Raw genomic sequence first — 129,653 nt, 5'->3', positions numbered from 1 at the left:
GACTCTGACACAGAATAAGGAATACAGGCATCCCATCACACCACCTCTCAGACATAGCACTTAATACTCAAGGATCCTTTCTTCCTCCCTTTTCTCTGGGCAAGAGAAAGGAAAAAGGAAAAACAACTTGTGTACACACACACATTTTTTTTAATCAAATGGAAATCTCAAACTTTAAATACAAGTTTGTCTTCTGCTTTCTCTTTACTTATAGGAAAACAGTTTTCATTAGCCATTACTTTAAAGATTTGTTTACTTATTTATTTATTAGACAGAAAGAGCAAACGATCGAGAACACCAGTTGGGGGGGAGGGGCAGCAGGAGAGGGAGAAACAGACTCCCCCCATTGAGCAGGGAACCACCACAGGGCACCATCCCAGGACCCTGGGATCACAGCCAGAGCTGAAGGCAGACGCTTAACCATCAGAGCCACCCAAGCGCCCCTAGACCTCACTTTATTTTTATTAATATATTTTTAAAGATTTTATTTATTTATTTATTTGACAGAGAGATCACAAGTAGGCAGAGAGGCAGGCAGAGAGAGGAGGAAGCAGGCTCCCTGCTGAGCAGAAAGCCTGATTCGAGGCTTGATCCCAGGACCCTGGGATCATGACCTGAGCCAAAGGCAGAGGCTTTAACCCACTGAGCCACTAGGTCTAGGCGCCCCTAGACCTCACTTTAATGGCTACATAATTTCCAGTGTATGTCTGCACTCAAACTTATGTAAAAGTCAATCCTCTTCCAACAGGCACTTTGTTTAAAATCTTTGAATATGAGGAAGAGTGCTGCTATGGAGAACTGGTCAAGATACCTTTGTGTACTTATTGAACACTGTTGTAGGATCAATTTCTTGAAATGGAAACACTGAGGGGCAAGCACCTGGGTGGCTCAGTCAGTTAAGCATCTGACTTTTGGTTTCTGCTCAGGTCAGGATCTCAGGGTCTTGAGATCAAGTCCTGCTTTAGGCTCTGTGCTGGGCATGAAACCTACCTGGCACTCTCTCTTTCCTTCTGCCACCCCCCACCACACTCTCTCTCAAATAAATTAATAAATAAACAAGTCTTTTAAAAAAAAATAAAACAATGGGGTAAAATGCTAGGAACATAAAATCAGTAAATTTTGCCTAAGTGTCATTCTAACAAAGAATGAGTGCACAAACTACTTCTTTCTTTCTTCTTCTTTTTTTTTAAGGAGCTAGAAGTTTATTGAATACACCGCAAGGGAGCAGCAGGCAGACAGCAGAAGAGAGGCTGTCTGACTCCCCAGACTACTTCTTCACCAATAACAGTCTTTTTTAAAGTCTTTGCCATATATATGTGTGTGTGTGTGTATATATATATATATATATATATATATATATATATATATATGCATTTAATTAGCATTTTGAGGTTGAGGTTGAACTGTCTACATTTAAATGTAATTTGTATCCTTCTTGCATAAATCATCTGCTTATATCTTTGCCTACTTTTCTATTGAGCTTTTATCTATTTTTCTTATTGATATATGAGAACTTTTTATATATGGAGGCTATAAACATATGTCATATGACAACTATTTTTCCCATTTGATGCCTCCTTTGAATTTTGCCTATGTATTGCAGACCATTACTTTTTATGAAGCTAAGTTGCGTCTTGAGTTTTCTAGCTTCTTCCATTGCTTTCAGGTTTAACAAGTCCTTCCTTGTGGGGCACCTGGGTGGCTTAGTGAGTTAAGCCTCTGCCTCTGGCTCGGGCCCTGATCTCAGGATCCTGGGATCAAGCCCCACGTTGGGAGACTGCTTCCACTTCTCTGCCTACTTGCTCTCTGTCAAATAAGTAAATGGAATCTTAAACACACACACAAACACACACATAAAGAAGAAACAAAAACAAGTCCTTCCTTATGGTGAGATTCAATAAACATTTAGCCATATTTTATCTTCAAAGTGCTTTCTGTAACTGGGTTTGTTCTTACTGTTCCCTCACCCCCACCCAAATTCCCCTTCCTTTCCCACCCGGCCTGCTGCCACTCCCAAACGACCTCCAGCCTCCACCCAGTCCCAGCTTCAGACTCACCCACCAGAAGAGGGAGATCCTCTTGAAACTCCAACTTGCAACTTGAAACTCCAAACTGCATTGGGAGGTTCCAATGAAACTCCACTGTGTTGAGTGGTGAGAGCAACATCTGGGGTTCGATCACCCCCATGGACAGGGGCACATCTGCAGGCACAGGGCAGCAAGCAGGGAGCGAGACTCAGCCCTCCCCATCCACATGGCCGTCCAAGCCAGAAAGTGGACCCAAAGGGTCCCCGGTCCCTCCCCATTCACCAACGTCCAGGGTGCTGTCTCCTGGCCACCTCCACCTGCACCCATCCAGCTGCTGCTGCTCTGTGTATCACAGGAAAACCACACACAACACACTCTGGGGGCACAGGAAGGCACGGCTCACAGGTCAGTGTGCCTGGGCATTTGGGAACCAGTTCCCACAACTGGGTTCGGCCAACCATCCCACCTTCCTGGCCCCCACCTTGCTTCCCACCCTCAGGGGTCATAAGCACTTAGATCATAAGGTCTGTGTCCAGATGCCCACCTGCCACTCACTAGCTGTGACATTGGGGTAGTGACCTAGACACCCTGAGCCTCAGTTTCCTTATCTATTAAATGGGGGAGTTAATCCTTTCCCACTCTTAGCCACTCTACTTGTTTCTTTTCTTGCTGCCCTTTTCAATTTACAATCAGTAAATTGATTTGTTATTGCATATAACTTGTTTGATCACGCGTTTGTCCCAGTAGAATGCAAGCTCCCTGAGGAAGGGAACCACATCTGTCTCTACTGTTGAATCCCTAGCTCATGGAATAGTTTCTGGCAATGCATGGGAGCTAAATATATAATTTTTTTGGAGAGAAGGAATCATGCATGTGAATAATGCTATGTAAATGTACTTCTAAATCCCAGATCTGTTCCTTTGTGTCCTTGAGAAAATATTTAACCTCTCTGGGCCTCTTTCCTCAATAATGCCTGCCTACCACTGTGCGGCTGTGAAGGTCGAGGTAAAAGGGGGTCTCCAAAAAATAAAATAAAAAATAAAAGGGGGTCTCAAGAGTGTTCTACTTGACAGTGACGTCGCAGGGATGACATTCGCCTCCTGTCCAGAGGGTCAGTCATGCCTAGCCCTTGCCAAGTGGGGAGAGGGCTGCACCTACCTTCAATAGCCAGGCCCAGGCAGTAGCATCACTCAGTGTGGTGTTACCAAGCATCCGCACCTCACAGGGCTGGCCTGGGAGAGGTCAAGGAGATGTGGGAGCCCCACTGGGGCAGAGATGGAGCCTGCCACCCCCATCTTGCACTGGGCCCCGGCCCCAGGGCCTGCTGCCCCACTACACCCTTCCCATCCCCAGCCCCAGCGTACCTTGGTTCAGGTAGGTGAGGGTCTCTTCCTGCTGCTTGATAGGCATGGGAGGTGGCTGCACAGAGAATGTACTGGAATGCGGGGCGGGGATGCTCCTAGCTGGGGATGTTGTGCAGCCCTTCCTGCTTCAGGCAGGGCAAGGGCAGGGACTCCCTGTTGGGGGGCGGGGGAAGGGGAGCACTGGCAGCTTCCACTCCAGCCCCTGTGGGGTTTTGACTCTGCTAGACCCTCCAGGGAGCCAAAGGCTTCTGTAGCAGGCACTCCAGCAGGAGCTGGGACCCAAAAGAGTCCCCCTTCCAACCTCTACCACCTCTGGGAGACCACCCTCCAGGGGCAAATTCCAGATACTACCAAACATCTACAAAAACCTGCCATCAGGGGCACCTGGGTGGCTCAGTGTGTTAAAGCCTCTGCCTTCGGCTCGGTCACAATCCCAGGGTCCTGGGATGGAGCCCCACATCCGGCTCTCTGCTCAGCAGGGAGCCTGCTGAGAGTAAGTAATGTAAAAGTAAAGAAAGTAAATGCCCTGAGAGAGTAGGTGGTCAGGGTGTTTTGAGATGGTCCAGGATCCACTGAAGGTGGACCATTCCTCCACCTGCAAAGGCACCAGAGCCAGGAAGCCCATCCCCCTCCACTTGAACCTGATGGCCCTATCGGTCCGCGCCACACAGACCAGGACCATGCTTGGAGGCCGGGGAAAGGGGTTCTGGCCCTTACCTGAGCAAGTCACTCGGAGACTCTGGGTACAGTTTCCGGGGACTGGGCCATAGGTGCTCTGGCTGGTTATGCCAAAACAGCATCTTGGAAAGAAAGCCAGGGCCAGCTGTGTAACAGAGAGCTCAGCATTGGGTTGGTTCAGATTCACTGGACTGTCCTGCTGGGGCCCAGCCTTTATGCACAGAAGCAGACCCACAAAGGGGTTGGGCAAGGCCGGGAAACTTCTATTGGCTGAGCATCCAGGGCTCTAGAAAACGTGGGACCTATCAGGAAGCCCAAGCGCTGACAGGGGTGGGGGGGGGGTGCCTTCCCTTTCTCCTCTCCCTCCCCCAACAGGTGCAGGACACCTGTCCTTTTCCAGGGGACTGCCTGGCTAGGGGACCACACTTTACAGAACACAGCCCAGATTGCTGTGGAAACACTCTGGGTGGCCTAGGAGGGAGAGTTCCCCAGGTGGGGCTGGAGGGGGTATGCCTGGGAGTGCCCCCTCCCAGGGCTTAGGAGAGTAGTCCCAGTCCTTGGTGGCTTTGTTTTTTCTCTGCCTGGGGGCACAGGCTGACTGTGTTTATGGACAAATAAGGTCTGCCTGGAGGCTTCTTTCCCACACTCAGCCCCTGTTGTCATTGTACACAGATAGCACCCCCCCCACCCCCTACCACTGTGGTTGGTATAAACAGATGAGTGCCTTCCAAAGAGCAGACACAGCCTTTAAAGATGTGGCTTGACCTTGTGTGACCCTGGTTTTCCAGGCTTTGTGATTCTGGGGGGCCTAGCTGAGGGAGACAGAAAACCAAAGAGGACCCCCCACACACATCAGGCAGGACACCTCCATCTCCAGGCCCGTGGCCCTTTGTCCTCTACGTGCTTTCTCCTCCCATGAAGCCAGACAAAATAGGTCGGGAGAAAAACGGGGATGTCGATATGCCTGCCAGTAGGGACTAAAGCAGCCTGAGTCCCCCAGATCCCCATGATAAGCTCCCCAAGACTTTGAGAACCCACCCATTGCCCAAAGTTGGATTCAAGGCCAGAGGCCTCCACAAAACCCTCCAAGGCTGGACAGAACGGGATTCCAGGAAGGCCAGGAGAAGGGGAGTCAGAGGGGACCCAACAGGGCTCGGCCCTGGCCCGAGAGGAACGAGAGGAGCGCGGTGTAGGGGTGGTGTGTGGACGGAGGAGATGAGCAGGTGAGTGGAGGCTTGTTTTAGGGGCAGAGGTAGAAAAGCTAGAGGCTGGTATAGGCCCCCACCTCCTTCCAGGAGGACACCATGAGGAACCAGTTAGGGGAGTAGGTGAGACCCCTTTTCCAGAACCCAATCCCCCACCACTCAGCCTCCACCACCTCTGAAGACCTCTGTATCCTCACGCTTCCCCCCTGAGGCTGCCTCTCCCCAGCTCCCTTGGCTACTCCCTCCTTCCACCCATCTCAGAGTCTCCGAGCTCTGTCCCCCTCCAGATGGTGTTGGGCCTGTTCCTGGTTTTCTTTGGCTCTCTCTCTCTGAGGAAAAAAAGCCAGGCCTGAGGCAGATGGAGCCTGGCCAGTCCCAACCCCCACCTCACTCTCACTGTGCCCCCTGAGCCAACAGAGCACAGGGTCTGAAAGGCCCATTCTTGAGCCAAAGAGGCCTTAAAGAAACTTCTGGTCTCAGCAGAGCCTCAGGCCCTGAGAGGTGGGAGGTGGGAGACCCTTCAAGGCAGGGCCCCTTTAGCGTGTCACCTTCCTGAACCCCCTTTCCTCCTCTGTAAAATCGGGAGGTCTCCCTCCTGGGTCTCCCTCCCATTCGGTGTGGTAGTGAGGACTGGAGGAAATTCTATGCAATTGCATCTGATCGCGGGGAGGGGGGGGGTGTTAATCCTCAGAGGCCCCTGTTGGGGGACATCCTCAGTGTCCCCACCAGAGCGTGGTCCTGGGAAGTACAGACATGACTGCCCCAGAAACTTCCACACACACAAAAAGTTTCAGGGAGGGGCGCCTGGGTGGCTCAGTGGTTAAAGCCTCTGCCTTCGGCTCAGGTCATGATCCCAGAGTCCTGGGATCGAGCCCCGCATCGGGCTCTCTGCTCAGTGCAGAGCCTGCTTCTCTCTCTCTCTCTGCCTGCTTCTCTGCCTACTTGTGTTCTCTGTCTGTCAAATAAATAAATAAAATCTTTAAAAAAAAAAAAAGTTTCAGGGAGAGTTTTTGGGGGAGAATTTTTTTTTTAAGATTTATTTATTTGAGAGAGAGAGCATGAGTGGGTGAGTGGGGGAGCAGAGGGAGAGGGAGAAGCTGACTCCTCCCTGAGCAGGGAGACCAGACATGGGGTTTGATCCCAGGACCCTGAGATCAAGACCTGAGCTGAAGGCGGACACTTAACCAACTGAGCCACCCAAGGTGCCCCATGGAAAAAAAAAATTTTTAATGAATTTTTTTTCCTCACCCCAATTGCTCTTACATTTTCTATGCCGTGGATAACCCAATCCTAATAATATCCTGTGGGTTCCCTAAAGCCGGGAAGCAACTTTTCAGCTGTAAAAATTGCTGAGCAATAACAATTCAGAGTCCTTCTCCTCCCACCAAAATGTTTTGTGCTCTTTTGTTTTCTATCCCCAGGCAACAGTCCAACCTGGAGAGTCGAGGAGCGAGGTCTACCCCTCCCTCGAAGAAAGAGGGGCTGAGAGAAGGGTTCCTCCTCTCTACATCCACCCATCCATCCATCCAGTCATTCAACAAAATGTTATGGAGTGGCTACAAGGTAGGAGCCTCCCTCCCTCTCTCTCTCTCTCTCTCACATTCTCTCTCTCTCCCTCTCTCCCTCCCTGCCTCCCTCACACGAGTGTGGGACGCGGGGCAGGATATCCGGGCGGGTGAAATCCAGCCCCACCCTGGGCTCAGGCACCCCCTGCTGCCTCCACATTGGTGGTCAAAAGTCCTGAGCCCTGAGCAGCCCGCAAAATAATGTTTAAAAGGAACATGGCAGTCCCCGCGGGGTCTTCTTGCCTGCGAACACACACGACCCCACCCCAGAAGGCGGCCCTGCCTCCCAGCAAGGCGTCCGCCACGTCTGGGTGCCCAGCTCCGCGCCAAACAGCGCCCCCTAGAGTTTGCGCGCGGGCACGGCTCTAAGCCCCCAATCCTTTGCTACAGAGTCAGTTCCTCTCCCGACCACCAAAAGGTCTCACCTCGGAAAAAAGGACGCTCTGTTCACACTTCAAACGTACTGTCTGCTTCTTAGCTTCCCTGCAGCCCAGCCAGCCGGTGCTTACTTCTCCATGTCCTGTCTCTGCCCTTCACCAAATCCTCCATAGTGGTCGTCTGACATGCTGTTTCTTCTTTGTGCCCTTTGTCCAGGGTCTGTTTCCCCATCAGAGAGTGGAAGACCCTTGAGGGTAGGGACTAAGAGGCGCGCCAGGGGCTCCTGGGTGGCTCAGTGGCTAAAGCGTCTGCCTTTGGCTCAGATCATGATCTCAGGGTCCTGGGATCCTGCCGCGTAGAGCTCTCTGCTCTCTTCTCCCTCTCCCTGACGCTCCCCCTGCCTGTGCTCTCTCTGTCAAGTAAATAAATAAATAAAATGTTAAGAGGCCAACCAGCTTTGGGGTTAAGAATATCTGTCTTGAGATAAACTCCGAGTTCAAGTTCAGCTGTGTGACTTTGGGCAAGTAACAACCTTTCTGAGCTTCATGTGGCAACTATAAAAGTGGGTTGATAAATGCTTCTACCCCGTGGAGTAGAGGGAAAACGGAATTGAGGTAATAATTAAGCCCTTACTAAATGTAGCGGTTTCTTTCTCTATGTATCCCCAGTGCCTAGTACATCATATGGGTTTATCTATTGAAATTTAGAAGTGAAGGGGCGCCTGGGTGGCTCAGTTGTTAAGCGTCTGCCTTCGGCTAGGGTCATGATCCCGGGGTCCTGGGATGGAGCCCCACATCGAGCCCCACTTCAAGCTCCCTGCTCTGCGGGAAGCCTGCTTCTCCCTCTCTCATTCCCCCTGCGTGTGTTCCCTCTCTCACTCTGTCTCTCTCTATCAAATAAATAAATAAAATCTTTAAAAAAATAAAAAATAAAATTTAGAAGAGGATCTGTTTGTTTTCTTTTTATTTTAAAGATTTTTTTTTTATTGATTGTTTTGACGAGAGAGAGCACAAGCAGGGGGAGCGACAGGCAGAGGGAGAAGCAGGCTCCCCGCTGAGCAGGGAGCCCAATGTGGGGCTTGATCCCAGGACTCTGGGATCATGAGCTGAGCCAAAGGCAGAAGCTTAACCAACCGCCTAGGAGCCCCGAGGGTCTGTTTTTTAAATAAATAGTTTTTTAAATTTAATATTAATATTATATTATTAATATATTAAATATATTAATATTTAATAAATCGTAGCGCTTACTACAACTACAGAGTGCTTTTCAACCAATCTACCTTCTAAGGTAGAGGCTGTTTTTTTCTTTTATTCTATTATCACCTTCCCCTCATTATACCGACAGAAGTACTGAGACTCAGAGAGGTTAAATAGCCATCTCAAGGTCACACAGCTAGGGGCACCTGGGTGGCTCAGTCATTAACAGTCGTTAAGTCTCTGTTTCGGCTGACGGTCCTGGGATCGAGCCCCGCATTGGAGCCTGCTTCTCCTTCTCCCATTCCCCCTTTGTGTTGTCTCTTGCTGTGTCTCTCTCTGTCAGTTAAATAAATATAAATTTAAAAAATTTAAAAACTTTAAAAGGTCACACAGCTAAGAGGAGATAGAGTTAGGATTTGAACCCAGGCCCTTTGGGTTACAGTCCATCCTCTCAATCACTGTACTATGCTCCACTCCGCCTGATAAATATGTATGGAATTTTAAAATTAATCTCCAGACAACATTCCAACCTGGAGAGCTAGAGAATGATGCCTACCCCTTCCCCAAAGAAAGAAGGCTGATGGGGGAAGTGTTTCTCGTCTATGCATACAAGCAGGCATTCATTCATTCACTCAACAAGTCCCAAAGAAGTACCCCACCCAGGAACCTGGATTCCAGGGATGACAGTGACCTGGGGCTTTTCCAAGCTCTGGCTCTCCAGCTGCAAAGTGGGGACAAAATAGTTTCCATTCCACTCCCGGCTGCGAGCCCCGAGGATGAGTAATGCAAGTGACAGCAGCTGGGCTGCTGTGGTTTTAACAGGTGGAGAATGGGGTCGGGATGGTTGTGCTAATGATGGAGTGGGAGGGGCAGAAAGCCGGGTTTGTGGTCTCAGCAGGTGTGGCTACGCGGGGTCCCACCTGACTTGGGATCTCCCTTGGGAGGCGGCAGGGAGGCCGCAGCAGGGAGGGAAAGGCATTGAGGACAGGGGAAGCAGCTTTCTCTGATTTAGGGTTGTGTGATCTAGGGGGAGGGGGCCCAGTCCTGCTACCCACCACTACCACCCCCCTGAGGTAAGATGATCCCCATTTAGGGACTAGGAAACCAGAGGGATGCAGGTTGCTGAAGTTTCTAAGCTAGCAAGGAATGGGCTGGAACGTGAGCCACCCCCACTGTCCTGCACACTGTCCAGCACACATGCCTTCCACCCAGGCCAAGACACAGGACACGTAGTGAAACCTTTGGCCAGAGGGCCCTGAAAGCTCACTACTCCAACTCTCTTGTTTCCATTTTGCTGCCTTTGGGATCCAGGGCAATCTCCCTAAGACACAGGGATGATGGCACCACTCCCAGGGGAGAGGGGGAGAACCCCCCACAGCCTCCATTGCTCTCAGTGCCCTTCTCAGACTGGGCTGAGGAAAACCCTGGCTAACCATGGTCCATCTTCCCGGGCACCATTGGCACAGGATAGTTAGTTCTTAAAATCCGTTTTTCTGGCAGGAAAAGCAGCATGGATATTCTTGGAGTCAAATGCAAGGCTTGCAGAACATTTAATATAGAGCCATGTGTCTAAATTCTTTTCGAGTTCTGACTGAACCACTTTGCCTGCTCTCCCCTCCCCCCCCCCACCCCATGCCTCCAAGGCACGGCTGGATTGCTCAGCTGGGCTCCAGGGAGCCTGCTGGAGAAGCCACTTTTCACAGGAAAACGCAGCTTCCAGGCTCAGCATTCAGGGCCGTCTGTCCACTTTCGTCTACTTATTTTTAAGATTTTTATTTTTAAGTAATCTCTACACCCAACATGGGGCTTGAACTCGATCTTGAAGATCAAGAGTCCCGCGTTCGGCTCCACTGACTGAGCCAGTCAGCCCCGCCCCCACCTGCTCTTCCTTCTCACCCCTCCTCCTCCCCTTTGCGCGGACAGCATCCACGACCGGCCCTTCTGTTCCACATCTCTCTGCCTTTGCCCAGCGGTTCCCTCTGCTTGGAATACTCTGGCCTCTCTGCCCTCCGGCCTACCCATGGCCTCTATCAGCTTGCCACATGGGCTCCACCGCTCGGTACCCCAAGTCGGCTCAGAGAAACCCTTTGCATTATTATGCTGTCTGGGTCAGGATTTACAAGAAGGCCTTGAGTGCAAAGCTCAGACGTCCCTGATACCCAGAGCCACTCGGGGCTCCTAGTAGGACCTCATGGTTTAGATGTATCAAATTGAGACCTTTCAAAGACGCCCCTCCCGGAAGGCCACCCAGTGCAGATTTCTGTGCAGTCAGCAGGGGGCGGTGTGGACCCAGGATGGCCCCAGGTTCCCCCACACCGCTTCGGCTGGGTCTAGACTCTCCCAGCCCCAAGGCCTCTCCCTAGGACAAGTAAACCAGCTGGACCCTGAGGGAGGGGTTAAAGGCAGGCTCCGTGGTCCCTGCCTCAGCTTCTCCTGGGCATCGCCACCCTGACGCTCCTCCAGCGTGGGAAGGCGGAGTCACCCTCACCTATAAGGACAGGATCCAGCTGCTTCCAGACTTCATCCTCCCTCTTTTCCATGGGCTGTCGGCAACCTTCTGCCCCCGTCTGTGCCCAGGCCGCTCTTCACCCAAAGATCCTCCTTCAGAGTTGGGGGCCTTCAGTGCTCATCTCTCCAAAATTCTAACCACAAGCAGCACTCCCTCCACCAGTCCACTGGGCTCCACCTCCTTGCTCACCCCAAAGTGATGACATTGCTGTTACCTTGGTAACAGATGCTTTGTGGGTGGGTAGGACACCATCAGAGGCTTGGGGGGTGGGGGGCACATACTGGCACAGGACCTGGGGAGGGTACAGACAGGCTGTGACTCCGGGCCCCATGACTGCTGTCAGCCCTACGGTCCCAGCCCCCAGGAGAAAAGAAACAGAGTAGAAGGAGATGTCTTTCAGGAAGGAGAGGTTTTCTTCATGGAGGAGAGGGACACATAATCCCAAGGTCACTATCCCCCTCCCATGTAAACTGGTGTCTGGGACAGCCTCAGCTTGCCTGGTGGGGAGCAGGCAGGGATTGTATATACTGGAGCCCATGTCGTTCCCCTCCAGGGAGCCTGGGGCACAGGGAGAGGGAACAGCTCCCCCAGATTGTGTTAGAGACAGTGCCACAGGCAGTGGGAGGGCGGCTCTATGCCAGTGTCCTGAGCTCCAGGGGTTGGTGACAGCAAGGGGTGGTGGAAGGGCTCTCCTCCAGCCCCTGGGGACCTGGCTGTCCCAGATGCCACAGCCAGGAAGTGTGTCAGGCACTTGCGTAAGAGCCTTCTATATTTCCATAAAATCATAATTACTGATGCCTGCCATGGGCCTTAGCTCATTAGAGCAGTATCTGTCTCTGGGGCCCTGGTGGGCTGGCGGGGGAGATAGGGGAGACTGGGCAAGGCCAGCCCTCTCACTGTGTTCCCTGTGTCCCCTGACCCACGGAGCTTGGGCCCTCTTCCTTTCCTCAGCTGAGAGATGAGAACCAGACTCGACCTCAACCATGACAGACTCCCTACCCTAGAAGCTCCAATTCTAAAGTTGGAGAAAAAGACCAACCAATCGTGTTTTCAGCTTGGGGTGGGGGCACTTGGCAACTCATGGGGGGAGAGGCCACAGCAGGGAGGGACTTGAGCTGAAGGTGTTGTTAAGGGAGAAAATAGGTCAGTCCTTATGGAAGGAGAAGCAATCCCTCCCATCAGAGACTCTCATCCGCTCAGAGTGGAGGGGTCCTGGGGATCCTTCAGGCCATTGGTTCTTAATCTTTTGGGAATCTTAGATTCTCTGAGGAGAAGGTGAAAGCTCTAGGCTGTCCCACAGAAAATGCTTATCCAACATTTTATACAGCTTCAAGGAATTCATGAACCCCTTGAAGCTTGCCTGCAAGTTCAAGGTGAAGTATCCCTAAATAAATGGACAGGTAGATAGACAGGTAAATACTATTTACTATGCCCTTACTCTGTCCAGCTCTTCACGTATGTTAATTCATTTAATCCTCAAAAGAACACTAAGAGATATACAATTATTGCCCCCATTCTGACCTGACTCCCTATGTCAACCTAATCTATTCCAATTCTGCCAATCTAAAAGAAGGAAACTGAAGTCCTTCCAGAGATGGATAGGTCTCTGCCCAATGTCACAGAACAGGAAGAAAAGGGCTGGACATGGTGCTGTGTGCAGATATGGAGTCATCTGGTCCATCCTTCTGCCCCCAGGCTCCCAAGAGCCTAGCACCCACTTTCACTCATTCGGCTGTCCCACTAAGAGGCACCCAGTAGTTCTGTCACACACCCAGAAGGGTGTGACTGCTACTTACCTTCACCTTGCCCCTGGCTCTGCCCACCCCTCATATCTGCCCTCTGACTCTGAGATGGAAGAATATTCCTTCTTCAGAAGCTAGCCTGGCTACTCGTGCCCTGTCCCCAGTCACTGCAGTGGGAGTTGTCAGCACTCAGGCAATGACTCAGGCTTAGTTCATGAAAGACTGCTCTGAAACACGAAGGCTGCGGGCCAGGAAGGACATCCAGAGGTCATGGGATCCAGCCCCCTGCCTTCTCTGCATAGGCCCCACCTTGGGCTTCTGATGCGGAGACCAGATGGGCTCCGGGCCCACCAACTTCCCTGGCTTTCCTGGGTCACCAGGAACACTGCTTCCCTTGGGAATTCTTCCCTCTCAGAATCTCCTTTGGAGTTGGTTCCCCCATGAATTAACAGGAAAGTGAGAGGAGGAAGCTGTTTCTTCTCTCTGCCCCAAGGAAAGCACTGGGAAGGAACCTATCTCTCAAGAAAGGAGGGAAAGAAGAAAACAACTTTCCCTGCTGTCTTCCCTGGGCTAAGGGGAGCCTTCCTCAGTCATTCTCCTCGCAGTGAGGTAGGCACTGCCTCTGTATTGCTGATGAAGAAATCAAGGCTCTGAAAGGTTTAGCTACCTACCTAAGGCCACACAGTTAATTTGTGTTTATATAGGTATAAGAGTCGAAGAAACTCAGAATCTCTGCTCTTTGGGGGGATACGGGTGCCTCCCCTTAGGAGGTCTCCAACACAGAGGAGGCCCCTGTTTCCTCCAGCCTATGCTAGATGGAGGGTCTGTTGACCCTATCTCGGGGTGCTTCAAGCACCCCTAAGTCTGAGTGCCCAGGGAGGGATGTTGGACTAACCTGGGCTGGGCCAGAGGGAAGACAGCAGCCGTCAACTCAGAGGGCACTGGCAGAAGGCTGGCTAATGGATGGGCCTTAGGGGAGACTGGTCTGAGGGCTGAGGCCAGGATCCTTCCAAGCATCTTTTAAGAAAGCTAGCACTCAGAGTCAGTCTGTGGCTGATGTGGGTGGATCTGGAGGGGGAGGGGACTAGGCCCCCACAACCACAAACCCTCACTTCCGACCTTGTCCTACTTCTGCCACTGACAAATAAATCTCTATTCCTGCACAGAGTAACCTGAGAAGGGCTCCCATGGTGAGCTCACTCTTGAGAGGACAGAGATTGCATGAATGGCTATATGCAGGGGCTGTAGGAGGGGGGACCCAGGGTTCAGCCTCTGTTCCCCAGGGCTGGCATAAAGGCAGAACCCTCTTGAGCCCCCCCCCCACCACCAATCTCATCACCCACAGCAGAGGAGGACTTTGATCCAGAAGTTTCTTCACCCACCCTCAAGGAAGGATTCCTTCAACCTCCAATCTACCTCCCTTTCTTTGGACAGGCCAAGAGATAAAGCTCAAAGAGATACCTTCAGGCCAAATGGACAGGGACAACTTGGAGAGTAAGAACCTCCCTCCGGCAACATCTCCCTAGCCCCTGATCTATCTCCATTTGTGATAGGGTCTCTAGGAGGGGAACGTGTCTTGGAGACGTTTGGGGACCTTAGGTGTGGGGACTGAGGCCCCTTCTTTGCTGAATTCCAAAGACCAAGCCCCGAGAGGAATCTTGCTTTGCATTCACAAAGGAGGGATTGTCAGGTCTGGCTTTTGACGCATGATGTTAAATTGTCCCTTCTCTGCTTGAGGAGCAGAGTCCTCTGCTTGAGGGCTATGAGGACATCCCCTCACAGTCAAGGGATGCGTATATTTGGAGTATCCAGGGCAGACACATCCAGTTAATGGGGCAGAAGGGTCCACATTCTTCCACTACTTCGCTATCAGAAAGTCCTAACTTTGATGTCACTCTCATCTATCCTTCTGCAGATCCAACCTTTTCTTGTTCCATCAATCCCATCCAGTCTCTAATATGGTCTCCCAAGACTTCCACGACTTTGTCACGCTCCCCATTCCGGGTCTTTCGGTGTAAAACTACCCCCTGCCCCACGTCTTTACCCTTCACGCTCCTCCCCATCTTATCGAGCCCCCGCTAGGCTCCGCCCACCTCGCGCTCCTGGCCACCAAGGCAGCCAATAGCTGAGAAGCTGATTTGCATAGCGGCGCGGGGGAGCTGCGGAGGGAAGGGGGAGGGACCTGGCGACCTCCTAAATCAAAGTTGGAAGGCGAGGACTGGGCGGAGGGGCCTCCGGGTGCCGGGCCGGGGCCGGCGCGGGGAGGGGGAAAGGGATGGGGGGCGGGCACAGAGGACGGAGGAGCCGGCCGGACACGGACTGCTCCGTCGCTCCCTCCCTCAGCTCATCCCCGCGTCCCCACTTCCCTCCTCCCCTCGCTCGGAGCAGCATCCTCTGCAGACCCTCGGTCCTCATTCCCGGGGTCGTCCGGCTCCCGCGGCTCCGTGTAATTACCCCCCTTCACTGGCCAACCCGGGAACTTTCTCCGCCCGCTCTCAGCAGCGGGGGGTCGCTTTGCCTGGGCGGATTTTTCCTGGGGTTCACTGGGGGACAGTCTCTGGAGAAGGGCCTCAGGGTCCCAGAGAGACGTCTGCCACCTGCCACCTGCACCCAGCAGACCTGCCGTCGGGTCTTGGCACCCTCTCTCCCCCTCTCCCCCAATCATGACCGAAATGAGCGAGAAGGAGAACGAACCGGATGACGCGGCCACCCACACCCCCCCGGGGACCATCTCTGCCCTCCCGGAAACCAAGGTAACTCAGGAGGGTAGAGGCCTGGACCCCTGCCCGGGTGCGTCCCCAGCCCGGGTGCCCTCTCCCCGACGCGGTCACCGTTGTGGGCTTGGGTCACGGCAGCGGGACCTGTGTGATCCCGAAGGCTCTGTGTGGTGACCTGGGAGAGTGGGTTCGCGACGAGGGGCCACCGGGAGCGCCCATCACACAAGCACGACACGCCCTTGCGCGCGTGATGAGCGGACACACTGCCGCGACCCTCCGGGGAGGTTGTAACTCGGCTTTGTTGGAGGGAATCGGCGCGGCTAAAGCGGAGGGAGTGTGTAGCGGTGTGTAGCGGTGTGTAGCGGTGTGTAGCGGGTGTGGGCCGGTGTACGCGCCGGTGTGTGCGTGCGAGGCGCACCCCTCCCGCGTCCGCCAGGTCTCTGTAGCTCAGTCTGTCCCTTTCTGCCTGTGACTCTCTGAAAATGTCTCTACAACCTGTTTGTCTTGGTGTCTCTCCCGCTTTCTTTCGGCGTCTATATATGTTTATCTCTGAGTCTCTTTGGATGTCTCGCTGGATGTCTCTCTCGGACCCGCCGCAGTCCCGCATTCCCCGCTTCCAGCCAGGTTAGGCTCGGGGACGTGAGGCCGCGGCCCGGGGGTGCGTAGCTTCCGAGTGCTCGCTGGGGGCTGCGGCAGTGCTGGCCATCGCGGGCGGGGACCGGGGACTGTTGCTGCGGCTCCAGAGCAGAAGGACAGGCAGCCCCACCCCCCACCCCGGGAGCGGGACAGGGGGCGGGGGTGGGGGGCGGATGGAAGCAAAAAGAGAAGTCATCGTAATTAATGAATGTCATAATTAACTCTAATTATGTATGATTGTTACTCCTGCGGGAGTCGCAATGAATAAATTATTCCCCAGTGAAGGCAGGCGGAACCCAGACTCCTGGTGCTATAGGGGTTGGGGGAGGCCACCCCTTAAATTTAATGATCTCCCCCCCAACCTCTAATCTGTCCACGTCCTCCCCAAGTTCTAGGTGCTCAGGAGTGACCCGCAAGAAGTTTTTCGGGGAGCAACATGAACTGAGTGGGCTGGAGATGGGAGATAAAAGGAAAGGAGGCTTTTGTGTCAAGGGTGCTCTTTGCCTCCTCCCCAGACTTCAGGCCAAGGCCTCCTTCCTTCTCCCTTCCACCCTGGTGTTTTGTTCCCACCTGCTCTTGTTTATCCAGTCGAGGAGGGGGACTGAAGACCAAAAACAATGGGTGGGGTCTTTGGCTCCTTCCAGGTGTGGAGCTCATCTATAGCTCTTTCCAATGCCCATCTTGCTCTTAATTCAGTCCAGGCCACCTCTCAGGATATGAGGTTAATTCAAGGTCAAGGTCATCTAGAGAGTGACCATGGGTAGATGAGTAGGGGCAGGGTGGCACTTGGCTGAGGCTCCCCAGGGAGCTCCTCCTCTCTAAACCAGTGAGACCCACTCCATCTCCATGTCAGTCTATAGATCAGAACTTGACCTTCTTCTGCCCCCTTCTGAGAATGAGACTCTGGTCTCTCAGACCACAGAGTTAACTCCACCTCAGAGATCCAAGTCTCTACTAGGAAAGGAGTCAGGTCTTGGGGTGGGAGGATCTTGCTTGGAGTATCTGTGATGGCTATTTTTTTTAAAGCAGAGGTTCCCAGGAGCTGAGCCCCATCCTGAGTGCCAATATCCCTGGCCTTCCCAGTTGCCTTGTAGTGGCCCCCGACGGATACATTCCCTTTGCTTCCCAAGGGCATGGGGGTCTTCCAGGCCCTGCCTTGCTTCCCACAGGAGGCCGGGCTGCCTGCTCCCCTTCTTAAGACCTCTCCGAAAGCAGGCAGGAGTTGAGGTAGTGCTGTCTCAGCAAACCCAGAGGCTGCCAGCTCAGCTGTGTGGGCAGGGAGAGGGCAGGAGGTGGGCAGGTCTGCATCTCCCTCGCCCAGTGCAAGGACTCCAATGCTCTCACCTCTGAGCCTGATCCAGGGACATCCCAAGAGCAAGAGGAGGGGGATTGCATACATCGCCCTGCCCCTTTGCCCACCCTTCCCTAAATCTCACCCTTGCAAAGGACTGTGATCACCCCCAGGCTAGGCTGGGGAGCTGGGTGGGGGTGTTCAGGAAGGCAGACATGGGCAGGGGGAGAATTCAGGGCCCTACCAGCCCCTTTAGCTCCCAGCATCTCAACCTGTCCCAAAGAAGCTTGGTCTTCAGACTATAGAACTTGGGGAAGGGGGAAGGGAGAGTTTGAGGCAGGTACAAAGAGGCAGCTGGTGTCCATTAGGCAGTGAAGCCAACATTCCAGAATCATTCATCAGTGCTGGGGTCCCCTGGGCATTCCTTGCCAGCCCAAGTTCAGCCTCCTGCTCATACTAAGGTTGGATCACATCCCATCACCCGAGCTACTCCGTGACCCTCCTGCTACCATCCTTGCCATCTCTGGGTTGCCATGCCATCCTACCACAGGGTGGTACCATCACCCCTTTTGGTGCCATCCTTGGGAAGACCCTGCCATGCCAGCTCTGCCATCTGAGTCAGCTTGTGCCACACCCGCCACCACCCACCGCCAGCTGCCTAGTGCCCTTTCAGGAGCTGGAGGGAAGTGAGGAGATGCTGCGGGGAGCTGAGGAAATGAAGGGACCATCCAGTCTGTGGGGAGGTGGGGAGGAGGCAGGCAGGCCAGGCCCCGCCTCCGGGAAGGGATTCAGGAGAATGGGCCTGGAGGTCCAGTCTCCAAGCCAGACAAGCTCCTGGGACATCCACAGAGAATAGGATCCAGGTGGGTCAGCTTGCCAGGGTACATGGCAACTTCTCCCAGGGAATGGGTCCTGGGATACTGGGGAGCACCAAACAGATAGCTGATGGGAGATAGGGAACTAGGGAGTTAGTCCTCTCTGGGAAATAGGAGTTGCAAGAGTGGGAATACCTGACCAGGCTGAGCCAAAATGAGGTTTGAGTAGCCAAGCCAGATGTCTCTTGAGGGGACAGGCATCAAGCCATTTGGCAGATGTGCCCCCATCCTGCTGTCCAGCCATAACACTTGACATCTGCCAGCTATCCCAGGTGATACATTATTCCTTCCGGCTTCTCTCCCCTCCTGGGATCTGGGACCTACAGCAGAACCAGAAAGTCGGGGGCAGAATTGGGGCTGCCCCAGTGCTGGGGAACATTCTGTTCCAAAGACCTCTGTACCCTGCAGAGGTGGCTCTTGGCACTGAGGCCAGGGGAAGACCAGGAAAGGGCAGAGGCTGGAGAGTAAGGAGACTACACATCTCATCCTGTGGGGATTACTATGGAAACAACAGCCTTGGGCGGGAGGGACAGGACTGATGTCTTCAAATATTTGAAGGACTGATGTACATATAAGAGGGAGTGGCCCTTTCTGGAGCCAAGGGAGGAACAGAGCCGATAGGCAAAAAGATCTCAGGGAGGCAGGTTTCAGCTCTATATAGGGAAGCACTTTGCTGCGACTGCAGCTGCCCAAAGATGGAATGATTGTCCCAGAAGACGGTGTGCTTCCTGCCACAGGAGGTGACCTGCAGTCAGACAACTGTTCACAGGGGATATGGTGAAGGCACTGGGGGCCGGTTTTGTGGGCTGGGGACTACTCTAGGTGGCTGCTCTTGCACGTTCCTTTCAACCTTACATTTCCTGGTTGACCTGGCGGGCAAGACCATGGCATCGCTGAGGGTCAGGAGTGAGTGAGGGCCAAGGCAGAGCCCAGAGCAGCAGGACTCTTCTGGTCCTTTTGGCTCAACAGCCAAAGCCACTGTTCAAGTCCTGGCTCTGCCACTTAGCAGCTGAAGACTCACTGCATGTGGGTGATTTCACTCCTAGGCGCCTGTGAGTTCATCTGCAAAGTGGGACCGTCATCGTCGCTGTGTCGGCGGGAAGGGCCAGTCTTCATGAGGTCTTGCAGGAGGAGTGCTAGCTCGACCCCAGTATTTTGACAAGGACAGCCCCTCATTATAGCTTTCTGTTTTTACTTTTTGGACCCAGAGCCCTGCATTGCTTAGAGAGCATCTAGTCCTGCCTCTTTCCTCTTGGACGTGGGGAAACTGAGGCTGAGAAAGTGCAAGTGAAGTGACTTGCTTGAGACCACAGGAGTAGTTTTGTGCCCATGCCAGCACAGCCTCCCAAAGCCCTCTCGTGCTCTGTGCTCTGGCCCCTGGGCAGAATGGTAGGTGGCCCTCCCCCCCTCACTCTGGGCCTCTGAGAGCCCCCAAAGTCATGTGGGCTCATAGAATACCTTTGTGTTCTAATTAATTGTCCCTCCAGGCCTCCACCTCTGCCCTAACACCCAGGGATCTGGGACCTGGGGCCCTGCTTCTCATAGACGCACAAAGAAGCCTACAGTGCTACACAGGAAGCTGAGTTTGGAAGGCAAGAAGCTGGGCAACTCAGCGTGCCAGACACCCCAAGTCTCCCAGCTGGCACAGCGGGGCCTGCCTCGTGCCCAAACATTGCCTTCTCCCTCCTGCTTCTTCCTATGTTTTGCCACCTGCCAGCCTCCCTGGGGTCACGCAGGCTGCTTGGAAGTGCCAGCTGGGAACCCTGACCAATTCTCCCAGCCTGAAGCCAGGCCTCCCGCCCCCTTTACCAATCGCCGCTGGGAAGGAGTGGGCAGAAGTGAGGGGGCTCTCCCCAGAGGGGAAGAGGTTCAAGGATCTGGGTAGAGATGTTTCCAGACCTCACTCTGGGCAGACTGTGAGAAGGATATGTTGGGGTGAGCAATGGAAGGAACTCTGGGCTGGCTGCAGAATGGACCCAGCATTCCAGAACATGCCTTCCATTTAGGATTCCAGGCACTCGCCCATCATTTGATCAACAAACATTGACCAAGTAGCTACTATGTCTTGGGGCTCTGTGTGGGGGTTTCATTCAACTGTCCCTGGCCTCGAGGGGCTCCAGTGTCCTGAGGTAGTAAGAAGTAATTGACAACGTAAACCAGATTGGGTCTGTAATGGAAGTCGGTACTAGGTGCAGTGGGGCCCAGAGGAGGGAGAGGTTATACTCAATGGAATTCCTGCAGAAGAGGAGACCGCTTCCCAGAGGAGGAACAGTCACTGGAAACCCTGAGGTATAAAGAGGATATTCACTGGATAAGGCAGAGAAGAGGACAAACACATCAAAAAAGTGCAGAGGAATAAACACGGACGGGTTTGAGAATCCCCGTGTCTGGGCTGCAGGTGGCAGGCATGGGTGGGAAGGGAAGGCTTGGCCAAGCTGCAGAGTCTCCTGATGGGGCCAAGGGCCTTGACTGTGTCCTAAGGAGCCATGGAAAGTGGTTAGCGAAGTCAAGGATCACCTCTTTGGCAGCTGTAGGGAGAACAGGGGGAGATGGGCAGGGTGGAGGCAGGGAATGTGACCCTGAACTGGGGCAGGGCTGTGGAGACGATGAGGTGATTATAGGGGATGGGCTGGAGAGCTATTTTGGAGGAATAATCAGCCCCTGAGGATGAGGGTCCAGGATGACCCCTCCCCAACTCCCAGCCTGGTGGACAACACAAGTGGAAAACTGGAGACCTGGTGTGTCTGTTTGGTCCCCAAAGTATTATTTTGTTTAACTTGAGTAAATAGTACACCCATACGATGAAATCCTGTGTAGCCATAAACAAGAATGATGAAACTCTTTATGCGTTGGTATGGAATGATTTCCAAGATTTACTGTTAAGTGAAAAAAGCAAGGCGTAGGAAACATAGTACACTACCATTTCTGCAATGAAAAAAAAAATGCAGTACAACCTCTTGAATTTGTTTCTATCCAAATTCACAGAAAAGTCTAGATTTCTTTTGAAAAATTGGAAAGCCTGACCCCACTGGGCTGGCCGTCTGGACTAGCCCCCGTTGTCCAGGGAACCCCAGCTGCTGCTCTCTGGCTGACCAGCCTGTCACAGTGCTCAACACTCCCATCCGTGCCTTCCCAGCCAGACCTTCTTTGCTCATGGACGTTCCCTACCTGGCTCCTGTCGGCATCCGGGATTGGGACCACCTTCTAGAACAGGGCAGCCTCTGTCTTAGTACTTAGAGGCTGTGAGGTTGCGGCTGACCAAGGAGCTATCCTGGCTGGGAGCCAGTCCCCTCTGGCTTTTGCTTACAGCCTCACTTCCTCTCTCAGCTGCAGCGGTTCAAGCGCTCGCTTTCCCTCAAGACCATCCTCCGAAGTAAGAGTGTGGAGAACTTCTTCCTTCGCTCGGGCTCTGAGCTCAAGTGCCCCACTGAGGTGCTGCTGACGCCCCCAACCCCACTGCCCCCTCCCTCCCCACCACCAGCATCTACAGACGGGGGCTTCCCTACGCCGGCCCCCTCCCCCTGCCCCATCCCACGGCCCCTGGCACCACTCAAACCAGTAAGACTGCACAGCTTCCAGGAACATGTCTTCAAGAGAGCTAGCCCCTGTGAGCTGTGCCACCAGCTCATTGTGGGTACGTGCCTGCAGTGTCAAGGAGAGGGGTCCGGGGGGGGGGCGGTGGGGAGTATACCCAGGCCAATGTTGGGCTCTTGCTACTCAGGGCCTCCGTCCTCACCGCACCCCTCACCCTGGGTGGACCAACGGGCAACCTTGGGGTGGGCAGGTGACCAGGGTCGCAGTGTTTACTAAAAACTTGGGCTTCGGTTGATGCTGCAAGTATATGAGGGGTAGGCATGCGGTCCCCAGGCTGACACGAGGATGCCCGGCCCCTTCCTCTGTCCAGTGCCCCACCTGCCCCCTCTGCTTCTTGCCCCTGGATGTACCCTCCTTGGCCTAATTGTTCTTGTTGAACCCAAATTCTTCCCAGGAAACTCCAAGCAGGGTTTGCGATGTAAGACGTGCAAAGTCAGTGTCCACCTCTGGTGCTCCGAGGAGATCTCCCGCCAGCAATGCCCAGGCAAGGCGGTGAGTGGGAAACATGGCTGGCTGTGGGTGCCCCCCCCAAAGACTGGCCTGTGAGGGGAATGAGTGCCCCCCTCCAGGCCGGTTCCTCCCATGGGGTGGTCCTGGAGCTCGGGGAAGGACAAGCTACACGCTCATGCCCTCTCTCCACTCCCTCTTGCCACAGTCGTCCTCCTTCCGTCGCAACTTCAGCTCCCCGCTCCTGGTGCATGAGCCACCCCCCGCCTGTGTCACAAGCAGAGAGTCCCCACCCACTGGTGAGTGTTTCCCCCATGGCCTCTGATTCCACATCCCAGACATGTGATGAGAAACCCACACATTCCTTAGATGGGCACCTGAGTCATGTGGCACTGCTGGTCCTTGGCGCTTCCCTGCTCTGAATGCCCTTGTCCTCAATGGAGGGGTACTCATTCATTCCTTTATTCATTCATCCTTCAACAGACATCTTACGGGACACTTCCTAAGTGCCACATGCTAGGGGGACACAGACACAGCACTGAAGAAGGTGGAGTTCGTGGTCTAGTGAGGCAGCGAGACATGAAAGAGCTAATCACACAAATAGGCAATCAATCACCATTCTCATGAATGCCTGAACTGAGAAGGGTAGAGACTAGAGAGTCAAGCAGGCACTGTCCTCCTCCGCAGGGAGAGGGAAGGCGTCTGAAGATATGAAGGATGGGAAGGCATTCCAAGAGGATCTGGAGAAGACTGGTGTGGGCAGAGAGGGTCCTGGAGTGGGATGGGGCAGGGAGTTAAAGAGAAATGACGTCTCGGCTGTGAGGGAGTGAAAGTGACACAGGGCTTCAGGGCAGAGCAAGGTTGGCCGCCGGGTGCCCGGCCTTAAGGGTGGCTCATTGGCAGGGGCCAGCGGCAAGGTAGACCCCGTCTATGAGACCCTGCGCTATGGCACCTCCTTGGCTCTGATGAACCGCTCCAGCTTCAGCAGTACCTCTGAGTCTCCCACGCGGAGCCTGGTATGTCGGGCACCCAAGGGGAGCCTGGGAGGCAGGGGTCTCTGAGGGTGAGGGTCCAGGGGCTGACCCTTCCCCCGTGTGTCCCCAGAGTGAGCGGGATGAGCTGACTGAAGATGGGGAAGGCAGCATTCGCAGTTCAGAGGAGGCCCCTGGAGACAGTGGTGAGTGGAGGTGGGGACCAGAGGACCAGGAGGTGGGGACCAGGGGCAGGGAATGGAGCCCAGGGCGGGCCACTCCCTGCGGCCTCATGCCCCCGCCCTGCCCTGGCATCTCTAGTATTCACAGCCCCGGCTGAGAGTGAAGGGTCAGGACCGGAGGAGAAGAGCCCCGGACAACAGGTGAGGTTATGCGGGCACTGAGCCCTGGGAGGCCAGATGGCAAGGGACTGTTACTTCTTTTTGTCATTGATCCATAGGTGGGTGCGAGCATGGTGAGTGGGGGTGTCACTGCTCCGTCATTTATCCTCAGTCTACGGGGATGGGCAATGCCAGGGTGAGTACGCAGGAAAGGGGGGTAGCTCCCCCACCATGGAGCCAATGCTGCTGTCCCCACTCCTGTGCCAGCTCCCCAAGACTGGGCCATTCCAGGGCGCAGCAAGGTGCAGCAAGGCACAGAGAGTATTCCCTTTCTCCATCCTTGGCCTGGTCCCCCAGGGATGAACCCGGAAGATAGGAGAACTTGACCTTTCCCCGTCATGGACCCAGGGGCACTGTGTCCCAACCCCTAGCAAACCGCCCCCCCCAACCAAGGATAGGCAGGTCAGGGCCAGTGAACAGTGGGTGGAATGAGGAGAGTGTCCTCTTCCCATCACTGACCCAGAGCTTTTCCACAGCCCCCGAAGCCCCTTCTGCGGAAGGACGTGGGACCCATGTATTCCTACGTCGCGCTCTACAAGTTTCTGCCCCAAGAGAACAACGACCTGGCTCTGCAGTAAGTCCTCTTTGTGGTCCAGCCCCACCAGGCAGCCACCCAGCTCCAACTCAGGGCCCTGCTCCTGGACCTTGGAATACGAGTGTGAGGGGGACCTTCAGGAACCTTCTCCCGGCATGCATGAGACAGCTGAGCCCAGAGAGGAGCTGGACTTACCAGAGTCCAAAAGGGATTGGCGCTGATGTCCTCTCTCCTGCCCCCGGCCCGGGCTCTGCCCTACAGTGTCTGCTGTCCCTGTGGTCACAGTGTCCTCTGAGGGCGTCAAGAATGCTCCCCCAGCTGCAGGGTGGGGGCATGCTGGGGTTCTGGGGGCCCCAGATCGTTAAGATGTGGTAAGGGCAGGTCCCTCCTGCCCATTTGCAACCCCAGCTCTGTCCTCCCAGGCCTGGGGACCGGATCATGCTGGTGGATGACTCTAACGAGGACTGGTGGAAGGTGACTTGGCAGGGTGGGGAGCAGAGGGACCCTGGTAGGCACCCCACCATTCCCCACCTTCAATGGGCATTGCCTCACCTTCTTCTCTCCAGGCCCAAAGTCCTCCCTTCCTCCAGCCACTGGCCCTCACCAAGCCTAGGACCAGCACTTGGGACTTGCTCTCACTTTGACCCTCCCTGCCTCAGCCTTGTCCCTCTGCTCACCTCATGCCCTTCCCAGTGCAGAAGCCACCCTCTGGGGGTTCGGATACAGGAAGCCCAGGATCTGGAGTTTGATGGCAGTGGCTCTAAACGGGCAGCGAGTCTAGAGGAAGCGATGTTGGGGCGGGGGGCATGGGTGCTCATTGCCAGCCTCATCCCCAGGGCAAGATTGGCGACCGGGTTGGCTTCTTCCCAGCCAATTTTGTGCAGCGAGTCAGGCCAGGCGAGAATGTTTGGCGCTGCTGCCAACCCTTCTCTGGGAACAAGGAACAGGGGTACATGAGCCTCAAGGAGAACCAGGTGAGTTCCTGGGCCCCGCAGCAGCCGGAGAGGTGGGCAGGAGAGGGGCTCCAGGGGCGGCATGAACGCCCTGGAGGAGGACACCTCAAGCCTGGCAGTGGGAAGGAAGGAGGGTTAGGAAGGCGGGACTGCAGGGCCCTCCTGTCATCTCCTGCTGGGAACTGGGGCTGGTGGCCAACACAGGCAGGGGGCTGAACTGGGTTAGAGACAGCTTGGGGGAGGGGAAGAGCACTGCATGAGGAGTCTGAAGGCTTGGGTTTGAATGCTGGCTATGCCTCTGGATTGTTTTTTAAGCTCCGGCAAGCCCTTTTCCCTCCCCTTACCTCCCATGCGAAATGGGAGTTCAGCTGGGGCGTTAGGCCAGCTGATCTCACAGGTCAGCCCCAAAGTGCTGCTCGGCATCTGCTGATGTCCTGATCTTGCTGTCGAGCCCAGTACCCTCATGGGATCTGCTCCCGTCACCCCAGCTGATGTCTCCAACCACATCTGATCCTGGTCCCATCAGTCCCTGGGGTGGCCCCCTGGGAGCCATCAGCAGGACTCAGGGCCAGGGCTGCAGGCAGAGCCAGGACTCGGCTCCTTGTCTCTCCCACTCAGATCTGTGTGGGCGTGGGCAGGAGCAAGGATGCTGACGGCTTCATCCGCGTCAGCAGCGGCAAGAAGCGGGGCTTGGTGCCAGCCGACGCCCTGACCGAGATCTGAGAGGAGCCAAGAGAACCCAGATGCCACCCTGCCCATGCCTGGCCCTTGCTTCTGGTCCCGGAGGGGAAAAGGCATCTGCCCTCTGCCTCTTTCCTAGGGGCCACTCCCCGGGACTTGGGAGCCTTCTGCACTGAGGAAGGTTTTATCTCTTGGGTCCCAAGTTGCCCTGAGGGAGTTGCTCCTCTGGGACTTGGGAATGTGGAAGGAGGAGAAAGTGGGAGGGAATGGGGAAGCTCCAGGTAGGTCCAGCCCATGCCCGGACATCAGGTTGCCACGCTGAATGCAGCCCTGGGGAGGGGGGTGTTCCTGGGGAACTTTCCTGCTGCTTTGTCCAGAGAGCCTTCCCACATCCACACCACCTCTGCATGCCCGACACTGTCCCCCTCGCCCCACAGAGCCCCTGCTTGGGTTTACGTTCGTGACCTTGCAGCTGCCCCTTTGGAAGGAAGTGGGGCCTTGGGAAGGTGCCTTCCCAAGTCCCTCAGGTCTCCGCCCTCCGCCCCGGCTCAGGAGGTGGTTCAGGGCTGCGGGAGGATCCTGAGTCCAACTCCTGGTTTCACCACCTCTGTCCCTCCATCAGTTCTCAGGAAAGTTCTGTGGGAATCTCTCCCCTTACTTGAAACCCCCGGCAGATAGAGGAGGAGAGGGCTGAGTTCTGGGGAAAGCGTGGTAAATCAGAGACTGTCTCCTCAAAGAGAACAGTCAGTCAGCACAGAGCGGCCTCGTTGTGCCCTTGCCTACTGGGGAAGGACACTCAGTAGCAGCCTGCACACAGAAACCTGACTGAGAACAAAAAAAACCAGCCCGTGCTTGGTCAGAACCCTCATTTGACTGTCAGGAATCTGGAAGTCCCAGCTAGCAGGACTGACCAGCCAAGGGAGCTGTGCTTAGTTTCTGCCCCAGGTCTCACAGGGCCCAGCCCGGGGAGCCCCACCCTCAGTGCCAGCCTCCATATGGCCCTTCCTCACCCCATTCTTCTGGGCCTTGCTGGAAACACTGGGACCCCTCCTTCTGTGCAAGAGTCCCTCTTCTGGTTGTGTCTGTGCCCTTCTCCTGGACACCAAGTCCTGGGAGGAAGAGGGAGTGGGAGATGGTCAAGACCCATCATTCTGTTTGGCCACCAGGAAAGGAAGGGGGTAGGCACCCTGAGTATGGGGTGGGCACACACATGAAGAGGACCCCTCCCTGGCGGGTTGCTTTTCTCTGGTGCCAACCTCCCTCTCCCCCTAAGCTCAGAGCCTCCTCTCGTGCCCTTGATCGTGCCAGCCAATGCCAGCCCCCATCCTGGGCACAGTCACACCCTCCCACACAGTAGGAGGGACACATCCTCCTACCACTGGCCCCTGCCCCATTTCTCCCCCTCCATGGGGGGCTCAAGCCACACTGCCCTGTTTGCTGCCACGGGGTCCCCCCAGCAATATCCCAGGGGCGGGCCCCATGCCCACGGTACATGAGGCTGCATGATGGGTCTACGGGGGCGTTGCTGAGCCCCTAGACCCTTTAAATAAATGTTTCTTGTCCCAATCTGTCTGCTCCGCGTGTCTGCTTGGGAGAAGGAAGGAAAGGTGGAAGGAGTGGGGCGGGGGCTGGAGGTGCCAAAAGGAGACAAGCCTGGAGGGAGAAGAATTTGTGGATCTCTGAGAGGACGGGAGCTGGGATAGACCCAGACGTGGCAGGGGTCCCCATGCTTCCACAGTCCCTTCTCTGGGCAGCAGCCCGAGATGGGGGATCTGGGGAGGAGTTCGAGAGAAAAGCAGGGCAGGGGTGGGGTGGGGAGGGGCGGGATGTTCCGGGATGCTGGAAGGGGAGAGGGTGCAGCTGCGGTCACTTTCTGGCTCGATGCACACCTGCGTCCGCAGGGGACGGGCGCCCAGCCATGAGCCTCAGCACCATTTCCGCGCAGCCGTTGGTGGCCCCTGAGATCCCCCTCCCCGAGATCAGCCTCGCTCCCGCAGCCCCCGCAAACACGAGGCAGAAAGGCCGGCGGCGCGGACAGTCTCCGACAGTGGGCCCCCCCCCCCCCGAGATGACTCAGTCCCGCCCGTCATGGAGAGCCTGGCACGCGGGGGGCCGGCGGCAGCACCCCTCCCGCACCAGTGCCCGCCGCCCACCTGCTCCGCCGCAGAGCTGCCTCCCTCCCCTCCTCCTGCCTGGCCGCGTCATAGCCAAGGCAGGCACGTCCTGTGCTATTTATAGGCAGAGGGGAGCGCAGAGGGAGAAAGAGGCGGGCTGCGGGGGGGGGGGGGGGGGGCGCAGGGCCACGCCAGTGCCACCAGAATGCGGGAGCGTGTGCTGCCCCTCCTGGTCGGCACCCAGCGCTTCTGCCTTCTAGCCCTCCACCCCCCAAAGCGAGGGCGGCCAGACGCAGAGCTTTCCTAGGGCCCCTTCAGCCAGGGAAGGCCCTAGAGTTTGGTGGGTGAGCGGGAGGGGGAGGATGACCTCTCCTTTCTAGGACCCCTGGTAATGGTTATGAAAAAAGGGGTCACAAACTCAGTCCAGGGGCTTCAAGAGAGGAGAACTCGGCTAAAGAGGCACCTTCTGTGCCTGGAGAACCATGCCAGGAACTTTATATAATCCTCTCAATGACCCAGCAAGGCAAGGGGCACTCTCCCCTTTTCACAGATGAAGAAACTGAGGCACAGAGTTATTAGGGGGCATATTCAAGGTCATAGAACTTATCCAGCCCTGCCTTGCCTCTTTTATACAGAGGGACACTGAGGCCCAGAGTGGATCAGTAACTTGCCCAAGGTCAACCAGCAAATTGGTGAGCAGGCCAGTATCAGAAACCATGTCTCTTGCCTCCCAGTTCAGCTCTCTCCTGACCAGGGTCCCTGGATGCCTAAAAACAACAAGATGGAAACAGAGACACCCTGAGACGCTGAGCCAGGGGCTCTGGGGAACGAAAGCCCACCCCGCTGGAGAGAGGGAAAGCCTTTCAGCCAAGCTTTCTGCACACTCCGCTTGTGCCTGCCCCCCGCCGGCAGCTGGCCTGGACCCCCGCCTCCTCCCCAGCCCATTTGCCGCACTGCTGAGTACAGCAGCTTTTTCGGGTGGCTGAACCACTACCAGCACGCTGACAGCCTGGGGGCGGGCAACAGCTGGTGCCCCCACGATAGCCTCTGCCCTCCTCTGTGCCATTCTGGGGGGTGGCTGGGCCAGCGATACCCCCGGCCTCAGGCAGAGGATGTCCAGGAACTGCTGGTGCCTGCTCCCCGTTTGGCTCTATTGTCTGACCCACGCATGCCCTCCCTCCCTCCCTCCACCTCAGCCTGCGCTTAACCTGGCATAGATGGTCTGTGGATAGACTTCGGGGAGATGCGAAAAGAGGGGGAGTCTGGAAGCCAGAGACAAGAGGCCTAAAAGAGCAGAGAGATGGATACCAGAGGTGGGGGGGAGACACAGACAGAGGGAAACCCTCTGCGCAACATCACCCATCTTGCTAGTCCCACTCCCTTTGGCCTTGTTGGCCTTCCTTACCCCCCCCCATCCTTAACACATGCCACCCCAATGCTTGGGACAGGCTGGGGACCTCTGCCGAGGAGTGCGAGGGAGGCAGCGGTGGACGTCCAGCCTCTGGCCTCCCTGTGCTGGCAGGGAGCTGGCCTGGGGGTCTCTGTCTCTCAGCCTCAGAGAGCACCGGGAAGGGGTCCAAGGACCCCAGCCCCCTTCTCCTGCCCACATGGCCCTGCAGCAGCTGCGGGCCTGGTCCCTGTGTGGCTGCCTACTCTGAATCACACCCTCCCAGGTCAGAAGGATCAACGGTAGGTGCTAGTGTCCACGCCATGCTAAGATCCTGGGGAGTCCTTGGTTTCTCCAGGCCTCAGTTTCCTCCCCCAGAAATGGAATTAGACTTCTCAGGGAGGCTTTCTTTACCTGAGGGCCATGAGCCCCTTTAAACGATATGCGGAACTATGTGGTGGGACCAGTCCTATGACTTTGAGAGGATGGACCTATCTTTCCATCGGAACGTCCCTAGGCTCCAGGACCTGGACGAGATCCAGTGGTTACTTTCGGGGGCTCTGCCTGCTGAGGCCGCCCCCCACCCTGCCCTGGGAAGGGTTTAGAGGCCCATGGTAAAAAGAAGCAACCTCCAGGTCTGCGGTGAGCTCCAGAAAGAAGTGACTAAACCCGAGGTTTCCCAAGAGATAGGCTCCTAAAACCCAGACCCCTTCTCTCCCACCCCAACTGGTTCCAAAACAACCCTCAAAATGAGCCGGTAGCCTACCCCTCCAGCAACCTGCAGGAGAACAGCGCCATCTCCTGGTCAAGGGGGGAAACTGGCTTCGAGTTGCAAGCCCAGGAAGCCTGGTGGAGGGTCCCGGTGGTAACCTTCATCTCCTTCCTGTCATCCCTCCACTGCCTGGAAGGGAGGAGAGGAGAGATGGGGGAGTGGAAGGAGGGTGGCCTACCATGCCCTTCCTCTTGTGGTCCAGCCATGCTTGGGAAGGAGGTATCCCATGATCGAAGCTGGAAGCTTGGTGAAGGTCCTTCCCCTTCTAGGCCACAGCCTCCCCCCAGCCTGGACCGGCAAAGGATTACAGCACAAACTAAAGGTTATAGTTCACACAGGCTGCTACAGTGGCGACAGGGAACCCAAAAATCCCGTTCTGATGCACGTGAGCAGTGGTGAAGATTCTCTGGATTTTTCTGAGTCTGAGCTGCCTTGCCTTGGGCCACCCACCTGCCCCACTCTGTCTGGACTGGATGAGGACACTAAGGAAGGGGTAGGAGAGTCTGGTGTCTCCAAGAACATATCAGTCCTGTCTTCCCCATGCATGTGCAGTTGGGAACATCTGCCCAGCACATCCCCTCAAGTCCCCGATGGGTCAGGAGAGGGGTGGGGGCCAGGGAGGAAACTAGGACAGGCATGCACCTAGCTATGCTGAGGACTAAAGAAGGGGGCCCCTTCTCTGCTAATTTTCTCCCCAGCCTAGACCTCTGACACCCCTGTATTTAACTGGCTGACACTTCCCACCTGAACATCTGTCCTTCCAACTGCGACCCCGCTCCATATATGCAAAGCTCTTCTAGCCATTCTCCCTAAATCACTTGATTCCTCCCTGACCACCAAAGGCATCACCTGCCCAGTCCCCCAAAGCTTGAGGCCTGGGGATCAAGCCACTTCTTCCTTGGCCCCCACAGTGCCTACCAAGTCCTATCTTACTTTCTAAACATCTTGAATCCATTTTCCCGTCCCCAGCATGCAGGCTGTGTGAACAGCACATCAGCTCACTGCTTTCCACATCTACAAAATGGAAAATAACTCTACAATGTTCTGGGGATTAGAGAACCCGTGTCAATCCCAAGTGCCTCACAGACCAGGACTCCCAGAGCAGATCCTTCACTGAAACATGCATTGGTGGTTATCACTACCAGCTAAGTGGCAAAAAAAACTTTCTCCTGTTTATAAAAGGAGATACAAATTCATTAAGCAACTCACAATGGCTTCACCAAGTGTTTATTCCAATTTCTGCTGAAAAAAGCCTTTTCCTTTGTGCCCTATGTGATGGGTAGAAACCAAAGAAACGTTAAAAGTTTTCAGTAATCTCTACACCCAACCTGGAGCTCAAACTCAGAACCCCAAGATCAGGTGCGGGTTTTATTTTTGTTTTTGTTTTCTAAGATTTTATTTGAGAGAGAGTAAGAGAGAACATGAGAGGGGAGAAGGTCAGAGAAGCAGACTCCCTGTGGAGCTGGGAGAGGGATGCGGAACTTCATCCTGGGACTCTAGGATCATGACCTGAGCTGAAGGCAGTTGCTTAACCAACCGAGCCACCCAGGTACCCCAGGTGTTTTTTTTTTTAATTAAGGGTTTTATTTGAGATTGCAAAGCAAGTGAGAGAGACACAAGACAGGACGAGCCAGGGAGAGGAGCAGAGAGAGTGAGAAGCAGGCTCCTCACTGAGCAGAGAGCCTGAGCCAGGCCAATCCCAGGACACTAGGATCATGACCTGAGCCAAAGGCAGACACTTCACTGACTGAGCCCCCCCAGGTGACCCAAGTGCATGTTCTTCTAAAGTAACCAGGCACCCCTAAAAATCCCTCTTGGCTGGAAATTAAAGGTCTAGAAATTGGGATGCTCAAGGCCATCTGGGCAGCTTCCGGAGGGGTCGGCCGTCAAGTCCAGGTGGCATTACCTTCTGGGCTGGTGGTAGTTGAAATTCCCTTGCCCCTCAGCCTCAGGTGACAGCTGAGAAATACATGCAGCGTCTCAATGCTTTTTTAAAAATGTGACAACTGATACCAAGCCTTCTGTTGGTTCCCAACCAACACTTGGGACCACTTTTGACCTGTTATCCACTTTCTGCTGCAAAGAACAGGGTTTCTGTGTTTTAAAGATTTTATTTGGGGGAGAGAGCCCGAGCAAACCAGAGGGAAAAGGGGCAGAGGTAGAGGCAGATTCCCCACTGAGCAGGGAGCCTGAGGCAGGACCTGATCCCAAGACCCGGGGATCATAACCTGAGCCAAAGCCAGATGCCTAACCGAATGAGCCACCCAGGCGCCCAAAAGGGCAGTTCTGAAGCACAGGATTCTGGAGACTTGAGAAGTCATTCTCTCCCTCCCTATAGATCAGCCCTATACCCAACTAAAACAAGGTAAGAAACCCCATCTCTCCCATAAATGCACATAAGCACAACCAGAGGCCACGAGCCAAGGAGGACGTGAACAGGCATCCCACAAAGGGCCTGTGCCCCAAACCTCAGTGCGCAGCCAGTTCGGATCCTCTCAGCAGTGAAGACCCACCAAGCAGCCAGAACCTTCGGAAGCAGAGGGAGGCAGATAAACGTTTGTTTTATTGAATAACTGATCTGTCTTATTGCCGAGGCCACTATGTACAGACAAAAGAGAGGGAGTTTTATTTCTTGGTCTCTTCCTCCTTGGACAGAGTCTTGATGATTTCCTCCTTCTTGGCCTGGAGCCGCTCTTCACGGCGCTTGCGAGCCTCCTTGGTCTTTGATCTGCGGGCCTCAGCCTGGTCACTGGATGACGGAGAAGGAAAGATGGGTCAGTCTGAGAATAAACAAGCGGCTGGGAAGACCGAAACACATGCCCAGACCTCTCCCTCTGAGCCTAGTCCGCTTGAGGAATGAGTCACTGGGTCCACCATGCACTCCTGTTTCAACTAAGCCACAGTCCCCACCCTGCAATGAGGGTAGGTGGTGTACGGCACAGAGGAGCATGGATTTCTAACTCAACAGCTATTTTCTGGACAGACTGTGTGCAAGTCAGAATCAGGCCACAGTGTATTTTAAAGGTCTCAGAACAACCCTTATAATAAAGATCAAAGATCCTGCCCCCATGACAGAGGCCAATTTTTGACTAAACTTACGCCAGAAGCTTCTTGCGAGCCTTGTCTGCCTTCAGTTTGTGGATGTGTTCCATGAGAATCCGCTTGTTTTTGAACACGTTACCCTTCACTTTCAGGTACAGGCTGTGATACCTGTAGGATAGAAGGTTCAGAGGCTCTGCTCAGCGATGGGAGCAGAGGCTGGCCTGGCATCTGCCCCTCTACATAAGGTCCCTAAGGATGCAGGGTTCCTCTCCTCTATTCTGCGGGGACGGTTTCCCCCAAACCAAGGCTTTTTCTGCAATTTCCAAAAAGAGCTTGCCTGGCAAGTTAAGTTCAATTCTTGGGCTATCCTGATATTGTACATGGATTTGGGGGGGAGGGAGAGACAGAGAGAAGACACAGGACAGAATGGAACAACTTTCTTTGAAAGGCCTAAGACACATGGCTCCCTCCCCAAGGCCAATGAGACAGTTGGTGAGTCTGTGCAGAGAACAAGCTGTCAAAGCACCAAATGGGTCTCCATGGCCATAAGAAGACGATATGCTTACATGTGGCGATCAATCTTCTTAGATTCACGGTATCTTCTGAGCAGCCGGCGCAGAATTCTCATCCTCCTCATCCAGGTTACCTTCTCTGGCATTCGAGCATTGGCAGTACCTTTCCTCTTACCTGCAGGGAAGGGGAGTTAAGCCCACTGCAGCGCCACTGGGTCTTGAGTCAGTTACAAGAGCCAGCTGCTTGGTCACAAGGTCGGCTGCCAATTTCTTCAACACTTGACAATTTGCTATCATGTGCCAAGTGCTTAATCTCATTTTCAGTAGCATATTTTCATTTTACAGATGATGACCCTAAGCATTTCTTTCATTTGTTCATTTTAAAGCAGCACCAACAAGGCAATTACTCTACTTCATGCAGAATGTGCCCAGGACAGGGTCTGCAGCATGGCAGTAGCGGAAGCTAGAAGGGGCTTTAAACCTGTGACCTTCATCTCCCTAAATCGTCCTAACCCTAGAAAGTGGTCTTAGGACTTACTGGACCACATTTTCAAGTACCCAGTAGAATCCTTAGCATAGTGTAGATATTCAATAAATGTGACCTCTTTCTACCAATACCTTCAACTCCAACACTAGTGTCAACTTTCTGAGTTGCACACAGAGAAAATACATGTAATATTATGGAGTAAGAAGAGGCCTTCTGGGGTGCCTGGGTGGCTCAGTGGGTTAAAGCCTCTACCTTCGGCTCGGGTCATGATCCCAGGGTCCTGGGATCGAGCCCCGCATTGGGATCTCTGCTCGGCAGGTAGCCTGCTTCCTCCTCCTCTCTCTGCCTACTTGTGATTTCTATCTGTCAAATAAATAAATAAAATCTTAAAAAAAAAAAAAAAAAAAAAAAAGAAGAAGAAGAAGAAGAGGCCTTCTGAGAAGACAAAATGGGAAGAAAAAGATCCTGGATATACCCCAGTCTAGACTTAGGCAACTCTAATTTAAGTCTCAGAGAAAAGGGAAGAACACACTTACCAATGCCCATATGCCTGCCCTTCCGGCGGGCCAAAGTGTTCTTCCGGCACCGAGCCCGGGAATGGACAGTCACAGGCTTCCGGATGATCAGCCCATCTTTTATCAGTTTTCGGATCTGCTGACCTGGGAAAACAATGTATCTATAGTTAGTGAGGTAGGGCCTAGCTCCCAAAATGCCAGTTATAACCCAGAGTCCGAACAAGACAAGCCAGAGACATCACTCACATCCCTGGCCCAGTGGTCTCAAAAATGGTACAAATACTGGAACTTCTACTTATTTCTCTTTTGCTAAAAAACAAAAAAACTTCTATTTTTCTAGATGTTTTACAGCACATTCAAATTTATGTATTTGAGGATGTGTGATCAAGAATTTACAGGTACGGCCTAGGCCTTCAGATCCTGTCTCACCTATTAGCTACTGGTCTAAAACAAGATTAAGATATTCTGAGCACATGTTACAACGTCACAAATTAAAACTAGAGCTAAGAAGGGGCGCCTGGGTGGCCCAGGGGGTTAAAGTCTCTGCCTTCGGCTCGGGTCATGATCTCAGGGTCCTGGGATCGAGCCCCACATCGGGCTCTCTGCTCAGCAGGGAGCCTGCTTCTCCTCTGTCTCTGCCTGCTGCTCTGCCTACTTGTCATCTCTCTGTGTGTCAAATAAATAAATAAAATCTTTTAAAAACAAACAAACAAAAAACTAGTTAAGAAATTCCTTGATACTGACCAACGTTCTTTGCTTGACCAAACTTTTCATCAGGCTCGTGAACAACCTCCTAGACCCATCTGTGCATGTCCTAAATTCTAATCTTTGGGGGCGCCTGACTGGCTCATTGCATTGAGCCTCTGCCTTCGGCTCAGGTCATGACCTCAGAGTCCTGGGATCAAGCCCCGCATCTGGCGCTCTGCTCATCAGGGAGCCTGCTTCCCCCACCCTCTGCCTGCTGCTCTGCCTACTTGTGATCTGTCAAATGAATAAGTAAAATCTTAAAAAAAAAATTTTAGTCGTTTTAAGAACCCTGCTTAAGTCAAGTTAAGCACAAGCCCCTACCTTTGATACAAGATTAGGTTCCCCAACCACCAACATCCCCCAAGCGATGTCTGACCATCCCAGCCTATCTTTAGCAACAATCCTGTTAGGTCTAGCCAGAATCCCACCGCCCCTGCCCCACCCCCAGCCCTTTACCATTAGGGTTTCCTCTTAGTCATCTTCTATCCCTCATACCATCCACCTTGGCCATAAATTCCCACTTGCCCATGCCCATGCTATGCTTAGACTGGAGTGCAACATCTGCCACCCCCCCACCCCTGCCGTAAAATTCCAGTGCAGTGGTCCCTACACATGTGGGAATGGTCCCTAATAAAGCCTGCCTTACTATCTTTAACAAAGATGATTGAACCTTTTTCTGTAACAACATTACACGGAAGTAATGGAGATAAGTCACTATCTGCATTACTAACATCTGTTTAACTGCCCTGAAAAATTGTGTGCCAAGAGGACTTTACTAAAGCTCTAGGACCCAGGTCTTCCCAGTCCACCCTTCATCATTTCCTTGGCCATCTCTACTCCCAGTCCCTGTACCATCTCCTCATAAATCCTCCACGTAGTTATAAAACAATATCCACATTAGCAATAATCATTAATACAACACTGGGTTGTCTCATTAACTTCCATCCCATCATTTTGGCAAATGGCAGGTAGAGAACCTCTACCGTATTTCTGGGACCCTCCATTTTAGAAGACCCCAGACTATGAGCTTTTGTACAGTTGTTAAGTCAAAAAAATCGTGACATCTTTCATCTCATGAAGGATGAGAAAGGAGCAGGGTGACGAAGACCCCAACAACTCACGGGAATTGGCATTGGCGATTTCGTTGGTCTCGTTGGGGTCCAACCAGACCTTCTTTTTGCCACAGCGGAGGACACTGGAGGCAAGCCTCTTCTGAAGCCTGAGCATACTGTGACAAACAGAAAACATTATCAAGCCCTGGAAGCCCTTTCCCAGCAAGACCTGCCTTCCAATCTTTTAATGCTGTCAAAAATAGAACACAGGAACTGGATGCGTGTAAGCACTCAGTATTTAGGACAACAACCCGCCCCCCACCCCCATATTAAGACTCTTTCCTATAGCAAGATTTTTGTGCTGTGCATTCCTTGCAGGGGCAACTGGCCGCCCTGGAATGAGAACAAAGTCCAAGCTATGCCTAACTTCTCTGCCTCAGTTTTCTCCTCTGCAAAATGAGGCTAACGGATAAAACTGGACGAAGAGGGGCCTTACGCCCTTTCTGGTACTGAGACTTGAGATCTAAGAATCCGAGGCCAGAGGGTCTGATTTGTTCTCTAATCCTTTGCTTCTTGGGCTCGTTTTCCTCGTCTTATTTCAGTAACAAACTTACATTCAGCTAGCCTTAGAATTTTCTTAACAAACTTATATTCCGCTAGCCTGGTTTTCTTAGGAACCGTCCACGGGGCGGAAAGCGTTAAAGTGCTAGGGATCGCCTCACTCTAAGCAGTCTGAGGCCCGAGGCCTACGCGAAACTGGCCCTACGTCACATGGAAGCAGAGCTCGGCTCAGTTCCGGGACGCCCAGCGAGTAAGGGGGCCACAGCCTAGACCCCGCCGCGGCCCTTCCACTGTCCACGCAAAAGTCGCTCGCGAACCAGATGGGGCGCGGGGCCCATCCTGCCCGCGGCCTAGCGTTCTCGGGACGCTCCCCCCGCGCCGCCCCGGCCCCACTCCCCTGGAGACCGGGGCCTAGGGCGCTCCGGACAACCCTAAGCTTCGGGACCGGCTGCTTCAGGGCTGCCTCCACCTCATCTCTCCCACGCGGAGCCACGGAAGCAAGTCCTGCCGTCCGCTGGCACCGCGGATCAACCAAAATCAGAGGCCCCCGCGCCCTCACCTCATGGCTGCGGCTGCAGCGCCGAAAGGAAAGACCTCCCTGCGTCCGGGATCCTCCCATTATCTGTGAAGGGGAGAGCCCATCCCCTGCTCCGCTCTCGCCCGTATTCCCCGCCCATCCTGGCATCCCCTACCACGCTAAATTTACTCTTATTCTCTGTGAAGAGCGAGATAATATAATCCTAATCTCGGGAATCTGTTTTAAACTCAAAAGATGTAGAAATAGATCATTTCGGTGGGACAAAGTGGTATAGTCCGACTTCCTACTGGGCTTGCGCAGCAAGGGCATCTGATCACGTGGGTAGTGGAAGCCGGAAGTCACGGCTGGATGGCGCAGGCTCGACGTAGTTTTGCTGGAGTGGCCTCGTCTTTGGGGGAGGTGTGGATTGTCTGGGGTGATGTTTTCTTAGCGAAAAAATATTAGTGAATAGAGTAAGAGAAGACAACGAGGGGAGATATCAGTCAAGACCAACCTTTTAGTCACTCTCCCCGTACACCGGGAATCCCTGCAGCACGGGATAGCTCGCCATAGTTTTGTTTTTGCGCCATTGTGTTCCTTAATCTCTTGGCGGTGCAGTCCACTCCTTTGAAAAGTGTACCTAATCCTAATATTCCTATCATCTGTTGTGAAGACCACATGAATTAACTTGCAAAGGAGGATGTTAAGCTCCTTGGTGACAGGAACCAGTCTTGTTTGGTTCTCGCTGTATGTGCGCCACAGGAGGCATGGAGCTTTACCTATACTAAGCATTTGAGAAATAGTGCATTGGCTGACTGAATGGATAGTTGTGAAGGTTAAAATAAATGGGATGATAGAGCCATCCACAGTTCTTTTCTCCTGCTCTGAAACACCCAGTGCAAAAACCCAAAGAATATTCTGGGGTTCAAGAAACCTAGATCTGAATTCAGCTTTATCTCCTTGTTTGGCTCCGGCTGCGCACCCTTCTCCCATCACCTGAACTTTAATGGCTGCTAAATGGAGCTGAGGGAAGAGAGGAGGGGGAGCAAAGCAAAATTCATGCCATGTCTTCAAAACAACACGGATAGTGTCTTCATTTTACAGCTGAGTCCTGAGGTAGCAGAAACTGAACATCCTGTTCTTTCCAACTTCAATATCCATGACTTTTCTGTCATACCATACCACATACTCTCTTGTGTCCAAGGGACAGATGGAAACCCTGCTCAGGGTTGGATCTGTTAGCACAGTGCTGATGTACTTCATTCTTACTCTCCCTCAAAGTAATGGGATCAGAGAAACAATTTAAACTGGCCATCCTCTTGTAGAACCCAGGATGAGGAGGAATCAGTGTATCCCACAGCCTCTCCCCTACTAGGAGGCAGCAGTCTGGGCTTTATATTAGCGTCACTGAACCTGGGCAAAGCTTGTCCATTCTGCTTCTCATCTTCCCTCTTTGAGGACCAGGGCAAGGGGTAGAGAGGTAATGATTCCTCCTGCCATGAGAGACTTCTGTTCAGCACCTTACAGCATCTCCAAACACCCGAGCAGTCCATCATTTGATTTCATTCTCCCTCATCCTCCTATAATCCCAGGAGACAAAGACACTACGGTACCAGCAACCCCATTTTATAGAAGTGTAGTTACTTGTCCAGGGCCACGTGACCGAGTGAGCCTGAACCAAATGGACACCAGAGCTGTTGTTGTTAACTCATCTCTTTGTCCAAGGTGGGGCTCTAACTCACCACCCTGAGATCAGGAATCACATGCTCAAGGGACTGAGCCAGGCAGGTGCCCTAATACCAGAGTTTTTGCCAGAGTCCCTTAACTCCTTTTCTCTCCATAAGTGGTGGTGGGTGGGATCCAGGCCTTGGATATTTAACCCCAAATCAAGGAGGAATGGGGAGCAATTCTAGGTCAAAAGTCTCTAGATCTGATTTTAGCCACTCTCTCAGCTCCACATTTCTCCCTCCTTTTTCCTCTCTCTTCCAAGAAACGGGCACCTTGCCTTCTGGAAGGGTCTGGGGGGATATGAGGGACAAAGCCAGAAGGACTCCTGGGTCCCTGGGATTTCTTATTGCTCTCTGTGTTGGGACTCTCTTTGGACACTTTCATCACCCCAGCCTCAGCTTCAGTCTCAGACTGCCTCCACCTCCGGAGGGCATCGTCCTTTTGGAGGCAGAGGGGCCTTTCTGTTTGGTTCAAGGTAACCTGTGACCACACTGGGGAGAAAGGAGTTAAAGCCGGGTCCCAGGATCAAAGAGGGAAGTTCCGGCGGCCCACACTGGAGTGGAATGGGAAGGGAGAGCGGTTCGGGACGGAAGCGTGGGGCGAGGGGGGGGGTGCGTGCCAATCCAATCTTCACCTCCAGCGGCTCTCGGCATCCACCGGTAAACCGCGGTCCCGGGTCCCTGCCCCAAGGCCAGGCCTCACTTTCCACCCGACCCCCGACCCAGAGCGTGCCACTCTCACCCGAGGCCAGTTGGAGGCTGGCGCTGACCCACCTCCAGAGCCGGGAGGGGCGTGCCTCCCTCCGGCCGCCCTCCCATTGTCTGTGCGGAGCCGACGGAGGGGCTGCGAGGGGCGGGGCCGGGGCGGGCGGAGGGAGGGCGGGCGGAGGGAGGGAGGGGCAGGTGGGAGCGGAGGGGGCGGGGGGAGATGCTGAGGCTTCAGGGGCCGAGGAGGCGGCGGCGGCAGAGGAGAGATCGGGAGGAGGGACGCGAGGCAGGAAGAGGGCAGCCGAAGGCCGGGCTAGGTGGCTGGAGCGGGCACCGGCTGCGCTGCGCGGCTCTCGGTTCCGACGGCCTCTCTCATGCGCTGAGGGCGCCCGGCTGGGCCGGACCGGCGGCCGGAGGGGAGGCTCCTCTCCATGGTCCAGAAGACCAGCATGTCCCGGAGCCCTTACCCACCCTCCCAGGAGATCCCCATGGAGGTGTTCGACCCCAGCCCGCAGGTGAGGTGTGGTGGCCGGGCCCGAGGGCAGGGGGCCGCTCCCGCGGACCTTGTGGGGTCGGCTCAAGGGACGCGGGGAAGAAGGAGTTATGTGCCCGGCGCCGAGGGGCGAGGGGCGCCTGCGCGCCCCCAGTCCCTGCCGGTTAATGATTGATGGGCGCTTGGCCTGGAGTTGGGCTGCGGTTTGGCGGAGCAGGGAGGGGGCGGTCGGGCCGCCTGTCACCCTCGTCTCCGCTCCCTCGCATCAGTGTCCCTGCTGCTCTGGTACTGGCTCCAGGGCTGGAGAGGGGGGGTACTGGCGGGGCATCCAGGGGTTGAGGGAGGCGAGAGAGAGAGCTCAAGCAAGGGGGCGACGCAGAGCACGTTCGGGGGGCGCCAGGCGGGGGTGGGTGGGGCGGGGGTGGCACTGGGAGATGGCCGAGGCGGTGGTCAGGGCGGTGCCAGCAGGCCTTCGGAGCCGCAGACACGGGCCTTTCGAGGGTGGGGAAGGGGCCGGCCCCGGGCCCCCATCCTGGCACCTCAGCTACATCCTCCTGTTGGACCGCTTCCTTCTCCCAACACCCACGTTATCTTTCCTTCTCCACCCGCGCCCCCCCCCCCCCAGCCTTAGAAAACGCCTCCAAAGTTTGGAAAGTTGGATGGATGCCAACTCACTGTCCTGGAGGGGAGAAAGCCCTGTTACCTTGGGGTTTTGGGGGGTGTCTGCGGCCCACCCCCAATCACACTTTGTGGGTGCCTTGGGTTATCCCCAGGAAGGGGTGTTCTTGGGTGTGGTGCGGGCCCACGCAGTGACCAGCAGGGTCTGGGGTGACTGGTCAGAGTCTAGGGTGGTCGCGCCAAGGGATTTCTCTAGGACAAGGCCATTCTCCAATCTGGCAACATCCCAAGGGTAGGATACCATTAACTCTTTTCTTGTTGTGACCAGCCTGGAGCAACTGAAACCACCATGAAAATGTGGGTTGATGGTCATGTGGTGGGGGGGTCAGGTTAGACCTAAAAATACCTCTCTTCTCCACCCTAGGCCCCTTGGAGCCTGGGAGGCAGCTGACTGGGGCCTTCCTTTCAGCTGTCCCTTGTCTCTCTGGGTGCCACTCCCTTTTTCCATCCTGGGGTGGTGGTGATGGTGTGAAAGAGAGTCTGGGGCTCACTGGAGGATTCTCTTAAGTTTGTAAGGATCCTCAGTCCTAGAGGTTGGGTGTGTGTTTGGTTTGAGAGAAGGGGCTGGGAGGGAGGAATTTTGAAGGGTTCCCAGGTACCTTTCTCTCCCATCTTCCCATGCTCCTTCTTGTACTCAGGCCCAAGGAACCAGAGACCCCAGTGTGATCATGTTTTATCTAGCTTCTTGGGCAAAGAAACTCTAGGATAGGGGCTGGGAGCAAGGGTCTGGAGGGCCTGAACCCCCCATTATCTCTCCCCAACACACTCTGGACTGGCCTGGGGCCAAGTGTGTATGTGAGTTAGGGAAGGCAAGGATGAGCCCCCTTGACAGGAGGCCTGGAAATACCTGAATGTGTGGCTGCTAGAGAGGTCAGGCAGTGTCTGCTCCACCCAAGCCAGAAGCCCAGCCAGTGAGGCTGAGCTAGCCTACCCCCGGGCCTTGTGGGGGCTGTGTCCTAGTCTTGTCTTGGGGCAGGGCCAAGGAGCATTCAGATTGATGCAGCCTGGTGGGAACTGGCTATGGGCAGTGGCTTCCAGGGGTTAGAGAGTGGAAGCTTGAGTCCTCTCTCCCTTGGGGAGAGGTGTGACCACCATGATGATGAAGAGGGGCCTGAGAAACAGTCCTGCTAGTGTTGGTGGGGAGGGGGTCTGTGTTGTCAAACCTGCCCCCATGACTCTGGGCTGGGTTGGGGTTAGATGTTTCCTTTCCAAATACAGTTCCATGCCCCATCTCTTGGGCCCCCCTTCCCCAGAAATCTGGTTTTGGGTCTCCAAGAACTGAGAGCTGCCACTCCCCTCCCCACTCTGCGGAAAAATGAAGGCGAGATTCGGGTTCAGGATAAGCCAAGCTGGGCCCAGGTTGGCGATTCCTTGTCACTCTGGGGGCCAGCCACAATCAGCCCCCCTCTGCTCCAGCGGAGGGGGGAAAGGGCGGGGTACTTTTCCCAGCTCTCTCTGCCCCCCTCACACTGCAGGCAGCCTCTCCCTTCCCTGGAGGACTCTGCAGCCTGCCCAGCATCTTAATTAGCTTTGCTGCCTAATGAGTCTCCAGCTTCTCAGCGCCTCCCTGTTCCCAGTATCTCTGGCTTGGTTTGGGGGTTTCTGGGTGTGCTTCCTAAGGTTCTCTCCCACTGTTCCCCCACCCCAAGGCTGTGGTCTGGGCCCTCCCTCCCCCCTGGGCTGTACCATCTCTGGAAGAAGATGGGGGTGTGGGGCTGCTCAGATCAGGGAATGATATTCCCAAAGCTTGGCTGTAGCTCTGGGCCTGATGGGATGAGGGTTGGGAACAGCCCTTTCTGATTCCACTCTTGTCCATTCCTGGCTTCCCCAGGGCAAATACAGCAAGAGGAAAGGGCGGTTCAAAAGGTCGGATGGGAGCACGTCCTCGGATACCACGTCCAACAGTTTTGTCCGCCAGGTAATGGGGAGGCTGGGCTCAGAGGAAGGAGGTGGGCTGCTTGGTGGAGACCAGCACTGGTGAGCTGGGGCTGAGGCTTTTCTCCAGGCACCCTCCCCCTGTCATTTGTCACCTGGCAGGAACCACCCCATCACCCTTCCCCTGGTGACCTCTCCTACACACACTGTCAGCCTGCGCCCACTCCCTCAGCCCCCGCCCTGCCCCTCCCCCAGCTCCAGGCACCAGCCCCTGCTGCCTGCCTGCGTCATCTCATTCAGGGACAGCCTGGCCTGCCTCCTTCTAGCTTGCTTCGGGCTGTCACCCACTCCCCCTGCCGGCTGTCTGCTTCCACGTCCTCCCCCAGAACCTGTGACAGCGTGGGGTAGAGGCAGAGCCTAAGAGATGAGGAGCCAGGCCCTTTGGGTCCCTGGAGCCCTGGTGAGGTATGGCAAGGAGGAAATGCCCTCCTGCCCATCCAGCTGACTGTTTTTGACTATGCAAAGAGAAAGTGTGTTGGAGGGGGTGAGGGCGGGAGGGGGTTGGTCTGAGAGAGGACTGTAGCCCAGCACCCCTGGCTGCAGGAAGCTGGATAGCTTTCTGGGGTCTTTTCTCAGTCAGGAAGATGCCATTCTCCTCTCTGTTCTCACTCTCGACCCCAGGCCATCTCAGGCTCAGGGAGAGGCAGCCGGAGAACCATGTGGTTGCTATGACTACAGAGCATCTCAACAAAACCTGGTATCCAAAAAAGGCGAGAGAGCCTTGGGATCAGACGAGGAAAGGGAGTACGTCAAAAGGGGAAATGGGCAGGGCATATGAGGGCAGAGGACAGTAGGGAGGTCAGCCCCCCACCTCCTCAGGCTGGATAGAGAGGGTGATGCCCGGCACACCCACTGACTGATTCCAGGTTGTGGAATGAGGCCCTTTATGACTCTTCTGTCTCCACAACACTTGGCACATGTGAGCCCTGGCCTGACTTGAGAGGGTCAGACAAGGAGCGCTTCATCCCAGCATCTTCTAAGTACACAGACAGGAAGTTCTTTCTTCAGTCTTTTCCTCATCCCTCCTGTTGCAGGACTGGGCCAGAGCCAGAGCCAGGAGGAATGACGCTATGCTCGGTGTAACTCCTCTTGACAGAAAGAAGCCCTTGGTTCCTTCATTCAGTGTTTTCCCCCTCCCCCCCCCCAGGGCCTCAGACCCCCAGCCTTCAGTCCTTCCTCCTCTCAGCTCCCTAGCTCTGACCCCTAGTAGGTGGCAGGGAGTTGGGGGGGGGCAGGCCTTGCCACATCTCTGAGCTAAATATACCCTAGCAGTTTGCACATGTAGCAACTCTGCTTGTAACCTGAGCCCCCTGGGGGAACGGGCAGTTTGGGCCACCCCCTAGGCCGGCAGGGCCCTGCACTGAGGGCGCCGGGATGGAGGCGCCCAGCCGGACCCTCGTAGTGGTGAGCTAGGGATGGGGTGGGAATCGGGGTGGGTGGGAGCAGGCCCAAAGGGATAGCTGATGGGGGGAACCCTCACTCTAGCCTGTCTCCTTGCCTCCTCGCTGTTACCCTGCTCCTGCCAGTTCTGATATGTCTACTGCGTGCGCGTGCGTGCGAGTGTCTGCACGTGTATGTGCAGTGCGTGTGTGCGTGCGTGTGCACGTGTGCATCTCTGTAAGGATCAGTAAATGCCTGTCTGCCACGCTGTCTCTGGGTCTGTTTCTCTGGCTCTCTGGGCATCTGTCTCCCTGATTCTTAGTGCTCTCATCAGGACGGGTGGAGAGTGGAGATGAGCTGGTTTTCACCCTCCTTCACTTTTGTCTTTTCCGGCTCTTGTCTGTCTTGTCTTGTCTTCCGGCTCTTCCCACCCCAATCTTGCACCTTCACAAGTCTCCCATTTTTGTGATTTCGCCGGGAAAGGAGTGGGCAGCCTCCCTAGCTAATGACAGGACCCTCTGGGGAAGTTGGGACTTTATTTTCTCCCTTTCCCAGGTCCCCCAGACATTCCTGGCCAAGTGACCCTTTCATGGCCTCAGGAAAGACCCCTGACATGGGTGTAGGCCAGCTCTTCCTCCGCATCCCCTCCTGCCCCTGTCCCCACACCGCCCCATTTGTGTAGTCACATAGATGCACACCTCCTGGCTCCTGCCCTCATGTGCCCCACACAGTCAGGGACATTCACACCTAGGGTGCCCCCGCCCCCCGCCTCCCGGCTGTGCTTAGGTGCACCTGTCTGCGTTCAGTTGTGCATATCCAGCACATACTGGAGAACACCCTCCTAAATGCACTTGAAGTTGCACACCCAAGCACGCCCGTGAATAAGCATGTTCATCAACACTTTGGGCCTTACCCATGCGCCTGCATCCCTGAGGGAATTCCTTGTGCTCTGGGATGGTCCACATGGTCAAGGCCAGCTTCCTGGCATAGCCAGACTTGTGGACCTGCTGAGACCCTAGCAGCCAGCAAGGCCTGCCCCATGTTCTGTTCTTCACTTGCCTCTTTTGCCTGCACTACCCTAGGAATCTTGGGTTCTCTTTTTAGATCTTGTAAGAGCCTGAGGATTGGGGTTTCTCTGATTCTGGCTAGGGAAGTAGGATTTTATCTCCTCTCACCTTTGAGCAGAAGATAGCAAAATTTTTGGTGGCCCCATCCTGCAGAGCACGCTGCCCGCTGCCAATGGTGCAGAGAGCTCAAGCCTATGCTAGTGGCTACTGTCCCTGGAAGGACTCAGTGGGCTTCTCCTGAGTCTGTCTCAGCCTGTGTGGTCTTGGGGACAGGGGAGGGAAGGAGGAACAGGGAGTGGAGACTCGTCCCCTGGCACTCCTCCCCTGCACTATGCCCCTATCAGGTTCCCACCCCTCCCTGGGCCCCAAGCAGCTGTCCTGGGACCTGCTTTAACCCCCTGCTTGCTGCTGTCGCCCTTCCTAGGGCCACAGTTTTCCCAGGGGCCTGCCAGTCTCAGTCCCTGGTTCCTCTCATCTAAATACCACCTTTTCCTAGCCCTTGTGGCATCACGCTGGGGTGGCTGAGACTTGAGGGATCCATGATGGGTGGCCCCTCTGTGCTTTCCAAGGCCCAGGAGCCGGAAGGCAGTGTGGGCCCTGAATCAGCCTGGTCTGTTTTTAGGGCTCGGCGGAGTCCTACACCAGCCGACCCTCGGACTCTGACGTGTCTCTGGAGGAGGACCGGGAAGCCCTAAGGAAGGAGGCAGAGCGCCAGGCATTAGCCCAGCTTGAGAAAGCCAAGGTGAGAAATACAGAGTCAGGGGGCTGTGCTGGCGCTATTTCCCCCACCCCAGGCCTTAGAGATGGGCTGAACAGACCCAGGGTCAAGTTTTGGCCCTGACACTTCTCAGCTGGTATACCCCAAGGCCTTGATGTGCCCCTGTCTTACAGCTGTAAAATGTGGGCTATACTACTTGCCTTCTTGTGTAGTATAATAGGTGCTTAATAGTGTTGCCAGACATAATAGGAACTAGAGACTCTCCACTTCTTTCTGGAGTCCAGTGTGTCCTGGGCTGATCCTCATTAGCTGCGTGATCTCAAGCGAGCTGCTTAACCTTTCTGAACTTTGGTGTCCTCATTCATTAAAATGAAGATAATAATAGTAGTTAACATTTATTTATTTATAAAGATTTTATTTATTTGACAGAGAGAGACACACAGTGAGAGAGGGAACACGAGCAGGGCAAGTGAGGGAGGGAGAAGCAGGCTTCCTGCCGAACAGGAAGCCCAATGCAGGGCTCAATCCCAGGATCCTGGGATCATGACCCAAGCTGAAGGCAGATGCTTAATGACTGAGCCACCCAGGTGACCCCCGCTTTTTTAAAAAATTTTTTAAGATTTAATTTAATTTTTGTTTTTTTTTAAATAATCTCTACACCCAATATGGGGCTCAAACTCACAACCCCAGGATCAAGAGTCATGTGTTCCACTGACTGAACTCGCCAGGCGCACCTAGCAGTTAACTTCTAAGGTTTTTGTGGTGAATAAATGAGGTAATGCTTGTAAAACATGTAACATGGGCCCTGGCACAGTAAATGTAGCTGCAGTTATTATTATTATTATTACTAATATTCTTTCCAGATGTCATTCCAGACTACTATGTCCAATCCCCAGTGGCCCCCTCCATTCTGAGAAGGCCAAATTCTATTTTTTTTTAAACTGTGAAATTTAACATATATACAGGAAAACTACTTAAACCATTCAGTATACTTTCTAATGATCAACACAGAAAATCTCCACATCATCCCCATCCCATACAGTACATTGTGGCTTAACCCTCCTGTTGTCATTCTCCCTGTGCACCTCTAGACCAAGCCGGTGGCGTTTGCTGTGCGGACAAATGTCGGCTACAACCCATCTCCTGGGGATGAGGTGCCAGTGCAGGGAGTGGCCATCACCTTCGAACCCAAGGACTTCCTGCACATCAAAGAGGTGGAGAGAGCACTTGGTGTCTGGAAGGGTGGGGGCGGGGGGGTGCCGGGTAGTGGGTACCAGGAGAGGGGCAGCCGGAGCTCTAGCGGAAGAAGACTTCTGAGCCTAGCAGAACTTGGCTGAATCTGCTGTGTGACCTTAGAGAAATCTCTTCCCCTCTCTGAGCCTCTAATTTTCATTGGTAAAATGGGGTGGTGATGCCGAGGTCACACGGCTGGCTTTCGAGAGGGTTTGGAATGAGATCTGTAAGGGGAGTGGTAGAGTGCAGGCACATGTGGGTGTCAGCATTTGCTCCTCTTCCTGCCTTTCCAGGGCGCGGTGAGCCCATGGTGGGATGAGGACCTGCTGGGGGTGGGGTGATCTGTGGCCTGAGATGGATACAGGTCCCGGGGTTGTTCTGAGACCTGGGGGCTGGCTCTTTGCAGGGTGTGTGTGGGGGTGCCACCCCCTGGGGAGGCTTGGCAGGTCCCAGGGTGGTTTCCCTCTAGGGTGGCTGCTGGCTTGCCCCTCCAAGCTCCCTTTTGGTCTCTCCCACCCCACCTGCTGTGGCTGTCCGCAGAAATATAATAACGACTGGTGGATCGGACGACTGGTGAAGGAGGGCTGTGAGGTTGGCTTCATCCCCAGCCCCGTCAAGCTGGACAGCCTGCGCCTCCTGCAGGAACAGAAGCTGCGCCAGAACCGCCTCAGCTCCAGGTGTCTAGCTGGGGACCACAAGGGGGCCCTCCAGCTGGGACAAGGGTTGACCACTTGCCCCGAGGGCCCAGCCGCCTGCAGGTGTCACCCGTGGGGCTGGAGAATCTCCAAGGGGAGTGGGGGGCAGGCAGCCTGTGAGAGAACAAGCTTCCCCCGCCCTCACGCCCACCCCTCCGCTCACAGCTCCGTTTGCCTCTCTGCCCACACAGCAAATCAGGTGACAACTCCAGTTCCAGCCTAGGAGACGTGGTGACTGGCACCCGCCGCCCCACGCCCCCTGCCAGTGGTAAGAGCTGCTGCCACCTTGGGGAACTGCAGGGGTGGGGCCGGGGAGCTCCTGGGTGGGGTGGTCTCCGCACTGCCTGTCCCCTCCTTTCCATGCAGTAGGGGGCGCCCCAGTCCTGAATCCTCCAAACACACCCAGCAGTACCCCCCCACCCCTTGTGAAGAGTAGGACACCCCCCACGCTGGGCCTGTCGGAGCCCATTCTCTCTTGTCTCTCCTTCCCCTTTCTTTGGGAGCTCCATCTCTCTGCCTGACTCCCCTGCCCCATCCCCATTCATTTCTTCTAGCTCTTTTCCATTCACCTCTTCTTCTTTCTTTTTTCCCCATCCCATCCCTGCCTTCTGTACTTGTGTCTCCATGTCCATCCACTCCTCCCCATCTCGCCTCCCTCCTCTCTCCTGACTGCGGTCCAGGTAATGAGATGACTAACTTAGCCTTTGAACTAGACCCCCTAGAGCTAGAGGACGAGGAGGCAGAGCTTGGGGAGCAGAGCGGCTCTGCCAAGACTAGTGTTAGCAGTGTCACCACCCCGCCACCCCATGGCAAACGCATCCCCTTCTTCAAGAAGGTAATTCTTGCTGGGTTCTGGCAAGAGGGCAGGGGGTCAAGGCCCAGCTCTTTGGCAGTGGGAGGGGCCAGAACAGATTCAGATGCAGCTCTGGCCCTGTTCTTTGGGGAGCAGGGCCTCCTCCAAGGAGCAGGGAGGGCTGGCATGGCACCAGGAATAGGCACGTCCAGCTTAACGCACCAGCCCACCCTGGCCCACCCCCAGGAAGGGATGTTTCCTGCAGTTGAAGCATCCCTTCCCTTTGAAGGCTGTACCCTCTTGCCCCAGCACCACAGGAAGCAGGGGCCGGTGGTAACAAAACTGGGATGTTCCGTGTCTGCCCTCCACCCCCGTGTGTGATGGGGAGAGTGGAACGGTGACCCCTCTTTATCTTTTTTGGACTCCGTGGTGCTAGGGTGTGCACATGGGGGTCTACTGGGTGCACAGTGGGACAGTTTAAGGAACGCTTACAATGGGCAGGTTGGACTGCGTTAGAGGCAGGAGATGGGGACCAAATTATGGGCAGTCACCCTTTCCAGAACTTTTCCCAAGACCCAGAAAAGGGAAGGGCATGTCAGAATATTCCCAAGTCCACTGGACTGACTGTCAGTCCTTCTCCCAGCCCTGATCTTGGGCCATCTTTGGCTCCCCCTTGGCACGGGGTCCCGTCCCCTCTCTCTGGCTCTGTCTGTCACTAACACGCATGCCTTGTTATCTCTCCTCGTCTGCCCGCTCTCCCTCCCTCTCTTGTCCTGGCTCCTTCCTTGCCTTCTGCCCCTGCCCGGGTGCCCTCCCCCTCTCCCCTGCTCCCCACTCTTGGCAATCTCTGGACCCAGCCAAACAGAAGCAGAAGTCGGTGAGTATCACAGCTTTCTGTGTCCCCCTCCCCACCCCCTGGGATGAGCTAGTGGGACCTTCTAACACCCATTCTCGTGCCCTCTCCACCCACCCCCCCATTTCCCTCACCCTGGTTCTCCTTGGCCATCCCTCCTGATCCCCCACATCTGGGCTCTGGGAGTAGGGGGAGGAGAGGATGCATGGGGGGAGCCTGGAGGCTGGGGAAGAGGGGCTAATGCCATCTCCACTGTGGGGTTCCCCCTCCCTGCTTTCACCTCAGACAGAGCATGTGCCCCCCTATGACGTGGTACCTTCCATGAGACCCATCGTCCTGGTGGGACCGTCGCTCAAGGGCTACGAGGTAGGAGCCCATAGAGGGGAGTGGACTCAGAGGGGCCCAGACCTCTAGAAAGATGCTACAGAAAGGTTCAGACTCCAGGGAGATCCCCTAGAAGGGCCCAGATTCCCAGGGTATCTCTCCAGAGGGCTACAGACCTTCAGAGAAGCCCCCAAAGGGGCCTGACCCACAGGGAGACCCAGAAGGGTCCAGTCTGCCTCCCCCAAGACACCCCTGGAGGGTCTTCCCAGAGAACCCACCTAGAAGAACCCTTGGAATCAGAGACCCCATTGGAAGTTCCTCAGACCCAGAAGGAACCCCCCACTTCCTCGGGGCCCATTTATCTCAGGAATTAAATAAGAAAATGGAATGTGAGGGTGTACGTACTTAGACACCTGACTTCCTCCCCCACCCCAACCCCCAACCTCAGGTTACAGACATGATGCAGAAAGCTTTATTTGACTTCTTGAAGCATCGATTTGATGGCAGGTAAGACCCTGGGAACTGGCTCCCCACTCCCACTATGGTCCTTTGCTGCTGGGGATGGGCAGGGTGGGTTTGAATGATGATCTTGGGCTTCCTTGGACTGAAGGCTAGGAGGAAGGCCTGGAACCTGGGGGCATGGGCAGGGCACTCGAGCCCACCCTGACCCCTTACTCCCCTTGCTCCATCCCTCAGGATCTCCATCACTCGTGTGACAGCGGACATTTCGCTGGCTAAGCGCTCGGTCCTCAACAACCCCAGCAAACACATCATCATTGAGCGCTCCAACACACGCTCCAGCCTGGGTGAGCCCACCCTGCGATGTGGGAGGGGAGGGTGGAGGGGGTGCATCTCCAGAAGGGCTGGATTGTCCGTTGCCTCTTGGGGAGGCCCCCCTACATTCCGCCTTCCCTGTGACTCCGTGCCCTGCAGCTGAGGTTCAGAGCGAGATCGAGCGAATCTTCGAGCTGGCCCGGACCCTTCAGTTGGTCGCTTTGGATGCTGACACCATCAACCACCCAGCCCAGCTCTCCAAGACCTCACTGGCCCCCATCATTGTTTACATCAAGATCACCTCTCCAAAGGTGGGTGTGAGAGCCTGACCCTAGTGGGGACAGGAGTGCTCTGGAGTTGGGTGGCCTGTATTTCAGTCCCAGCAACTGCTTATTAACTGTGTGACCCAATCTCCCTGAGCCTTATTTTCCTCCTCTGTAAAACTCCATCAAATGGACATTGTGAAAATTGAGCCTAATGTGAATGCTTAACACTTAGCAAAGGGTCTGGTATAATGTGCCCCATTATGTATTAGCTGGTATAAGTATCATTGTAGGGTGATGCAGGCCAGCCCCCTGTCTCCACTCTGGTTGACCTCCCGGCCTTGGTCCAGAAAACTGTGCTTTTTTTTGGTCACAGTGTCACCCAACTACTTGGCAGTTGGGAGGTCTTTTCTGTCATTTGATTTTGTCCCTTTTTGCTGCATTGTCCTCGCTTGGACCTTGATAGAGATGAATCGGGAGGAAGGCTGATTTACTTCTTTTTGGTGTTGCAGATCTGTGAGTTTCCCCTCCTAGGCATTAGTGGGGGTTTGAGAAACATAGAGGGCGAGTTCAGGTGAAGGATTTGAAGGGAGAAAACAGCATTAGGTTCAAGCCTTTGCCCTGGTTGACTTATTCATTCATTCATTCATTCATTCATTCTTTCACTTTTGTTGTTTGTTTGGCTGTTGTTTTGTTACTGAGCTTGGGATCTCTGAAGGATTTATTTAGCCTCTGAGCCTCAATCTCAATTTCTTCACCTGTAAAATGGGAATTAAAGTCCCTCCCTTGTTATTGTTGAGGGGATTTGAGGTAATGATGGAAAGAGCCCCGGGTTCTGTCTGATTCATGACTGACAACCAAGGGTGATATCTGTCCCCATTTTAGGGGTGCCTGGGTCGCTCAGTCATTAACTCAGGTCATGATCCCAGGGTCCTGGGATCGAGCCCCTTTGGGCTCCCTGCTCTGTGGGAAGCCTGCTTCTCCCTCTCTCACTCCCCCTGCTTGTGTTCCCTCTCTTGGTGTGTCATTCTCTGTCAAATAAATAAATACAATATTAAAAAAAAAAAAAAAGACTTCCCATTTTGGAACACACCCAAGAGTGGAACACCCAGGTACCCTGACCTTTCTGAGTCCTAAGTTTCTAAGGAGTAGAAAGGGGAAGATAGGATTGAAGTCCTCCCTGGGGCGGTTGAAAAGATCTAATGAGTTAATGGATACAAAAACACTTTGTGAGCTGGGAAGTGACTGATCCTTCCATTTCTCCCAGGGGCACTGACCGAGGTGAAGGGTGGGAACTCTGGAACCAGGGCACCCGGAGTTAATGAACCAGCACTGCTACTCCTCGCTCTGTGCTCTTTTGGCAAAGTCACCTAACCTCTCTGTGCCTTTTTCCTCGCCTGCAAAATAGGAATCCTCATGTGGTGGTTGTGAGGATGACATAGGTGGATTAAGCATGCAAAACACCCGGACCTACTAAACACTATATCTATTCTTTTTCTTTTCTTTTCTTTTTTACTTTTTAAAAAAGATTTTATTTATTTTTTATTTGACAGACAGAGATCACAATTAGGCAGAGAGGCAGGCAGAGAGAGAGGAAGAGAAGCAGGCTTCCTGCTGAGCAGAGAGCCCGATGCAGGACTCCATCTCCGGACCCTGGGATCATGACCTGAGCCGAAGGCAGAGGCTTTAACCCACTGAGCCACCCAGGCGCCCCTTTTCTTTTCTCTTTTTAAAGATTTTGTTTATTTATTTGACAGAGAGATAAGTGAGAGAGGGAACACAAGCAGGGGGAGTGGGAGAGGGAGAAGCAGGCTTCCTGCCGATCAGGGAGCCCAATGCGGGGCTCGATCCCAGGACCCCGGGATCATGACCTGAGCCAAAGGCAGATGCTGGACTGAGCCACCCAGGCACCCCCCCCCTTTTTAAAGATTTTTGTTTTGAAATAATTCCAGATCTAGAGAAGGGTTGCCAGAATAGTTCCAGGAACTGCCATTCTTTGAATGCCCTTCACTCAGATTCAGTAATTTTTTTAACAGCTTTATTGAGATCATTCACACACCATTCAATTCAGCCATTTAAAGTATATTACTTAGTTTTCTTCAGATTCACTAATTGTGAACATTTTGCCCCATTTACTTTATGTATGTGTTATGTATATGTGTATTTATATATATTTTTTCCTTCTGAATCATTTGAGAGTAGGTTGAAGATACCATACCATGTCATTATTCCTAAGTATTTCAACGTGTGTTTCTTAAGAACCAAGGACGTTAATCTACATTACCATAGTACAGTTGCCAAATTCCAGAAATATTTTAGTCCTTCATTTTTCAGTTGCCCCAATAATGCTCTTTATGGCAGTTTCTCCCTCAATCCAGGATCACGTGTTACATTTAGTTGCCTTATCTCTTTAACATTTTTTTTTTTTAGATTTTATTTATGTATTTGAACGAGAAAGAGCTCAAGTGAGAGAGAGAGAGAGCACAAGCAGTGGGAGGCAGAGAGGCAGAAGGAGAGGGAGAAGCAGACTCCCCGCTGAGCAGAGAGCTCTACTTGGGGCTCAATCCCAGGCCCCCGAGATCATGCCTTAAGCCAAAGGCAGGTGCTTAACCCACTGAGCCACCCAGGCGCCCCTCTCTTTCACATTCTTAAACCAGAACGGTTCCCCAGCCTTTCTTGGATTTTTATGACACTGCCGTTTTTGAAGAGTACAGACCACAGACTTTGTAGACTGTTACTCAGTGTGGGTTTGCTTGATGTATGCTTGTGATGAGGCTTAAGTTTTGCATTTTGGCGTGACGTGTCTTTCAAGAGGCTCGAAGTGTCTGTTGTGCCGTTGGTGACATTAAGTTTGATCATTAGTGAAGGTCATGGCTTTCTCTTTAGTTATTATTACCATTATCATTACTGCTGTGGAGATGAGAATAATAATAGTGGTTCCCTCGTGAGATAGTATCAGGACTAAACCAGCTGATCATGTGGAAAGCACAGAACAGCGCCTTTTCGCAGCAAGTGTCCCATCAAAGATGGCTGCCGCTGTTCCCATGCGGATGCCTGCCTGGATAGTAAAGGCTGTAAAGGTGACAGGGATCAGGAAGGTGAATCACTGCCTTTCAGAGAGCCACTTCCCAGGAGAGGCTAGCATGAGACCCAGGAGAGAGCCTGAGCATTGTGTTAGGATGGACACAGGCCTGGCGAGGTCATTTCGGAAGAGGTGGTCAGGGCTGAGAGTCATCTAGCGTCCCTCCCTCCCTCCCCAGCCCTGACCTGCTACTCTGACTTGGTGCACTGCGAGATCCCTCTAGCTCCTCTTCTCTCCCCCCAAACCAGGTACTTCAGAGGCTCATCAAGTCCCGAGGGAAGTCTCAATCCAAACACCTCAATGTCCAAATAGCGGCCTCAGAGAAGCTGGCACAGTGCCCCCCCGTGAGTGCCCAGACCCCGGGAAAGGGGGGATATTTGGGTTCTCCTGTTTCCTCTGGCCTGCATGAGAGACAGAGTCACCAGGAGTACCAGGGTGGGAGTGAACTGGTCTTCGGGGAAAGGAGCGCCGGACAGGCAGTCAGAGATGGCTTTTGAGCCCCAGAAGCCCAGTTCTGTGTGGGGCATCAAGCCGGCCTCCAGACTTGGTTGCCTTATATCTAGGACGAGAGGGTTGGACTGTCTGGGTGCCAAGACCTTTTGTAGTTCTGCCAGTGTCTATATCTGAGAGTCATCCTCTTCCTGGACATCCAGAGGTTTCTTTTTAATTTTGTCCTTCAACCCTTTGACTCCACCCACTACACCCAGGCCACACCCTCACCCCCTCGGTCACGCCCGGCTCATCCCAGCCCCGCCCCTAACCCCCGACTCCGCAGGAAATGTTTGACATCATCCTGGACGAGAACCAATTGGAGGATGCCTGCGAGCACTTGGCCGAATATTTGGAAGCCTATTGGAAGGCCACACACCCGCCCAGCAGCACTCCGCCCAATCCGCTGCTGAACCGTACCATGGCTACTGCAGCTCTGGCCGCCAGCCCTGCCCCTGTCTCCAACCTCCAGGTACAGGTGCTCACCTCACTCAGGAGAAATCTCAGCTTCTGGGGAGGGCTGGAGGCCTCGCAGCGGGCCAGGTCCGTGCCCCAGCAGCAGGAGCATGCCATGTAGGTGTCCCACCCATCTCCCCTTCTGTCCAAGGCTCGGAATTGGAGCTCAGGGAACATGGGGAAGAAGGGAAGAGGTTTATTTTGTAAAAAATGTGGTGAGTGGCAGCTTCTGGTGTCTGTGGTTTTTGATGGGATTGGGGGGGGGGTGCCTTCCTGGGCCTGGCCTGTCCCATAGGACTACAGCTGCTGCCCTAAGGGCTTTTGGATATGAGGCCTGATTGGGGCATTATTATAAGACAGGTGATTAGGAGAAAAACATATGGAAGACTGATATTTTCCTTCACTGGACTTCACAGCCGTTTTGTTTTTATTTTTTAAATTTATTTATTTATTTATTTTTAAGTAAACTCTACACCCAAAGTGTGCCTTAAACTCACAACCCTGAGATCAAGAGTTGCATGCTCTACCAAGTGAGCCAGCCAGGCGCCCCCCCACCCCCATTTTAGACCCAACAGAGCAAGGCCTGTCAACCCCAGGCAGTTCCACAGAGCAGAGGCATTTAACCCAGAGAAACTGTCCATTCTCTCAGAGCCCTAATCCCAGGAGTTTTCCTGAGAGGGGACCCAGAATGAAGCATCTTAATGTGAGTTGATGCCCTACCTTCCATCCTTCTCCTAGTGAAAGAGATTCTGGGAAAGGCCCTCCTATGGGGGCCCTGCCCTAGGCTGGACCTCCTCCCCTGGGAGCTGCTTCCCATCTCTGAGCTCACACCATTAAGTATTTGATTCTAGATTAGAGCCAGGAGAAAGTCATGAAATCATTCTAAAACCATTGCTTTTCAGATCTGTTTTCAGTAACAGAGCTCATTTGTTCATTGAAACTTCTTCTTTTTTTTATTTTTTTATTTTTTTGTGGCGGCGCCTGGGTGGCTCAGTGGGTTAAAGCCTCTGCCTTCAGCTCAGGTCATGATCCCAGGATCCTGGGATCGAGCCCTGCATCGGGCTCTCTGCTCCGCAGGGAGCCTGCTTCCTCCTCTCTCTCTTCTCTCTGCCTGCCTCTCGGCCTACTTGTGATCTCTGTCTGTCAAATAAATAAATTAAAAAAAAATTTTTTTTTTTATTTGTTTGACAGAGAGGGAGATCACAAGTGGGCCTAGAGGCAGGCAGGTGGGGGGGTGGAGCAGATTCCCTGCTGAGCAGAGAGCCCGATGCGGGGCTCAATCCCAGGACCCTGAGATCATGACCTGAGCTGAAGGCAGAGGCTTAACCCACTGAGCCACCCAGGCACCCCTGTGTACAAGCTTTTATGTGAACATACATTTCCATTTCTCCTGGATTGATACCTAAGAGGGAAGTTGCTGGCTCATAGGGTAGCTCCCTGTTTAACTTCATTGAAACTTCTAAGGAAGCTCAGTATATAAAGTGTCCTTGCTCTGCTCGGAGGGAGCTGGTGGCTTGGCTTCCATTTCACCTCCACAGGGACCCCTGAAGCACTTCTGTGCCCTTCCCGCCACCTCTGGTCTCCAGAGAACAGCTTGGAAACTGCTGGTCTAATCCCCATCATACCACCACAGAGAAACTGGGCCATAGAGAGGAGAGTCATTTGCTCAGGGTCACACAGCTTGAAATGACAGGGGATGACACTAGAACCCAGGCCTTCCTGCACTCCACCCAGCTGCCTCCGTGGTGGCCGTGACCATCAGATCGCCTTTATGTGGCGTTTGGAGCTGAGGGTGTTGGGCCACCTCACTGTCTCTGGGGACAGGGGAGGGAGAGGGGATTGTGTGTGGAGGGGGTTGGCGGTGGAGACCTGCCAGCTTTCCCCAGGCTGCTGCTTTGGTTTTTTTGCTGGGGTCAGGGCAGGAATCCTATCAACCTTGGAGACTTTGTCCTCTGGCTAGGGAATGGAGAGGGGAGCCGTGGGGCTGTAGAAGCCTGTGATTAGGGTCTGGTTTGAGCTGAAGGAGCTGGGGTTAGTGCGCTCAAACTGCAGTCCCCTTAGTATATTTGGAAAATTGGGGCAGTGACTAACTCAATCAACCACTAACGAGTGGCAATGCTAATGAGCTGTTAATGATGATTTAGCCCAAGACAGCATTAATGACGTGCATTGAGGAAGCAATGACTAATTATTCATGGGCTTTCTACCATGGTTACCGGAAGAGTTCATGGCTCCTCATGTCTTACAAAGGTTGGGTGCCTCCTGTCCCAATACAGGAGCAAAGGCCCTGAGGTCTGTCCTCTGGCTGGGCTGCAGAGCCCTTTGCCCAGCTGCCCACCCCCTTTAGCCAGGCTGGATGTCTTGGTGCCATCACTAACCTGCCTTGCTTTGTTGTGTCTCTCTCACCCCTGCCTGATCTGCATGGTGTGTGCTGTCCGTCTGCTAACCAGGGACCCTACCTTCCTTCCGGGGACCAGTCGCTGGAGCGGGCCACCGGGGAGCACGCCAGCGTGCACGAGTACCCCGGGGAGCTGGGCCAGCCCCCAGGCCTTTACCCCAGCAGCCACCCACCTGGCCGGGCAGGCACTCTGCGGGCACTGTCTCGCCAAGACACATTTGATGCCGACACTCCTGGCAACCGAAACTCTGCCTACACGGAGCTGGGAGACTCATGTGTGGACATGGAAACGGACCCTTCAGAGGGGCCAGGGCTCGGAGACCCTGCAGGGGGCAGCACCCCACCGGCCCGGCAGGGATCCTGGGAAGATGAGGAAGAAGACTATGAAGACGAGCTGACCGACAACCGGAACCGCGGCCGGAATAAGGCCCGCTACTGCGCCGAGGGTGGGGGTCCCGTTTTGGGGCGCAACAAGAATGAGCTGGAAGGCTGGGGGCGAGGTGTCTACATCCGCTGAGAAACAGAGGCCACGCAGTGGGGGGTGGGGAAGGGCTCTGAGCCCTGGGAGGTAAGGGACGGAGGGGCTCACCACCGGGGGTGTATCTTTCCTCCAGGGGGTGCTGTCTCCCTCTCAGATGCCTTCACCGGATGTCTGGGGTTTCTTTCGTGGTAGCATCCTAGCTCCCGGGAGTCCCTTAAAGCCTGGCTGTAGGTTTTCACCTACCTGGTGTGGATGGATGGGGGGATGCCCACGTTTCTGCAGTGTCCCCTTTCCCCCGCTTCAGGGGGCTCTCTCCCCTCACTCCCAGAGAAAAGGTGCACTTCCTTAACTCTTTCTACTTGGGGCTCTATATAGGGGTCCTAAATGGGGTAGCCCTTTCTTTCCCCAACCTGGAGTATTTGGGAAGATTGAGGGGGCTTTTCCTGGAGAGGGAGAGCGTAGACTCCTTCCCATGAGGGCTGTCTTCCCCAAACCCCAGATCCAGGGTCCCTCCCCGTGCCCACTTCTCTCCCAGCTTCCTGGCACCATTGTCTGGTGGGTGAAAGGTAGAGAATGGAAGCCCCATCGGGAGCTTGTCTTGGGGAGTGGTCTGGGTAGAGTGGCAGGCATCAAATGTCCTGGCCTCTGCCGGAGCCCGACCCGGATCCCTGAAGAGCGGGCAGCCAGAGACCCTGTTACCCACCCCTCCACATCCATGCCTCGGCCTTTGCCCACCCCAGGAATGAGCTTTGCCTACAACCTCCCTTGCCTACTGCCATCAGAAGAGGGGGCCCCTCTGTGTCTGAGCCCCCCACCCCGTTTCATCTGGGTATGACACCCGTGGAACACTAGTCCGCCTCATTTTGAAACCAAAAAACTGCTCCTTCACTATCACCCGGAGGCCCCAGGGGAGAGGCCCTGCAGGTTGGTGCCCAAGAGGTGATCACCACCCCAGGGGTCATCTCGGGACCTCGGATCTCCCCTGGGGGGCTTGGCTGCTGCTGCTGTTCTATTTGCCTCTTGTGATCTTGTCCTATACCCATGTCCACTCCCCCCAGGAGAGGCCTTGGTACCCCCCCAGCCCCCCGAGTGTTCCTCAGCCTAGCATCCCTCCAGCCCAGCAGCCCTGCCCCTCGCCAGCACCCAGCTGGGCCAGAGAGAGCCGATTGTGCCAACGAGGACTGGGCCCTGCCCGGCTGCCCGCCTCAGGGATGGGCCCCTTATGCCTGTCTCACCACCTCCTGTGCCAATGTTGTCCCACCCCCCCACTGGGGGTGGGGTGCAGCTTCCACTCACTGGTTAGAAGACACCACTGCCCAACCTTCCTCCCTCTCTGTCTGGTGTCCTGTGCCCCCATCTGTCTGTCTGTCTATCTGTACTCCCCTAGAAGTATTTGGCCACATATAAAACCGCCATCATGTCCTTTGCAGCTGCCTCCTGAGACTGGTTCTTCATTCCTGCCATGCAGCAAGCCTGGCCCCCGTGGGAGCTGCATGCAGGGGAGTGTGAAGGGGCGGGTGAGAGAGGAAGCCAGGCCCCGAGCTGGTTATTCAACAGGATAGAGTGCTTTGTTTTGCAGCTCTCTCAAGCATCACAGTCAAGGCTGATGGGAGCTATGTGGCCAGTTTCAGCCACAGCTTCCCATCAGCCTCAAGTCTTACCCGTTTCCCCATAAGTAAAGCCTGGGAAAATGGGAGACTGAGGTGAAGTGGGGTGTCACAGGCGTTACTCAGTGGATGAGATCCAGTTTTTCTGCTCCTGTGGGCTCAGCTGCCAACCAGCACCTCCTGAGAGTGACTGAGTTCCGTCTGGTGCCCTTCTCCACTGATGCCCCGGCTGACCAGCTTTGGGGGATGAAAGAGGTCTACTTTGGGGGGCAGAGAATGGGGGCCACCCCAGCCCCAGCCCGATAACATCGAGTGAGAAAGTCAGCAGGTGTTTATGTCAGTTCTGTCATCACCAGCTGGCAGGATGTGGACCCCAGACTATTGTCACCGCTGGCCCGTGTATCCTGCCTGACGTGGCACTCAAACCATTTCTCCACTCTCTTTGTTTCTGGGGTGGGGAACCTGGAGGACTAGAGTTCCTGGGTCCCTCACCTGTATGTTATTGCCCTAAGTGCATGTGGCGGGGGGTGGGGGAGTGTAGAGGGCAGCAGCCATCTAGACCTTCCAGTTGAAAGGTTAGCAGACCCAAGGAAAGGAACTGGGCAGGTCCGCAGGTCAGGTGGCTGGCCCAAGATCCCAGGGAGTTGATGGCAAAGACTGCTGGGATTGGAGTCCAGTCTCTGCCTCCCAGCCTAGTGTTCTTACCCCACTGCCTTTCAAAGGAGTCAATCCTTTATTCCCGTGTTTACTCACTGAACTTTAATTGAGTACCTACTGTGTACCAGGCACAAGTCTAAAAGGGAGCCACAGACCATTCAGGACAGCACTGTGAGCTCTCTGCTGGGAGAAGCACTGGGTTCTGCAGGAACCTGGTAGAAGGGAAATTCCTTTAGTCTGGGGAGGTCAGGAGAGGCTTCTCAGAGGAGGTGAGGCTTCAGAGAAGTCTAGAAGCCTGGTTAAGAGTTAACCTGGTGGTGGCGGGGGGAGTAAGTGTTCAAGGCAGAGGAAGCAGGTGACATGCATGTTCCTGGTACTTCACCAGCAAAGTGTGTTCTCAAGGTGGTGGAAAGAGAAGGGTCAGCAGGAGCAGATCATAGGGGACCTTGAGTCATGTGATGGGAGTCTGGGCTTTGTCCTGAAGCCACTGGGCAGACATTGAAGGCTTGTAAGCACAGTGGCAAAGTTGTCTTGGTTGCGGTTTGGAGCATAGATTGGAGGGGCTAGCCTGGACACAGCTGTGGTCCTCCGGGTAAGAAACAAGGTGGGGCTGCACTAGGCCAAGGCAATGGGATGGGAAAGGAGGCAGTGGCAGCCAGAGACAGCAAGCAGTTAGAATCCAGCGGTCTTGGAGAGCAATTGGTGGTGGCCAGTGAGAGAGAGGGAGGTGTCTGGGGGCAACTGTGGGTGATGGTCTTCCCGGACATGGAGGAAGCAGGTGGAAAAACCAGGTGTTTTGTGTTTTTTGTTTTTTTTTTAAGATTCTATTTATTTATTTGACAGATGGAGATCACAAGTAGGCAGAAAAGCAGACAGAGAGAGAGGAGGAAGCAGGCTCCCCGCTGAGCAGAGAACTCGCTGCCAGGACCCTGGGATCATGATCTGAGCCAAAGGCAGAGGCTTTAACCCCCTGAGCCTCCCAGGCGCCAGGAAAAACCAGGTTAGGGGCAGAAACAATGTCAAGCTTTGGACAAGGTAGGCTTATGGTGCCTGTGGAAGGACACCCAAGAGGAGAACAAAAGGCAGCTGGGTGCTTAGCCTGAAGAATCAGGGAATGGCAGAAAGCTCCATCTGGGGGTGGACCCCGATCTTTTGAATCAATGGCAGGAATTATTAACTTCAGTTTACAGATAAAGTTCAGTGAGGCTAAGCAACACCCACAGTTACATGGCTACGGAGCAAGGACTTGAACTCAGATCTTTGGAGTTCAAGTTCTGCGGTGCCTGTAAGCCCCGAGTCTCATGCCGATTCCCCTGCTCTGGCTTTTGCAAGGGGAGGAGGGTTGGGGAGGAAGAAGCAGGTGTCTGAGTATGTTTGTCTCCACTTCATGTGCCTTCTGCCTGAAATTGTGTTTTCCTGGAACTGGCAGGCGGGGGCATTTCTAGGTGACTTAGAAATGTTGAGAGATGAAGAAAGAGAGATTCTTGTCTTTTGGTAACCGCAAGCCCTCAACTGATGTTCATTCAGCACGGTGGTGGTTGTCAGCATGTGAGGATTTCAACAACCATAAAGTCACTGGGATTAGATCTAGAGAGACTGGGGGACTGAGGTTACTACTACCTCAGGGAGTTGGGAACTGAGGCGCTGGGGAACCCTCCTGTCGGGGACCACTGAACCAGTAGCAGCTTCTTCTTCTTCTTCTTCTTTTTTTTTTTTTTTAAGATTTTATTTGTTTATTTGAGAGAGAGGAGGCACAAGCATAGATAGGGCAGAGGGAGAAGCAGACTCCTCACTGAGCAGGGAGCCCAATGCAGGGCTCGATCCCACAACCCTGAGATCATGAGCTGAGCTGAAGGCAGCTGCTTAACCAACTGAGCCACCCAGGTGCCTCTGACCTGTAGCTTCTGTCCAGCTTCTGAACTGAGGTCAGAGAGGCCTCAGTCCAGTGTGTGGCTAAAGGTTTTCCCACCTTCCAACAAATCACAGAAGCTGATCTGGGACCTCCATGGCCCGGGAGCAATGGGTATTCCAGGTGGTACCTTAGAGAAAAATCTTGTCTTAGCGCCAATAATCACATCCTCAAGAAAATGTGTCTTCCTACATACTGTCTCTCAGAGTTTTGTTCTGGTTTTATTTTTTGATGTTTATTTTTGGTGTTTATTTCTCTCTCGCACTAAACGGTAAAGGCTCCAAAAGACCCAGACCGGGTCTGTTTTGTCTGCTTGGCCCATTTCCTAACTCCTGACTAATATTTGTCAAATAAATGAATGAATGCTCCCTAAGACCCAGGCCCTAGGCCTGGCAGCAGAGGCAGCTCTCGTCTGTTGATGGACTGTGCTCCAGCTAGCAGAATGTCACTTTCAATTCTGCAATTGGTGGTGGTAGTTGGGAGGGAGGGGCAGGATGCACTAAGGGGTTCCTTTCCCCCCCAGGAAACAGATGGTTAAAGTGCTTAAAGTGTTGCTGCTTCCCCCAGCACCCTCTGCACCCCCATTCTACTGCACCTAGCGTTCCTTCTTTCCTGGGGCTGAAATGGGCTCTGGTAGTCAATTCTCCTTCCCTCTAACTCCAGGCACCAAGGCGGTTGAGGTGAGAATTCCTTATTTAGCTGACTGTTTTTCCTCTGCTCTCTCCATAGACTTCCCAGCCTCCTTCATGCCTCTTCAACTTGTGCTCATACTTCTTTAATGCTTGAAACACCATCTCTCAGGCTCTAGCATAACTCATTGTACTACACTCCAGTAGCAACACGGTCCCAGGCACTGGACCAGGCCGGGAGGGGAGTGGGCGGAGAACAAAGTTGAGCAAGACGCGAACCCCACCCTCCTGGCCTCAGGGCTGATTGGCGGAAACAGGCCAGTCTCCAGTGTCAGGGTAGAGAGAAGCCCCATTTGTCTGGAGAACCAGGCCAGGGCTTGGGAAGTTGGTGGTTTCTATGGCAGGCGGCTAAAGGCTTTTAAGACTCCACATTTCTGAGAAGGTGAAAGACATTCAGGTGGAGGAAACACAGAAGCAAAAGCATGACGGAAGGAGCTGGGCGTGTGTGGGCAAGGACCAGTGGACGTAGAAGGTGGGAGATCACCTGCAAGTGAGGGCTGTTCATGGAGACTTGTGAATGTCAGGTGATGTGGCTGATCTAAATCCAGTGGGCACTAGGGACTCACTGAAGGTTTATGAGCTGTGGAGTGCCAGGCTCTGGGCTGGGCTTTATGTCAGTGAATAGGGCTGTGCTGAGTCAGGGGGAGGCAGAGGAAGGGAGACAATCAGAGGTTTTCCCCTTAGTGGAGGGGAGCACTAATGCGCTGCGGGAGGACCATGGCAGTGTGGGGGCGGAGGGAGTTGATTCTCCTGTGTGATAACTGACCTCTCCTAACTGTCCCCTCAGCCTGAGGTGGGTTTGCCTTCCCACTTCTCTTTTTGTTTTCTGGTTTTTCCCAGTTTAAGCAAAGAAGGAAATTCACAACTAAAAGAGTCCCCTCGTCCTTTTTCCACCTCCAGCACTGCTCTTCTTGGCTCGGGCTCTCTCCTGCTGGCTCTCGGCATCTGGTACCCCTCTGTAGGGTCTCTAGCTGCAAGATCTCTCTTGTTGCTCTGTCCCTATCCTCAGATATCCATCCCCCAGATCTGGCAGCTGTGCCTGAGCAGTGGTTTGCCAATGAATTGTAGAAGCCGTAGGGATTTATTCCTAGAAGTTGCCTATCACCAAGGGACCTCCAAAAGGGAGGGAGACCCCGCCCTTCCCTAAGGGAACTCACTTTGTGTGGGTCTGCAAGAGCCGTAGTGAAATCTCTAGTGAAACTGCTGGAGATCCAACTAGGGCTGGAATATTCTCCCAGCAGAGAGGATCAGTGACCCCTCTGCTCCACACAGCCGGCAGGTGCAGAACGGAGGGTTTTGCTTCAGTCTAGTGCTCAGACATGACACTTGGAGAAGGGACAGCTGGGACCTGGTAGTGGGTCACTGTGCTGGGCCTCCTTGATGCAGTCAGGGAGCAGGTCACCCAGAGAACCTCTAGAGTTTTCTCAGGGCAAAGGGGGCTGGGATGTGGAGTCTGGACCCCATTTTCCTTGCACCTCCAGGGCTCTAGACAAGTAGCCTGTTCGCTGTCGTTGTGACGTTCATAGCACCCGCGAGGGGCCAGTGTCCCAGGGGATTCCCGGGTCCCGCAGGTGGCTCGTCGGGCTTCCGTGACCTCATAGGCAAAACTCGCTCGGCCCTCCCCGGGGGCGGGGTTCTAAGCACCCTGGCTCGACCCGGGCCCCCGAAGGTCGCTGAGTCTTGCCCCTCCCTAGCCCGGGAAGCGCCATGGGACAACTGATCGCCAAGTTGATGGGCGTCTTCGGGAACCAGGGTAAAGGGCGCACAGCGCATTCAAGCGACTGCTTTGATTCGGCTCCCACCCGGGGCTCCCCGAATCCGGGGTCGGGGCGGATGCGCTGGGGGACCTCGGGCTCCGAAGATCCTGCGTGGGTGCTCCTTGCAAGCTCCGGGGTCTCCCCTAACCCCCTTCCATAGCCCCTTTCCGCCCCCTCCCCTCCTGCTCCTCGCGGGTGGCGCGCTTCGGTGCACACCGGGGCGCAGGGCTCCGCGAGCCTCCGTCCTCCTGGCTAAAAGGGGCCGCGGGTTTCCTGAGATCGTGGCTCTTTCTCCAGACCCCTTCTCTTGGCCAGCCCAAGGCGCCCCGGACCTTTCGGACAACCGCTTTTCTGGAAATGTGGAGCGAGGAAGGCTCAGCAATCATTTCCACTGTCCGGGAGTGCCGCTGGTGTCCGGGGTCGGGGAGGAAACCTGTCCTGCTGGGTTTTGGTCGGGGAGGGGTGCAGGGAAGCAGAAATGGTACAGTGAGCAGAGGTCTCCCAGCTCGCTGGAAACACTCGTCTCCTTCTTGGGAACCCCGGTGGGGCACTCAGTACCCTTGGTTACTGAGTTTGGCCCTGACCTTGCCCTCCCACCCCCACCCCCGGATGCCTCCAGAGCACAAGGTTATCATCGTGGGACTGGACAACGCGGGAAAGACCACCATTCTCTACCAGTTGTAAGTGACTCTCGGGTGGAAAGAGGTGGGGCTTGGCTCTTTCCACCAGACTGACAGACATTTGGACCAATCACTCTTCCCTGGGTTCCCAGGTTTTCCAGTAGCCAGGAGGAGTGATCGTGGGGGGGAAGTTATGAGATCTTCCCGGCATGGTGACCCTTCAGTTCTGTGGCCGCTCGCCTGGCATTCGAATCTTGCCCGGTATGGGCGACCCCAGTGGTCCCCACCATCCCCACCCCTTGCCCCTACCAAACTTGGTTGCAGGCCAGAGGCTGTCAGAAACTGACTTCCTGCCTCCCTGCTCTTCGCTCCCCCTAGCGGTGGGTCCCACCTTTTAACTCCTGCACCCTACCTTTGCCTCTTAACTTTCTCCCCTTCTTCAAACCCAAAGGGGAGGGCCAGTTTTGAGTCAGGGTGAGCTCCGTAGCTCCCCATCTAGAAGGGTCTGGCACGTGTGCTGAGTAATTATCCATCGGAGCTCTTCCCAATATCCACTCTGTGGATGGCATCTCTCCCCCTTTGGAACCTCCAGAGTATTTACTTAGGAAAATTTTCCCCTGAAAAAGAAATACATGCAAATGTTTATCTTAAACCAGAAGAAAAGAGAGCATCGAACATTACAAGCACGCAGAGTGAAAAGTAAGTTTCCCAATCAGCCCAGACTCCCAGATCTTCCAGAGATGCCCTCTACATATAAAAATGTGTGTGTTCTCTCTGCATTTTAACAAGACTCCCAGGTGATCCAGCTGCATATTGCTGTTTGGGGACATGGCTCTAATATGACTCCCATCTCTGGGGTCCGCGCCAGGACAAGGCTCAGTCCCACTCCCGCCTGCACTCCCCTGTGACCAGAGGCTTGGCCACCCTGGGCCGAGTTGTTCTGAGTTAGATCTAGCCTGACTCGAGAGCCGAGGGCTGGGGGACCCAGAGCTGGGAGCAGAAGGGGCTGAGCTCTTGGTGGTCTCTCCTCCCTCCCCAGCCTGATGAATGAGGTGGTCCACACATCTCCCACCATCGGTAGCAACGTGGAGGAGATCGTTCTGCGGAAGACTCACTTCCTCGTATGGGACATAGGGGGGCAAGAGGCTCTCCGCTCCACCTGGAGTGCTTACTACTCCAACACCGAGGTGAGCGGCATGCTGGGGCTGCAGGGGCCTGGAAGGCTGCTTGCTGTGTGACTTGAGCCTGTCACTTCCCCTCTCTGAGCCTTCGTTACCCGAATCTGTGAGGTGGAGATTGTAATAATGATTGCCCCAATGGCTGTTAAAATTAAAACAAAACAAAACTGCTAACACATGTGTTTCAAATCCTTAATGTAGCAGTGTTTTGTTAAAATTTGTGAATACCTCTTGTCAGCTTTGCTTGCTGGCAGCTTTCTGTGTGATGCCCTGCGTGGCGTAGGCCCTTGGTCTCAGGGGGGCCTTCCTTTCTCACTCTGGCAGCCGTGGATTCGGTGGTTTGCTTCTCAGAGTGAGACTGAGTGCGAATTCCAGCACCGCCACTCACCAGCTGTGTGTCCTAGGGCAAGATCTGCCATCTCGCTGAGCTCATCTCATTTGTAAATGGTGCTAAGCCTGGTCCAGGGGCACAGGGCTGTGCTGGGACCCGAATGCTGACCCCAATGCCCACGGCATAGCATCGCCTCTGGCACGCAATCCGAGTCGTGCTGTGTTCCCCCACCGTCTGGATGGAAAAGGGAATGAAAACGGGACTTGAGGGCAGTGAGAGCTTGAGAACAGACCAGTTCTCTGTGGGGCTAACATCAGGGCGGTGCAGAGGCTGGGTGGGGAGCACAGTGGGCGGGAGACACGTTCCTGCGGGAAAAGCCCACGACTCACCGCTGCCCTCTGCTGGCCAGTTCGTCATCCTCGTGATTGACAGCACGGACCGGGACCGGCTGCTGACCACTCGGGAGGAGCTGTATAAGATGCTGGCCCACGAGGTAAGGCTCTCGAGGTTGGGAGAGGGCCCCGGGGGGACTAGCCGTGGGACCTCAGCCTACTCACTTAGCCTCTCTGAGCTTCGTTCCTGAGTCCCCCGTGTCTGAGAGCCGCTACCCCAGCTGTCTGGACAGGGCTAATTTCTCCCAGATGAAGGATCGCAGAAGCCAGAGCTACTGGTCCAGGTCGTGATCCCCCTTCTCACTCACCGTGGGACTTCCTCCCCTCAGACAAGTCACTTCACTTCTCTCAGTTTTTCCAAATACAAAATGGGGAGGATCACCAGATTCCTGCCCCATGGGACTGTCGTAAGGATCACAGAGCTGGGGGGCAGGCAATCTGCGAGCTGTCGGTGTCCGCGGGTGTGGTTGCCCCACATCGGGTACCACGGGGCATGGGCTTCTCCTGCAGGGACAGCAGGGGACTAGGGAGGACTTAGGGGGCAGGGGGATGGGAAGCTAGGCCCTGGCAGGCTGACTGGGGCTGGGCTCCTCTGTCCACAGGCTCTGCGAGATGCTTCCGTCCTAATCTTTGCCAACAAGCAGGATATGAAGAACTCCATGACCACCGTGGAGATCTCTCAGTTCCTCACTCTGACCGCCATCAAAGACCACCCGTGGCATATCCAGGGCTGCTGTGCCCTCACCGGGGAAGGGTTAGTGGCTCCCCACCTGGACGTCCAGGGTCTGGCCCAGTCAATGAATGCTGACCATCAGAACCTTCTCCTGTTTCTCCCCTGTCAGAATCTGGCTCACAGGCGCGCATCCACCCACAGCTGAGATGTGGGCAAGCAGTGAGCCGGGGCACAGTGCCTGCTCTTGGGAAGCTTATTCTAGTGGGGAAAGGGGTGACCCTCCACCTAAGCACAAACATTTCAGATACTGAGAAGTGCCATGCAGAGAATGAAATTGGATTAACAGTGATGGAGGGGACAACAACTGGTCTGAGTTAGCTGTGGTGGGCAGGGACAACCACTACTAGGAGGTGACTTTTGGGCTGAGACCTGAAGGGAGAGGAGAAAGCCATAGGAAAACCTGGGGGCCAAGCCCTCCAGACATGAGTCATTGACTCTTTCTGACCTTGAGTTTTCTTATCTGTAAAGAGGAGGGCGATTGTACTGTCTCTCTCTTAGGGTTTCTGTAGAGAGCAAATGGTGTCATTCATTCAACATTTATCGAGCACTGACTCTGGGCCAGGCACTTTTCTAGGCACCAGAGAAAGAGCAGCAAACAAAACACAAAACCCCACCCCTCATGGGGCGTACATTCTGGTGGGAGAGAGCCGACAATAAACAATAAAATTAAGAAAAAGCTATAGTAATTATAAGTGGCAAGTGTTTGGAAAAGATCAAGTGGGAAAGGGAGATTGAAAGTATGTGGGCAAATGTTGCAAAGGATGTGAAGGTCACATAGGAAGGGCTTCTCATCAGTCTTGGAAAGTTCTCTTTCCTCTTTCTCGAGTGGGATCACAGCAGGCTGGGGACCCAGGTGTCTGGAGGCTGGAGGGAGGTCGGTCCAAGGAACCACACATTTCTGGTAGTGTCCTTGCCATTCCCTCCTCCAATCCACATTCACCTCCTCTGCTAGACTGTAGGCCCCAGAGGGCATGTCTGTGTTTTCACCAGTAACCCCGGCCCCTAGCCCAGGACCTGATGTGCAGTGGGTACTCAATCCGTTTATACTTGTTGATGGAGAGAAGGGATTTAACTTTGGTTATTACATCTAATCCACTGGCTCTGGGTTGGGGCTGGCGACTTGGAGGCCATCATCCTCATGGGATATACCGATCCATGGGATATACTCTTCCATCTTCCCTGCAGGCTGCCCGCAGGGCTCCAGTGGATGCAGTCTCGGGCCACTGCCAACTGATGTCCTGACCTGAGGCCGACCAGAAACTCTGGGGGGTTTTGCTTGGACTGTTTGGGTGGAAAACACAAGTGACGATTATTTTCTGGGGTTCTCTGATGGGAGCTGGGTCAGCTATGGACAGTGAGATTGCTGAAGTCCACCCGACCTAATCCCGCCACCGAAGGGCTAGACTGCCTGCCGACCTGCTGCAGACAAGACAGCAGAAGAGCTGCCCTTCACCCTGGGGAAGCATGTGTCTTTGGAGGCACAGGCAAGTCGTTAGGTGTGTTGAGGGACTGGGAAGTGGAGCCCCGTCCCCTCAGCCTGCAACGTCTTTGAGGGGAAAAAAATGGGGGATAAAGTAGGAGACCCCTGGAAATGCTCTTTATTTCCTAGAACCCCACCTCCTATCCCTCGATTGCCACCCCAGTTTTCTGGCCCCTTTGCCATCTTTGAGCAAAGGAGATTCCAGAAAGGCAAAGGGGGCAGGTGCAGGGGAAGGAGGACAGAGCCAAAAACTGGTGGGAAGGGAGAGGAAGAAGGACGGGACATCCCAGACGGGGACAGTCCCTTGCACTGCGGGGAGTTCCACTCCTCCCATGCCTTTCCCTTCCCTCTGAGATGCTGGCCCGGACCACAGCTTTTGAGAGTTAAGCCATCCCATCCTTTGCCCTCCAGTCCTTCCAGTATGAATCCCACGCCTCCCAGATGTCTCCAATTCCTACAGCGTGCCTATCTTGGCTGTCTTTTGTAACGATTTTTTAGTTGTTTTAGAATTTTTATAAAAGAGTAATAAATGCTGTTGAAGACTGCTCACTTCTTATTTCTGCTACCTGTGCTTCAAACTGGCTTTTGTTTTTTGTACAAGTCATCAGGTCTGTGGAAATTCTCCTGGGAAATGGAGGGGGTACTGCCTCAAGGGTCCACTGGGCTAGGGGACTGGCTGGTTCTTTGGTCCTGGTCTCTCCCACCCTCTGCCAGGTAACTGACTCCTGGCTTGCTGGGACTGGGAGCTTTCGGCTCTACCTGGATCTAGGGGTGGGCGTGGCTTGATGCTGACTCGTGGAGGAGGGGAGGAGGGGCCCTTGGGGTTTGGAGAAGCCCAGGAGTCCTCTCGAGGTAGAGCTGGAGACAGGATGGAAACCCACGCCGTCCATCTGAACACAGGGAGCCCTGCTTTTACGCCATAAGACCTGAGATGGTTCTGGAGTCCATGGGTTTCTCTCCTTCCCAAGTCAGCACTGGACATCTTGGGGACAGTCTGGACACAATTATAGAAGGTCCAGGAGTCCTTAATCCTATGGTTTCCTGAGGTGTAATGGTGGAAAAAGAACTCAGCAATTCTAGCTATCTCCATTTAGTCCACAATCTGTTCTTTTCATGAGGTCACTTTGACACAGCTGTCGGACTGAAACAATATTCTCCTTATACTACAGAAACCTATTCCAGTAAAGAGCGACCAGTACGGTGGGGGTATAGCTCAGTGGTAGAGCATTTGACTGCAGATCAAGAGGTCCCCGGTTCAAATCCGGGTGCCCCCTCTCTGCGCCAGATTTTTCGTGTTTTCTTATCCACTAGTCCACTCTCAAAGTGCCCTGGCAGGGGAGAGGGGATGCGATATGCGATGTCGGGCCCTGCCACCCCCTTTTGCAGGCAGGCGACGAGCAGATCCGTGCGCTCAGCCCGCGCGTGCGTCTGTGGGTGGGATGCAGTGAGAGGGCGAGAAGCTGCTGGTTAACCCTAGGTGGACAGCCCAGACTGCGCACTTCCGAAGTGCTAGGGCGGAGGCCAGCGCACTATCAGGGAGGCCTGGCCAGCGACCCCAACGGCTCTGCCCGGGGAGAGAGGCCCAGGACCTAAGGTCCTGGCTTGGGCTGGGGAAAGGAGACCCAGAGAACCCTGCCCGAGCGTGCAGGACGGAGAGAGGGGAGCCAAGAGGCAATAAAGGGGCTCCGACAGGGCAGGACAGGGGGACCTTGGCGCAGGGAATGTCCCCGAAACGAAGGATCTCGAGGGATCTCCCCTCGCATTTCCAAACTCCATTTTGCTTACATCATTCAGTAGAAATCTTGAGCTCAGAACTTCGGGAAACAAGTTCTGCGTTCAGGCGAGTAATCTTTTTGAGATTATATTATTTCCAACTTTTGTAAACATTGGACACAACTTCTTTTCACGAGCTCATCACAGCGCCTGCGCAGTCATAGGACTAAGAGGTTACTGCGCCCTAACGTCAGCAGAGGGGGTATAGCTCAGTGGTAGAGCATTTGACTGCAGATCAAGAGGTCCCCGGTTCAAATCCGGGTGCCCCCTGCACATTCGTTTTCACTGGGCCACAAAGGTCCGTGTCTCCATGTGTCATTTTCTCCCTTCTCCACTTTATGTTGACATTGCCTTCGCCATCTCTCTTTTGAGCAGACCACAATTGGTGCAGGAAAGACGCGAGACAGTGCAAGAAGCGAGAATTCTCAAGCGATGGATCTTAAAATGTGGTCCCCGGACTAGCACCACCACCTGGGAATGTGTCAGAAATGCAGATTTTCGGCTTCCCGGAACTATTGAATTAGAAACCTGAGGGTGGCGCTCAGAAATTTGTATTTTTAATAATCCCTCCAGTGATTCTGATGGGTGCGCAAATTCCAGAGGCTTACGTTTAAAAAAATTTACGCGTCTCTTGCTTGGGATTATTTCCAAGCTGCTGTTTTCAATCCGAGCCTTTAAAGAGACCGTGTAAAACAGACCGCGGCTCCCCACTTGACCGCTAGAGGGCAGCAAGAAGCCGCAACTGGAAGCGGCGGCCTATTCCGGTTTGAGAGTCGGGATTTGAATTAGACAACAAGAAGAACTTACAGTCAGGCCTTGCCTTGTCCTATCGTAAAGGATTAGCGTTTAGGGCTGGAGGAGGTCGTTTCTGGGACTCTGCATCCAGAGGAAGAAGGAACTGGGATTCTGAGAGATTAGGGGGCTTTGGTTCTTGTTTCCCTTCTCAGTTCCTGTCTTTGGCCTCAGTGTCAGGGAACCCCCCCCTCTTCCAGCCCACACTTCTTCTGTTCCCGCGCGTATCCCTCTTCCTGGGGAATTCCCTCAAGAGCTCTCCGTGTCCATCCCCTACCTGTCCGCGACTGTCCAGTCCCTAGGCCCCAGCCCCGTGAGAAACCAGGTGCCCCTCATCCTCCCACCCTCGAGTGCTCCAGCTCCTCGCCACCGCACGAAGTAGGTCAGGGGAGGGAATCAGCACCTTCGTGTCCTGACCTGATTCCCTGCCGTCTATTAAATCTCCTAAATTGCGGGTATTTTTATTCTGTCCTGAAAGAAAAGGGGAAAAAAAAGGTGATCTATTCCCCAGAGTCTGTCATAAGGTGGTGGCAGGTGGGGTGAGATGTCTTCGTGCTGGGGGGAGGGGGATAGACTGGCTTTGAGCATTGACTGGGACCCTGAACAGGCCTGGGGTCCCCAGAGAGAAAGGTGGCCTCGGTTACCTTCTGGGGTTAAGGGGAGGTCCGGGCTGCCCTCTACCACGGTGTCCACCAGGCTGATGGGAAAGACGGTGCTGGTAACTTGGGCGGGGGCCGGTGATGGGGAAAAGGGAGAGAAGCTCCGGGGAGGGGAGTGGCATTCAGGCCTCTGTTGGCGAGAGAAGCTGGGGCGGGGGTGGTCTGTGCTGCAAGGGGAGATTCCTGGGGTGGGGATGGGCATCAGAAACCCACAGAACTCTGAGGAACAGCCCAGAAAGTCGGAAAGCCTGGTAGAGCTGGAGGAGGGGGTGCGTATGGCAAGAGTGCACCGCCGGAGGAAAGGGGCGCCTGTCCCTTCCTGGGGTGTGCACACCCCACCCCTCCACGGTCTTGTCTCAGCGGCTTTCCGCGGGGAGGGGGGCTGAGGAGGGGAAGGGAGGCAGGAGCTAAGGTGCGGGGTGGGGGGCCGCTTCTCCCAGCCCAGGGTCCCCCGCCCTGTCCCCTACTCCGCCCCCAGTCACCCCCCTCCAATTCCGCGGTGGGAGCGCTCCGGGAGGGCTGGGAGGACCTGGGAAGACTCTGGGAGCGCTCGGGAGGCGCCGCGCCCCCCCGCCCCGCCCCCTCCCCGTCCGCGCTCCGGGAGGCCGCCGCTCTGCTCGCTCGCCGCCTGCCCGCGCCCGCACCTCTCCCGCCGCCCCGCCGGGCCCCGCGCTCCGCCGCCTCCTCGCCGCCCACCCCTCGGCGCGCCAGCCCCGGGGACTGCGCCGCCTGAGCCCGGCCCCTCCCTCGTCCGGGGCCGCGGCCTGCAGCGGGCCGGGGGCGGGTCCTGGCACCCACCATGCGGGCAGAGCTCTGGCTCCTGGTGCTGGTGTTCAGGGAGGCTGCCCGGGCGCTGAGCCCCCCGCCCGGAGCAGGTAGGACTGGCCGGAGTCGGTCGGGGTGGGCGGGGGGCGGGGAGGGAGCAGGCAGGCGGGCGTGGGCAAGGCCAAGTACCCACCCGCCCGCGTTGTCGGGTGGGTGGGGGGACTGTCCGCGGAGGGCCAGGAGCTCCGTGCGTTGTGAAAGGTGGACGGGGACCCACTTTCTTAAACACATCGGGTGTGCGAGTGAGGGTGGAGGCATCAAACACTGATGCCCCTCGCCTCTCCTTCCCTCCTGGAAGGACACCAGAGGGACCCCAGTAGAGGGGGCTACATAAGGCAATGGGCTCTGGCCCCAAAGAGGACGGTAGGGGAGTCATAGGGACCCCTCGTCACACTGAGGGAAGCTGAATTCTGATGAGACGGAGAGTCTGGGGTGCCTCCTGCCCCAGTTTTGCCACCTCCTTCTCTTCCCACCCCCCAGGTCCCACCCCAGCCCCAAGCTGACCCAGGTTAGGTCTGAATCCATTTCACATTTGGGGGCTGGGTGGGAGCAGCCAGAGGGATGGTGGAGACCCAGCATCTCTCCTAGAGGAAGCTCTGTAGCAGCCTGTCCCACCGCCTTCCTCTCCGTGTTTGGAGCCTGGAGAACCCTCTGGGGCTCAGGAAGAAGCAACCTGCTGCTCCCCCATTTCCCAGTCTCCAGGACCCTCCTGTCACTCCTACTCTGCTGTCCTGGTGGCCTTTGGCCATCAGCTGCTCTGGCTCTGGATGGGGGGGAGCAGGGGGTCCTCTTGGCACACTCCTCTTCCCTACACTAGTTCTCCACAATCATCTCTCCCACCTGGAAGTCCTTTCTGAGGTCTACCTTGAGTCTCTCGTATTATAAAAAAAAACATTGTTCAGCATGTAATTTTATATTACCTTCCTATCTCCTCAGGCCCCCAGACTTCTCTGGGGTTGGGAGGTGGGTAATTTGCAGTCTAGCCTCTTGACAGCAAGAATTGAGGAGATAGAACTTTATGCCTTGGGGACATAGGTGTCCCTTAAATGGGATGGAACAGGGTCATGGGCTTGTCCTGGGAGATGCTGCAGCTGGGCTGCTGTGTTTCTGGGGTATGCTAGCCCCAGGCACAGCATCTGTGACTGTGTTCTTGACTTCAACGGACTTGTGTGTAGACGAGACAGGCCTGGGTCCCTGTGGAGAAGGAGGGTGGGGAAGGGTGATGGTGGTGGAAATGCAGGCAGAGAGCAGTGGAAGTTGGTGTGGCAAAAGGCCGGTGGTACAGAAGCACCAGTTTTCAGGGAGACCACACAGAGAAGGGCCGGAGACTTGGCTTCTTGTCCCCACATCTCACTTGCTGTGTGACCTTGAGCAAGTTACTTCCTTCTCTGGGCCTATTTCGCCACTTCTAAAGTGAGCTGTGAGCAAAATCTTTGACTCTTGGTGGGATAATGAAAGATTCTTTTTTTTTCCTATTAAGGATTGTCTTTCCTTTTCAGATTTGTTATGATATATGTGGGTAACTGGCAATTGAAAAAATCTATATAAAAAGGAGAGGTTGGCCAGGTCAGTTTTTGAGGTCCTCTGCAACCCCAAACTTGGTAAGACCTTCTGAACTCAGCATGTGACTAGGATGATGAGGGAGGGCTCTGGACCCCTGGCTGAGTTGGGAGAATCACAGAGAGGTTTGGGGAAAGGGAATTGGGAGATAAGGAGCCTGTGCTGGGGGGTGGGGGGAGATGGCAAGCCTGGGGCCTGGCTGAAAGCTGCCTCTTCAGAGTCGGGTTGGGGTAGTAGACGCCTGGGGAGGCCAGAAAGAGAAAGGCAGGCAGAGACTTGAATCAAAACTCTAAGTTGAGGACACCCTGTCTTCTGGGCTTTGCCAGAGACTCAGCCAGGAAAAAATGGACTTTTTCTGTGGCAGGAGAGGTGGGTTGGACTTCAGGAAGTGCTTGGGAAGCCAGAGGGGGCAGCTGCTGACTCTCAGTCCAGTGTTTTTCGTTTTTGTTGTGTGTGTGTGTTTTTTTTTTTTTTTTCCACCAGGCCTGGCTGCACTGGAGGAAAGGCCTGGGTGGAGGCGGAGGTAGGGGTGTCTTCTGGGAAGAAGAGATGTGTGTGTGTGGGGTAGGACATTCTAGGGGAGGGCCGCCAAGGAGGGACGGCCTGCCTGGGATCAGTGGTGGAGCCCTGGGGCCTGGGGAAAGGGCATTGGGAAGCTAGATGTGAAGGAGTGCCATCCAGCCCCAAGACTCCAAGCTCTCTGGGGTGGGGGTGGGGTGGGGCAGGGTTCCGGGGAGCCTCAGGAGGGAACTGAGATCTCCCCTCCCTCTTGATGTGTTGGTTGGTTTGGTGGAGCCTTGAAACTCCTTCCAGCGTTAGAACAGGAGCAGGAGAAGGATGAAGAAGCCAAAGATATAGTCGGGAGGTGAGGAAAGACCGCAAGAGGCTGATAGACAGTCAGATGGACAGACAGGAAGATGGCCTTTGGATGCATGGGGCATGGCAGGGGCAGCAGGCTCTGGCCCAAGGGGAACGGGAGCCGCCTAAAATAGACAGAGAAAGAAGCAGCAGCTGGAGGGCTTGTCTTTGGGCTGGGAGTCAGGAGATCAGGCCCAACATCTATCCCTCTGGCCACCCTGGCAACTTCCTCCTTTCTCTGCACCTGGATTTCCTTTTCTATAAAGTGGGGTTTGGACCAGATCGTGTCTAGAGTCCCTATAGCTGTGATTCTGCCCCATCCCTCAACACACCCAGGCTGTGGGACACTGATCTTCAAGTCCAGGTGTTGGTTAGCTCAAAGGCCACATCCTCAGAGAGGCCCACCATGATGGCTCTGCCCAGGGGAGCAATAAAGCCCAACTCTTTTGCCTGCACTCATCAGCATGTCCCATTGTCTCATCCACCACTTCATTCATTCATTCATTCATTCATTTACATGTCTTTTCCAACTAGAATCTTCTGGGGCCCAGGGGTTGTGTCCACCTGTTCACTGTCGCCCTGGCACCTGGCGCAGTGCCTGGCACACAGTAGGGCCTCAATGTGTGTGTACTGAATGAGTGAGCGAATCAGGAGGTGGTCACGGACCCCAGACTCTCCCTTTGAGAGAAACTCACAGAAAGCCAAGCTCTTCTCTCCTTTCCTCTTCTCCTCCTGGTGGTCCCTTCCTGCTAGTTCCCTGTGCCTCCCTCCCTCTCCCCAAGGGAGGGTCCTCGGTGAGAACTTCAGTGGGTTTCCCAGCAAGAGGATGCCGCTGAAGGGTTTCTAACTAGGACACAGGATTTCAGTTCAGGCTCTGGAGACTCTCTCAAGCCCCTAGGAAAGAAGGCCAGAGGACTTTGCTGGGGGCTCTGCGCGTATCATTTTGTTAAGGACTCGAAAACAACTACAAGTGTAGGCTTTATCATTCCCGTTTTACAGATAAGGAAACTGAGGCTTAGAGAGCTTATGTAATTTGTCCAGTGTCACAGTCAGTAAGCATTAGATTCAGAGTTCTTCCCCGAGCTTGTATTACTCCAAACCTGTGCTCTTTTCTTGCTGCCTGCACCCCGGGAAAAGGGTGTTCTCAGCCTATGGGCCTCAAGTACTCAGGGGCTTTTGAAGATTTCTTCCCTTCCTCCCTTCCTTTCCTCCTTCTCTCTCCTGCCCCCTCCCTCCCTCCTTCCCTCCCTTCCCTGCCCCTTCTACCCTACCTCCCTGGATCCCTCCCTCCTTCCCTCTGTCCTCCATCCGTGTTTACTAAGCATTGGCTCTGTGTCGGGAGCTGGGAGCCTGCAGAAGCACAGATGGCAACTACGTGTGGGGATCAGGGCTGGGACGGTGCAGGTAGCGTTTGGGGTGACAGGGGAGAGATGTCGGGGGATGCTTTGGAAAGAGGTGCCATCTCATGGCACTTGAAGGATGAGCAACGGCTCATCAGAAGGGTTCACTTATGGAGCAGAGTGGTCCTGGCTGGGAAAGTCATCTGTGGGAGGCCCTGTGGCCAGAGTGAGCCAGGCTAGTTCCTGGAGAGGGCTTTTTAGGGAGACAGGAGGCTGGAGGAGACAGCAGGGATGCGGTCACAAAGGGCCTTCGGCTGGAGAGCTGAGGGGTGAGCTGGAAGCCTGGGAGGGAGAGAATCAAGTTTGTCCTGGGTGTGCGGGAGATTACCTCAAGGGCATTAAGGGTGGTGACTGCAGTGACTTCTGGATTGCCTGGTGGCTGTGGGGCAGGAAGGGCAAGCGGGGGTGGCGGGTGGCTCTGCCAGGCCCTGGGGCTGGGCATGACATGGCCTCCTGAAGTCAGCCCACGGCTTCTGGTGCCAGAGCAGGACAGTGGCCCACAGAGGGTCTGGGGTGACACTCCTGGGGCGCCCCCCGTGTGCCAGGGGACATGGTCTCTTAGACAGGGCTCCTGAGATCGGGCGCGATGGTCCCCAGTGAGCCAAGCCCGTATGCCAGGCCTTCCCCGGGCTGTCCCTGCACCTGAGGAAACAGCCTGGGGCTCCTGGTCCCCTCTTGTTGACCTCCCTATGACCTGAGCAGACCCTGAAGTCAGCCCTCCTGGAAGTCAGCCTGCCCGTGTGCACCTGTCCTGCCATGGACTAATTGTGTGACATTGGGAGATTCCACGACACCTTCACGCCTCAGCTCCCAATTTGCACAATAGACCCAACCTAGCAGCCATCCCAAGGGGTTACTGCGGGATGTAAATGAGTTCATGGGCTTCAAGCATTTGGAAGAGGGCTAGCACCGACTAAGCGTTCTCCAAAAGTTAGCTGTCATTTTTTATTCTCCCTATTACGGCACGGACAGCCCACTAGACGGCAGGCGACTTGGGGCTGTGGGTGAACAGATGGGTGGCTACGGGACCCAGGAGTGGGTGCTCTGGGCTCTTCTGGTACTTCTGGCCAGGGCTCCCAGGCAGCTACACTCACATGCATGCATCTGTGTAAAACGGGTGCTGGGAGGGACAGAAGGTAGAGCAGAGAGGGGCCAAGCACGGGGAGAGGTTGGCAACAATGTGTGAGCGCGTGGGGAGGAGGACCAGGGCCTTGGGGCAAGTCTGTGTGTGCACAGGCACATGGGCCGTGCAACACACATGTGAGCCACCAGCTGTGTTGGCTGAGGGGTGAGGTCCTGTCCCAGCCGACTGGGAGGGGGCGGGGTGGCAGGGAGACAGAGGTGGGGGTGGGGTTGAGAGGGTCAGACTCAGGGCTTGGCCAGGGTAGGGCGGATTCCTGGGCTGCTTCCCTCTCCATCCCCTTCCCTGCCTGCCTTCATGGACACTTTGCCTCTGACCTGAACCCCAAGTTCTCTGATTATAAAGACTTCTCATTTGACATTTGAATTTGATGCTCATGGCAGCCTGTGCTATGGGCATGACTGTCATCCCTGTGTTCATGCTGAGGAAACGGAAGCTCAGAGAGGTCAACAGACAGGTCCAAGGTCCCACAACCTGTGGGTGCAGGTGTCCCTTCCCTGACCCCACAGCTGGTTGGGTCCCCCTTTCCAGCCCTCCTCTCAGGCCTTGGACCCCCACTTTTCAAGTACCCTTCTGTCTCCGTTGCAGGATAGTGATGCCTCCAGATCCTCCACACCCCCTTCCAGACCCATTAAGCTCCTCTGCTCGCTCTGTACACGTTCCTTTCCTGTTCTGGCTCTCGCCCAGGCTCAAGGGCTGCTTGCAAGACGACCCAGGGAGCTGGGCAAAGCAGCCCAGCACAAACGGTTCTATCTCCAGAGGCTGCTGTGGGCCCCACCCGAGAGGGGCAAGACAGCCCTGGCTTGGGGTCTGAGCCTCAGGCACACTGCCTTCCCAGTTCTGGGCGCGGGCCCATCTCAGCCAGTGGGCAACTTGGGGAAGGGGCCTGGGGACCACCCTTCTCCCCACCTTCTCCAGAGCATCTGGTTGCGATTAGGGGCAGAGAAGTGAGAGGGGGCCGGCAAGGGTCCAGCAGGCACCAGCAGCCAAGAATGACTTAATTGGATAAAATGTCTAATGACAAACCAGGGCCCCACAGCAGAGTCCTGGCCCCAGCCCCAGGCCTGGTGCTGGCCAAGCCTTGTCTCAACCTCTGTCCTTGCTGACTCCCAAGAGTTACTTACCTCTAGTATCGTGTCCTCAGTTGTACAATGATTGAGCACCTACTGTTTGCTAGACACTGAGGATCCATATTTGCAGAAGATGGGGACGTCCTGGGGGAACTCGTCTACCAGGGAGAGAGGCACGGAGTTACATCATCGGCGCTCTAGGAAAGAGGGTTGTATCTAGCAGCTCTGGGGAGGGTTAGGGTAGGCAGAGGTGGAGAATGGTGTCCGACGTGGAGTGGGCCTGGAATTGAATATCCCAGGAAATACCAGATCCACCTCTCCAGTGATCTGTATCCCACACACACATCCATAGTAGGTGTGACAATTGCAGTGACAATGTAAGACACATCTTTGGGGGCACAGATCTTTCCAAAAAAGGAATAGCATGATTTCTGTGACATTTGGAATGCACTTAACGACCTAGAGGAGACAGAAGAGAACGATTGGAATGGCTGCTAACCGGCCGGCGTGCAGCATCTTTCCAATCCTGTGCCCTGGCAGACATTGTTAATTGATCATGACAATCTCTCTTGCTACACGCAGATGGAGCTTCCGAGTTTGTCTCAATTAGAGAGTGCTCCTGGCTGTCGCTAATCGATTGGAGAGGACTTTTGAGATGAAACCTATTTGCCATTCTTAATGGTGGCAAAGCTCAGTGTTTTAGGGAGAAAGGGACTTGCCCAAGTGGCTTGGAGGTAGTCGCAGGACTAAACAGTGGTCCCCATCACGGAGATATCTTCGATCGGCACCATCTGGGAGGAGATGCCACTGGTATCTAGTGGACAGAGGCTGGGATGCTGCTGGACTTGCTCGAAGGCTCAGGATAGCCCCCACAACAAAGAATTCTCCAGTCCAGAATGTCCACAGTGCTAATGTTGAGAAGCCCTGAACTAAAAGAGCTCTACTCTCAGGCTTCTCGTCCATGGAGTCCCCTGGAAGGTGAGATTCTATGATGGAGAAATAAGGAACAGGTTTGGAATATTCCAGAGCAATGGTTCTCATTCTTGTCTACAGAGTTCGGTTCAGGGCTTTGGAGAAAGCTCCCCTGGGGATCATTTAAGAGTCCTAATGCCTGGGCACCAGAGTGGCTCAGTGGGTTAAGCTGCTCCCTTTGGCTCAGGTCATGATCTCAGGGTCCTAGGATCGAGTCCCTGCTTCGGGCTCTCTGCTCAGCAGGGAGCCTGCTTCCCTCCCTCTCTCTCTGCCTGCCTCTCTGTCTACTTGTGATCTCTCTCTGTCAAATAAATAAATAAAATCTTAAAAAAAAAAAAAAAGACTCCTAACGCCCAGGACACACTACAGAACAATTATATCAGCATTTCAGGGGTGGGACCCAGACAGGAGGAATTTTTGAAGCTCTGCTGATGATTCCAGCGTGCCCTGGAGGTTGAGCATAATTACCTCTTTGGAGGTTTGGAACTTACCTCCATCCCTAACCCAAGGTGTGACAATCTTTAACCTCTGTGAGCCCCTGATTCCTGTCTGCAAAATGGAGAGCATTGTATCTACTGTGGAGGGCCGGGGTGAGGGACTAGAGGTGTTCTGTGCACAGACTGTGAGGTGTGGAGCTGGCCTGAGGCTCTCAGTACATGTGGGGTGTCCCCACACTCAGGGACGGCGTGGGGTTGGGGCCTCCGTAGAGTACATGGGCTGGTCCCCTCCGTGGACCTTTGTTCTGACTGCTGGGACTCAGCTTTCTGTCTCCTCCCAGGTCAGGATGCAGGCCGAGGCTCTGGATGGGCTGCCAAGGGGGCCACACAGAGTTGGAGTCGGAGAGCCCGAGAGAGCCCTGGGCAGGTGTTGGAGTCAGACAGGACCCAGCTGAGCCAAGACCCAGGCGGGGGCACCCTGGCCATTGACACACTACCTGATAACAGGACCAGGGTTGTGGTAAGTGCTGGAGGAACGTGGAAGGGGAGGGAAGTGGAATTGGGGGGCTCCCCAGGTGCCCTATGTGTACCTGTCAGATGCACAAATCACATATTCTTTGGGATTGACCTTGGATGTCAGCATGGAGAAAGGTATCCCAGGGGAGGGGATGAAAGCAGGGCACGGCCTGGGACATAAAATCTTCTCATCTCAGAGCTTCATAGATTGCCTTCCTCCTCGTGCACCCAGAGAGGGGAAGTGACTTGCCCAAGGATGCACAGCCTGTGCACAGGACTCCTGGCACTGGACTTTTTCACTGCCTGTGGCCTCCACTAAAAGCTGAATGAAGGTGGCATTACTAATCACACCCAGCTGCCAGCTCAGGCCCCTCTCCCTTTGCATTTCTGCACCATTTACAGACAGCACAGCCCCAAAGGTTTAATGGCTGCAGAGGCTCAGGCTGCTTAGCTTCCGGGCAGGGCACAGAGTAAAGAAGGCAATTAGTGTGGAGCTTGGGGCAGAGAACCTCCTCTGCCTGGGGCCAGTTGCCTGTGGAGGAGGGGTGGTGGTGAAGGGAGGCCAGGAGGGCCAAGGCCCAGAGGAGGCGCTGTCCTTGCGGTGTCTGGCCCTCCTCCCCAGCAGGCTTTCTTTCCAGGAGCCTGGCGGGGACTCCGTGTCTGTGGGTGAATCGATCACCATGTGTGCGTGTGTTTGCACGTGTGTCTGAGGCTTTTTCTGTATTACGTACGCTTGCCTGTGTGTCTGCCACCGTGGGCTGTCTGTGCGTGTGTGAGTGATGAATGTGTGTGGCCCTACACGTGTGAGCGTGCCCCTGGCCGTGTGTATAGGGGCCTATGGCTGAGATTGAATTCCTAGGACGCAGAAAAACTATGAAACGAGAAGCAACAACAGGATGTGCTTCTTCGCGTACATTTCTTTATGTTCAAAAAGATCTTTTTACATCAAAGGAGTGCACGTAGGTAGTCAAAAAAGATCAAATGCTGCTAAGATCGGAGAACAAAGCGCGGGAGACCGCCCCGCCTCTCTGCACCTGCCCGCCCCTCTACCCCGCCCCTCTGCACCTGCCCGCCCCTTGCTCCAGAGGCACCACTAGAGGCCTTTTCTCCTGGCGGTTACTACCGTATTCCTAAGTAATTTGCTTGTGCTGCTGCCTCTTGATTAATTCATTTAGACATTATCTGTTGACTACCTGTTGTGTACATGAAGATTTGTCTTTTATATACTCCCTCGAGTGTCATCCTGCTCTCAATATTTTTGTTAATTCCATATGCTCGCTTTATATCATGATAATCATGTAAATATTGTTCGCCACTAACCCAATCAGGGTAATATCATTGTTTACTCTCTTATATGATTTTTTTGTTTTCCTGGATCCTTGCCCCGAACCCCCTTTGCTTAGTTTTCTGTACTTACCATGGTTATATATTCTTATATACCCACTGGCCTCAAATAGAACTTTGGTGTGGTCCAACCAGTCTGTTTTTATCCCCCCCACCCCCATGGAAACCTCTCTCCTGTTGTCCTGCTCTGACCTGCGCGGGCTGCTGCCCCACGCAACCGCCCCGAGGTCATGGTGGGGCCTCCTTCTCCTCTGACACTGGAACCCTCCCCCCTGGTCTGTCTCCTGTGTTGGGCACCCTGTTCCATGGACCTTGTGTCCTCTCTTCCCTGTCTCTCCCCCTTGTTTGTTTAGCTTCCTGAAAAAGGTTACACAGGAGGTAAAATTCTTTAGAGAGCTCGCATGTCTGAAAATGCCTTTATTCTATCCTCATACTTGATTGATAGTCTGGCTGAATATAGAATTCTAGATTAAAAATAATTTTCCTTCAGAAGTTTGCAGGCATTATCTCCTGGCTTCCAATGTCATTGTTGAGAGGTTTTCTGTCCTTCTTACTCTGGTTCTTTGTTTATAACTGCTCTCCCGCCACCTCTGGAAGCGTTTGAGGGTGTAAACCCCAGTATTCTGGAAGTTTGGTCATGTGCCCTGCCTCTGGCTCTTTTTCTCCCCACCACACTGGATATGTGCTGCACTCTTGCCACCTAGGACTTACATTCACCGGTTCTGGAAAGTCCTCTTGTTTTATTTCTTTGACAGTCTTCTCTCTGCCTATTCTCTTCTTTCCACAATTCCCCTTGATTAGATGTCCATATCAAGGATTGATCCTTGAATTTCCTTCTCTCTCCTGTTGTCTATGCCTTTTGCCTCTGTGTGTTTGCATAGCTTGCTTGGTGGTGGTGGTGGTGGTCCATTTTCTGGAAGATTTTTCTCAATCTTATTTTCTTTCTTTTAAGATTTTATTGATTTAATTGAGAGAGAGCGAGAGAGCACGACATGAGTGGGGGAGGGGCAGAGGGAGAGGGAGAAGCAGATTCTCTGCAGACCAGGAAACTTGATGGAGGGCTCAGTCGGCAGACACTTAACTGACTGAGACACCCAGGCACACTTCAGCCTTATTTTCTTTTTTTTTAAGATTTTATTTATTTATTTGACAGAGAGGGATCACAAGGAGGCAGAGAGGCAGGCACAGAGAGAGGGAGAAGCAGGCTCCCCGCTGAGCAGAGAGCCCAATATGGGGCTCGATCCCAGGACCCTGAGATCATGACCTGAGTTGAAGGCAGAGGCTTAACCCACTGAGCCACCCAGGGACCCCAAGCATTCTGTTCTTGTGTCATGGATGTAATATTTTTTCTATCTTGGGATATTTTAAAAATTAAAAAAAAAATTTTTTTGAAATTAAAAAAATTTGTTTCCTGCTCTGCCCTTCCTTCCTCCCTCTCTCCCTCCCACCTTTCCTTCCTTCTCTCCTTCCCTCCTTCGCTCCTTCCTGTCTTTCTTTCCAGTGGGAGCGTTCAATGCAGGGACAGTTTACCCAGGAATGGGCAGAGAGAAGGAAAGCAGCAGGGGGTGGTAAAGTGCTTTGGGAACAGCAGGAGCGGGAGCCACTGAGAGCTTGGAGCTGGAGCTGGCAGGCAGGGTGGGGACCCAAACCAGGAGGAGGGGCCACATCTACTAGCCCTTGAAGTGGGGACTGAAGAGGGACCAGAGCCAACCAGCAGCCTGGTAGGGAGGGAGCAGGGTCATAAATGCGTTGAACTCTCCCTCTTTCTGCATTGTTTCCGTTACTTATTTTTCCTTTTACCCCAGGCTCTGACATGGCTTGGCACAGTACTGATCCTATTTACAATTTGATATTTTGTTCATTGTGGATTTCTTGGCCCTCATTTCTATTTTAAGATAGTGCATGAATAAATTGTCAATGTTTATGGCTGGGTTTGTTGGTGCCACATTAAATGTAGTACCTGAGGGCAGGGCCCCACCGCCTCACCTCATCCCTCTCTGAGATGGAACCTCCTAGAACCTCAGAGAACGAAGCCCCAACTCAATTCCCCTTCTGCCCTGTCTTCCCCATCTTGGAGAATCAAGGAGCCATGGTGGGATGATGGAGTAGAAGACCAGGGCAGGAAAGGTACTCTGAGTAAGGTGACCCCTGGACACCCTTCCCTACCTTCCCTACCCCCAGGTTTGTTGAACTATCGGTTAAAGAGTTGATACTTTCTCTGGGCCAGATGCCAGGGTTACAGGGCCATGTCCCAGTCCATGCAGAGGGGATCTCGCCAAAGAGCCACAGAAATGCAGACTTCTGGAAGCCATTGTCTGTGGGCATTCAGAAAGGGCAGTGGAGATCAGCAAGAACCAATATAGATTCAATAACCCCTAAAAACGACAACACAGGGACACCTGGGTGGCTCAGTCAGTTAAGTGTCTGCCTTCTGCTCAGGTCATGATCCCAGCCAGGGTCCTGGGAATGAGCCCCGCATCGGGCTCCCCACTTAGCGGCGAGTCTGCCTCACCCTCTCCCTCTGTGATCTCTCTCGCTTTCGCTCTCTCTCAAATAAATAAATAAAATCTTAAAAAAAAATTAAAAGTTCCCATGGACTTCTGCTGGTCATATAGATGTGGGAACTTCTGATCTGTAATATGTCAAAGGAATTTTAAAATCAGTTACTAGAATGACCAGCAGAACATGAAGCTTTCTCAGGTACCACATGGCTAACCTTGATGACCCAGGAGCATTGTGGCCCCCTCGGCAGCCACACGTCGAGAGTCCACGTGAAGGAGCAAGGTCCCCTTGGCCGGAGACCCCTCTTCAGTGCCCGGGAGGCTGAGCGACAGGAGTGATCAGACTTCTACTTCAGCTGGAAGAGAGTTTGGATATCAGACTGGGATCTGGAAGACAGCCTTGGCAGGCTGAGTGATAGTCGGCCTCACGCCAGATGAAACTACCAGGATAAATATAAATCCTGGCGCTTGAGTTTAAAATAAGGTGGGAGAGATAGGGCTTAGCAGTAGTTCATGAGGAAAAGATATGGGGCTCCTCACGGCTTGTAGGCTGGAGATGAGTCAGGAGTGTGAAGGGGCTGCCAAGGACGGAGGTGGGAAAGCTGACTGTGTTAGTGGAAACCAATGGAAACCCACAGAAACCCGGGAACCAGAGCTAGGGCTCTAGAGATCATGTGGGGCATTTCTTGGCCTGACCATACGCTGAGGGGCTTGTGCCCCCTTTTGGGTGGTTATCTAGAAACCAGAGGAGTCCAGAATGGCTGAAGGAGCTTGCGGGTTTTAAGCCTGGTACAGAGAAGGCTCTAGAGGGATGGCTGTTTTCTCACAGCTGCGGGGCTGTGACTGTTCTTGAGGGAACAAACTGTTTTGCTCCATAGAACTTATCACTTCCTGCACCGAATTATCTATTATTTGTTTATATTGCTTGTCCTCCCCGTGGAACGGAAGCCCCGCGAGGCCCGAGACTTTCCAGACTCTGCCATGGATGCCCGGCACATGGGAGGAGGGCCTCCTTTGAAGGAACAGAGGAAGTAGGGATGTCCCCCTCCCTGGAAACCTCGGAAGACAGGGTTGTTGAAGAGAAGAGGTCATGCTGGGGTCCTTGGACTCAGTGCCTCCAAGGACCCCAACTCTATTCTACTCTTGGGTTCCCACACATAAGAGAATGGCAGAGCTACACACCACCAGAACATGGGGGTGCATGCCTGCGACCCAAGTGGCCTCATGCTGGGGGTCTCTGTGGGGCCCGAGCTCCATTGTCTCCTGGAACCCACTGAGTGGTGTTTGATGAGGGTCACTGAGGATCACCCCCTTCAGCACAGCTGGGCCTCAAGCCCCACCACACCCCAGCCCCCGTCCATGCTGTGTGCCCACCCTACCCCGGACAGCGGGCAGCATCGGCCACTCAGGAGCCCAGCAAAGGGCCCCAGAGACACCTGCTTCTTCACAAGTCTCTGCTCAGTGTCTCTGAGAGCTGGAGTCTATTTGACCAGAGGAAACCCCATCTAGACTAAGACTTGGTGGCAAAGAGTTAGGCAAGTGGGGAGTGGTGGGAAGAGGATATTTCAGTGGATTCAGTTTGGTCTGTTTCAGAAGGTTTTCTTGAGTCTCACCAGGAACTCTTCTCTGGGGCCATATCAAGGGGCCGAGGGCCTGGCAGGTGGGTTTCCATTCCCTCTGCTGCCCCACACACCCACCCCGGAAGCCTCTCACACTCCGGGCTGTGGGCTTCCCTTCTGGCTCAGGCCTTCTGCCCAGTCTCTCTAGCCATCTTCCTATCTTGCCTCCTCTGGCCCAACACTTTCCTCCCATCCCCTTTCCCCCCAGATCCCTGTCCAGACTCCCTAGCCATCCCTCCTGCCTGGCCCCTCTGCCCAGGGTAGACCCAGGGTAGGTCCCTGGGGTCCTCAGCTCAGCTTCTGTTGCCCAGCACCCTGGGCTCACCACCTCACCACAGTGCTCTGTCCAACCCAGACGTGCTTGCTTTGAGGCCTTGAGCATCCAGCCAGCATTGCCAGGGTGAGCTGGCAGCTCTGAGGCCCCTGGCCAGAGCCCTCTCCTTAGATTTTATTCTTATACCCACTCTACCACCATGCCCCAGTGGAACTAGGACTCTTGTCTAGACCAGGATTTCCAGAGATTTTCCCACCAAGACCAATTTTGAGGCCCTAGAACACTGGCAACTTTTTTGGAGGGGGTGGGTTGGGGATTGAGGGGAGACACTAAGTCACAGACCCTGGGTTGTGGCTCAGTTTATTCTGAGAGGCTAGAAAGGGAAAGGAAGCCTTGGACAAAGTTCTTCTTCCATCCTGGGGATTTCCAATCCTAGTCCAAGGTTTTCTTGGCTCTCTGTTTCAGATCTAGCCCAGAGTCTGGGAGGAACCAAGCTTGAGAACGTTCAGAGTTGGAGGTTCTCCTGTAATAGAATAGTTCTCTCCATGGTAGGAAAGACCCTCTCCTCCACCACAGTCTTCCCTAGGGCCCCACCTCCCTAAGTTTCTTTCCTCTCTGGCCAAGAAAATCTTCCTTGCTCTTTCCCCACCATGGGGAGCCCCAGGGATGCTGAGGGACCCTGCATCCAGGCAGGTACCATGTGGTCCAAGATGGTGGACAGCAAGAGGGACAAATGAGTGCAATACCTGCCTGGTTTCTATAATCTCCCAAAGGAGGCAGTTCCCAAAAGGAGACCTCTAGGAGACCTCCTTCCCAGATGGAAGGGCCTGGGGGAGAATGGCACAGACAGACAGACTCGTAGCCCAGAACCTGGTGACCAAGCTGTGCTCGTGGGAGGACCATACCATGCCAGTGGGCTCAGGGGAAGGGATGAGGTGAGGAGGCTGAACCTGGGAGAATTCCGGGAGTAGTGTGTAACGTGGGTGGAGGGAAGGGAAGCTCAGGAAAAGAGGAGAGAGAAGATAAGGGGTTTTGTAAGAGGAAGGGGTGTTTGGGGAGGTAGGATGTGGAGCCCAAGGGTCCAGGCTCCAGTAATATGGAAACAATCTAGCAGTACTGGGCCCCAACCTTTGCAATGGCTGGTACCAGTTTCCGGACCCTGGGCTGGATGCTGAACCCCTCAATTAAGGAATCCCTGCAGTCCCCACTAGTTTCGAATTTCCCAGATGGGGTGGTAAATACTGATCTCACAGGGTTGACATTCAGGAGCAAAATGCGAGTTTTCTGATCCTGTCGTCTCCTCACCCACCCGCTCCAGGCTCAGTACGGGTGCCAAGGACACCTCATGGCTGCTCAGCCCCAGGACATCTATCTCCCACAACAGTTACTCTTGTTGATCCTTTTCCTGTCCCTTGGGCAGGTTGGTGGTTGGTTGGTTTTCTTCTTTCTTTTTCTCGTGTTGAGGTGAGATTTACATAACATAATATTAACCATTTTATTATTTTTTTAAAGATTTATTTATTTTAGAGAGAGAGAGAGTGCACACATGGGGAGAGGGGCAGAGGGAGAGAGGGAATCCCAAACAGAATTCCTGCCAAGTATGGTGCCTAACATGGGGCTTAATCCCACAACTCATGAAATCACGACCTGAGACAAAATCACAAGTCGGACTCTTAACCGACTGAGCCGCCTAGGCGCCCACATAACATAAACCATTTTATTTTTTTTAAGACTTTTATTTATTTATTTGACAGACAAAGATCACAAGCAGGCAGAGAGAAAGGAAGGGAAGCAGGCTCCCTGCTGAGCAGAGAGCCCAATGAGGGGCTCGATCCCAGGACCCTGAGATCATGACCCGAACTGAAGGCAGAGGCCCAACCCACTGAGCCACCCAGGTGCCCCAACATTAACCATTTTAAAATGAAGGGCATTTAATACATTCACAGTGTTGGGCAACCATCACCTCTATCTAGTTCCAGAATATTTCATCACCCCAGAAGGAACTGCTGTACCATTTAAACAGTTGTTTCCCATCCCCTCTCCCTTCATCCCCATGCAAGAACCAATCTCTGTTCTATTTTTATAGATTTACCTATTCTTTTTTTTTTTAAAAGATTTTATTCATTCATTTGACAGAGAGAGAGAGAGGGAGAGAGATCACAAGTAGGCAGAGAGGCAGGCAGAGAGAGGGGGAAGCAGGCTCACCGCTGAGCAGAGAGCCCGTTGCGGGGCTCGATCCCAGGACCCAGAGATCATGACCTGAGCCGAAAGCAGAAGCTTAACCCACTGAGCCACCCAGGTGCCCAGATTTACCTATTCTTGATGTCTCACATATAACTGAAATCATACGATATATGACTTTTCGTGTCTGGTTTCTTTCACCTAATATGTTTCTGAGTCTCATCTATTTTCATGGCTGAATGCTATTCCAGTGTACGAATATATATAATTTGCTGATTCATTCATCTGTTGATAGGCACTTGGGCTGTTTCTGCCTTTTGGCAATTGTGAATATTGACACTGTGAATGTGTGTACATGTATTTGTTTGAGGACCTGTTTTTAACTATTTGGGCCATATACCTAGGAGCAGAATTGCTGGGTCAAATGGCAATTCTATGTTTAACTTTTTGAGGAACCTCCGAACTGTTTCCCACAGTAGTCAAAGCATTTTATGCTCCCCCAGCAATGTGTGAAGGTTTCAAACTCTCCACATCCTGGCCAACACTTGTTACTGTCTTTCTTTTTTAAAAAATTAGAACATTCTAATGGATGTAAGATGATATTCATTGTGGTTTTGATTTGTGTTTCCTGATTGACTAATAATGTTAAGCATCTTTTCATGGCTTGTTGGCCATTTGTATATCTTCTTCAGAGAAATGTCTACTTAAGTCCTTTGCCGCTTTGCCCATTTTTAAATTGGGTTGTTTGTCTTTTTGTCTTGGGGTCTTAACCCTTCTTCATTGTCAAATGGGGATGCTATTGTCTAAATGTAATTGTAAAGATGTTCTACAGGGATCTACATTAAGGGCCTGGCACAGGGTCAGGAATGATAAACATTAGCTGACTCTGGTATAGGTGACCAATCACCTTGGTGTTCCCAGAATGCTCCTGGGTCTTGCATTGTCCTGGGAAATTCCAGTAGCAGGCAAATTAGGATACTGATCACCCTACTGTGGTCCCAGGGATGGCAGATACTAGGTATCCTTGTCACCAATGTGCTCTAAACCTCAGATTCCTCATCTGTAAGGTGGGACTGAGAATGACTCATGGAGTTGTTCTAAAAATCTGATGAGGGACGCCTGGGTGGCTCAGTCAGTTAAGCGTCTGCCTTCAACTCAAGTCATGATCCCAGGGTCCTGGGATCGAGCCCCGCATAGGCTCCCTGCTCAGCGGGAAGCCTGTTCCTCCCTCTCCCACTCCCCCGGCTTGTGTTCCCTCTCTCACTGTCCCTCTGTTAAATAAATAAATAAAGTCTTAAAAATTTTAAAAAAAGAAATGCAGAAACTCAAGGGCACCTGGCTGGCTCAGTCAGAGGAGCAAAGGACTCTTGAACTTGGGGTTGTGAGTTTCAGCCCCTTGCTGAGTGTAGTGATTACTTAAAAAAAATAAAAAAGAAGAGAAGAAAAGGAAATGCAGAAACTCCAGCCCTGCCGAATCAGTATCTGATTCTCAGGTGACTTGGATACACATTAGGGTCTGAGAAGCACTGCTTTGTATCAAAAGTTTTTAAAGCTTTAAAGCTGGGGAAACCATCTTGGAGATGGAAAGTACATTAATAAGTTCACCACAGGAGTATCTATGAGAGCATAAAAATTAGAAGCTACCTGAATGCCCCAACAATAAGGAAATAATTAAGAAAATTGTGAGTTTTCTTCGGAGTAGATGGCCAGGAAGCCATTATAAGTGATGGTTAAAAGACCAAGTTCAACATCAAAAACCACTTTAGAGATCATGAAACCTAACAGAAGCAGTCCATGCAACAGGATTATAACCATGTGAAGTTATATACATATGGAAAAGGCCTGAAGGAAATGTGGCCGCATGGGACCAGTTGAGGGATGGGGGAGGTCTGTGTTTGTTTTTATGTTGCCTTGTCCTGATTCTGTGTGGTGATAGGATCTATATTTATGCTCTCAAAATCCCTGGTTGGCTGATATCTCCTCCTTGTGGGAAATCGTGCCGAGAGTGGATGATTCTTCCATTTCCATGAAGTGTTGGGGGCACTGAGAAATGCTGTGTCTAGAAAGCCAGTTCCCACCCTCTTTCTGAGCCTGGTCCAACACCCCATTTCCAGGGCCTTCCTAGGTCTGCTTTATACATCCTGACACCTCTTTACCCTGGGCCCTCGGTGTGGATGTCGCTGCCCCTTTGTCTGGCCTGGGTCCCCTCCCTTTCCAGGATAGACCTGCTTTCTGCACTCTGTGATGACAAGTTTTCTGTGTGGGTTTATTTTAACCTGAGGCTTGAATACTTCCAGAGGGCAGATGGAGAGTATTATTATTACATGAGGTAAGGGAAAATATGAATAAAAGTCCATGTTATGGAAGTCCTTTCTGATTGCAGACCCCATTCTATGGCTTGACATGGAATTCACCCACCTATACCAAGAGGTGAATATTTCTCCCATCCAAGTACTAACCAGGCCCGACCCTGCTTAGAGGTGAATATTTCTAATGCCATCTTGGAACAGAGAGGTGAAGTTCTTGTCTCAGGTTGCACAGCTAGTGGGTGACAGCCAGGACAAGAGCCCAGGTCTTTCTGCCTTTGGAGTCCAAGTGTTTAACACACCATCTCCTTGTGGATGAAAATGCTTGACATATTGGTCCAGACAGGGGGTGCCTCTAGACCAGTGCTTTTCAAACTTTATTGTTTGAAGAATCAATCCCCTGAGAAGCTCATTCAAATTTGGACTTTGATTCCTGAGGCTTGGGGTTGGGCTTGGGATTCTGCATTTCCAAGGAGCTCCGAGGTAATGCAGGTGCTGCTGGTCCCTGGGGGCACATTTTGAGACTCAGGGATCTGGAGAACATCCCTATGGGTCTTGTAAGGCTTCGTGGGATGGTGGAGTCAGGGAATGGGATGCCGCCTCCCCCAGCAATCCCATCAGCACCTCCTGGGTTGGACCCAGCTGCCTGGAGCCCCGTCCTGACAAGCCTGGCTGGCCAGACCTCTCCAGCAGGCCCTGCACGGTGCCCTTGGTGGCCTGCCCCAGCATTTTCACCTGCCAGTTGGCTGGCAGTTGACGGGCCGATGGTGACAGCTTAGCTGGAGCTCCCGTCCAGAAACGTCTTGAGCTCAGCCAAGGCAAATGCCGCCCCGCTGTCAGCAATGAAGTGCCTGGCGGGCTCCAGGCATGAATAATTGAGGCAGAAGAGACACTGTAACAGCAGACGATCGGGATGGGGCTGGGGCTGGTTTGGAGGAGGCAGCCTCCACAAGCAAAACCTTTCTTGGAAAGGTCCAACAAAATCATCGTAATAGCTCCTATTTAGCGAACACCGACTGTGGACCGGGCACTGGGCTGAGAGTGTACGTGGGTAGGTTTTGTCTAATCCTTTCAAGAACTCTGCGTGCGAGATTACTGAGAGGGACTCAAGCTGAGAGGAGAGTGAAAAACTGGAGCCAAGTTTTGAATTTAGGTCTATCTGACTCCGCAGCCCGGGCACCTGACTCCAGAGCAGTGGTTTTCAAAGTGCACTCCATGGAACCCTAAGGGTTCACAGAGGCACTTCCCTGCATTGGCTGCCGTGGAATGGAGGGTGGTGGAAGAGGAAGTAACCCAGCAGGCTGGGCTCCAGACCCTTCTTTCCTTCCCCCAGAATGGCCAAACTTTGATATGATTTAGGTACTGAGCTTCCATGGAAGGTTAATTGGAAGAAAAGATTTCATGACCAAAAAGTTTTGAAATCCACGGCATGCCGCCTTCCAGAACGAACGTGGATTACTGACCAGAGCTTCTTGCATGGATTTCAAGGGAACACAGTTCCCTTTGGTGGACTTGCCAAATAGTCTGGCTCAGGCTATGCCCCCTGACCCTCTGTGCTGTGAGGCCACCCTGTCATAGCTTCTGGCCTCCGGGCCGTAGGCTGCCCTCAGGGGGAATGGGACTGCCCCATGGACTGCAGGCCCAACACACTGACAGGCCTGAACTGGGTAAATTCCTGGGACAAGTTCAGCGTCAGGCACAGCCTCTAAATCCTTTTAGGAAACACGTGTATATGGATGACGGCGAGGAAGCCCTCAGATTGACCAGCCTGAGGAGGCCTCTCGGGGCCTTCCTTGTATTAATTAGGATGCAGGTTCAGCTACTATAACAAATGCCCAACTCATGAGGGGCTTCGGCACGAGTTTATTCTCCCACATGTGATAGTGTGAGTGTAAGGAAGCGGGGGGTGAGGTACTGTCTCCGTGGTGCTGGGGAGCCAGCTTCCCTCCGTCTTTCTGCTCTCGCCTCTGCAACATGTGCCTTCTCTGCTGTGGTCCAAGATGGCTGCCCAATCCTACTGAGGACGACTGTTCTGTTGGTCTTTCATTGGCCAGGCATAGTCACGTAGCCTCACTGAGCTGTAAGGACGGCTGGGACACGTAGTCTTAGCTGGGTGGTCACGTGCCTAATGGAAACTAAAGGAAGAAGGAGAGAATTATGGGGAAGCACATATCCATCTCTGTCATGGGTGGACTTCCTCTATCAAAACTGCTGGTGCTGGTGTCCACGTGAGCAGGGGTCTGCAGTAACAAATGGGAAGTGCCCCCTAGGTTGGTGACTTTCCACATGACTCGTCCCCTCCATAGTCAGTCAAGATATCGGCAGTGGGGCGCCTGGGTGGCCCAGTCCATTAAACGTCTGTCTTTGGCTCAGGTCATGATCCCAGGGTGCTGGAATCAAATCCCACATTGGGCTTCCTGATCAACGGGGAGTCTGCTTCTCCCACTTCCCCTCGCCCCACTTGTGCGCTCACTCTCTCTCTCTCTCTCCTAAATAAATAAGATCTTAAAAGAAGAAGAAGCCAGCAGTGCTTGACTTTATAGAAGAAAAACATGGCAGCCTGGGTGTTGTCAGGGAAAATTCTCCCAGAAATTGGTTTTCTCACTTCTGTCTTCCCAATCAGAGTCTCACTGTCTGTGCTGGTGAAGGATTGTCTGGGGTGTCCCTGGAAGACCCTCTGATCACCCCAGGAGCAAGCATCTTCTGGTTAGTGCCGTTCTGGTTCCAAGGAGCCATTTGAGCTGTGTCAGGAGGAAGGTTTACAGTGAGGAGGTAGAGACCTACTGTGGGCTCCAAGGGCCAGAGATGACAGACAGGCTGACCTCAGAATCCAGGAGAGCAGTCAGAAACCAAGGCTGCTTTCTTTCTCTTCAGGCCCATGTCAACACTAGTCTCTTTTTCACTCACTCAACATATATTTATTGAAGCCAAGTGCATGTAAGGTCTTCCTTCTCCTCTCTGTGGACAAGAAGTCACACTTAGGACAGCGCCCCGATGACACAGAGGCACCCACATCCACCTGCTGCCAGGCGGAGTCAGGGTCTCTCTTCCTTGCTTGGAAAGTGTCTCCCTCTCTAGCTTCAGTTCCTCAGGGAAGAGCTTGAGGAGTCAGGGGACTTCCTCCTGCGAGCAGGACATGCCGGCTTTGGAAGGCTTTCCACAGACGTGGATTCTCAGAGGAGGCAGCTGGGTCCTTCACAAGGGGCTTGTGTTTCACCTGCCTTCAGTGCTGAGGGAAGATGTTGTCCTTGTCACCACCCCACATGTTCTCAGCACAACCTCGGGCCCCAGCAGCTGCAGGATTCTTGTGACTCAACTAATTCAGCAGCAGATCCTAACACCTGCCATATGCCAGGTGCCAAGCCCTGCACTAGGGAGGTGCTGGGGTGACAAGATGAACATGACACAGTCCCCTCAGTTCTGTGCCCCATAAAGGACCTGCACTGATCCTTCTGATGTGGGAGACTTTATTTACTTTTTAAATATTTTGTTTATTTATTTTATTTTATTATTTTTTAAAAATTTTTTTGTTTTTTATTTATTTTTAAAAGATTGTATTTATTTATTTGACAGACAGAGATCACAAGTAGGTAGAGAGGCAGGCAGAGAGGGAGGGGAAAACCGGCTTCCTGCTGAGCAGAGAGCCTGATGCAGGGCTCGATCCCAGGACCCCGAGATCATGACCTGAGCCAAAGGCAGAGGCCCAACCCACTGAGCCACCCAGCTGCCCCTTATTTATTTATTTTAGAGAGAGAGAGGCAGAGGCAGAGGGAGAAGCAGACTCCCTGCCGACAGGGAGCCTGATGCGGGGCTCCATCCTAGGACCCCGGGATCATGACCTGAGCTTAACTGTTAAGGCAGACGCTTAACTGACTGAGCCACCCAGGCACCCCTGATGTGAGAGAGTTTAACCAATGACTAAAAAGCAGCCCATGTCATCTTCCAGTGGGGACAGTTACTTAAACATCCAAGAAACAACGGACAGAGGAAAAGCCTTTGCCTTTGAGTGAGACTGACCTGGTTTCAGATGGGGCCCGGGAGACGCGTCCCCGTCACCCCACCCATTGCCATCTTAGCTGAGGCAGCAGACACACAAGTTAGCATCTGTTTGGGGTTTCCGACCCACGGCAGAGTGTGGCTTCTGCCTGGGGGGGCCCTCATTTCTGACGCTTGGAGGTTTGGCCAAAGCTCTCACTGTGTGAGTCCCCGGAAGCAGGTGATAGAAACCAGACCCTTCTCCAAGCCTCCAAGCAGCCGTTTTTCAACACGGGTCTGCTCCAATTCCTACGTGGGAGCTGCATTTGGTTGACTCCCACCCTACCTGCCCAGGTCTGTTCTCTGTCGGCTGTTGTCCTGCTTTGCTTGGTAACACGATCCCATTCTGGTCACCAGCATGCGCGGTGGTAGCTGTGACACAGGGGAGGGGCAGGCCCCCCTGATGGCTGTGCCCTGCGACACATTCATTGGCAAATCCTCCAGGTGAGCACATCCCCTGTGCCTCACCCCCATCGATAAAGGCAGCCCTCGCCTGTGGGAATGTCTGGTCTTAGAGGAGAGGATCATGGGAGCCCCAGAAGGCTTGTGAGCAGAGTGATGGGGCCTTGCACGTGCCTTAGATTTGTCTGACAGCCGCGCAGAGGGCCGGTGGAGGGCTGGGGGGATCAGGAGGCTGGAGGGGAGGCCCCCCTCCCCTGCCACACCATGCTGCTCCTGCTCATCTTCCCCCCAACCCTGCCCTGACCCCAGGTCCCCAGAGCGTGTCACTTGTCAGAAAAGCAGAGCCTGCCTCTTGGCGGCTGGAGAGGAAAGGCATCCCCTGTCCCTGCTCATGCTGGGCCCAGGGCAAGGGCCGGCTGGGCAGCTGGCAGGTTGGCAGGGAGAACATGGTCTGTCTGCTCTGCTGTGTCTGCAGCCGCGGCCGCTGGACAGCCTGATTAATGACCCGCCGCGTCCAGGGCTCCTCACGGGTCAGCAGCCCCATCTCCTCAGCCGCAGCCAAGTGCACTGGCCGGCTCTGCCTCCTTCTCCCTGTGGCTGGCACTCCCAGATGGGTTGAAATGCTACAACATCGCCTCCTACCTGGGCTCTGCCACCCTTTCTTATAACTGTTTCCTGCCCTCTTTTAAATCCTGGCCCTAAATGCTTCTGTGCAGGAGAGCCTTTACAGAAGTAATTCCTAGCTGCCTGTATTCTGGCTTGTTCTTTATCTGCTTTGGGCTCATGGTAGAGGTTAGAAATGTCTCAGAGGAACCACAGCTGCTTCTCTCGGCTTTCTCAGCCCTCTGGTGACTGTCATGTGGGCCCCGATTTCTCCCTCTGCTCAAGGGTTTGTGTCTGTGTGTCCTACTTGCCTAAGGCCTACCTCCTGCATCAGACTAGCAGCTCCCCAAGATCAAGAGTCTGCCTCCATCTTTATTTTTTATTTATCTATTGATTTTTTTTCTGAGGTGGGGGCGCAGAAGGAGAAGGAGAGATGCTCCATGCCCAGAAGAGCCCAACGCGGGGCTCGATCTTGAGATCCCTGAGATTATGGTCTGAAATAAAACCAAGAGTTGGGCTCTTAACGGACTGAGTCACCGAGGCACCTCTCTGCTTCCATCTTCAGACTGGGGGCTTCTAAGATCCACTTTTCTCTTCTCCCTGAAGCAGGGTAACCCCTAGCAGAAACTGCGTGTCCCCTTCAGTCTGGGAGCTCCCTGAAGACCATAACTCTGTTGGGGCTGCCCTGGCTATTTCTTGCTGATGCCCCAAGCTGAGCTCTGCCCTGGGCATGCTCCATGGCCCAGGACGTCCAGGCCAAAACCAGCACTCGAGGCCACAGGGCACGCACGAGGGAGGGCGGTGACTTCCCGGGGAGGGCAGAGGATGGCTCCTGGCCAGCCCAACTCCTCATACCTCCTGTGGTCTCTGTCTTGGGTGGTGGCAGGAGGACAACCACAACTACTACGTGTCCCGTCTGTATGGCCCCAATGAGCCCCGCAGCCGGGAGCTGTGGGTGGACGTGGCCAAGGCCAACCAGAGCCAAGTGAAGGTCCATAGAATCCTCTCCAACACCCACCGGCAGGCTTCGGTAAGTAGGCCAGTCCCTGGCAGGGCTGCCTTGGGCTGGGAGGCTGGGGGCCAAGGCATTGTGCCTGGTCAGTGGGCAGGGTTGTGGCCTGAGGTCCATGATCTGGGAGGTGCTTTCCAGGGAACCCTGGAGCCGGGGTGCTGCCTAGAGTTAAGGGGCCCACCCGTGGTCTTGGCGGCCTGTCCTGGACATGCCTGCTCCCTGCCCTGTCCAGACAAGCATGGGGCAGTGTGGGTGCCCAGCCTCCTGGCCTACAGCTTGGCCCATGCTGATTCTCTTTCATGCCCTGCAGAGAGTGGTCTTGTCCTTTGATTTTCCTTTCTACGGGCATCCTCTGCGGCAGATCACCATAGCAACTGGAGGTAAGGCTGTGTCTGTGGGACTGGGGGAGGTTTGGAGATCTCAGCCAGAACCCAAGGGACCTACCTGGAAAGGTTCAGTGGAGATGGGGGTGTATGGATAGGCAGTGGAGGGTCCCGCGTTGGGCTCTCTCTTGGGATCCCAGTCTCAGAAGATGAGTGTGTGTGATTGGACCACGTCCCCCGACGTTGGCTGACTTGCGTGTGTGTGTGCATGTGTGTGCGTGTGTGTCTGTGTGTGTGTGTCTCGGACAGCTCAAGCCAGCCTGGACAATCCCTGTGGTCCCTGTGCTTCAGTCTGTGAATGAGAGAGAGGAGGAGACTTCCCTGAGAGCCTGGCTCTTGGGATCAGGTTCCTTGCTGACAAGAGGAGCCTCTCTTAGATTCCTGTGCACTTTCCCAGGGACAGGGAGGGGCGGGAGTCCATGCCTACCTGGAGGGGCAGGGAGAGCCTTCTCTGCTCTGGAGCCCTTTTGCTCTGTACACACCAGAACCAGAGCCCAGCAGGTGGGGGTGGGGAACAGAGGTCCAAGATTCGCTTCTTAAAAAAAAAAAAGATTCTCTTCCAGCTCCCTCTGCACTGTTCCTTCCGCACAAGCAAGGCACCCCTCTAGGCCTTCTCTGGTGATTCCTCTGCCTTAACCCCCCCTCCCCCAGGCTTCATCTTCATGGGGGACACGATCCATCGGATGCTCACAGCGACTCAGTACGTGGCGCCTCTGATGGCCAACTTCAACCCCGGCTACTCTGAGAATTCGACAGTCGCTTACTTTGACAATGGTGAGACCGGATCTCACAGTTTACAAACGCCCCCTGGCTCAGGGGCTCACTTAGTCAGCCCCTTTAGAGCAGTCCCAAGTCTAGAGAGGACAAGGGATTTGCCCACGGTCACAAAACAAGGCAGCTACCCACCTTCCTGTGTTCACTGTCTTCATCTCTAAGATGGGGACAGGATGCCTGACACCTAGCAGGATCTGATGAGATAGGAACAGAAAAGTGCTTGGCTCTTAGCAGAGGTGACAAGCATTAAAGGCCATGATTGTCTCTTACTCTCCCTGGATTGTCCCTTGAGCACCCAGCCCCCCACCACACCTGTATTGGTCCCCAAAGTTGCTGCGGGGCCTGCCTCCCTGGCCAGCCGGCTCTCTCCTCTCCTCCTCAGGGACAGTCTTTATTGTTCAGTGGGACCACGTCTACCTCCAAGGCCGGGAGGACAGGGGCAGCTTCACTTTCCAGGCAGCTCTGCACCACGATGGCCGCATTGTATTTGGCTACAAAGAGGTGAGCGAGCTTAGCTGCGGAGACGGCTGGGTCTTGGAGTCTTTCATTCAGCAACTATCTGTAGAGAACCTGCAAATGTGCCAGGCGTAGGCCTTGGTGTTGGGGAGACAGCGGTTGATGAGATGGCTGGAGGCCCTGCCCTTGTAGAGCTGTAGGTCTGGTTGGGGAGATAGATGATAATTGCAGGGACAAGTGTAGAATCACCACTGTGACAAGAATTCCTAAGTTAGAGGTGCCCAGTGTCAGGAGTGCCTTTCATGAGGCTTTTTTCCCCCCTTTTCTTTTTTTTCATGAGGCTTTTTACCTCAGCAGAGGTCAGGGGAGGCTTCCCTGAGGAACAGAGTTGAAATCTGCAGGAAGCAAAGGAATTCCTTAACAGGAAGCCAAGAGGAGAGGGGGGAAAGCACATTCAAAGGTCCTGTGGCAGACCAGGGCATGGCTGGTGCAAAGCCTTGGAAGAAAGCAAGGCTGGAGGGGAGAAAGTAGGGGACAAGCAAGGGCAGGGGAACACCCAGCTTTGCCTTTAAGAAAGGTCACTCTGGCTTCAGAGTGGAGAACAGATTGTTGGTGGCTCAGAGGGAAGGCTGCAGGATGGTTTCAGAGAGAGATGTCAGCTTGGAGTAGGTGGCATGAGATGGAGAGAACTAGACAGATCGAAGAGCCAGAGGGCAGGTGAATTAATAGGATTTGGAGATGTGTTCGGTGGAGGATGGATGAGATGGATGAAAGGGGGTGACTCCCAGGTTTCTGGTCTGCATGGAGGTGCCATCCACTAAGACAGAGCAAAGAAAAAAAGTAAATGTGCTGGAGAATTTGTGGGAGAGACTTGCAATTTGGATGGGGACCCATTGGATTTGGGATATCTTTGAGTCCTCTGAGAGGTGCTGCTGAGCAGGCAGATACATCTGGAGCTCGGAGGGGAGCTCTAGGCTAGCCCAGGGGTGTTTGGGGGCAGGGGTAGATGGTGCCTCTTTTCTTCTGCCACAGATCCCTATGCCTGTCCTGGAAATCAGCTCCTCCCAGCACCCCGTCAAAGCAGGCCTGTCAGATGCCTTCATGATTCTCAACCCTTCCCCGGATGTCCCAGGTGAGTCCCTAGGGATCCAATGGAGCTATTGGACGGGGTCGGGGGGGGGGTGTTGGACTGAGCTCCAGCTGACCCAGGCTGTAGGCGGGTGAGGATGGTCAGTGGAGGGGGTGGATGGAGGACAGAGAGCCAAACAGGAAGGAGGGAAGATGGAGTATAATGAGTTCCAACTTTTCTTCATGAAAGCAGAGGAACCATTTTTTCCCCCCAGTGAAATCTCTAGTGGGAGGCGCGGCTCTAGTTTTGGAGGGGAAGGAGAGCCACTCAATACCCTGTCCATTTAGAAAATCTCCACAGACACCAAATGAGGATTTTTGAGTCCTCACAGAACACAACCATAATGACATCCCCATCCCAGGTGATAGGAGCCTCACAGGGGGCTTCAGGGGAAGGAAGCTGGTCTCGGCCACGTTGTTAACTGTCCTTTGGCAAATCAGATCTCCCTAGCCTCTGTTGCTTCTTTTGTAATATGGGGGTGTGTGTAGCTGGAACGGTGCTTTTTCCTTCCTGGTCCTCTTCCAGTTCTGATATTTTGGGGGAATCACGGTTCTTTCTCTCCGGCTTTTAACCCCTGCTCACTCTCATGAGGGTCTTGGATTCCCATTTCTGGGGAAGGCATGGCAGGCATGCCGGCTGCTTTTTCTAGACCCCTGGCTCCAATGCTTTTGAACCTAACCTCTTCTGTTATGCTGTGTATAAAAAGGTCCTTCTGTCTAGGGGCACCTGGGGGGGCTCAGTTGGTTAAGCCTCTGCCTTCAGCTCAGGTCATGATCCCAGGGCCCTGAGATCGAGCCCTGTGTTGGGTTCCCTGCTCAGTGGGGCATCTGCTTCCTCCTCTCCCTCTGCCCCTCTCCCATCCCATGCTCTCTCTTGTTCTCAAATAAATTAATACAATCTTAAACAACAACAACAACAACAATAACAAAGTCCTTCTCTCTAACCTGCGGGGCCCCAAGCAGGAGCAGACCGGTGTCTGTTCTTCTCTATCCCTACCCGTACCTGATGGGACTGGGGGATATTCTGAACTCCACCCTAGCCATGCCAGGCTGGATGAGAGGACGTGGGCAGGAGGCACCAAAGGGCTTCCCTGTAGAGAGGCAAGGCACCAACCATTCAGGGAACTCCAGGGATTCTGGGGGAAGTATCCTTCCTACATCTGTTGGTTGAATTCAATCAATACACATGTTCTGACATGACAACACACTATGTCCTGGGTGCTATGGAGATCACAATGAAGAGGAAGTCATGGAAGGACTCATCACCTGAGCAGAGCCTCTGTCCCTAACGGAAATCTGAGGGAAGGGACCAGGGATCCTGTCATAAGCCTTCATCCAGCACCTTCCACGTGCAAGTTTCAGTCCAGTGTGAGGGGCTTGGCTCTGGAGTGGGAAGCATGGAGTCCAAACTCCCCACAAGCATCTGACTTCCAGCAAGTCACTTATCCTCTTAAAGTTTATTTCTTTATCTGTAGTTGGGGATTAAGTAGTTCGTGCCTCCTAGTGACTGTGAAGGTGAACGCTATGATGTACACGAAGCTTTCGCTCTGATGTCTGGTGCACTGAGTCTGTGAGTCCTGCATTAGGATATCTTCCTGTGCTGGCCCTTAGCACACGGCGCGGTGTTTGATAACCCAGCAGGACATCTGGTACGGGAGCAAGCAGTGCAGAAATAGGAGCATGTGATGTCCTGACGCCGGTGTGTCATTGGTCAGATGCCACGCCCACAGTCGTTCACGTGACTTTTGCAGCTAACGGGAAAACAATCCCGTGCTACAGTGGCAGTTTCCCAAACTTCACCCATGTGCACATCACCTTTGAGGTTTTTTCATGAACATGAATGACTGTTCTGTTATTATGAAGGCTCTTTTTTTTTTTTTTTAAGATTTTATTTGCTTATTTGTCAGTGGCGGGGGAGGAAGTGCAACCAGGGGAAGCAGGAGGCAGAGGGAGAAGCAGGCTTCTGTTGCACAAGGAGCCCAAAGTGGGGTTTAATCCCAGGACCCTGGTATCATGACCTGAGCCAAAGGCAGATGCTTAACCCACTGAGCCACCCAGACGTCCCTAAGAATGCTCTTCTTTATCCCAGTCTATAAAGTGATATTTTTGCACGAATAAATGTACCCGGTCTAAAACTCAAAAGATAAAAAAGTTTGTATAAAAACAGTTAGGTTTTGGGAGAAATTGGGGGGGAGAAAAAAATTAGGTTTCTCTCCCATACCTGATCCCTGTCCCTAGTTTTCCTTTCTGGAGGCAGCCCCACTACCGGGTTATTTCTAGAGCTGTAAGCCTATAGGTAAGCAAGCATATGTTTGGTTATTTAACACAAATGATGGCATATGATGCCACTGTTCTACCCTTGAACAAAGTATATCCTGCCCATCATACCATACCAGCTCCCACTCCATTCTTGTTACTGGCTACTTGATAGCCTGTCACACAGATGTTGCCTTAATTTAACCAACCCCTCCCTCGAAGTAGGCTTTACAGCTGTTTCCCACTTTTGCTACAACAAATAAGGCTGCCGTGAATATTCTTGCAAGTAGCTATTTTTACTCCCCGTTGTGAGTATTTCCGCAAGATAAATTCCCACGATCCAGATCTTGCCCCGGCGGCTCTCAAGGTGCTTGCCAGGCTATAGTCATCTCCGCCGCTGACTGGGGTGGAGCTTGCAAGAGCTCTCCCGTGGGTGTGGACAGGGTTCATTTCCTTGAGGAGGGTCCCCTCTGTCCCTGCCCTGTGGACCTCCCCGTAGGACAGCTGGTCACATGGCAGCTGGCTTCCACCAGAGCAGGTGAGCAAGACAGCCGGAGAGGGTGGGCAGGACCAAAGGGCAGTCTTTTTGTAACCTAATCCTGGAAGTGCCATCTCATCACTTTTGCCATATTCTACTGGTTAGAAGCAAGTCACTAGGTCCAGCCCACGCTCAGAACAGGATTCCAACGGCGACAGTACCAGGAGGCAGGCCAGTGAGGGCCACATTGGAGGCTGCCTGATTACCACGCTGATTATAATCCCATCCCCAGGCTCTCAGTTTTATCGTATTTGGTCAACCTCCCAGCACTGCAAGTGAAGTCTGTATTTTGTAAATGAAGACACAGAGGATCCTGAGGTGGCTTGCTTGTGATCACACAGCCCCAAGAGAGAACTGAAACCCAGATCTTCCTTTTTTTTTTTTTTTTTTAAACCGTGGGGTCGACGTTTGAGACTTCCTAAATCTAACCCAGACCCATTCCAGCCAGAGGGGTGAACCCTTTTCTCCTCAGCTCCCCATACACCCGCAGCCTGATGTGCCGCAGATCCCAGGCTGTTTTGCGGGATGAGAGGTTCTTAGCGTCCCGGTCCTCGCGCCCGTGTGCCTTACGGAACACGTCTGTTTCATCGGTGCCTCTCTCACAGGGCTTTGTGGGCTGGCAGCGTCTCAGGAAATGTGTGTTGGATCCAGCTGTTGTATGAGGGTGAATTAAAGGAAGTCAGATCCCCCAGGGAGTGTCTGCATCTGAGGTTTCTCTGTGATTCTGGAATGAAAGGCTGTCTTAGAGCAAGCCAGGGAGATGTGGGGCAGCGGGAAGAGGGGCAGGGGAGGAAGCACAACCCACCTGCAAAAACAGGAGGGCAGTTGCGCCTGCTCCGGGAGGCGGGGCCTCTCTGGCTTGGGAGCTGCGGGATTCAGGACTTCTCGTGCTGTTAGCTGAGCTGTCCCTTCTGCCTGTCCGCCTGCAGGCACCCAGCCCCCAGACACAGCCCCGCAGCCCCCAGCCTCTCATCTCCTTCCCTCCTCCCCCCATTCCTTCTTGTCACCGCTGGATCTGATCATGTGATTCTCTGGCATCTTATTGCGGCAGCATGAAGTCCAAATCCTTAGCGCGGCATTCAAGGTCCCATGCAGCTGGCACGGCCTACTCATCAGCCACCACCCTCTGTCGGGGCATCATTGGTCTGCGTGCCCTGTTCCCCAAACGTTCCAAGGGCTGTCCACATCGCTATGACACAGTTCTTTTTTTTTTTTTTTTTTTTTTTAAGGTTTTATTTATTCATTTGAGAGAGAGAGAGCACAAGCAGGGGGAGAAGCAGACAACTGGCTGAGCTGGGAGCCCGATATGAGGCCCCATCCCAGGACCTGGAGATCATGACCTGAGCCGAAGGCAGATGCCCAACCATCAGAGCCACCCAGGCGTCCCTCTATGACACAGTTCTCGTTTAAAATGGCGCCCATTTCAACCTTTTTGCCACTTGGCAAAATTCTCCTCATCCATTGGTCCAGCTCTGATGTTGTCTCCTCCCTGCAGCAGAACTCCTGGTTTCCTCAGACCCCTTCTCCCCAGTGGGCCATGAGCTCCTTGGGGGGGCTCACCGTGGCCCCGGCGCTTAGCTCAGTGCCCGCAGCAGGGCAAGCGCTCAACAAATGTGCAATAGCGCAGGGGCGGGAGCCGCTGGAGGGAATGGGTGCCGCAGAGACCTGGTCCTCTGCACTCTGGTGACCCCAAGTGAGAACAGGGGCCTGATGTGGTGGGGGGGAGTACTAATTAACTGCATCTCTCTTTGTCGGAGGTTTTTAGCCTGGCTCTGGGCAGAGACTTGAGGAGGAATATCGAGGTGTGGGTGGGCCATATTCAGATGCCAGCCTTTTTCTGGGACAGCACCCATGGCCTTCATTGGGTTGTTGTTGTTGTTGTTTTTAAAGATTTTATTTATTTGACAGAGAGAGACTCAGCGAGAGAGGGAACACAAGCAGGGGCCTTGGGAGAGGGAGAAGCAGGCTTCCCACTGAGCAGGGAGCCCTATGTGGGGCTTGACCCCAGGACCCTGGGATCATGACCTGAGGGCAGAGGCTTACCCACTGAGCCACCCAGGTGCCCCCTTCATTGGGTGTCTAAATGGGCCACCACCTCTGCTTTGGGGAGTGATGGATTTGATGTGGCTGAGAGGTCAGATTCCTCTGGGTCAGCTATTCAACCCACAAGTAGGGAATTAGTTTGGATTAGGCTGAGCTGCAAATAACAGGAAATCCCAAATAACTGTGGCTTCAGTAAGACGCAAATTCAGGGACAGAAAGGATGGTATCACTGTCTTTGTACCCAAGCCCCTCCATGCCTGGAGTGCAATGAGAAGTGGAGGTTGGTTTCCCCACTATTCCAGAATACCCCGGCAGTGAGCCCATGGGCTGGTCTACGAGACTGTCTCCTTCCCCAGGCTCCACTTTCCTCCCACCCCGGCCTGAAGGCGGTAGGGCGGTGTTGGGGGTTGGGGGGAATTCAGCACAGTCTCACTCTGGGATTGAGGGAAGGAGATGCTGCAAAAGCCAGAATTTTTCTTACCATTACTTCCTTACATAAACTGTTACACAGGCTTTGCAGCAGAGTCTGCAGAGCACGCCTAATGCAGAGACAAGATCTATGGGCAATTAGCGGCGGCTTTCTGCAGAGGCACGCAAAATATACAAGGTAGCTCATATGCTCTTTATTTGGCCACAGGGGCCCCCAGGAGTCAATAAAATTTCCTCTATTCATTTGCTTAAGAAACTCGTTCTTGGTGCACCTGGTGGCTCGGTTTGTTAAGTGGCTGCCTTTGGCTCAGGTCATGATTCCGGGGTCCTGGGATCGAGTTCCCATGGGGCTTCCTGCTCAGCGGGAAGCTTGCTTCCCCCCCCCCCCCCCCCCTCTTTATGCTTTCTCTCTATCTCTGTTAAAATAAATAAATAAAGCCTTAAAAAAAAAAGAAATACATGAACGAAGAAATGAAAACTTCTTCTAAAACTACCATCTTATATTTTTTAATCTTGTAACCACCCATTTTTGGAGTGGTTGCACTTTGTGGCAGGACTTGTCAGTCTGATTTCTTCTGGCCAATCCAACCCTTCCCCGCTGGTGTCTGGTTTTGAAACAAAATGGGACATGTAAACCTCTCTTTTGAGCCGCTAACATTTCTTGTCTGGGTAGCAGCGCTTTCCGTGTCTGGATCTTAGAATTTCTGAATCTTTGATGAGTGGAGGCAGAGATAAAAACAGAACGTCTCAAACTGCCAGAAATGTGGCTTTGGGGAGGCCTCTGTCTTGCTTCCGGAGGGATCTGTTGGTCGTGCAGATGGACGTCATCGTCCTTGGGCGAGCCCCAGATGTTGGCGAGATAATCCAAAAGCAAATAACTCAGGCAGGGATATTAAGAGTTCTGTTTATAGAGAAATAAAATATTACCCAAGCCATACACTCAAACAAGTACAAGCTGGCAGTTGAAGTGAGCAAATATTTTTAATCAGCGGTCTATTTCCGCACACCCACTCTCATCCCCCGTCCTACCACACTCCTCTTCCCTGCCCTGTGGTAGGGTGATGACGGGCTTTGGAGCACATCTGACCCCGTCTGACTGCATCCTCCCTTGGAGCACACCCCTAATTCTGGTTCCCCGGCCCAGGTGGTGGGGGGACCCATCCCTGGATTCTGGCGGGAGGTTTGCTGGGAACCTTGCCTTCCCTGGCTGCTGCTTGTGTGTCTCTATCCTTGAAATCGGCCTCCTTGACAAGTTCATGCCCTCATTCATGCCCAACCTGACTTCACTTGTTCTTTCCATTTCTCCTTCCTTCCCACCCTGGGGGCAAGCTCTCCTCTACATCCTTGCAGGTGGGAAATCCGGAAAGCCAGCTCTCCCCTCCTTTGAACTCTAAGGTCAGAAGGGGCATGTCTGACTACATTCCCCTTTGGGGGCTCCCCTTTCGAGAAAGGCCATAGTCTGGTGGGCTGGGGAGGAAGGGCGTTCTTCCTTTAGGCTGTGGACTGAAGTTATAAATACTTTGCTGAGGTTTTGGTGACTATCTATAATCCACTCATTCATTTACAGTCATTTCTTTTGAGGCCCTGTTATGTGCAGGGGCTGATGCTAGGGGCCAGGGATTGGGAGTGGTAGAGCTCAGCCTGGTGGGGCAGGTGTTGATCAAAGTGAATACTGATGGAAGGTGTAACAGGGGATCCTGGACATCGTGCAGGAAGCTGTGAAGCTCAGAGGAGGGGCCACTGACGGTGCTGGGGAGGGTGGGGAAGCCTTCATGGAGGACGTGCCCTTTGAGTTGAGTCTTGCAAGAGGAAGCAGATAAAGGAAGAAAGGTTTCCATAGATTATAGATCCCATGGTCTCACACCCCTTGGAAGACCTGGAATTTCCCTTTGTTTTCTTCCCCTTATATTTTAATGCTCAAAGGGGTGATTTTTCAGAAGGAGAGATAGCCCTTGGGGGTGGTGTGTGGGACAGAGCCGTGGAAGGCTGCCTGGGTGTCCTCCATCTAGATGTCCCACGTCCCCTAGGCTCACTCCTATCCCAGGCCACCTTCCCAGTGCAATTGGTGCTACTTGGGGAGGGCCCTGCAGCGCATACAGGCCCTGATGAAAGATTAAAGATTAAAAACTGAGCAAAAAATGACAGAAAGCTGACCTTCCTCACCCCAATCTCTTCCAGACCCCACTCCTGCTTGGCAACGGCCCTTTCTTGTACCAAAAAAAATGTGTGCGTGCGTGCATGCGTGTGTGTGTGTGTGTACAGGGCTCTGTGAACCTCATCCCTCAGCTTTTGATGGAAGAGTCTCTCCTCCTCCCTAGGACCTTGGTAACCCTGTAGACATTGGGTAGTGACTGTGTGCCTGAGGGCTATGAGGATTTCCTCTTGGCCCCTTCCCTTTCAGACTTAGGGTTGCTTAGGAAAAAAATAAGGACACAGTTCCTCCATCTTTGGGATGTTGGCTTAAGTATTTATTTTTACTGAAACACTGTAAATGTTTCCTTTCTGCCCTTTAAGAAGCACAAATACAGTGGTCCCCCCCTTATCTGCGGGCACACATTCCATGATCCCAGTGGCTACCTGAAACCATGAGCAGCACTGAAGCTTGTGGATACTGTGTTTCTTCCTATACCTACATACCTATGGTAAAGCTTAATTTATAAACTAGGCACAGTAAGAGATTAACAACACTAACTAGTAATAACACAGAGCAATGATAGCAATGTCATGTTATAAAAGTCAAGTGAAAGTGAATGTGGTCTCTCTCTCAAAATATCTTACTGTACTGTACTCACACCCTCCGTTGGTGAGGAGGTGGGGGGAGGTGAGTGGTATGGCTGATGGAGTGGGGGTGGGGTCTCAGGCTGCGAAAGAGAAGCCTCGAATGTGGAGGACAACTGCAGAGAAACCAGGAGCTATGGTGTGGCAGGCACCCTTGTATAGAATCACGAGAGCAGAGTGACCACGTCTCTTTCTGATGCTGTGTTCAGTGACTCCAAATTGGTAGTTTGAAATCCGCATGGGGCATGTGTACACCACAAAAATCAGCAAACGCCACCAGTAAGGACTCATTCATTGCATAAGGCGACGTTTCCAGGACATTCTGAGGTTGGGAATGTTCCTGGGGCCGACGTGCCCATCATTGCTCTGCCGCACAGTGGTGGGAAGAGAAACACCAGACCCATTGGGGTTCAACCCGCAGTTCAGTAGGAGGCATTGATTCCAAGATCGGAGATAAATCCATGATAGAAACCAAGATGAGATGTTCTTTTGAGCAGATTCTTCATGCAGGAGGACTGAGGAGGGGGCACCCAACACATGACCCCCTTCCTTTCACAGCTGGGCCTGATGAGTTTTCCTGCCACCTTGGGGAAGGTTCCTCCAAACCACCTTCATCTGAGAGAGGAAAGTTACATCCCCGCCTGCTCTTGGCTTCCAGAAACAAAAGCCCAGCTCAAACTATCTTAAGTAGAAGAGGGGATATGAAGCAGCCCAAAGAACCAAAGGAAGAACTGAGAGCCAGGGAGACAGGGACCAGGGCAGGTCCTGGGGGCACCAGAGGCTGGAGAGCCACGATTATGTACTGCTATGAGTCTGTGCGTGAGATCGGACCTGTGGCCGTTCATGGACTTGGAGCTTGCATTTTCTGAGCTTCGTTACCAGAAAGCAAAGGGCCTTTTGGTTACAGTTGAAAAGTCCCAGGGAAGGTCTCTGATTGGTCCAGCTTGCATCACATGCCCAGCCTTGGACCAATCACTGTGCAGCCAGGGAGGCAGAGTCATGGGGGAAGATGGTAGTAGCTCCAGGGCCAAGCACATGTAGGAATGGACTAGGGGTAGTTCCCTCAAAGGGAGTGCTGTTTCCATAAAGAAGAAGGGGTGCTGAACAGGCCGAGCATAACAAGGCTCCTTCCCCTTGTAGGGAAATTCATTCACAAAGCTCTGCGGCTGGCTGATGGCCTTTCAGAGCTGAAGGAAACCAACCCCATGTTGTGGTTCTTGGGTGGGTGTGGAGATGTGGTGGAAAGTATCAGAGCATCGATTGTCATTTTAGAAGTCTTTCCTCTACAATTGTACGTTTTTCCTCCCAAATGTGTTGTAGCAGGTGTTTCTGCTTTTCCACATCACAAATAAGAAACTGAGGCCTAATCGGGAGCGGAACTTGAATCAAAACTCAGGTTTCTTGGGCGCCTGGGTGGCTCAGTGGGTTAAATCCTCTGCCTTCGGCTCAGGTCATGATCCCAGGCTCCTGGGATCGGCTGCGTAGGGCTTTCTGCTCCGCAGGGGGCCTGCTTCCTCCTCTCTCTGCCTGCCTCTCTGCCTACTTGGGATCTCTGTCTGTCAAATAAATAAAAATAAAAATCTTTAAAAAACAAAAACAAAACAAAACAAAACAAAAAAAAACCCCTCAGGTTTCTTGAAACAGATGCCCTGCAGGGACTGTGACATAATATAAGACCCGCCCCAGGCCCTGAACCTCACTCTGGCTTCCATTCCGGACGGGAGAGGTTTCCCAAGTTCATCTTGTGCGTCTGCAGACATTTGCAGAGTGCTCTCTGTGGGTCAGGTTCAGGACCCGATGCTCACTGTCTAACAGCCCTGCCCCCCAAATAGCCCCCGGTGACCACATACATGGGGTGTGCAGGGGGAGCAGGGTGCCTGGCCTGGGTAGAGAAAAGGAGGGACCTGGTGAAGGAAGGCTGCTCAGAGGAAGTAGTCCCGAGCTGGATCTGGAAGGATGAGCTAGAGGAGGGGAGAAGGCGTGGAAGGACAGTATGGGTCAAGGGAACAGCAGCTGTGAAGGCACAGAGCTGTGCAGAAGCAGGGGAGCTCCTAGGTCTTGACCTCAGGAGCAGCCAGTCCTCTGTGTTGGGTAGTTTAACCTGTCGACAATTCAAAGTTCTCCTTGCAGGGTGAACTCCTGTCCTCCTGTCTCCCTGCAGCTTTGAGATCATTGTCCGAGGTTGATGAGTTTACTTCCTGCCCTTAGGGGCTGCATCCTGACCACCCCCCCATCCACTCACTTGAGTCTCTTACCCACCTGTCAGGCTCTGGGTACAAACTTCAAAGTCCTCTGGGCATGCGGTGATCCCAGTGACGGGCTCTGCCTCTGTTTCAGAATCTCGGCGAAGGACCATCTTCGAATACCATCGTGTGGAGCTGGACCCCAGCAAGGTCACCAGCACATCAGCTGTGGAGTTCACCCCAATGCCAAGTGAGTAGGGGTCGTCCCCGCCAAGGGAGGGCATTCCACTGTCCTGGAAAGAGCTTCAGAGCCAAACAATCTGGGTTCAATTCCCAGGCCCACCACTGACCCTTGTGTGGATATAGCCACCTCATTTCTCCGGGCTCCCCTTTCTCATTTGTCACATGGGCCTCACACCACTTCCCTCCCAGAGCTAAGGTCAGGGTCAGAAGCATGGCAGGTAGAGTTGAGGACATTAATGCCAGCGCTGACACTAGCTGGCATCCCGGGCGTGATTGTACTTGATACAGGATACCTGTGGTGATTAACACACAATTAAAACCAGGAAAGGTGTATCCTTGAGGATTTTTAGACTGAGCCCCCAGGAAAGGTAATCCAGGAACCGAATGAATCAATCCTTACATTTCTTTCTTTTTTTCTTTTCTTTTTTTTTTTTTTTAAAGATTTTATTTATTTATTTGCGAAAGAGAGAGAGAGAGTGCACACAAGTAGGGGAGAAGGGCAGAGAGAAGAGGGAAAAGCAGACTCCCCTCTGAGCAGGGAGCACCAGATGCCAGGGCTCGATCCCGGGATCATGATCTGAGCCGAAGGCAGACTGAGCCTCCCAGGCACCCATGGGCCCTTACATTTCTTGTCATATGTTCCTTAGAGGAGCAGTAATGCCAGAGTTCACAGGCTGGAGGCAATAAAGCGATTTAGCCAGCAGTCCTCCAAGAACCACGGCTCCGGCCCTCCCCGGTGCCCCACTCACCTATAGCTGAGGTCCATGACCAAGGCCCCAGCTGTTGCTGTGGACCCCAGAGGATCGGGATCAGGTGCCCTTTGGGATATGGTCCGGGCAGCTGGGGAGAGCGAGGGATAGGAGGACAGCACTCTTGTTCTCGCAGCCCGCAGTTTTACTTTCTTCTTATTTTTTAAAGTTTATTTGTTTACTTAATTTCTACAACCAATGTGGGACCTCATGACCCTGAATCAAGAGGCTCATGCCCTCCGGACTGAGCCAGCCAGGCACCCCTGTTCTTGCATTTTTGAAAGAGAGTTTGAATTTCCTCTCCTGTCTCACAGTACCTACCAGCTTCCCTCTGAGTCCATGGCCTTCTTCCTGCCTTCTGGGGTGTTTCTTGCCTTGCCTCCCCTGGCTTCCTCTTCCCTGGAGGTTCTGGAAGCCGGGGGGAGTGGAGAAAGAAGGGGAGGAGGAAAGTTCTTGAACACTAGGCCTGTCTCAGTGGGACTTAGCAGGTGTCTCCCCCTGGGAAAGAGGAAGGACACAGACACCATGGGTCACAGGACACGAACCCCTTGAAGGTCACAGCCCCACCCCCGCCACAGCTGCCCTCTGTCTTAGGCAGGAGAGACCTGGGGCCTGAGAAGCAGGGATTCCTCAAGGACTGCTGAGGGCAAACCTCCAGGCTCAGGACTTGAATAAACTGCACTTGGGAGCAAGGACATCCAAGGGCAGGTAACTGCCTGGGCGGAAGTGAAGCATCCTGAGAATTGTTTCTGGGACACTGTACATTTCAGCCACTTCCACCCCTCCAGTGAATTCGTGAGCATTTAATAGCTCGCAGGACATCTGAAATGCAGATGAGAAATAAAGGTCAGTGGGTTGTACACCTACCCCACGGAGGCTCCCAGGCCTTTTTCTCATGGCCAGTTTACCTGGAGCAATTGCTTGGAGCCTCTGGAAGCTGGTTAACTTGGTCCCAAGAAAACTCTGCACCCCCACCCCCAACCAGGAAGGATTTCTTTCTTACCTTTGGGTGGCCGGTGGGGGGGTGGTTTACTTACCCAAGATTTGTCCAGAGGTGTGGATGGGCTGTCTCCAAGCCATTGTACTCTGTGGCCAGTTCCTCCTGGTCCCTCTTCCAGAAGACACCATAAGAGGGTGGCATGGGCAGAGGGTGGGAGCTGGGGCAGGGAAACCCCCTGTGGAACCTCCAGGCTAAGAGCTCAGGCTTTTGGCTCCCTCAGACCTCAGTTCAAGCCCAGACCACCATTCCTAGCTCTGTGACTCTCCCTAAGCCTCAGTTCCTTCACCTGTAAAATGGGGATAACAAAATCACGCAGGCATCGATTCCACAAACATTGGTTAACTGCCTACCGGCCATCCGTGATAGGGAGCTGTTCTGGGCCCTCTGGGTATAGCAGGGGACAAAACAGCTGGAGAGCTCCATTCTATTGAAAGGACACAGTGCCATCTACAGCCAGTCCCTCTCACAGTGACTGAAAGTGACACACTGTGGCCACAGCAGATTTTCTCCCACTCAGCCATGGCTGGTTCCCAGCCACCATCTTGCTGAGGTTGGGGGCATGGCAGGCAAAGTGGCTCCCTCATTAATGGACTGCAGTAGAGTCCCGGGAAGACTCACAGAGTGAGGAAATGGGTGTGGTAGGTGTTGAACGAGTGGTCATTTTTCTGAGTCAGTTGTCCCCTCTTGCTGCCACCGGTGTGTTCTGTTCAGCTGCCCATCACATGAGCCCTTCTCTTGCACACACTTATTCAGGGCCTGGCTCTCCTTGGAATGAAATGCCCAGGTTTGTGGCCGCTGCTTGCCACCCAGAGGTCATTCTGCTTCTCTTCGGAGGAGCGCTCAATCGCAAGCGAACAACGCTTAAAATCCAGCCCCCACACCTCCTGCGCCCCGGCCCTCTCTGCTCCTGGGCTTGGCTGGTGCCACAGGGGTCCCCGCACTGTCCAGCAGCCCGCTCCCACTAACTCCTCTGCTCTCCGGCTCTGCCCTGCCCCAGGCCAGCCCCCAGCTGTCCCTCCCCCTCATTCCCATCACCCTCAGCTTGTCCACTCCATGCAGCCCGTTAGTGTTCTGGCGGCCGCTGGGAACACCGCTGGAATATGCTCCTCCCGGGCCTCTGTGCTCAGGGGCTTTTCTGCTTCAACTCCTCCTCTGCCTCCAGGAGAGCCTCCAGGCTTGCTTCCTCCCTGCTCTCAATCTCTGCCCAAACGACCTCTCCTCAGAGGCCTTCGCCAACCTCCCCGAAAAGGACAACCCCCGCACTGTCACCCTGCCTCCCTGTTCTGAGCCCCTCGTTTTCCCAGCCTGCTGCTAGAAACCCTAGTGCAGACTTTGTTGTCTGGGTATTGTTGGGCATCTCCTGCGCTTAGCGGCAGACTCTGTGCCAGGAGCGCGTCTGTCCATCTTTCCCTGTTCGTCACTGCAGCTTCCACAGCCGGGACCGTGCCTACCTGCGGCAGGTGCTCAATACATACCTGTTGAAAGACTGCATCAGGGCGCACAGTCGGTTAGGCGTCCCACTCTTGGTTTCGGCTCAGGTGATGATCTTGGGGTCCTGGGATCGAGCCCCACATCGGGCTCTGCACTCAGCAGGGAGCCTGCTTGGGGATTCTCTCTCTCCCTCCCCTGCTCACGTGTGCGCGCTCGCTCTCTCTCTCTCTCAAACAAATAAATCTCTAAAAAGCAAAGAAGAATGAACGTGAGCATGAATGAATGAGTGGATGAATCCCTGGTAGGTACGCTGAGGGGCACGAGTAAGGTCACAGTCACCCACGGGCAGCATTCACAGGACTCACCTCAGGGCCGGCCCACGTACAGACCCTCTCCCCGGGTCCCCTCATTTCATCCTCACTGCACGTCTGCCCAGCAGAGACCACCAGGATCCCTCTTTTCCACAGGAGAAACTGAGACACAGTGAGGTTCAGTAACTCCCCACGTGAGACTTAACCCAAGTGAGCAGAGAGACCCACACAGCCCCGGGGGTAGCTCACTTCCAAGTGGGGAGGGAGAAGAAAGGGATGGAATCGGGAATGCCTGGTTGATCCCTCACAAATGCAGTGCTCAGGCTCCCCTGAAGTGAGTGAGGAGGTGGAGACAGGCCAGGGGATGATTCTGGCCCCAGGTGCTCCACATGGACGGAAGGCATGCTCCCAGCTAACACTGGCTGGGGGGCAAACCAGAACATCATAAACATCCTTTTCTGTGATTAGAGCCAACAGAAGTGTATTCTAAACATTAAATTCAGGGTGCCTGGGTAGCTCAGTGGGTTAGGCATCTGACTTTGGCTTGCTTTGTGGTCTCGGGGTCCTGGGATCGAGTCCCGCATGGGGCTCCTTGCTCAGCAGAGAGCCTGCTTCTCCCCTCTCCGCCCTGCTCGTGCTCTCTCTCTCTCTAATAAATAAATTAATGAATTAAAAAAAATTAAACTTGTTGGAAGACTAGTTCTTGTTCCTGCCAGGAGAGGACATAGCAACCATGTGACTTAGTGGCATTCATAGTTAACCCTACAATGGCAATCATAGTGCAATATAAAGGTGTCAAGTCAACATGCTCTACGTCTTGAGCATATACAATGTTCTGTGTCAAACAGATCTCAGTTAAGACAAAGAATCCTTTTCCAGCCTGTAATTGTGGGCAACAGCCCAGCAGTGTAACTTCCCAGGCTAGGTGAGATCCCTTTGTCCATGCTTCCAGGCCCCTGTAATTTTCCTTCCCGAGCCTCATCATGATGATAATGACATAGTTATGTTTGTTTGATGATCTATTTAGTGTCTGTCCACCCAGAGGACTATAAGGCCCAAGAAGGCAGGCACCAGGATTTACGGCGCAAACCCTAGTCCCAGCTCGGGGCCCAGCCCCCTGGGAATGGAAGGAGGAAGGAAGAAAGGGGAGGAGGGAGAAACAGACAGAAGAATCGGGGCTGGATGCGAGCGAGGGTGGCCTTAATGAGTTCCAGGGTCCCTGCTAGTCAGAGACTCCGTAGCTCTGTAAAGGCCTGGCACCGAGGAGAGTTGTGCCTTTTGGAGGTCTGTGGAGGTCCACGGAGGGTCTGCGGCTGGGGGACAGTCACGTTCTCTCTTGCAGCCTGCCTGCAGCATCAGAGCTGTGACGCCTGCGTGTCCTCAGACCTGACCTTCAACTGCAGCTGGTGCCATGTCCTCCAGAGGTTTGTGCCCAGGCTGAAGCCCACGGGTGGACTGTGGAGGAGGGGCGGAGGGTAGCCTGGCCCCCACTCCCCGCCTCACTGCCACCATGAGAGTATCTCTAGCCAGTCCACTGTGCCCCCTGGGACGAGAATGTCACAGAAGTGAGTCTTTCCCTAAGGCCTGGGACCAATCAAGGTGACCGTGTAGCCAGGTCCCTATGGTGACGCTAGGTTTCCGGAAGACCGTCCAGGGATCCCACCAACTGCAATTCCTCCTCACACCCCAGAAGAGTTGGCTCATCCTAGGGCAGGGCTTCTCGAGAATGATCCACAGCTGTGAGGATCCCAATATCAGCTAGGGCTCTGGTTAAATATGCAGATTCCTGGGCCCCGCCCCAGGCCCCGCAGGATCAGGGTCTCTGGGAGGGACGCCCAGGAGCCTGAATTTCAACACGGTGCCTCATCTGCAAACAAGTGTGGGACCTCCCGGCTCCAAAGTCCCATTGCCGTTGGATGGGATCCCCTGACCCCAAAACCCCTCCTGAAGATCTTTGTCAGGCTGCAAGGGAGTTTCCTGAAAATTGGGGCTATGGAAATTGCAGGCATCTGTGGAAGGTTAGGGCAGGCTACAAAACTGTGTTTTCTTGGTTTTGGAAATAGGGAAAATTCCGTATGACATTTGGATGCAGGGATAAAGTTCTTAAATCCAACTCATCTTCCACTCCTTGTTCTGAAATCATTTCCTCACAGATTAGACTCAGAATCTGAGCCCTGTTCTCCTGTCCAAGATAAATAAATAGCAGGAAGGGGCAAAAATGTCTCTGGGGACTGAGGCTCTCATGAGAGTGGGAAGCCCTGTGAACTCCGAGAGCCTCCGAGGCAATCTTGAAAATTGCAAATTACAGAGTCTCTGCGTTCCATGCAGCTGTGGGGCACCTGTCAGTATTTCCTTTGCTCCTTTCAAACATCCTGGTGCAGAAATAGAAGCTGCCGCCCTCGCAGGCGGCCTGCCCAGCACAAGGCATAGCCCAGGCCAGGAGAAGAGGGGCTCCAGGGTGTTTTTCTTCCCATCAGCTGTGCTCTTACTCACTCTCTTGGGGCCTCAATTTATTTTCCCCATAAAATGGGCTCTGTGGTGATGTGGGCCCGGGGAAAAGTGGGTGAGGAACATGCCATCATTTTAATTTCTCAACTACCAAAGAGCGTTTTTGCAAAGTGTCCAGGGTCCCGTGCACGAAGGGCATGGAGCCTCAGGGAGGATACCTAGAGCAGACCCCAGCTTGGTCCCTCCTGGTGTGTGGCTTTACAGCGTGGTCCCCCTCTGGACCTCTCAAGTTTTCGAGCCACTGTCTCAGCGTGGAGAGATAGCCCAGATGACCTCAAATGAGCCCTGGAATCCGCATGACTCAGCGTCCAACCAGAGCTGAGCCATGAGAACTTCAAAATGGGTCAGATGAAAGCAAAAGCCTCGCATGGACACATCCCCATTTAACACATACGCCCAAACCCAGAGACCGTGACCGTTTAATGAGGGTTGGTCAGGTTGGGGGAGGCCAAGGCCTTAAGTGCAGGCATGGTCTTTGCTGTGGTCATGTCAGCTCTGGGATGGAGAAGCTCCAGCAGTGAGAAGGCAAGGCTGATGTGGGTCCGAAGTCTTGTCCCCCAATGCCCGTGGGCCTGGGCTCACCCCAGCACGGGGTCCTCCTTGCCAGCCATCTGGAGTCTTGGCATCCACTGAGAGCTGACCCCGGGTCCCCAAAGAGCCAGGAGGTAGGGCTGGTGCCGAGGGCCCAGCCACCAGGGACTCTCCCCCGCCACAGCTGCTTGCAATCACCCTGTGGGTTCTCAGCTTCCCCTTCCTCGCCACCCACTCTGCCTTCCGCAGCCTCCCAGAGCTTCCCCTCCTTGCGCTGGGGCTGGATCTGATTTAGACAATTTCACTTACCATGGCTGGTGTCTTCCTTTCATCCCACATCACCCCCAACCCACCCCCTTAGGAGGTAACCTTAACTCCAGGATTTGGCCCAGGGAATGAGGGGCCATAATCCCTGCTTTTCAGAGTCACTGTGAGGGTCCCCTGAAAGAGGACAGGAATAGCACATGGCTGGTGTGGCCTTTGGCATTCAGGAGGCGCTCAATAGTGGCCATATCTCAGGCCTTTCTCTGCATCTGGGTTGGTTGGCTCAGGGCTTAGAATGTGAAGCTCTTAGACCTATTATCAAAGGCTCAGCCCTTGAAAGAATCCTTTAGTTTGGCTTCAAAAGGAACTTTAGCTCCCAGCCCCTAACACAATCCTCCATGCCCCAAAGTAGTGGACACAGAGGACCTGAGAGTGGGGGAGTGGGGATGGCTTAGTGCGTCCCCGCTCCCTCTGCTGCAGGAGAAGCAGCTCAGTGCTCAGGAACCTTCTGCCTCACCAGGTCTTTGGCAGAGGAGTGGGCGGATGCTAGGGAAGAAAGTTAACTAACCACAAATCTTCTCTCAGCACTGATGGCTCATGGGATGCTTCTTCCCATGCAGATGTCCCAGAGCTAGAGCAGGGCTTGCTGGCTTCCCCTGGCACCAGAGTGAAGAATGGAAATGGGAGCCTGATGCCACGGAGAACATTAACATTCTCTGGTTCATCCTCGTACCCCCACTCCTTCCCTAGGGATGCACTTGGCCTCTCCCAGCCCAGTGGAGCTGCACGGCGTCCTTTCCTGGGACACTGACCAGCCAGTTTTTTAAATTTCTCCTAGCCTCTGGCAAGACCCTCCTTCTTGCCCTTTAATGATCACACAGGAGGTATTGACTGACTCTGTTGACGTCCACCGTCAGCCCAGACTCTCCTTGTCAAGTGCAGGCCCCTCCGCAAAGAAGGAGGAGGACTGTCTATGAATAAGCGAGGCTTTCCCGAGAAGACATTTGTGTGATTTCCCTGGTGCTCAGCAATTTCATAGCAGCCTAGAGCCAAGAGAATTTTAAAGTTTATTTGAGGTCATGCAGTCCATCTAACGCCCTATACACACACATCTGGGTAGATGTGGCCTTAGTCCTGGGGAGCTGGGTCCAAAGGAGGATAGAGATGACACAGACACCTTCCCTTCCTTTGGCGTAATTGGGGAAGAGGGGTCTGACTGCTGATCCCCCAGCTGCCTGGTGCTGAGGGCACCGGCCCCATGGTCTTGATCACCGCAGCCCTGGGAGGTCGGCCCCCTCCTCACTATCGTCAGAGAGCTATTACTGACCGGGGGAAAGAAGGGGAGGGCTTCTCTGTCAGTCCTTCACACCTCTTACCTTTTGGTCCCCTTGCAGATGCTCCAGTGGTTTTGACCGCTACCGCCAGGAGTGGCTGGCCTACGGCTGTGCCCAGGAGGTGAGAAGCTTCAGCAAGCCAGTTTGTGGGAAACGGTCAGGCTGCCCTGGCAGGCCTGTCCCCCAGGAGCTCTCCACAAGGTGTCTTTGGCTTTTGGCGGAATTCTCCCCTCCATCCGGGCCTTGCCTTTCAGACTGCCCTGAGCCAGTGAGGCCAGACTTGGGAGATTTTCGAGAGCTCTCTGGAGGCAGGCTTTTCTGGGAGGGAAGAGGATGGTTCCGGGCACCTCCCCTTTAGAATCCCATACAGGTTCCTTCTCGCTGCTGGAGTTTTCCAGAATGCTCTACACTTTGATTCTGGGTGGGGAGCGTCCTATTCTTAAACCTTATCCTGACCCAGACAGATCCGTTCATCTGGGCATCCTTTTCCTCTCCCTCGTCCTCTCCATCCCTTCTTGCCATGTGAGCCCTCCACAGCACACTGCCCGCACTTGCTCTGATTTCATCGGAACAGGCGCAGGAGCCGGGGGGCTGGTCCCCCCCACCTGCTCAGAGCGGAAAACTGAGGCACAGAGAGATTTCATGACTTGACCTGCCCCGTGCAACGGGTGGGATACAGAAGTGCCAAGGCCCCAGGCCCCAGTCTGTGCGCTCACCACCTCCTCTGTTATTAGTAAGGCCAGAGGAGCCTTCTATGACCTGAAAACAAATCTTGTCCAGCAGCCCACTTGGGGCGCTGGCTGTGGTGAACGTACGGATTTGCTTTATTTGTGTAAGATTGGCATCTCCACTCCTTCCTCGAGGAAGGATTGGAAGCCGCAGTCAGCTAAATTGCCTTGTAAGATAGATCAGGCACTTTCAGGATAAAGTGGAAGGTGTAAGTGCCCTCAGGGCCCAGCTTACCACCCTTGAGCCGTGCACTGGCATCTGAAGGTTTCTGGCCGCTGAGGGACGAGGGGTCCCCCTCCATCCTCCCAAGTAAGGGCTCTTTTCTGCACGGCGGGCAGTGAGTGCAGAGCGGTGCGGGGTCTGTCCTGCAGGCAGAGGGCAGGACGTGTGAGGACTTCCGGGACGAAGGCCACTACTCGGCCTCCCCCAACAGCTCCTTCGGTCCCTTTGACGGAGACCTCACCACCACTTCCTCCTCGCTCTTCATCGACAGCCTCACCACAGAAGGTAAGGCCTGAGCCAGGAGTGGGGAGCAGCTGGGGGAAGAAGCCCCGGGGAGGGAAAGGCCTGGGGCCCCTGCAACCATCCCTGACAGGGATTGTCTCAGGGAATAGGAATGGCCCAACTTTCACAGAGGAGGGCCCCTGGGGAGAGGCAGAGCCAGGCACTGGCCCACGTCGGGACGGTGGGATGGATTCGCTGTGGCGAGGGGAAGACAGACGTCCCAGCCCAGGGCTCGGAATGTCATATGGTCCGCCTCAGGTCATCTTAATAGCTGTCCTCACAGAACCTGGGAGGTCTTAGCAGCCTTGTAGCTGTCCACACACTCAGTCCACACACTCAGACGTGAGTGAAAGACTGCCTGATTTTCCTCCAACCGTGCTCAGCGGGAGGGGTGCCCCTCAGCCTGGCTTCCTGACCCTGGGACCTGGTGTGGACAGAGGGTCGGAGTGGGGCAGCTGTGTTCAGGAGGAATGCTGATGCTCCATCCCCACCTCTCCAAGGTCTAGCTGCCCCCCCCACACCCCCCTCAGGGACTTCTGCCATCCCAAGGCCTGGGTTCTTGAAGCTGCCAGAGGTCTGTCCACCCAGAGGTACCACATAGCATCAGGGGAAGCCCGGTGCAGGCCCTTCCCAGATTTTCCTCTCTTATCCTTCTTTAGTACATCACTTCCAGGTGTTAGCCTGTTGCCCTCAGGCTCAGAAAGACATGGGCTTGTCCCGCCTCCACGGAGCTATGTACCTGCTTGAAAGGAGCAAATGCAACAGAGGAAAGGAGAAGAGAAAAAGGCAAATGTTTTAAAACATTATTCAGCCACCATCCCATTTGGTAGCTATGGAAACGGGCTCCGTAGGGGCGAAGTTGGTTACTCGGGGTTACCTGCAAAGGAAGTGGTGGAATGTTCTTTCCATGGTGCCCCTCTGCCTTTCTCACTGCAGCCTAAAGAACTGGAGAATGGACCCATGGGTCTGGCCAGAAGGAAGTCCTAGAGGAGGGAGCAAATAATAGGCGAGCTAGCATTTTTTTTAAAATATTTTATTTATTTATTTGAAAGAGAGAACAACACAAGCAGGGTGAGGGTCCGAGGGAGAAACAGACTCCCCGCCAAGCAGGGAGCCCGACACAGGGGTTGATCCCTGGACCCCAGGATCATGACCTGAGCTGAAGGCAGTCACTTAACAACTGAGCCACTCAGGCACCCTGTGAGCTAACATTCTGAGGGGCCTGACCATGGGCTAACATTGTTCAGGCATCAACACTCACTTGGTCCTCCTGACAACCCTGCACGCTGATTCTGTTATATCTCCATTTCTCAGAGAAGACACTAAGGTCTAGGGAGGTCAGTGACTTGCCCAGGGTCACACAGGCTGGAAGAGATGGAGTCAGGTCTCATTCAGCTCAAAAGAGGAGATCTTGCCCCTCGACTGCTTTCCTTGGTGCTGGGGAAAAAAAAAAAAAAAAAAAACACCTTAAAAAAAAAAGATTTTATTTATTTGTCAGATAGAGAACAAAAGCAGGGGGAGCAGCAGGCAGAGGGAGAAGCCGGCTCCCCGCTGAGCAGGGATCCTGATGGGGACTCCCTCCCAGGACCCTGGGATCATGACCTGAGCAGAAGGCAGATGCTTAACCAACTGAGCCACCCAGGCATTCCAGTGCTGAAAAAAAAAAAGGGTCTTTGTGGATTTGAGGGGCTGGAAAAAATAGCAAAGTGGTGAACATCAAGGCAGATTGGGTAGCTCCCATTTTTCTAAGATGATCCAGGATTAACAGGGTGTGGGGTGCAGTGCAGGTTTTGAGAGCATTTGTTCTCAGATGAATTAAATGAAAAAGAATAAGGAAGAGACAGGAAGTGAGTAATCCAGTCCAGGAGTTAGAGTCTGTCCTGCGTGGTCTATCTTGGGGTACAGGGAGATGGGAACGAAGGGGATACAGCCAAAGGGACCCACCTTGCCAGGGCAGAGCTGGAGAGCAGACGAGTTAGTGGGAGCGGGCTGCTGGTCGGTGCGGGGACCCCTCTGGCACCAGCCAAGCTCAGGAGCAGAGAGGGCTGGGTGCATAGGAGGTGTGGGGGCTGGATTTCTTTGTGTTTTTTTTTTTTTTTTTTGCAATTGAGCGCTCCTCCAAAGAGAACCAGAATGACCTCTGGGTGGCAAGCAGCGGCCACAAACCTGTGCATTTCATTCCAAGGAGAGCCAGGCCCTCCCCCTGAATAAGCGTGTGCAAGAGAAGGGCTCATGTGATGGGCAGCTGAACAGAACAGAGCACACCGCTAGCAGCAAGAGGGGACAACTCAGGGACACCTGGTTGGCCCAGTCGGTTAAGCATCTACCCTTCAGCTCAGGTCATGATCTCCAGTCCGGATCCTGGGATTGAGCCCCACAACAGGCTTCCTGCACAGCAGGGAGTCTGCTTTTCTCTCTCTCTCTCTCTCTCTGTCCTTCCCCACCCCTCATTCTCTATCCCTTTCTCACTCAAATAAATAAATTAAATCTTTAAAAAAAAAAAGTGACAACTGACTCAGAAAAATGACCACTCATTCAATACCTACCACACGCATTTCCTCACTGTGCGAGTCTTCCTGGGACTCTACTGCAGTCCACTGATGAGGGAGCCATTTTGCCTTCCATGCCCCCCAGCAAGATGGCAGCTGGGAACCAGCCTTGGCTGAGTGGGAGAAAAGCTGCTGTGGCCACAACCTGTGGGGAAGAGCCACAGCGAGGGTCAACCATAGGAACTGATTTAGGAAGCCACAGGACACACACCTTGCAGTGTAGACATCTTTCCTCCAAGTTGTGTGTAGGTGAGGAGGGGGAGGTCTTCAAGCAGATCTGCACCTGGAACGCAGGCCCCTCCTCAGCCCCTCCTAGCCTCCCGTGCCCCTAGCCTCATCTCTCACCACTCCCTACTCACACCCTCTCCACCCTCCAGCTATACTGCCCTGCTTTTTATTCCCAGCTGGCCAAATCCTTGCTGACTCAGGGCCTTTGCTCATGCTTTTTCTTCTGTCTAGAATCCTTTCCCCCAACCCATGTCTCGCCTCTCCGTCCTTACACACTTTATCTGGGTGAGGCCCCCAGTCAGAGCTTCATTATGCTGGGTTTTAGATGTCACTTCCTCTCCCCAACTTGTTAACTCCCTGAGGGCAGAGACCATGTTGAACCCCAGTGCCTACTCCCAGGGCTCAACTGCATAGTAAACATCCAATAAATATTGCTTGAATGAATGAACACGGGACTAGGAAAAGTTGGCTTCTTTGTGGACCTCCACCATTACACTGCTGTGTGACTTGAAGCAAGGCACCTCCCCTCCCTGTGCTTTAGTTTCTTTGCCTTTAAAATGAAGGATTGGGGCACCTGGCTCTCTCAATTGGTACAGCGTGAGACTCTTGATCTCAGGGTTGTGGGTTTGAGCCCCACATTGGGTATAGAGATTACTTAGAAATAAACTCTTCAAAAAAAATTTTTTTTAAAAACCCACATAAAATGTGGGGTTGTGGGCACCTGGGTGCCTCAGTGGGTTTAAGCCTCTGCCTTCGGCTCAGGTCGTGATCCCAGGGTCCTGGGATCGAGCCCCACATCGGGCTCTGCGCTCAGCAGGGAGCCTGCTTCCCCCCCCCCCCCCGCCCTCTCTCTCTGCCTGCCTCTCTGCCTCCTTGTGATCTCTGTCAAATAAATAAATAAAATCTTTAAAAAAAAATGTGGGGTGGGACTAAACCTCCTTAAAAATCCCATCTGGACCTAAAGTGACCAAGACCATAATGATTGCACTGATCTGATGCCTTCTCTCCTTCTTTTCGAAGATGACACCAAGCTGAATCCCTATGCAGGAGGAGAGGGTGAGTACAGAGCTTCCTGCCACTCTCCATCAGACCCACAGCCTCTTAGAAACCCCCCGCCCCTCAAGAGGGTGCAGCAGTCCCCTGGCCTCTTTGCTTTGGCTCCGAGGTGGGTGGGGAGGAGAGTGACAGCAGCCTGAGCTTCCCAGACCTCCCACTGGGCTCCTGGGCCTGGGCCCACTTAGATTGAAGGAATGTGTCTACCTCTAGACATTTCTCATCAGCCAGACACCTCCCGGAGGTCTGTCTTGACTACTCACTGCCCTGAAAAGAGCCAGAGGAGGAAGGGAGAGCTGAGCTAGAGCAGGCATGGCAGTGTGGGGCCTGTCACCGTTGGCCGCCCCTCTTGTCCCCCTGGGCCTCACCGTCAATGAGGGGTGGAGCACAGCTTCTCCCACATCGAGTTGCCTTAGATTCCCTGCCTGCGTGGGCAAAGGGTACACAAAACTTGTCCACCCCACATTTTACAGGGTCCCGGAAATTGGGGTCCTTTTTTCCCAAGATTAAGTACAAGGATATTCTCTATCTGGTGACATGACATGTCCCACCTCCCCTGCTCTTGGCCCTGGGTCATCTTGGGCCCTTGTGACAACCACCACACGGGGGGACTGGAAATGCCTTCCAAACTCCAGGGGCAGAGACATTGTTATCTTGGGTTCTCACAGTGGGGAGAGGCTACTGATGCAACATGGTGATCCAGTCTCCCCACAGAGACAAAGCCATGACCGCTCTGTGGGTGGTGGGCGTGAGTGTGCATTGTGAGTGTAGGCTGGGAGTGAGGAGTGGGGACTGGACCACGTTCCCCTCACTCTGCACCATGTGCTCTTCAGCCCAAACCCTATCAGATCACCAGGGTCTCTGCAGGCTGACTGCCAGGTCCGGGAAGGCCAGCAGGGGGTGTGTCACCTCACCTGTTGGCAGGTAGGGGGCACTAACAGTGCACTGGGAACCCCCCCCCCCCCCCCCCCCCCCCCCCCCGCCGCCAACTCCACATCCTCACCCACCTGGGACAGGGCAGAGGAGAAGGGAAGGGGAGGACAATGATGGGGATGTGTGTTTCAAGTCCCCACCTCCTGCTGATTCCTCTTCCACCCACGACCCCTGTAGGAAAGGATTTGGCATTTCTTTTGCTTATGTGCTCATCAGTCTTTTCTACTCCATTATCTGCACATCCCTGTAGGGTAGGGAGAAGAGGCAAGTAGCCACCCCAGGTAGTATGGGAATACAGGCTTGTCAGCGGCTGGCTGACTCTGTCCTTGAGCAAATCGCTTCACCTGTCTCTATTTCCAGCCATCCAAGAGAGGGGCTGGACTAGATGACCTTCCAGCTTGATAGTCTATAGCAATAGTCAACCTTCCCCGTGGGATGTATTTCAAATGCTCAGAATGTTCTCAGAGATTGCCTGCTGGTTTATTAGCCCTCGGAGGACTGGGTTCACTCTTTTATTGAGCTCCTACCATGGGGCCCGCCATCTTTTCTAAGAGCTAAGGACACAGAGATGAATAAGAAGACACTGTCCTTGCCCTCCAGGAGGCCACAGTCTGGTAGCAGACAGTGACAGGTGAAAATATGGTCATTTTGTTATCAAAATAGCTGAGGTCATCTGAGACACCAGCCCTGGTCTTCAGCAGTAGACGCGAATGATCTGGTTTTAACCCTTAGGGTTATAATCATTATGATTAGGTAATTATTATGGTAATCATTATGGTCCTTGTTCTACAAGAGTGGTAAGTGAGGCACCGAGAGGTTATGTAATTCGCCTGAGGTCACACAGCTTATAAACCATGGAACTTGAATTTGAATCAGGGAGCAATATTCAGATCCCAAACTCTTCACCATCATATAACCTATGAGAATTCTCGAAAAGCGTTTAAGTGGCACGGGTGTTGGAGAGAACTTCTCTTTGATAACCTAGGACCTAGGACTTCGTGGCCCTCCCTTCCCGGTTCCCCGGTAGCCACTCCCTACCCTAACGGTCTCTCCACAGGCCTTCAGAACAACCTGTCCCCCAAGACCAAGGGCCCCCCCGTGCACCTGGGCACCATCGTGGGCATTGTGCTAGCGGTCCTCCTGGTGGCAGCCATCGTCCTGGCTGGGATTTACATCAACGGCCACCCCACCTCCAACGCCGCGCTCTTCTTCATCGAGGTCAGTGTAGGATTTGGGCCCAGCTCCGCCGTCTGCCTCCGCATCAGCCTTTCCCCAGCCGTGGGGCACCTGCCCCTCTCCGCCTCATCCCTCCCCCCTACCTGCCCGGCTCCTGTTCCTTCCTGAGGAACCATCTTTGACTCCATCCTTTGAGTCCCTAACCACCCCCCCACCTCATTCCCCCCCAGGAGTGTTGCCTCCCTCCTGTCCTGCAGAACGCCCATCTGCCTTTCGATCCCCTGTTGGTGAAACCAGAAGAGCCCCCAGAGGAAAGCAAGAGAAATCACTGGGGACTGTGCAGCCAGTCTTTAATGCTTTGTGGTCTCTCACCCCCCAAATTCTAGGCCGGCTGCTTATTCTAAGCCATAGTGGAACGGAGATCTCTGCCTCTTTGCCTGCTGTGTGGGTGTTTAGGTCAGAATCGACAAGACATAGTAATCATGAGTTGCTCTCTCTGGGAACTTTCACTGAGGGTGCTAGGGTTTGGAATGTCTCGGAATTCAGAAGAGCCAGAGCCCCCTTCTCCTTGGGCCACAGGGCTCATGAGCTCCTGGCCCTGTCCTCTGCTCTCCGCTCCTCCCCAACTCTGCATGTGGTCCAGCCAGGCTGCCTCTGTAGGTCTCCCAGACAGGGATCACCCAGAGGTGCAGGGGGTCTCCTCCTCTTTGTTTAGAAGTCCCTGTTTCTTGTAAGCCCTAACCCGTCAGCCTAAAGTTTTAGCCTCCCTGGGTATCACCGCCAGGGAACTGCAGATCCCCAGCCACACAAACACTGATGGGGCAGGTCTGAAACGGGCCCAGGAAGGTGCACGTTCATAAGGTCCCCAGCTGTCTGCAGGGTCTACCCTGTCCGGAGGGTTATCTTGGCAGTTCCAGAGCCTCTTGGATCATTCCCTCTCTCACCCACGGCCTCACTTTTTGCAGTCTCAGGAGTCCTCGAGGTACATCGCTAAAGGCTCTCACCTGTGTCCTGGAGTCCCTGCTATGAGGGATAAAAGGACCTCCTCTCAGACTTCTTGGGCTTGCAGCAAGGCTCCCACCAGTGGAAGGATCACCACCGGGGGGTCGGGGGGCTTCTGGACGGGGGGTTGAACTCCACCTAGCTCACAGGAGGCCCCCAGCGCCCTTGAGAAGAGAGTCTCTGTGCTCAGCACTGTCCCTGGCGGGGGAGGGGCAGGTTGGGGGTGGTCCCAGGTGGGTGAGGGCATGCCCACTGACTCTGCGTCATGCCCCCCCCCGCAGCGGAGACCTCACCACTGGCCAGCAGTGAGATTCCGCAACCACCCCAACCACTCCACCTACACGGAGGTCGAGCCCTCGGGCCACGAGAAGGAGGGCTTCGTGGAGGCTGAGCAGTGCTGAGGGCACCGGGCCTCCCCTTGGAAGGATAGGAAAGAAGACCCCAGGTCCCCAAAGAAGATCAGTGGAAGCGAATCAGTGAAGTGACTTTTCTCGGCTTCCTCTGAACTTGCCCTGGCTGGGAAGATGGAGATGAGACCCTGGCTTCCGGGGCCAGACCCCCAGTTTGCCCTTCGCACACCACATACTGAGGCAAGGGGCCCGAAAAGCAACCCCATGAGGTGTTTAAGGGACAACAACCCAATCTCATCCTGTTTTGATGTGAGGGTCTCTCGAAGGTCGCCCCCGGTGGTCCTGCCCCAGCGGCCCTTCCCACCTGAGGCACCTAACGCCCCTCGGCAGGACACAGAGAGCAAGGCTCTAGGTTGGGGCCACATCCCAGGGTCCATAGACTCCAGAGCTGGTCCTCATGGCTATGGATTCAGTGTATATCGCCCCAGCCTTGGCAGCTCTGGAAGTCTGAAGACGTTCCGGCCATCTGCTAAACACAGGGACGGCTCTGTCTGGCAATGTCTTCACTGGAGGAAAGCCAAATGCCAGGAGAGGAAAGTACTTGTGGGGAGAAAGTTGCATTTTTGGGCCTTACTCCCTAGAGTTACCCTTTCTGCTGAGAACCAGTCTTACATGGAGCGTGTGTGCCACCCGCCGCCTCATGGACTTTATTACCCCAACGGCAGCCCAGCCTTGGCCTGGTCAGCCCTGCCAGGCACGGGTGCATCTCGATGTGGGGCTCCAGACTCCGACGGCACGTGTCATGTCCCTGGTATTCGTGGCCTGTCCTTCTGTCAGCGCCAGGAAGTACCTTCAAAGGCAGGGCCTACCAGACTAGTACCTTTCCTCCTCTGAACTGGATTTTTATAGCCATTAAAGAGAAGAAACAGGGTGGTAGGAAGACTTCTAGAGACTTACTCCACAGGGAACTTCCGCTGAATTTTGTCAAGGAGCAAAGCTGCGGGAAGGGATGGGAACAGAGGAAGCTGGCGTGGGAAGGAGGGACTTTCTGTGGAAAACCTTGATCTGGGGAGTTGTTTCCAACCGCCCAGCTCTGCTGGAAGCTTTTGGAACAAAGCCTTTAGGCTCCCAAACTTCACCTGGTTCTAAGGGAATTCTGTCCCAGGGATGAGTTGGGGCTGCTTCTGAAGAGAATTTTAAAATTAAAATCTATAGCTCAACCTCATTCAGAGTAAAGAATATCAGCAGCAAATAAATGTTTAATCAATCCCCACTGAGTCACGCCCTTTTATGCACGTCGCCAGAGAAACTGCAAAAGAAAGAAGTCAGTTTAAGGACCAGGCCTCCTGAAGTGGCGGGTAGGGAGTCCGCAAATAACCAGACACATCCAAACACTTGACCCATGGTTTTCCAGATGCTTCGTGGTTTATCGGCAGTGAGGGCACTATTGATAGTCTGAGTGGGAAACATGCTGGAACTCAGCTGTGTGTGTGTGTGTGTGTGTGTGTGTGTGTGTGTGTATTTTTATTTTTTTTTCACAAACCAGACAAGGAAGAGCTATGGGGAGGGTCAGAATGTGAGACACAGAAAAGAGCTCAGCCAAGAGAAGAGGGTTCTTTCCAAGCTTCTGAAGGACAGAAAGGTCTGTAACCGAGCTGTCTTAATGAGAGAAGAGCAGCCAGGCGCTGAAATGATCTTTCCCAGCACTCCTGGCCGGGAGGGGTGATTTCTGCCCTTGCCTGACTAGCAAAGCGTCTGTGACCTCTATGGGTCGAAACTGGCCAGTGGGGCAGTTTCTTTTGTGGCCAAATGCAGGGCACAGCACCATTTGCCCCACTCCTAAACTCCAGCAAGCCTCTTCCCAGGGGGAGCTCTGTCCCCCTGCTCTGGAATCCTGAAGGGAAAGAACATTGAGAGGGAAGAAAGGTGTGGTGGTGGGGGGTGCACCTGTGTGGCTCAGTCAGTTAAGCATCTGCCTTTGGCTCAGGTCATGATCCTGGAGTCCCGGGATCAAGCCCCACCAAAGGCTCCCTGGTCAGTGGGGAGTCTGATTCTCCCTCTCCCTCTGCCCCTCATCCTGCTTGTGCTCTCTCTTAAATAAATAAATGAATAAAATCTGGAAGGGAGGAAGGAAGGAAG

The 129,653-nt window shown here is 53.8% G+C and overlaps 5 protein-coding genes and 2 non-coding genes across 14 annotated transcripts; 6 read left to right on the top strand and 1 right to left on the bottom strand.

Moving 5' to 3' along the window:
- The first annotated feature begins 14,857 nt into the window (after positions 1–14,857).
- On the top strand, positions 14,858–27,331 carry STAC2 (SH3 and cysteine rich domain 2). 3 transcript variants are annotated; one of them, XM_032871479.1, is made up of 11 exons: positions 14,860–15,417; positions 21,511–21,817; positions 22,172–22,269; positions 22,433–22,523; positions 23,128–23,240; positions 23,329–23,401; positions 23,517–23,578; positions 24,073–24,170; positions 24,554–24,605; positions 24,968–25,105; positions 25,703–27,331. In XM_032871479.1, exons 1-11 carry the CDS (start codon positions 15,328–15,330, stop codon positions 25,805–25,807), a joined length of 1,227 nt encoding a protein of 408 aa, XP_032727370.1. In that variant the 5' UTR covers positions 14,860–15,327; the 3' UTR covers positions 25,808–27,331. The 3 variants fall into 3 exon arrangements, with proteins under 3 accessions (XP_032727369.1, XP_032727371.1, XP_032727370.1); XM_032871478.1 differs by lacking the exon at positions 25,703–27,331 and having other exon boundaries at positions 14,858–15,417; positions 24,968–25,330; XM_032871480.1 differs by lacking the exon at positions 24,554–24,605 and having other exon boundaries at positions 14,859–15,417; positions 25,703–25,814.
- A 5,249-nt stretch (positions 27,332–32,580) lies between these two features.
- On the bottom strand, positions 32,581–37,610 carry RPL19 (ribosomal protein L19). The gene is made up of 6 exons (XM_032871477.1): positions 37,514–37,610; positions 36,463–36,569; positions 34,616–34,738; positions 33,647–33,767; positions 33,138–33,248; positions 32,581–32,787 (listed from the first exon to the last, which is right to left on the bottom strand). Exons 1-6 carry the CDS (start codon positions 37,516–37,518, stop codon positions 32,664–32,666), a joined length of 591 nt encoding a protein of 196 aa, XP_032727368.1. The 5' UTR covers positions 37,519–37,610; the 3' UTR covers positions 32,581–32,663.
- A 2,544-nt stretch (positions 37,611–40,154) lies between these two features.
- Positions 40,155–59,452, top strand: CACNB1 (calcium voltage-gated channel auxiliary subunit beta 1). 5 transcript variants are annotated; one of them, XM_032871472.1, is made up of 14 exons: positions 40,155–40,421; positions 42,909–42,995; positions 46,082–46,201; positions 47,269–47,391; positions 47,951–48,087; positions 48,297–48,373; positions 49,756–49,775; positions 50,037–50,117; positions 50,524–50,582; positions 50,772–50,881; positions 51,009–51,160; positions 54,443–54,538; positions 54,970–55,155; positions 57,590–59,452. In XM_032871472.1, the coding sequence occupies exons 1-14, from the start codon at positions 40,338–40,340 to the stop codon at positions 58,052–58,054; spliced, it is 1,797 nt and encodes a 598-aa protein (XP_032727363.1). In that variant the 5' UTR covers positions 40,155–40,337; the 3' UTR covers positions 58,055–59,452. The 5 variants fall into 5 exon arrangements, with proteins under 5 accessions (XP_032727363.1, XP_032727362.1, XP_032727367.1 ...); XM_032871471.1 differs by lacking the exon at positions 49,756–49,775 and adding an exon at positions 48,786–48,940; XM_032871476.1 differs by lacking the exons at positions 49,756–49,775; positions 57,590–59,452 and adding exons at positions 48,786–48,940; positions 55,789–56,009.
- Positions 59,453–64,036: 4,584 nt separating this feature from the next.
- Positions 64,037–69,920, top strand: ARL5C (ADP ribosylation factor like GTPase 5C). Its single transcript, XM_032871470.1, has 6 exons — positions 64,037–64,633; positions 65,257–65,317; positions 66,297–66,444; positions 67,176–67,259; positions 67,761–67,912; positions 69,077–69,920. Exons 1-6 carry the CDS (start codon positions 64,588–64,590, stop codon positions 69,123–69,125), a joined length of 540 nt encoding a protein of 179 aa, XP_032727361.1. The 5' UTR covers positions 64,037–64,587; the 3' UTR covers positions 69,126–69,920.
- Positions 69,921–70,573: 653 nt separating this feature from the next.
- TRNAC-GCA lies at positions 70,574–70,645 on the top strand. Its single transcript has one exon. It is a non-coding gene; the product is annotated as a tRNA-Cys (tRNA).
- A 697-nt stretch (positions 70,646–71,342) lies between these two features.
- Positions 71,343–71,414, top strand: TRNAC-GCA. The gene has a single exon. It is a non-coding gene; the product is annotated as a tRNA-Cys (tRNA).
- Positions 71,415–73,239: 1,825 nt separating this feature from the next.
- Positions 73,240–128,216, top strand: PLXDC1 (plexin domain containing 1). 2 transcript variants are annotated; one of them, XM_032871468.1, is made up of 14 exons: positions 73,240–73,470; positions 81,200–81,378; positions 97,526–97,669; positions 97,962–98,031; positions 98,686–98,808; positions 99,191–99,309; positions 100,297–100,396; positions 110,774–110,869; positions 115,696–115,777; positions 119,051–119,111; positions 120,091–120,226; positions 124,021–124,056; positions 126,044–126,204; positions 127,446–128,216. In XM_032871468.1, exons 1-14 carry the CDS (start codon positions 73,395–73,397, stop codon positions 127,563–127,565), a joined length of 1,503 nt encoding a protein of 500 aa, XP_032727359.1. In that variant the 5' UTR covers positions 73,240–73,394; the 3' UTR covers positions 127,566–128,216. The 2 variants fall into 2 exon arrangements, with proteins under 2 accessions (XP_032727359.1, XP_032727360.1); XM_032871469.1 differs by lacking the exons at positions 73,240–73,470; positions 81,200–81,378 and adding an exon at positions 96,821–96,925.
- Positions 128,217–129,653: the final 1,437 nt, after the last annotated feature.

The sequence above is a fragment of the Lontra canadensis genome, unplaced genomic scaffold, assembly GCF_010015895.1.
Source record: "Lontra canadensis isolate GAN:19392208 unplaced genomic scaffold, GSC_riverotter_1.0 scaffold43, whole genome shotgun sequence".
In the NCBI taxonomy this organism is placed as follows: domain Eukaryota; kingdom Metazoa; phylum Chordata; class Mammalia; order Carnivora; family Mustelidae; genus Lontra; species Lontra canadensis.
Note: the sequence above shows the minus strand (reverse complement) of the source record. Positions and strands in the feature narration are given on the sequence as shown.

Excerpts from the sequence above, each read along its gene's own strand:
- ARL5C (XM_032871470.1), top strand. The coding sequence starts at position 64,588 with ATGGGACAACTGATCGCCAAGTTGATGGGCGTCTTCGGGAACCAGG. Across the intron at positions 66,445-67,175 it reads CTTACTACTCCAACACCGAG|TTCGTCATCCTCGTGATTGA; the intron begins GTGAGCGGCATG and ends TCTGCTGGCCAG. Across the intron at positions 67,913-69,076 it reads TGTGCCCTCACCGGGGAAGG|GCTGCCCGCAGGGCTCCAGT; the intron begins GTTAGTGGCTCC and ends TCTTCCCTGCAG.
- RPL19 (XM_032871477.1), bottom strand. Across the intron at positions 33,768-34,615 it reads GGGCAGGCATATGGGCATTG|GTAAGAGGAAAGGTACTGCC; the intron begins GTAAGTGTGTTC and ends CCTTCCCTGCAG. Across the intron at positions 33,249-33,646 it reads AAGAAGATTGATCGCCACAT|GTATCACAGCCTGTACCTGA; the intron begins GTAAGCATATCG and ends TCTATCCTACAG.
- STAC2 (XM_032871478.1), top strand. The coding sequence starts at position 15,328 with ATGACCGAAATGAGCGAGAAGGAGAACGAACCGGATGACGCGGCCACC. Across the intron at positions 21,818-22,171 it reads GTGCCACCAGCTCATTGTGG|GAAACTCCAAGCAGGGTTTG; the intron begins GTACGTGCCTGC and ends AATTCTTCCCAG. Across the intron at positions 23,579-24,072 it reads AGAAGAGCCCCGGACAACAG|CCCCCGAAGCCCCTTCTGCG; the intron begins GTGAGGTTATGC and ends GCTTTTCCACAG.
- PLXDC1 (XM_032871468.1), top strand. The coding sequence starts at position 73,395 with ATGCGGGCAGAGCTCTGGCTCCTGGTGCTGGTGTTCAGGGAGGCTGCC. Across the intron at positions 97,670-97,961 it reads ACACCCACCGGCAGGCTTCG|AGAGTGGTCTTGTCCTTTGA; the intron begins GTAAGTAGGCCA and ends CATGCCCTGCAG. Across the intron at positions 98,809-99,190 it reads AGTCGCTTACTTTGACAATG|GGACAGTCTTTATTGTTCAG; the intron begins GTGAGACCGGAT and ends TCTCCTCCTCAG.
- CACNB1 (XM_032871471.1), top strand. The coding sequence starts at position 40,338 with ATGGTCCAGAAGACCAGCATGTCCCGGAGCCCTTACCCACCCTCCCAG. Across the intron at positions 48,941-50,036 it reads GCATCCCCTTCTTCAAGAAG|ACAGAGCATGTGCCCCCCTA; the intron begins GTAATTCTTGCT and ends CTTTCACCTCAG. Across the intron at positions 51,161-54,442 it reads TCAAGATCACCTCTCCAAAG|GTACTTCAGAGGCTCATCAA; the intron begins GTGGGTGTGAGA and ends CCCCCAAACCAG.